Source organism: Ustilaginoidea virens, chromosome 3, assembly GCF_000687475.1.
Source record: "Ustilaginoidea virens chromosome 3, complete sequence".
NCBI classification, from domain to species: Eukaryota; Fungi; Ascomycota; class Sordariomycetes; order Hypocreales; family Clavicipitaceae; genus Ustilaginoidea; species Ustilaginoidea virens.
Window position 1 is genome coordinate 1,395,354 of NC_057318.1, and position 105,999 is coordinate 1,501,352.

Here is a 105,999-nt window from a genome sequence, read left to right on the forward strand (position 1 = left end):
TTTCTCGTTAGGAGGACTAAAGCTACTGCTAATAAAAAACTCGCCTGAATTTATCCTTTATCTATAAGGTCGGTTATCTATCTTTAAACCTTAAGAAGCTGGTCTTATAGTATATTATATAATAGGCTCTAAGGTAGGTCTAATATACTTCTATCTAGGGCCTTCTTAAGCTAAATATAATAGTCTAATATACCCTAGTATAGAGGAAGGCTAGAGGCCTTTTCCTTATTAAATAGATCGCTAAATATCTATAACTCTAAAGGTAGTCCCCGCAGCTTCTATAGAGATAGTATAGGGTCCTAATATAGCGGAAGCATAATGCAGAGAATATATATTATCTTTTGCAGGCTTATAGTAATAAAAGAGGTCGATTAGTCTTTAGAATGCTTTACCTACTAAAGCATACTATAGAAGACTAAACCGAGAATATTAACTACAGTAGGGCCAGACTATTATACTACTAATTCCTAGACGATAAGATTACCTACCGCTCCGATCTATATCTAATATCGTTTCGCTTGCAATATAATATTGCGGTATTTTATCTAAGGGAGACCTAAGATAATATTATAGGTAAGGCCTAGGATTATATAAAGTATAACTATAGAAGGCTAGCCATTAATATTAATATCTATATAAACGATATATATAATAGAGGAAGTCGCTTCCTTATATTCCCCTAAATAGCTTTAAATCTCTACTGCTGTTCCGATTTTCCTATATTATAGTAGGCGGATAGGTTGGAGACCTAACCGTTGCACTATTTTTTCGCTTATAGCGCTATAGCAATTATAACCCGAGTCGATTAAGGTATTAATAAAAGTATAAGATTTATATAATATTAGTACTAAAAAGGGGTGCCTATTTATGCATTCTATAATCTTTTTTATCTCCTTTATATAGGGTCTTTTTTATAATCGATTAAGGTTCTAGGCGTATACTTTAAGCCCTCTCGCGAGATTAGGCTCGAGGGCTAATCTTTTCCTTAAAAGTTATCGCTATTATTATCCTTAGCGGCCTAAGAGTCTACTATAGCTACCTTAACCGTTCTTAGTTTATAGGCCCTTTATAAACGGCATTTCTATATATAGTAGGTAGAAGCACTATAATAAAGATAAAGGTCTTTCTCCTATCGCTTATTAAGGACCTCCTATAAGACCCATTCGGCTATATATTACTTACTCTTTAAAGTAAGCTAGTTAATACTTATTATCCGTATATCACCTTTTGCATTTCGATTATTATTTTATCGATCGCGAGGAGGATTAGGGTAGTGCCTAGTAGTTAGGCTAGTCTTAAGGTTAATAGTAATTTAACGATAACAGTTAATTGCTATATAGTAGTTATTATAGGAGACTTTAAGTCTGATGATCTTATCGGCTATCTTAGTATTTAATATAGAACGGAGGTATTCGAGTTTTACTTCTTTAGGCTAGCTAATTCCTCCTATAAGCGCTAGTTTTTCCTTAAATTAGACGAAGAAAGGAGCAAAAAGTTCTTTAGGGCCTTAGCGTAAAAAGTGCTTAAGTTTAGTAATCGTATGGTCTTATCGATATAAGTCCTTAAAGAGATATTAGAGGTATTTAAAGAACTTCGCTATATTATAATTGTAGGCCTTGCTATTTTTAAAAAAGGCTGCGACTTATAATTAGACCGTAGAAAACAGATTTTAGAAGATAAATATCTATTGCATCTTTTTGTCCCTAATAAAGTCTTTATCGACCTTAAGCTTATATTGCATAAAGGTTCGCTAGGCGGTAAATATTATCTTTTTGCCGTTAAAGGGGTCCCCTATTGGGATCGGCTTACGCTTAGGTTGGGTATAAGCTATATCGAGAGTGGTAGGGGGGATAGGTCTGCCCTATTGTGTTACCAGGACCGATTAGTATTCTGGTTAAGGTTTGCTCGCCTACTCTGCAAGATAAGCCTATAAAGAGTTCATTTGCGATTAAATCTATTGCATACCCTTGGAAAGTTGCTGCATTTAGGTATATATATTACGTCGGGGGCGCTGCTGCCCTATGCCGTCTGCCCCCGTTTTATTAGGCGCGCTTATTTTGATATCGTATAACGCTTGCATTATTGGTTCCATAATATAGAGTTATAATAGCAAGGCTAAGAGAGTCTATTTAAATGTGAAGGACTGGCCCTAGGGCGACTGCAAATAGGCGTCAATAATATATATTAAATAGACTAAAGAGGAAAGAAAAAGATCTAAGTAGGAACCTTCTATCTAGTCTATTTATATCCCGATCATAACACGTATCGGAGTTTTAGTATAGTCCTGTGACTCCGTCTATTGCCCTTCTTAGGCTAGACGCGGGCGCAGCCCGAGTCCTAGCCACATTATAGCGCGGGCGTAGCCCGAGCCCGTGACAATTTTTAGCATAAGTATCTATACTAGGTCCCGAACTTAATTTATTAATTGATAGTATATTATCGTATTTAGATTTTCCGTATTAACTATATAGTTTTATACCTTTAGCTAGTCGCATTATATTAAAGGCCTTTAGTCGTTAGATAAGGTTAAATATTCTTTCTTTTATTTTTATATTCTATTCTATTTAATATATTATTTTCTTATCTCTTTTGGCCTACTAATCTAATATTATTCGAAGGGGGTCTAAGCTTAAGGCTAGTTTATCATTATCTTCTAAAGGAAGTAATTTCTTACTAAATAATACTTAGCATCCGTAAATAATACTTTTTAGGTCTAATATCATCAAGTCAGTTATTACTATAATACCTTTCTAAAGTCCTCTACTATAAAGGCAATTAGCGACTCTTTTATATAAGTATTAGTTAACCTCTTTATTAGGTATACTAAGAACTATATTAGTAAGTAGTAGTTATTTATTAATAGACTTAACCTTTATAGAGAGCTTATCTGCATAGGTTATATATGCTTTTAATATTTTACCCTTTTTTCGATAGAAATCGAAAACTTCCTTTTGAATTATTACCTTAATATAAAGGTCTAGATCTTTAAATTTCTTAATAAAATTCGTTACTAAATCGGATTATTTTCGTTTATTATAGTCTAAGTTTTTATACTAAGTAAAGGCCTTTCCTTTTAAGCTAGTAATAAAAATATTCTTTGCAATAATATTATAGTAAGCGGTCATATAGCCGCCTGCTATAGTAGATATTATTAAATAATTATCGATATAATCCTACAGTAGTCTATCCTTAGGATATCTAGTAAATAAAGTTATGCCTATTCCTATAGCTATAAGGAAAGGGGAAGGTATTATATTCTATATAGTTGCCGATTATTATATTAATTTAGATTTATTTATTAAATCAGATTCTTTTATAAATTTAGATTCTTTTACTAATTCTCTATTAAGTTTTATTTTTAAAGGAATTAGATAAGGATATTAATAAGTAGGAGAAGATAAACTAAAAGAAAATAGATCTGGTAGTAAATGAGTTTAGTATTCCTAATTATCTTTTAGTTTAATAAATAATAGTCCTAAGAACTATAAGGGAGGGGTTAGAATAATTCCCTAATCTATATTTTGGTTGTGGGATGTAGATATTTAGATAGTCGATATTTAGATAATAGGAGGGAGGGTAAGATAAAAATCTAAATAAAAATCTAGATAGTCGATTATTAACTGACGAAAGTTTGGTATTATTATATTTAGAAGTTTCTATTATTAAAGGTGGTTTTAGAGGGAAGAAAAGAGGAGAGAAAAAGGAGAGTAAAAAAAAGGTTAGACTTTAAAGGGTTTAAATAATAAGTTAATTTCTTTAAAGACTAATAATTCTTTGATTATTCTACTAATTAATTATAAAAATCGTTTATAAGTTCTACTGACTATTCTATTAGATTAAACTAGACTAATTAGATTAGATTGGACTAAAAAAGAGAAAAGAAAAGAAAGAGAAAAAAAAATCCCTCCTCTAAAAAAAAGTTCTCCCTTACGTTTTGCCTAGGTCGTAAGTATAAACTTCTTCCTTCCTTCCTACTTTTCAAGCAATATAGCCTTATATCATTACACTAGGGCAAGTAGCATATTTTCATCTACAATTTCGCCACTTGCCCTAATAAATTGCCCTAAAGTTTTAGTGCCCCATTAATATACCTTAGTTTACAACTTAAACTATAGGTTTCTATTATAATCGGCAATTTTAGCAGCTTATAACCTTGAGTCAATCTAGTTCTGTGTCTGCCTTTATCGCTAGTAGTTCTATCCTTTGTCTTGAATATATCTTATAACTTTGCAGCCTTATAATAATAAAGTCGTGTCAAATTGTATTTTCTTAATTTAATATCGTAGCCTCGCAAGGATAAAGTCGTATCGCATTATATTTTCTTAATTTAACCGCAGCTGAATTCTTCTGACTGTAGTCAGGCATTATAGGATTTTAATTCAACCGCAGCCGAATTCTTCTGACCGCAGCCAGGCATCATAGGAGTGACCGTAGCTACTTAATTCGATATTAATCCTTATACGCAGCTATCGATCTAACCACTCAATTCAACCGCAGCTAAATTATTCTGACCGCAGCTAGGAACTTTGCAGGCCTTTACGCGCAGCTATAGACCTGACCTAACTGTAGCTAGGATTTTTCTGACTGCAGCTAGGAACTCTGTAGGCCTTCACGCGCAGCTATAGACCTGACCTAACTGCAGCTAGGATTTTTTTTTGCATTATAATTATAATTATTTGGTCGTTCGTAGTATTCGGACTTAGAAAAAAAGAGGCTATAATAAAGTGTTGCTGAATCCGGTCAAATAAGTGCTAAAGTATGATGGTGTTAGCGGTAAATGGTTCGCGCGATTTATTGAGAAAAAAAAACCTTAGGAAGAAGAAGATGATGATGATGTATGCAATAATATCGTAGTTGTAGCGGATTGATAAAAAGTCCCAGTCTTATCACTATGAATTCTTTTCACTAGCATGGGGCTAAAATGTGTTGTGTAGGAGGGTTGGTTTTTCTTCGAGCTAATCTAATCTAGAACCCCACTATTTATCCCTTCAATAGGACCTTGGGTTCCTAGGCTGTTGAGGAGCGTTGACGACGGGCTGGGCTTTCCCAGCCACCTCCATACCTGCGCCGGCCGTTACCTGCTGGGGCTTCCAAAGTGGAGCGGGCGTGCGTGCCGGCAGGAGGCTCCGATATTTCCGCAAAGCAGCACGACATGCAAGAGACTTTGATTTTACCCGTGGCCCAGGTAGGTAGGTAGGAACCTAGGTAGGTAGGTACCTTATGTATTCACCTACCTAAGGGATGTATGTACTGTACCCGCTTGGCCGAGCCAGAGGTTGCGTCAGAAAGTGCGCATGTACCGGTACGTGGTACCTGCGTTGGCGCAGGTGCGTATCGGCAGGGATTGATGGATGGTGCAGGGTCGGGTCCGCCGCTGAGCCCTGCTGCCGCGGCGTCGCTTGCTCGAGGCCAGGCCAGGCGGTGGTTGCTTGCCACGCCCGGGCATGCAAATGCAACTCTTGTCTGTCCCCCCAAATTGAATTGCTGCATTCATTAAGGCTGCGCACTCCAAGTCTCCCAGTTTTGAAAGGGATTCTTTTCTTTTTTTCCTTTTCCCCCCCCCCTCCCTGCTCCTCCACTCGGGACTTGGCCATTGAAACTGAACTCCTTTGCCAAAGCACCTTCCATATCCTCCTCAACCAAAGGCTGCTGCGGGATCCGGCGTGTTACAAGTCGTACGACCGCCAACAGGTCGGTCGCGACTGCCGTGCCAGTTGTTGCGCACGCAGACCACTCCAAGCCAAGCCCCCCCCCCCCCCCCCCCCCCCCCCCCTCACGGGAGCTCCTTCCGTAACCCCCCCACTGCCGTGCTTGATGTCGCGCAATCACAGTTGAGTCCAGACTTTCATCTTTATCACGGATTGAGGCGCCTCGAGATCAGCGCAGCATCACGCCGTCGCCGGTGCGGCTTCCAACCGCCCAACTGTTTCGTCTCCCAACGCCCAACCGTCTCAGGGCCGGCCGGTCCGCAAATGGGACGGCTCGCGCGCTCGCACAAACAAGGCAACTCTGGAATATCCGCGCCACCGCGGTCGCTGCGGTCGCTGCGGTAGCGGCCTTGCCGCCTTTGCCACGATGCTGGGCATAGAAACGTCTCTTCTTGGCGATGCTCCTCCGGCCAGCCGGTCGCGATTCTCCAAAGCGCTGCCTTGCGTCCCCTCGGCCGACGGAAACAGCCTCCCGCTTCCGCACTTGCCGCTTCCTCCTCTTCCTCTTCCTCTTCCTCCTCCTCCTGCCGCTGCCGCTGCCGCTGCCAAAGTGCCTCGGGGGAATGGCGGCGACACCAGGGTCGTCAACAGCATCCCCAGGAAACCCGTTGCATTCTCAGCCTCCAAGCCAATCCCTCCTGCGCCATCGCCCTCCTCGTCCGCAACCACGTCGATGGCGATACCCAGGCGGCCAGTCGGCGGCGCTGTGCAGCCCCCCGTACAACCTGGCCTCGCTCTTCCCCCAGAGCCCTCACCTACCGATTCCATATGCAGCCTGCTGCTGGCGTATTCGCGCGAGCCAGACGTCCCAGTCTCCTCGGGTGGCACCTACACGACAGAAAGCAGAGTCGGCGCCGTCCGCGACCCCGAGAGCCTGTCACATGCTGCCGGCAAGTCGTCACCACCACCACCACCACCACCAGCACTGCGCAGCTACCAGAGCAACGACCAGAGCAGCCACCAGAGCTTGCAAGCCATGCCGCCCGCATCGGGAAACCGCAGCAAGAACAGCTGTCCCGCGCCGCCACCCAAGGATGGCCGGGACGACCAATCTTCTCCTTCGCGAGTCAAGCCACTTCCCTCAACTCCGCTGCCCAATCCACCACTATCACTACCACCACTACCACCACTACCACCACCACCACCACCGCCGCCGCCGCCGCCGCCGCCGCCCCCTCGATCCGAAATCTGGAAACGCCGGCCGCAGGCTGGCGACAAGGTAAAGGAGCTGCCCGATCTCAAGCTGCATCACAGCCACGGCTCAACTGCATCCACTTCGTCCGTCCAAACGGCTGTCGTCAAAGCAACCCCCGCCGCTGGTGCCTCCCACCCGAGCCCGCGCGACGAGGCGGACCAGACCTCACCACTGCCACCTGTCATGTCCCTGCCGGGACCCAACAACATACGGCCCAACACACGGCCGGCACCGCAAGCTGAAGCCCACGAGGCGCCTGAATCCATGGGATGTGCCGGGTCAAAGGCTCTGGGCACCAAAGACCAGCCCGCAGGCGTCAATCTCAACCCCACGGCGAACGCGAATCGCTTCCCTCCGCGCACAGACAGCAAGCGGCCCCCCACGCCCGAATACACAAAGGGCGACGTCGAGCCTCCGCGCGCTCTGGCTGACAATGTCGCCAAGCCAGCATCCCCCATCTCGGCCAACGCATCACCAAGGGATGGGACCAGAGCTGACATGGCCAAAAGGACACCGTCCCAGCCGTTGCTTTCCTCATTCCCCCAAGAGCGCCCCGAATCCCACCTTGGACCTAGACTCTCATCTGCAGCCCCGGACCTGCGCCTTGCCCGAAGTTTTCAGGACCTACGACGACCTGGACCGATTCCTGCCCACGACGTGCCTCCCAACTCGTGCAGGAAACCGCACCCGCACCCGCACCCGCACCCGCCTTACCCACTTCACCCAAGTCTAGACAGTAGCAGTCGTGCTACACACCCTTCAACCTCACCGCTCGCATCAAACGGCTCGGGCACTCCGCCCAGACGACCTGGCACAACGTCCGGAGGACCCGAGCCGAGGATAGTCCCACCGTCGGACGCGCGAGAACCCCTGTACCATGGCCGAGATGGTTCACTGTATGCGGAAATGAAGACTTGCGACACCTTCGACCCCAGAGCCGCCTACTTTCCGGTCCAGACAGACAAGCCTGTCGATCCCGGCGCAATCATAGCGTCCAAGCCGCCGAACCACTCACATTACGATTGCTATCAGAAGCATCGAACAATGAATCGCAGGTCCAACAGGAACCATCCGCTCACTTGCCAAACCTGCGACAGAGCGGACGTGGAGGACCGCTGGGTATGCACCTTTTGCCACTTGCGCATCTGCGAAGCGTGCATGCGAGCATTGAATGGGCATGGGAAGGTCTTGAGGAGCCTGGTAGACCAGCTGGAGATGAGCACTCCGCTCAGCTTGTCATCCGTATCGCGGCCCGCGTCTGCTCTGGGAATCGAATTGCCGCCAAGCTAGCTGGTCTAGCTATCCGACGAGTTGGGCTCGATTTGCAGTCGGTCATTTCAATCCCCCCCTCTTCTTCCCCCCCTTCTACTTCTCCCCCCCCTTCTTCTTCTTCCCCCCCTTCTTCTTCTTCCTCTTCGTTCTTCCCTTTTTCTTGATATCTTGTTGTATATTTATGATTTGCCAGTCCTCTCACTCCCCAAGGCCTGGCATGCATCAGCAGGCAGAGCTGCAACCCACGGCAGGGCGGATCTCGTTTCAGGACATATTGTTGTTGCATTGGATGACAGGTGGGATTTGGTAACGCGTTGTAGAATACAAGATGATGAGTGGACATTTTCAAGGGATTGTTGCCAAGGCACGGGGGAAAATACCAACTGTCGTTTGGCCTCCAAATTTGGAAGGCTTCTTCTGCTCATGTTTTGGCCCACCCCCTTTTTCAGGAAACACCCAGCAAGGAAGTAATGGATCATGGAATTCCAACTATTCTTTTCACATGGGACTGCATGTCCCAGCGCAACAGCATGTCGATGTTGATCCGTCGCTGTGGCCTGGATAAACGAGAACCACCTAACCTAACGTATGCATGTACATATGTACGTATCCAGCAGGGTTTGGCCAATCATCGGGCAAGCCCTTGGTCCTGTACATGCATCATCGCCGTCTTAGGCGCAGGGCCTGCTGCTCTGCAGAAATGCGGGAACGCTGGCGCTACCGTGCTGGCAAACCATATAAGCTTTCGAGTGATGATGCGATGTGAGTCCGGTGTTTGACCAAGGTTTTGGTGTTGCTGATGCCTTTGCTGGTTGCCTCAACCTCGACTCTGGTCATGTCATGGATGATGACTCATGATGGGAAAACGGGAGGGCGGTGTCATGTGATGGGCGGGTCGTCAGCCACTTGTGCCTGGGGATGGGGCTGTACTCCGTACTCTCCTGACGGATAACTCGGTACTCGGTACCGGTACTCCGTGCAGGAATATGTAACAATCTGGTGGATTTCCATATTTCATCCAGTGACTTTCTGTGGGGCCTCGCCAACCTTTTTTCGAAACTGCAAGTCATCGCCCGAAACTTCACAGAGGACCGTCATGTCCTCACCCGTCAAACGATCTCGGTCCCTGAAGAAGCCGACACTGGCACCGGCAACCAACCCGCCAGCCAAGCCCTTGGCCAATTCCTCCAACTCCGCCCGCGGCACCTCGCCCAGCCGCCTGCCAGTCAAACCTCCGCCCCGGCCAACGTCCCTCATCGTCAACGGCTCGTCGTCGGCGTCGTCATCGTCATCGAGAGCCTTGTCACTCGCGCCGACGACCTCGGGGAACGGTGGCGCGAGGGGCCCGCGGCCGGCGGTCCCGGCTGCGCCAGGCCGCTCGACGTCCGTCTCCAGAAAGCACGACGGCACTGCCTCGGCCCCAGGACCCAAGAAGGAGACGACGGGCCGCCACCCGCCTCCGCGCGGTGCAAACAGGCCCCCCGCGCAGGTCAGGCCGCGTCCCTCGTCCGCGGCGAGCGAAGGCGCCAGCCGGGGCGAGAGCAAGAGGGCCGCCTCGTCGCACGTGCGCTCTAGGAGCACATTGACATGCCTGACCGCCGCGACGTCGCTGAGACGGCAGTCGGGCGATGATTGCGCGGCTGGCCGGCATGCGGCTCCCGCCACGGCCGAGGTCGACGGCGCCAGCGGCGCCCGCAGCGCCAGACATGGTGGGCTTTTGCGTAGCGCGTCTGCCGCCGACAAGGGCTCGCCCGCGCCGTTCAAGCCGGCCGCCGACGTGCATCATCTAACCGTCGCCGCGGCTTCCGCAGGCCCCGCCAAAAACCCTCAGCAGGGACACCCTCGGCAGGGACACCCTCGGCTACGACCTGCGTTTTCCACCCTGAGCAAGCACTACTCGCCGGTCAAGTCGCAGGCGCCCAAGCCGCTCACGTCGGCGATTCTCGCGCCGCCATCCCCCTCCAAGCTGCCCGCCAACATGGCCGCGTCCGCCGAGACGAGCAGGCTGCAGGCAGAGCTCCTCCAGCTGCACCTCCTCCACAGAGACTATCCCGCCACCAGGGCGCAATGGCAGGCCAGTGCGAAAGACAAGCTCAGGGAGCGGTTCGGCAAGGTAAGCCAGGAGAGCAGGAGCGCCGCGGGCCGGGAGTCGGCCGCCGCGGAGGGGGACAACATCCTCGCCCTCAGACGCTGGGCGTGCCGCGGCGCGGGAATCGAAGACAAGGTCCAGGCCTTGGATGAGATCATGACGGGCCTGTGGACGCTGAGCGAGCCCGCCGGTCGGTATGCCAGGATCGTGCGACGTTTTGAGCGGTGGGCCCACCACGTGTCCGATGCCGAGGAAGCTCGACGCCACGCCGACAAGATGCTCGTCCACCGTCACGATTCCCTGTTCCTCGGGGAGGTAGACGGCGCGTGGGGGGAAGAGCGTGCCAGCGTGCTCCGCAAGTTGGAGGCTTGGCGGTGCCGACTTTCCGACATTGACGACCTCGCTGCTTCGGAGGAGCGTGGCGCGGCGAACCGCCCTGCGGCGCAACCGTCCAGTCTGGAAAGGATGCTTCGAGGGGCCGGGGAACTGGTGCACGGCATGTTGGCTGAGCTGCATGCCATGGAGGAGATTGAGCAGCAAGCCCTGGCGAGGGAGGAGGAGTGGATTGCGAGCATGATTCGGGATGGTGACGACGGCTTTGACGCCCCAAAGGCTGGTGCCATTTGGCGAGCTGCCTAGTCTCGAGCCAGCTGCTTGGTCTCTTGACCGTGGCCGAATCCCCTTTTGCCTTTTTTGTTTTGTTTCATCGTCCTGCCCCCAACGGTGCACAGGTCCCAACGGGCTCTACCTCGAGCATGGTTGTTGGTGGGTGCCCGACAGGCATCACCGAGTTTTGCCCATCTAGATACCCGGTGACTGGTTCTGCTTATGGTAGTTTTGCCGACGTGCCTGTGGCCCCCGGTCGTGCAACACTGTTACTTTACAAGAAATCGTAGAGAGCGAGTGTCTCGAGGGTTCCAATCTTGGGGCCTTTTTGTTGCAACAACGACTGCTCTAGCAAATCTATGCACACCCACTGCTTGACCCAGCGTCGACCGCTTCAAGTTAACTACTCCACGGGACGTCCTGCGCAGGAAATAAAAAGAGAACAAATCCAAACAAAAATGGCTGGAAGCAGAAGAAAGATGGGGGGGGAAGGGAGCGAATGGGGAGAGAAATCAGTCCCCGTTTCCCCAAGAAAGCACCGAAACTTTATGCTCTTGCCCCCCTCCTTTAATATGGACTCGTCCGTCCCTTCGTCTTGTGCTAGTGCCCCTTTTGAATTCCGTGCCACGGCCACGGCCAGCTACAACTTCCGATACATCTTGCCCTGGTTTCCGCGCCCATCGTTCCAGGGTCGTCATTCCTAGTATGTGTTGGCCGTTTTTATCTTGGGAGGCATCCAAAAAGTAGAGTGTGGATTTGACCCATCTCGAAGACGAAATGATGGCAACAATGGAAGACGATTTCGGCATATTCGGGTCGAGTTGAATCGCAAACGACTGGGAGTGAAAATCAGACCCGAGCCATCGTTGCCGAGTGTCGCTCTTCCTACAAGTAGGCTTTCCTGGGAAAGGCGACACCTTGGACGGCAGGCTCGTCCACGAACCAGCTGCACCGCTCGCCAGCGGCTTCGTTGACCAGGGTGCATGGTAGACCCTCGGGCGAGTCGAATATTCGCTTCATGATATCCTTCTTGCCGCTGCCGGTTGCCACAAAGGCCACGCGGACGGCGTGGGTAACGACGGGCAGAGTGAGAGTGATCCGTCTCGGGGGCGGCTTGGGAGAGTCTTCGATGGGAGCTACCCAGGCATCGGTCTCGCGGAGGAGGGGGTGGCCGGGGAACAGGGAGCAGGTGTGACCATCGGGCCCGCAGCCGAGCAGGATCAAGTCGAAGATGGGGAGGCGGACAGAGTCACGGCTCGCGAAGCTGCCGACGAGGGTTTTCTCGTACTGGTCTGCTAGCTCTTGGGTGTCGTCGAGATGCGCGGCGTCAATGGCCCGCACCGTGGGCTGCTGGTCTGCGGGCAGCTTGTCCAGAAGCTCGGCTTTGAGCAGCGCGTGGTTGGAATCGGCGTGGTCCAGCGGCACGGCACGTTCGTCGGCGAAGAAGATTTCCCACTTGGCGAAGTCGACCTTGTCGTCGGGGCCCCTTGGCGGGGCCAGGAGAGCCTGGGCAAGAGTTTTGGGCAACGAGCCACCGGAGACGGCCACCCTGAAGGAATCTTGTCGGCAGAAGCCGGCGTTCTGGCTCTGGACGATGTAGGCACGCAGAGCGGGTGCCAGAGCGTCGACGTCGGGGAAGGCGTAGAGGTTGGGCTGCGTTTTGGGCATGGTGAAGGTGGAGGTGGTTTTAAGTAGACGGGGACACCAAAGCAAGCGGTTATTGGATTTTCCCACGCAGATGGTGTCGTTTTTGTCGCGTTGTCGTCGGGTGATGAGCGAGGTTGCGAGAGGCGGGGGGGGCAAAAGGCCGCAAAGTTGCTGGGCTGAGAGGAGGGGGATTCGTGGTGGGGGTTTGCGAAGGATGATAACGCAGGTTGAAGAGGAGCTTATCAACGGCAGCAGATAAGACTCGAGTTTGATATGAAGGCTCGGTTCGGTAAGGATGACGTTGACGTTTTGGCAACGATGAGGAGCCGAAAAGAAGGAGTGTGGCGACGAGGACGAGGACTGGGAGGGACTTTGATTGTAAACCAGACCTACTTTCAATGAGGCAGAAATCATTGATGCAAGTACTGACATGTGCTGTTTGATACATAGCTGCTGTTGATAGCGGGGGGAGATGTTACTGGCTGGCCGCTGTTAGGCTGACTGTGGCTGCGGCTCCAAAGTGGGAGTTACAGTTGTAGTACTCCGTACCTTGGGGTCCTAGGTGCCTTAGGTGCCTGGTATAGAGCACGGAGTACCTCGTATTAGAGCAGTCACCAGTGGTACGGGAAGAACCTGCCTGGTTCCACACACGACAACGAGCAGGCAAATACATTGGGTACCTAGTTACATAGCTCCTCGAAGCCCTGGAATCCGCATGGAGCAAGTAAGTCGTACCAGCTGAAACGCCAGCTGCAACGCCAGCTGCAACGCCAGCTGCATCGCCAGCTGGCTGGCAGCTGTCCAGATGCTGAATTTTCTTTCCAACGAGCACCGATGGATTGGCCTTGGGTCTTTGGTCCAACGTAACCTTTGAACCAACATGATTCATGATGAGCGATTTGTTTCTGCAATCATGATTGTCATGATTGCCGGGACTGAGAATGGATGGATGTTCTCCGCCTCATCCCATCCCACACTTGCCGGACCACGGACCACGGAAGTCAAGACCAAGACCACCCCTGAACCAGAGGACTGTTCGATTCGATTCGATTCGATCCGTATGTGTGTCATGGTCGCCCGCAGCACATGGCCATCAGCACAGCACGCTCGTAAGCGGTAACGCGCCGTCCCCTCCCGAGAACGATCAATCATCAAGCCCAAAGAGACAAAGAGACAGAGGTACTTGGCATATTCCGCAGGTGGTCGGTCTGCCTCCCTGGACCCTGCTTGCCGCCCTCGGATCTGGCCCTGAGTGAGGATAACGCGCCGATCGCCGCCTGCGTGTCTACTATGTACTGTGCGAAGTACTTTGGCTCCATTTGGCACTGCCTGGCGTGCCAGTTCGAAGTTTGCCACCAAAAACAGTGAACACCTACCAGGACCAGAGCAGAATTTTTTTTTTTTTTTGCCCTTTTTCCTTTTTAACTTTTCTCCTTTTCCCCCGTTTCTCTTTTCCCTTCTGTCATCTGTTCTTTTCTTCTCCCTGTCATAGGTTGGCCTACGTCGTGTCCACAAGGGTTTTCGTCGCTTTCAAGGGCTGGCGTCATTGGCTGCTGCCGTTGGCGGGTTGATTCGTTTACAGCTTCACTGCCGGCCCGGCCATTTGTTGCACGTTTGTTTCCTTGGCCGACAGACTGCTGATCAGACTGCTGACATACTGCTCAAGGTCATTGCTCTCGGGGCCTTTCTTCTTTATTGACGCCGAAGCATCTGCCATCGTGCTTTGACGCCCGCCCAGTCCAGTCTCCCACAATTGCGAGTTTTGCAGTCTCCCTCTTGTCTTGTCTGGTCGGTGGTAGCTTGCGCGTGAGCGTAGCGTGAGCGGGCCCGAAGCCTTATATTTGCTCATGACTTTGCGCTCAAACCCAAGCATCCAAGTATCCAGTGAGGTTCTTCCTCCTTCGTACACAAGTCGTATCAGGTGATACGTGTTGCTAGCAGCCCAACTGCACAGCTTTGGCCGCACCAGTTTTTTTCCTTTTTTCTTTTTGTTCTTTTTTTGCGGAGGGGGGGTTCAACTTCGACTGCGAAATTCGCACTCCTGTTACATGTCTCGCTCCACCCTAGCACGATGGGCGACGTCGATCCTCCACGGAAGCAGCTGCTCTGCCGTCGGCTTCAGCTGACCAAAGGTCTCAGTGACTTGCCCTACGACTTGGTTCTCTATCTTCAACGAGCTGTCGTGCACTCCGACCTGGGCTATCCCGATCTAGCCGCCGGCGATGCCTACAGAGCGCTTCTTCTGACGGATGAGGTGTGCAATGAAGAGTTTGAGTATCATGAAGAGGCCTTGGCCAGTCTGATGACGCATACCGGCGTTGTGATTCCTGAAGTCATGGTTCATGGAAATCTCCCTGAAGAATGGCCCCCGGCTGCCATGGAGAGTCTGAGCGGAAGCGAGGAGGCGGCGCGCCGCCTTGCAGGCCTTGCCTCCATCCGGGCCTACCAGATCTTGTCACTGAGCTTGCTGCTTTGCGGCTGCTTGAAATCTGCGCACAACTTTTGCCAACGCGGCCTGCAACTAGCTCCCAGGAACAGGGAGCTGCTCAACACACGCGACCACATCAAGACCGTTGCTCAACGCCGGCTTCGCCGCGACGAGTTCGATGTCAACGACCTGCCAGATCACGGTCTCGTGCGCCGAGAGGTCTATCCATGGAACACCCACGAGCCAGACCGGTTCTCGCCGGCCTCGCTGGACGCACTGAACGCTGAATTGCGAAAGATGGCGCCCAAATGCGCGGTGCAGATTGCAACGCTGCCAGTCCTGCTGGAGGCGGCCAGCGACACAGACCACTACGACATCATCCCGACCTGCAAGCAGCTGGGTGTATTTGCAACCGAGGACATTGAACCGGGCGAAGATGTCTTGAGAGAATACTCTCTCTTGACAGCCAACAATCGTCTAAAGGACCCCGTCTGCGACGCTTGCAGCTCCGACCTCCCGCCGTTGGCTAGTGAGCATGCCGCCGCCGTCAGCTGCGAGGAGTGCCATGATACCGTGTTTTGCAGTCAATACTGCCACGACGTTGCCCAAGAGCGATATCACCCCTCGGTGTGCGACAAGGACGTCGACGCCATCGCCAAGGATTCGGCAGCCTCCGAGGCTGACGAGACGCTCCATCTTCTGCTATTGTCCCGTGCTCTGGCCCTGTCTGCCCACCAGGAAACCCACCCCCTCGATCTGCGAGAGGTCAGGTTCATTTGGGGAGACTTTGTGCCGACAGCGACCAACGACATTGACATCTCGCCAAGGGCCGGACCGCCCCCGGAATGGACCCTGCCGTTCTCTTTCAAGTACAGCATTGAAACACCGCTCCACATCCTGGAGAAGATGGACATTGACATTTATACGTCCCTTCCGCGCTACGACCTGTGGGTGTTGAACACCTTGTACTCCAAGTTCCGGGGAACCGCGTCGGCCAGGAAAAACCCTCGGGACGGCCGGCCCGATGTCGCAGCTGTCCATCCGTACTGGTGCTTGGCCAACCACGACTGCGATCCAAACGTGACATGGGACTGGGGCGGTCGAATGGTGCTCTGGGCTCGGCGGGACCGCGTCGTGGGCGGCTGTCCAGGCGGCGGCATCAAGAAAGGCGACGAGATTCTGAACCACTACTGCGACGTTTCCCTGCCAGTGCAGCTGCGTCGAGAATGGGCCCGGGGCAGTCTCGGCGGCTGGTGCATGTGCAAGCGTTGCAGGGACGAGACGGCGCAAAGCGACGGCTTGTCGAGGCCCACGGCCTGAATCACGCCCGATGCTGAAGCTGCTGCTGATGATGATGATGATGCGAGCAAACGGGAAATGGCGCGCGTCATGGCATGTCCAAAGCTCGTGCTTGCCTTACCAACTGCGTTTGAATTGCCTTGAGGGGGGGAGCGGGTGCTTTGCTCTCTCCAACATTCTCTTTTTCTCCTTGCAAAAAGGGTCACGTCGCAATACGACACTGCAGTTGCACTGTGCGTGTGCGCAAGTCTCGCCAATTAGCAACCAGCACTTCAAGGACCCAAGCTCAGTATACATACGCCCGCTCTGTCGCCCGCCTCTCAGTTACGGTCAGTGGCCGAGCGAGGCAGGAACCATTTGGAACCAGCTCCGCACGATGCCACGCTCTGGCCTGATGCTTCGCAGCCTTCGCCCGACTCAAACGCCGACTTGCTCGGCTGCCTGCCTGCCAGACCAGCCACACTTTGCGCCGGAGACACACAAGGCCGGCCCCCCTTGCTTTCCCTGGGAGAAGCTCTTGAACGCGTCACGCCGTCGCTCGGAATTGGATTTTTTTTTGGTGCTGGGGGTGCCTGTATTTATAGAGCATGATGGTCGCCCTGCATGTCATGAACCGAATGAAAAAATAGACTTGTCTAGAAACAAAGCGTGGCTCCCTGGCCGGTTGCCTCGTGACGAGCAAGCGCCGATGAGACGCAGCAGGCGCACGCAGGCTACGCTTCCCTTCGCCAAAACGCTACGTCCCTGACGGGGCATCTGATTGACCCTTGGCAACGCACAGAAACATGTTGCATGCAAGCCTGTCAAGGGGAGGAGGGCGCGCACGGCAGTGGCCACGCGGGCCCGACGGCATGTAGGACGAAATAGACGGCTGGTGTATGTAGGTGTAGTGCCCGAGGGCGCGTCAGGTTCTATCAACCGAGACCGGCGGCAACCAAGAAACCAAAGCTGCCGAGCTGATGGGAAAATACTGCTTGACTCGACCCAAGTGTGCGCGTGCTGATCTATCCATCTGCCATTTCTGCTCTTCCTGCCCGAAGCTATCCGAGGCTCGCATCAGTGGACCTTCCAACCCCTGCCCCCGCTGCTCGACGACTCATCGATTGGAACCGGGCAGAGGACGGGGCCCGACAATCTGCCTCTTCCCCGACCCGATGCCCTGGGATCCCTTGTTCTGAGAATCACCCCCCGTGTAGCCGCTCCACTGGCCGACGTCCCAGCGGCCCCCTATGCCCCCCCCAATCCCGTCTACGCCGTCGTTGGATCGGACAGCCTGGGCTGTCTTCTTTTGCGCCTCCTCCCACTCCCGCTGGCGCTGGCGCTCCATTTCCATCTCCTGCTCCAGGAGCGACTTGGACGCCCACCCGCCAGCCTTGGTCTGGGCCTGGGCCTGGACCTGAACCCGGCGGCGGTCTTCCGAGTCGCGTTCTTCCGAAAAGCCCAGCTCTTGAGCGTATGTTTGGCGAGGCGGAGACTGTGAGGAGGGTTTGCTGGCGGCTAGAAAACGCTCGGCACGGTTCTGGGCTGACGTTGGAGGAGACGCGTATTTCGTGGGGTCCGGAAGGGGTCGTGCACCAGCGCCGTTGTCGGCGTTGGGCGATTTGGCCTTGAGAGTGGCGTTGGGCTCGGGTAGCGGTCGCGGCGAGGTGCCTTGAGGAGGAGCAGGCCGAGGCCGGTGGTTATCGACAGCAGGCTGCTCTGGGCGCACGCGCTCCGGCGTCGGGTCGAGCGTCGGGTCGGGCATCGGGCCGGGAGGCGAGTCGGGAGGCGAGTCGGGAGGCGTGTCAAAAGTTGGTTTGGCGGCATCTTGAAGATAGCCGCGCTCGTCATCGCGGGTCCAGGACTCGAACCGGCTCTGTGTTCGCCGAGGTCCCACGGCTGGCGGAGCTGATGGGGTCGGCGAGGCTCGTCGGTGTCGGCTCCTGGATCTGGGCTTGGCTGGAACTATTTCGCTCCCCAGCCGGCTGCTGCTTCGGTTTTGACGCTCCTTTTCGTATTGATCCTCGCGTTGGCGGGCTCGCTCCAATTCTTTTTCCAGCTGGCTGCTGCGGTGGTGGCTGCTGCGGTGGTTGGCCCGTCGTTCCGTCTCGGCCTGCTCGGCCTGATATTGGCTCAGGAGCTGGCCGCGAAGCCGGGGGGTGTCGCTGCGGCCCCTGGCTTTTTGACGCTCATCAACCAGCCTGGTCTCGGCCTCTTGCTCTTCCTTGCGTCGCCTCTCTTCCGTCAGCTTCCACTGGAGCTCTTGTTCTTCCCAGCGGCGCTTCTCCTCCTCGGCCTTTTGCCGCTCCTCCTCGTGCAGTCTGTGTGTTTCCTCTTCCCACCTGCGCTCTTCCTCACGACGAGCTGCCTCCTCCTCGGCCTCGAGCTGCGCTCTCCGTTGGCGGTCCTGGTCCTCCTGTCGCCTTGCCTCTTCCTTGCGTCTGCGTTCCTTGTCGGCCAAGGTGGGTACGTGGGGGCCGGCAGTTGTGATCTGCCGCATGCCTCCAAAGGAGATGCCTAGGTTCCCTTGGCTCGCGCCGCCCATGTAGCCATACTGCGCGATATTCCAGGCCGGCGCCGCGGACCCTTCGTGCGCCCGAGTACTACCCCAGCTACCGAGGGGACCGGGTGGTGAGCCGGGACCAGCCCTGGGACCCTTGGCGGGACTTTGCCGCCCGGGCGAGGTCGCGTCTCCTCTTCTCTGCGGCAGCGGAGGCTTAGGAGCGTATGTAGAGGAGGAACTGCTGTTGACGGAAGCGCCGCGGCCACGGAGCACGCTCGGCGATGCGTATCCAGAAGTCTGAGGGCTCAACGCGCCGGTTCCCCCCCGACTCTTGGGACCTATGGGTTCGGGGAAACGGTTCGGATGGGCATCGTAGGCGGCTCGGCTAAAGGCGCCGAGACATTGCAGAACTTGCGCAGGGTCCTTTTGCTCGTACAGGTCGACGGTGAGAAACATGTCGTGCTGGTGAAGATTGAAGGGCGGGGCCTGGCATGCGCGGAGAAAGTGCGAGATGTTTTCCATCTGGACAAAAGGCATGGCCGACTGCTTGAACTTGACCCCGGGGGGGGGAGTGCCAATATTGACGAGCCTAGCAGCGAGCGGAACCATTAGTTCAACAACAGAGATGGGTAGCACAGCGCCTCAACAAGCGGTTTCTTTTCATTCATTCATTCTTTCATTCTCTCTCTCTCTCACACACACACTCTCTCTCTCTTTCTCTATCATTGTCTCTCTCTCTTTCTCTCTCTCTCCCTCTCATTTTTTCTTCTTTCTTTCTTCCCTTGCTTTTTATATATTAGCGCGAGGGGATTCATGACCTACTTGCACAACGCAACGCCATCCTTGAGGCCCTCCAGAAGATCCGACGAAGGCAGCCTGTCCCCGAGGGCCTCCTCCACCCAAGCACGAACTTCGTTGGCAGCGGCGGGCGTGTATTTGTCGAGGCGCAGCTTGCGCAGGTCTTTGTCCAAGGACCTGACCGAGGCCATGGCGCTGGAAGGCTTGGTGTCTGCGACTAACCCAGGTCGATGATGACACAAGGATGGCATCCGATGCTTCGGGACAGACAAGCAAAAAGGTTGGAATTCGGATCTTGAAAGAAGTACGCTTTGTCGTCGAGTCGACCTGGAACTGTGGACTGTGGACTGTGGACTGAGGAGGGGAGGGCGGAGGGTGCAGACTGCGCCGCGCCTTCCCTGACAGGGTGTGCTGCCGTGACGTTGGGTGGAATGACAAATGACCCGGCAACTTTGGAGAAACTACGGACTACGTCGGACTGCGGACATGCGGAAACGGAATCCCGAGTACCTACGCCACCAGCCACCAGACACCAGCCACCAGCCACCAGCCACCAGCCACCAGCCACCAGCCACCAGCCACCAGCCACCAGCCACCGCTAGCCACCAACCCAACCAGGCTCACGTGTCGCCAACTTCATGCCATTCCACCCATCATCACCAACATTCAACGTCAACTCGACAACAAACAACTTCTCCGAAGAAAAGATGGCCAAGAAAAGCCGACGTTAGAGGCTACCGCCCAGCTACCGAACCCCCCAACCCCCGGCCATCCTACATCCTACCCCATCATATCATGCCGCCCAAGCAGATAGGCCCCCTCGCCCGCGCATGGTACAAGTGGAAAGCCCTCCGCCTGCCCTGGCGCAGGCGCCTCTTTGTCGGTTCGTCCCCCCCCCCCCCCCCCCCCCCAACCATCTTTTTAGTCTTCGTTCCAGCTCCCGTTCCAAAGCTCGTCATGCCAACCACCCCCACCCCGTCGGTCCAGGGCACGATCTCGAGGGCAACACGTACTGGGAATTCAGGCTCACGTCCAGCGCGTCCCGGTGGCGCCGCATCGTGCACTACCCGCGCTCCACGCACTACTCGCAGGTCAGGGTCTCGCCCCTCTGGCACCAGTGGCTGCGGCACATGCGCGCCAGCCCGCCCTCGCTGGACGAGCAGCGCGGCGATGTCTTCCGTCAGGAGAGGCTCAAGCACCTCGCCGCGGAGGCGGACGCGCGGTGGGAGGCGAAGCCCCGCGTCGTGGAGCCGCCGCGCGACACGCCCCGGCTGGAGAGTCGGCCGGCCCAGGACCAGCAGCAGCAGCCGCAGCAGCAGCAGCAGCAACAGCAGCCGGGCGATCCGTGGGCCGGGGCCAGGGCCAGGGCCAGGGCCCAAGGACCGGGTGAGGCCTGGCAGCCCGCGGCGTGGAATCCAGGGCCTGCCAAGGGGCCGTGAAGTCTCATTAATCTCGTGTGCGTCGCACACGCCCTCTGCCTGGCTTTTAACATGAACTGCATCAACGCGGTGACATTTTGTGGGCGTTGTCGGCTTTCTTGCTTTTAAAAGAAAAAAAATTAAATTTGTCCCACTGGGCGGCTTGTATTATGTAGGGTGAAACCAAAAAGGACTCTGTACATCCTGATGTTCCGACGGTTTGTGGTTTGTATATAAAGATGGTGTTTTATTTTCTCCCACAACCGGCTCGATACTGTACACAAGGGGAAGGCGTTTCCGCCTACAAGACTGTCATCGTGGGGTGAAAACGATATCGACATGAAAGATAACCAGAGGCAGAACCGGGAGAGACGATGACATGATGGAAAATATCATAATAATGCCGTGCTTCGTAAAGGAACTCCATTCTGACATTACAGGGGCCAAAAGGAAAAAAGAAGAAAAAAGAAAAAAAAGAAGGAAAGAAGAAGGAAAGAAGAAAGGGAAGGAAAAAAAAAGGACGACCCAAGTGGAATCAAGACCGCTTCGTGATTACCCATGGCCATTCTAAAGCATCAATATCCCCCCGATTCCACGCCATCAACACAATGAAAGGCGCCCTTACCGCCCCCAAACAATCGCCGCCGCAAGCAATCACCGCACGGCCCAAAACAACAACAACAACAACAACAACAACAACAACAACAATCGCCAATTCCCATGCTGCACCCACTACAGAGGCGTCGTCGACTTCAGTTCGTCTAGAAGCACGCGGATGCGCTGCCCGGAGCTGTGCAGAATCTCCTGCGCGACCACGTCATCTGATTCGGCACGTATTTTCCCGGTGCGCCGTTTTCTGGCTTTGGCTTCGCGGCTCTGGATTCCCGTCTCGCAGGCGGCGCCAAAGCTCTCCGTGTAATCGATGGCGTCGTTCAGCCAGAGCAGCTGTATGGCGCTCTCCACCAGCAGGCTGAGCTTGGCGTTGTCTTCCAGCGCCACCGTATTCGCTGGCCAAGACACGTAGCAGTCTTCAAGCATGCGCATGGTAAGCCTCGCCTCTGCGTGGCCTCCGGGATCGACCTTGCGGGGATCTTTGTATCTCGGCGGCAGCAGCAGGTGAAACAGATCCCTGATGATGCTAACGTGAGCTTCCGCAGGGAGAGGGTTTTCCTTTTGCGTGACATGGAGAGCAAACATGTCGAGGCGGAGTCCCTTGATGCCGAGTGCAAGCTCCTCGTAGAGGCGGCAAACTTCCATCTCCTTCCCGAGCGCGCACGTGGCAGCCGAGATGAGCTGGAAGAAGCGCAAACGCAGACCGACCGACTCGGCCGGACCGGACTCGGACGTCCCCAGCAGGGTGCTTTTCCTCCTCTGCCCTCGTGGCTTCGGCGGCGTCGGGGGTTCGGAAACGCCCGACGAGATGGAGTCGTCGTCGAGATAGTCGCCGTACTTGTCGTTTTCCAGATCGAGCACTTGGTCTCGCTTCCTCTTCTTCGATGTCCTCCTGGGCCCCCGCAGCTCCTTCTCGAACACGGCTGGGAAGGACGAGGACGAGAGTGGGCTGCCGTCGGCAAGCAGGGCCTTGATGATGCGTTTGTGGGCGGCTTGCCCGGCGCCGTCCTGCAGCCCCATGTACATGGCAATCATGGACTCCCTTCGCGAAGCCGTGGGCGCGTCGCCCTCGCCGCCGTTGGTCTCGTGCGCGACCTCGTCCTGCCGCTCCCTCTCCGCCCAGTCTGCATCAAGCACGTCCAGCATGAAGTGAAGCCAGACCTTCCAGTACCGCCAGCGATCCGGGTGCAGCGCGCTCGTGTTGAAAGCCCAGCCGACGGTCATCCACAGATCCTGGCCACGGGACCAGATGCTGCTCTGGTTGGCCATCCGACCTCTTGGACGGTCACGGGCGCCGTGTTCTCCATCACCATCCGACGCGTCACTATCGCTGCCGGCGTTGGCGAGTCCAGGCCGACGGCCCCGCCGAGGCGAGCTGTGGAATTGAAAGGCGGTGCGAAACCCCGCGTTCACCGGACCGGAGACGCTGAGCAGGCGGCGCAAGTAGCTGAGCGCCACGGACGAAACCTCTCGAAGTCGGGCGTTCTCGGCGCGAGTCGTGTGGAGGGGATGAACGGCAAGGGTGCTCAGCAGAGCCAGATGGCTTGGCGGTGGTATCAGGACGGGTTTGCTGGAAGGCGTGCGTCGCGACATGCCGGACCCCAGAGTGCTGTTCAACAGACTGATGGCACAAGTGTCTACGTGGATGCCGGGGGGGTTTAGCCTCCAAAGGGTCGAAACGATTAAGAGTAGACAAAGGAATAGCCAACTTTCCTCGGGGGACAATGGTTTTTGTACATACAAAGTTGCTCTTCCAGAAATATTTGGCAATGATCCTTCAATTCGCGTTGGAGCTGCCGGGCCTCGCGATACGGGCAGGGCGCGTTCTGTCCCGGACTGCTGGCGGTGGTCGAGCCCCTCTCGACATTGGAGTGACTTGCGGTATAATACGACTCTGGGGACGAGCTCCCGCTGTTTGACGGCCTCGTCGCCATGCTCGCTCGCGTGTTGGTTGTTGACCTACACGAGGACCGGTCGGTGGAGTCGGTTTTGATGCTGGTGCTAGGCGGCTGGGCGGCTGGGCGGCTGGGCGGCTGGGCGGCTGGGCGGCCCAAGAAGACATCAAATGGAAGCTGCAAGGGACTGGAAGGTCATGTTGACTGTGCAGTGATGAATTTGAGTGGGTTACCAGGGGTAAATTTTACCGCGCCCAAGTTTGGTCCAGCGTACTCCGCCGCACCGCGTCATGGGCGGGCCGGGCAAGTGCGGAGCACGTCGCGTCGTGCCTGCCTCCCTCCCACAAAGAGGTAGGCATGTACCTAGGTACATAGGTACCTAGGTACTCCGTGCTCTGTTGACCAAGTGGCAAGAACCACACAGGAGGGGAGCAGCACTGGCAGACAAGTTTCTTCGCCCCGCTTTGGCTTTAATCATCTCAACATCATCATATCATGGCAAAAGACCTGCGCTGCGTTTGGAAACGTCAATCAATATATTTTTTTGCCAGTCTAACAGCAGCCAGTGTACGGAGTATAACTCATTGCATCCCAGAGCGCCGCAACACTGCCAAGCACTCCCTGGTATTCTACGCGCTGCGTCAATGTCAGAGGACTCGTAGTCCGTCCAGCCAGCAACAGCCAGCAACAGCCAGCAACCGCCAGCACCGACAGCAACCGCAAGCGCATGGGCCAACGTCCAACAACAAAACAACAACACTGGGGTTGCCCTTGTGTCAAATATCTGCCTCAACTGCTTACTGCCCACCAGGTACCCAAAGTAGGCAGTCGGGCTCACTGCGCCTGGTTCAGTCACACCTGCAAACGCATGTCGCTTTCTCATTCCGAATAATCCTACTTTCTAACCCCGTCGTCGTCCCTGCATCGATCGCAGCCCTTTGCAACATTGAGACATCATCTCCAGGCGACTCAGCTGGTATCGTGACCATATATGTAGCTTGTTCCAGGCCAAGGCGCGTTATGTAAAAGAAATTCGTGGCCAGATATAGTAATGAAAAGCCCTCCGGAAGGCCGGGAAAAGATATAAAAAAAAATGGAACGAGAGAGAGAGAGAGACGAAGAAAATAAAAAAGGAGGGGTGGATGGGAGATGGTAGTTTTTCCTGGCCTTGGCAGTCCATGAGTCCACGCGGCCTTGTCATTTCACTTTCTGTGACGCTCCCGTTTTCAGTTGGTCAGGTTCCCTCATGCCACCATCTTCGCCCTCTGTACCGGCCTCGTCATCCTTTGCCGGTTCCTGTTTTTCCAGCATTCTCTGGAGAATGACGGAGGCTTCTGCAGAGTACTTGCACTTCATACGGATTCTCTCGCCGTAGGCGTAGAACAAGAAAGGAAACGGCAAGCAGGCAAGCGACAGAAACGCAGGGACCGAGCTTGCCCAATGGATACCGAGGTCTCTGTACAGGTACGAGGTAAAGAGAGGGAAAACTGCTCCAAACAACGATCGGAGCACAGCGCTAGCAGCCAGAACCGACGCGGCGTATACGACGTCTACATAGATAGCCCATGTTAGCGCATGTTGCATGGCATTCCTACCTCAGGACTGGGGGCCTTTTTCTTTCTCTTCTTTTTTTTCTTCTCTGCCCCTTTTCCCCCAAATAGCTTGACGCCCACTTACATGAGTCGATGAGGTAGTTTGTCAGCGACAGGAAAACCAAGACAAGGCCGGCAGCAAAGACTGCCGATCCAGAAATAGGCACGGCCCAGTGGATGTTGGTACCGTTTGTCCAAGCGAACCAGAACAGTCCAACGGGGAGGAGGACAGCCCCAAGCAGCGCCGGGGGAAGCCGCGTCTCTGGTGGCGCCACGCCGCCATACTTTGCCGCCAGGCGGGAGTATCGGTTGTTGTCGAAGATGGTGCCGATGGTGGATATGGTCATGCCTGCTGCGATGCCAACGAAAGAAAGCCCCCCAACGCCAGGCTTCCAACCCCAACCTTTTGGATATGGAGATTGGAACACGATGGGAAACGCGGCAAAGCACAGGTACAACGTGCCGTAAATGATGGCCATGTAGATTGCCGTCAAAAAGACAATGGGCTCTCTGAAGAGGAGAATCCACGGCCTCGACAGCGCGAGCTTGAGCCGTCCGGCAAGCGTTTTGCGAGGCATTGACGCGTCCACCTTGGACAGGTAATGCTTTCCGGTTCGTCTGGACAGTTCCTCCGCTCTTCGGCGCAGAAGAACCGGGGAGTATGTCTCGGGAGCGACCAGTGACTGAACAATCCATAGACAGCCGGTGAAGATGGCTGTGAGCCCCTCCACCCACCGCCAGCCCTCGGCCTGGGCGAGAAAGCCACCCGCAATGGGTCCTGAACGCCTCGTTAGCGAAAACGGATACCGGGGGGCGCATTCAGGCCCGTTGCATTGCTACAAAGCTGCTGTCCACGCCCAGGAGAAGAGCGGGGGGAACCGAGAATAATCTCACTTACCCAACGCTGGACCCAAGAATGGTGCCAAGGCAAATATACTGGTAGCGATGCCTCGGTCCTTGGCGGTAAAGAGATCGGCAATGATGCCTCCCGAGTTGGTCAGCGGCGATGAGCCCCATGCGCCAGCCATGAATCGCAAGACGATAAGGGCAGTCATGTTGGGGGCTGCTGCGCCAGCGGCGTTGAACGCAGTCAGCGCCATGTACGTCAGGATGAACAGTTTCTGGCGTCCATAGAGCTCGGAAAAGGGAGCCCAGAATAACGGGCCGATGGCGAATCCGAGGACAAACATGGACACGCCGAGAATGGCAACATGACTGGGTGCATGAAACTCGTTGTTGATTTCAACGATGCTTCCGGAATAGGCCGAGCTCGTGAATGAAACGGCGAGGGTAGAAACAGCGGATATGAGGGTGATGGTCCATTTGAAGGGGCGGGAGAAGGTCATGGGGTTTCGAGGGTCGTTGGGTAAGAACTCGACGATATATGGCGACTCTGCGGTGCCGTGGCCGACGTAGTTGTGGTTGAGGACCTCGTCGTCGACGCCGGCTTGATCGGTGATGATGCTCCAGTGCGAACGCTTGTTCGAATGGGACACGTGCTGGGACTCTACATCTCGATTTGCGACGGTTGCTGACGACAACGAGATGGTTGAAGCAACCGCCATGGCTGGCAAAAAGGTTGTAAAAAAAGGCCGATGCGGCAAATGCTGCTGGTCAGACCCGGCAGGCCTGGCGTGATGCGTAGGGGTTCTCTTCTTTTTTTCCTTTTGCAGCCTTCTTTTTCTTTTGTCGGCTTTCCTTTCTCTTTTCTCTTTTCTTTCTTGTTTTTCCTTTTGTTTTGTTTTTGTCTTTTCTTCTAAACGGGAGAGCCGCAGCGAGAGATTGGAACTAGTCAGAGAGTATCAGGCGCAGTCTCTCCCAATGAGCAATTCGGCTCAATATGCAGCAATCCAACTGCCAAGGCGGATGAGAAGCGTCCAAAATAACGGCTGACGCTGATCAAGTCAGGCCGCCGAAGACATGCCTGAAAGGTTCAGATGCGGGATGCGGGATGCGGGATTTCAGCGTGACGCCGAGATCTTGGCCGAGGCGCATGTATCGTGTGCTCCGAAGGACTCGGGGGTCGTAGCGACGGTCCGGGAAGAAGAAAGCCTACCCAAGGCAAGGTGGCGCCCACGATTGTTGCTCGGATGGGAGAGAGAGCAGACCCTTAAAGCGACAGAAAGGCAGAGCAGGGGCAAGGCAAGGCAAGGCAAGGCAAGGCAAGGCAAGGCAAGGCGGGCACAGCCAAACGCGAGCAGCTGCAACAAGGACGGACGTTGCCCATGCGACACGCGAGGGCTACGCAGCGCAACGCATCGATAGGAGGCGAGGCCGGCGACTAGGCGAGTCTGGGTCAACGAGCACACGGGCACACGGGCACGGTTCGCTGGCAGCAGCTGGAGAGAGGAGGTGGCTGGGTGAAGAGAAATGGTCGGGCGATGAGGAACGCCGGGTGAAGAAGAATGGCGAGGGCGATGAGGGGGTCGATGGGAGACGGAAAGTGCAAACAAGTGCAGGTGAAAGTGCAGGTGCCAGCAGTAGCAGTTGCAGGAGCGGGTGCGGGTGCGGGTGCGGGTGCGGGTTCCTGGCTCCAGCCTCCAGCTGCTCGTCGGCTGTCGTCGACCCACCTGCGGAGAGTGCTGGGATTGCATCGCGTCACCCACGTTGTACACGGTACGCCCCCTTCGCAGGTGCATTGTTTCATTGCAATATACCAGGAGGTATGTAGGTAGCGGACACGATGCACCTGCCGCCCGCTCGATCCTCTTTTCTCGCTCTTCTCTCTCTCTCTCTCTCTCTCTCTCCTCTCAAGCTTTCTTTTTAATTTTTCTTTTGATTCCCCCCCCCCCCCCCCTTCCCCCCACGGACCACCTGCGTCAGGTTGATTCTATTTCATCTAGTCCCTCCACGTGTACGGAGTATGTATATCTACTCCTGCAAAATGCGGCATCTTTGCGGAAGCGGGCGCAAGCTATCTCCCTGGGATCTTTTGGGATCTGTCATGTCCCCCCCATCTCAGCATCGACGGCCATCATGTTACACGTTACCGATCATCAAACTGCGGGGCCACAGGGTCGATCCGCCGCCTTGCTCCTTTACGGCCGGGTAAAGCTGGCTGGGTGCACGGGGCACGGGGCAAAGGTCAACTCGGGAATGGACAGGCTGCTGCCGCACGGCACGGCACAGCGCCGCACAGCGCCACACGGCGCGACACAGCAGGGGCCAAGCTCCAACCAGACGGCGCGTCGATATCCTGAGGTAGGTATGTACCTATGTACCTAGGTACGTACCTTGAGCTTCTGGCACACTGACCGGTCCCGAGATACAACACAACACACACAACACACACACAACACCCAGCCAACACAGCACAGCGACCAACTCGATTCTCATCTAGCCAACCAACCTACCTAGGTACCTGGTGCCTCCCTGCCTCCCTACCTCCCTACCTACCTACCTTAGGTACCTCCCGTGAGTGCGTCTGGTTTGACTGCCCCTGTGCAGCAGCCGTCCGCCGGTGTTAAAAAAAAAAGGAGAAGAAAAAAAAAAAAGTGGGGGGTGGGGGGGGGGGGGGGAGAAGAAGGAAAAAGAAGAAGAAGAAGGAAAAGAAGAAGAAAGCAAAGCAAAATGGAGGCTTTTCTTCCTCTCAGGACTCAGCCGGCTGCGACACCTTTCGCGACCCGTCTGCAGCGAGCGACTCGACCTTAGGTCCCTTGCAGCCGTGCCTAGTCCACGTGGCCGGGCTGTTGTTTCGCGTAGAAGCAAAGTTGCGCCAAAGTTGCCACCGCAAAGCCCGCCAGAGCTAGGTACCCCCGGCTTCCCCCCGACCAGGGACAAGGTCGCTCGGTGTGGCAGACCGCCCCAATCTCCGCCAACCCGGCCGAGATTAGCGACCCACTGCAACCCCCCGCTGCAACCCCCCGCTGCAACCCCCCGCTGCAACCCCCCCTCCCCCCCACCCAACCATCCAGCCAACAGCGCGTGCGTGGCTGCTAGCAAACTCGGGATTCGATGGGATCTTTTGTCGAGAAATCGAATGGTGATGAAACCCAAACTACACAGTAGGATTTTTTTTTTTTTCCCCCAATAAAAATGGCTGTCCGCATCCGCTTACCGTATGACATAGATGGCGTCACGGGCAACTGCGCAACTTGCTCCGCATTCGGCCCCCGAGTCCCGACAGTGCCCGCCCCGTCCAAGTTTGTCACGCCCAGAAATCGGCGGGCGCTTTTGTCACCGTGGACCAATGGCCGTACGGGTACGGAGTGCGGAGTACGCGTACTGTTTTGAAGACCCCCTGCCGCCGCAGGAGCTGGCTGAGTCATGCCTGGTGGCTGCTGCGGGAGGGAGGGGGGCTTGATCGGGACCGCGCGCCTGCCTGCCTGCCTGCCTGCCTGCCCTGTGTCGGGCCACCCCTAGCTCGCCCGTTTCAGCCAGGCACTACGGAGTACTCCGTACAGGTAGGTACCTCCTACATTCCCCGGCCATTCCCGTCATTCCCTGACCAGTATCAATGCCCGTGCCTTGTCTGGGTCTCGCTCATCCCCGAGTCAGAGGGTACCTGAGGTACCGAGCACCCGCGGCCGAGTACAACACAGTACCTGAACCTACCTGTCCAACCAAAGCAACATTGAAGCCTCCGGTCAATCTTGTCGGTCAACTTGGCTTGGTCATTTGGAGTTTGGAAACTGGGACACGTGATTCCGCCAACAAACCTCGCAGCCCAAACTGCGCATCTTGCACACCATCATCATCATCGTCATCATCATCATCATCATCATCATGGTCAACGGCTTGCTTGTGTTCCACCTGGCCTCCCATGTAGCACCAGTCGAAGCCCGTGTGCTGTAACCATCCATCCCAGCTCCTTGCGTGGCAGCACCCATCGATTGGCAAAGGCGCAGGCGCCTCCTAATCATCGAGCCCTCCCCACTCGCTCTGCTCATCGCCGTCTTGCTCGCCGTCTTGCTCGCCGTCTTGCAACCCTTCTTCCCCTCCCCCCCGGTTGCCTCCCGTCGCATCTTCGTCACCCCCACCCGCCAGACGCACTGCTGCACCGGTCGTCGTCGACGCCGGCTTTTCCAGCACGTCTCGCGCAATGGCGCCGCTCTCGTCTCGCACGGACGGCCCGTCCGCTCCGCCCCCCTCGGCAGCCTCGCGAACAAAGCCCGCCACAAAGAATCCCATGACGCCGTGCCCGTCGTCCTTGTTGCAGCGGATGCACCCTTCGGCTGCCACCTCGTCCCCCCCGCAGGCCTCGGCCAGTCCCCTCACCGGCCAGGACCTCATGCCGCCAACCTGCTCGTCCCTTCGCATGATGCGCCACCCCCTCTCCCTGGCGACATCGGACCGCAGGGCCGCCACGACGACGTGCTCGTTCTCTTGCGAGTGGACCGAGCAGGTCGAATACGTCACCTTTCTCGCCCGCGGGAATCGAAAGGCGTGAAGCAGCAGGGTGAGCTGAAACGACGACAGCGCTTCCAGGCGCTCCGCGAGGTCCCGTTCCGACCCGACCACGGTTTCGTTTCCATCGTCGTCGCGAATGACGCGCTCCTCGGGCTCGCCCGCGACCTGAGCGAGTTTCCGCTTCCTCCTGCTCGGCGCGGCGGCCACCCCCCCGTGACTCTGCGACACCGGCTGGCTTGGCAGGTGGAGCGCAGGCATGGAGTCCCGGCCGATGATGCCGCTTCCCGAGCAGCTTGGGTCGAGAAGCAAAGCGCCTACGTTCCTGTATCGCTCCGACGTCGGATCGACCTGCAGGAAGTCCTGACCACGCCCGATACGAGTCATGTGCTCGGAACCCGCCGTCTTGACCATTTTCTCCAGCGTTTGCGCTCTTCTGGAGTCCTTTTCAAAGGCGAATATCGTTTGCCGTGCCGGTGCAAACTCCCGGGTGTGGCCGTGGATGATGCCGGCCAGATGTGTAGTCTTGTTGCCTGGGGCAGCGCATGCGTCGACGACATCCCCGTCCTCGGGCCGGGGGTCTAGCAAGTAGGCGGGAAAGCACGACGCCTTGTCCTGCAGGATAATTTTCCCACTCTTGTAAGCCTCCGTCTTGCTCAGGTCGCATCCCGGTGAGACGGCCAGCAGGTTGGGCACATGAGCGTCCAGGAAGAGCATGTTTCCCCCTTGTTTTGAAACGACCTCTTGGATGGTGCCGACCGTCGTGTGGGAACGAAACGTCGTCCCCAGCTGCTCCTCAAGGGTGCCTTTCAGGGCGTTGACACGCACCCATCGAGGGTGTTTTGCCTCCTCGCCCGCTGCGTCCAGCTCAACCTTGGCCCTGAGGGCTTCCACAGAAGGCGCTTTGCGCCGTACCCTGGCCCGCGTGAACTCGGAGCTGAGGCGTCCCTTGTGTCTGTCAATGCTGGTTCTGAGCCCGTGACTCTGGGGTAGCGCAATCCCTCCCTTGGCGAGTAGCAAGTCATGGACGAGGAGCAATGCCAGTGCTGGTGTGAGCTGCCCTCAGTTAGTTTTAGCGCAAGCATTTTCTCTTTGACGCGTTTCTATGCTTTCCTTTCCTTTCCTTCCCTCTCCCTCTTTCCGTTTTTCTTCCTTTCTTCCTTTCTTCCTTTCTTCCTTCCTTATACATAATCTTTTCTTTTTCAAAGGAAATTTCGGGAAGGGGGGCCGGGGGGGTGTTCTCCACCATGAAAAACAAACCTTGCGCTCATGTCGTAGTAAATCAGCTCCCTCAACCACCTCTTTGAGTATGGCGCTCCATTTGCAGGTTTCGCAAACTAGAGCGTATAGCTGATTCGGAGGAGATTTGACCGTCTTGCGGCCAAAAACCCTCGATTTAAGGCTCCCTCCTTCTTGGCACGATGTGGACAGGATGTCGGCAGCCTCGTGGTAGAGCGACATTTCGGGCGCCCCCAGAAAAAAAAAAAAAAAGGGGTGAGCAACAAAACAAAACAGGAAAAAAAAAAAGCCCAAAACCAAATCAAAGGACTGACTACCTCATTTCGCGAGTCGCACTTCTGATCCGTGTGGGTTGAAAGGCAGAACGGAAGGATGGATAAATATTCGTCGTCGGCTCCGACTCTCGAGGCGGGTTCCGTTGTCCGATATTTAGCCGATCCGCCACGAGTTTATCGTTCGAGCCATCGACGCCAGACCAAGTCCTCCTCTCCTTTTCCCTGCAAGCATGGATATTATCAAACCACCCAAACCAGTCACCGGGAAAGGTCTGCACCTGCGTCGCCTTTCATTGTGCCCGGATTAGACCTCGAAAATGAACGAATTTTCGTGTGCCTAAACCGTATGAAACGTCCCGTTTCTTCCCCATCCTACGGGCAAGACGCACGGGGGGTTTAATGACGGCGAATAAATTGCCTCGCAGGGCCGACCTTCGCCCTGCCAATGAGCCGACAAATGGCCCTTTGGCAAGACGAGGCAAGAAATCAAATAAGCGTATCTTTTAAAATACACATGGGAGAATCGAAAATATCCAACAGCCTCTTGCAAAAATGCTCAAGTCTTGCATCAATATGTTCGTGAAATATCCACCCCCAAGTGACCCCTGACCCAAAAAAGAAATAAAAAAAGAAAAAAAATGTGCCCCTTCATCCGGCCTCCACGCCCTTTGTCAAAAGCTGCGTTGGCGTCGCAGGGCTTCAACGGCGCTTCAACGGCGCTGGCTTCGATGTCGGTGCAGGTGCTCGACAGCACGCCGTCGCCCCTTGGAGCCTCCCAACTTTACCTGTCCGTCGAGGCTGAACACACTCAGCGCCCAGCTTCCTCCGCATATATCAGCCTTGTCCCCCTCGCAAGCCGTATTGCACTTTGAATCATCAACCTGGTCAGAGCCGACAAGCTCGTTTCCACAGTAGCACTGGCCGCCAAATTCGGTTCCGGCTAGTGCGTAGCCCGCGGACTTGCAGTGCGTGACGCACTTTACGTTACTGACGGCCCCGAGGTTGGGGCGAATGTCGCCTCTTAGAGCACGATCGCTGGAATCTTTGAAGCACCCGGCATACTTGAAGTCCCCAGCCGTGCGACTCGAGTTGGACACGGGTTGATTAGTCAAACTGGGCATCGCCGCAGTGACAGTGACGGTTTCCCGCACCGTGTGTGTAACTGGGACGCAGTTTGATGGCGGAGCAGTAGGCAGTGCTGCCTTGGACGAAGAAGCGCCATCCGATGTTGCGGCTGGGTCCGAAGGGTGCGCGGTGCTCTGGGCCTCTGATGTCGCGGTGGGCCGGCCGCCGTCGTCCTGACGAGTGCTGAGCGAGGTGGGTTGATTCTTGTTCGAGGACAGAGAGGCGGACGAAGAGGCGGGCTGGTGGGCAGAAGACTCGGACGGCTGGGGGTTGGAAACAACTGATGAGCTGCTGCTGCCGCCGTCGCTGCCGCCACCGCCATAGGACCAACCAGTGACGCGGTTGTTGCCTGGCAAAGCATCCAGCAGGCCGCCGACCTTTTCGTTGACCGGGGCTTCGATGGTGCACTCGTTCTTGTTGACGCCCTTGATCTCCGGGCATTGGTCCATGCCAGCAGTGCCTTTGTCACAATGGTTGATGATGTTTTGCAGAAGGGTCTCATCCCAGCCAGCCATGAAATCAGCATGGTTGCTGTAGCCAGTCGCGTCGCCGTTGGAAAGAACAAAGGGCTGCGATCCTTTTCCTTGCTGCCATCGATCCTTGAAAGCGGGGGTGTTCCAGTACACTTCCAGGAAGATATGTGGGACGTGGATGTATCCCTTGGGGCAATCCAACTTGCCGTTTCCAGCGTCGCTGGGGAAAACCATGTTCTCCCTGAAGTTTGCCAACCCGGCTGCAGGGTTGTAGCACGAAGGGAAGTGAATATCTCCGCGAAGTGGGGAAGCGAAGCCGTCGCAGTCGACGTCGGGGAATCCCACACCTTCGCCCTTGTTGTTGGGGTCGCCAATCCCGGCCGTCAGCCCGTCAGAGTTGGCTGGCCAAGCTTCCTGGTTCATATTCGTGCGAGGGCACGTCCACTTGACTGGATTTACCGGGCCCTTGGAAGGGTCCAGGTTGGACATGAATTCGCGACTCGGGGGCTTCCGCAGGGTCGGATCCCCGCTGACAATGGACAGGCCGACAGGGAAGGCCTTGATTTCGTCGTTGGAGGCATCGAAGCTGAGCAAGTTGGCGCAAGAAACACGGTTAGCCGTCACGAAAACGCGTGGCAGCTTGAGCAAGACCCCGGGGGAAAGAAGGAAGGAACATACAAGTAGTAGGCATTGGCGTAAAACAGTTCAACGTCCTCAAACTTGCCGGTTTTGGGATCCTTGAAATACAGCGAAGGGAACCAGTAGTTGCTGTTGTCCCCCTTGACCAACGCGGTCGTGCAGTTGGAGGACAAGAGGTCCTTGCCTGTAGATGCAAGGCCAAAGGCACTTCCACCCATGACGCTGTGGACGTGGGTTGAGACCCGCCCTGGCGTGACGATGGGATCCATGCGGCCCTTGGTAAGCTGCTTGTTTGTGAAGCGCAAGACAGCAAACGTTCGTTTATCTGGGTTATCCTTGAGAGCCAAGGAGCTGCCGAGGAGGGCCGCGACGGCCGTGGTGGTGGAGAATTTCATGGCGGTTGAGTGATTTCCGGGGCGTCTTGTGCTTGCAGACCGACGGCTCAAAGGAGGATTCCCGGGTTCTGGGTCAAGATGCGCCGCTTTCCAAGAGGAATGACTTGTTATTCAAGGGAAATGGGAAATGGTTCACGGTGTTGCCAGAGCACCGAAATGATTGTGTTGAAGCGGATGTCTTTGCGCCAGCGACCAGAACCAGCGGCTTGGGTTGGTAAACGGAGGAAAGAATGACTTGAACGAATCCCAAGCAGAACTAGCTGCTGTATGGGCGATGAACGAGGAAAGGAGAGGACGTGCTCGGCAGCTGGTGCAGAGTACGAAGAGAAGAAGGGGGTTGGAGGAGGAACAGAAGCGAGACAAAGACGTCGGACGAGGTCAAGATATGGGAATCCGAAGGCGGACTTGGTCCTGGTCTCGTCTGGTCCTGGCATCCTCTCCTCCTGGCCTTGCTGGCACACCCAGTGGCAAGGAAAGAAAACAAGAACCAACCAGGGCGGGTGGTGGCCAAGTGCTACCCCGAGCAAAGTTGTGCGTGGCCCCTGCATCCAGCCCAACTTTCCGACTCTCCGACCCGTGAGTTGTAGGTTGCTGTTGTGACACCGCATTTCTCCCATCACGGTGCCAGCTGCCAACTGCTAACTGCTAACTGCTCCATGCTCGTGATGGGAGAAGGGGAGGGGGACAGGGTCCGGTCCGGTCCGGGGGACGTGCAAGGCCAACCTTGCTCGACCTTGGCCCTTGTTGAATTTGACGCTTCGCTTCGGATCGCTAGGCGCGCTGGCAATGAGAGGTACATACGTTTTTGTCGATGAACGGATGGGTTGGGATCATGTCCACATCTTTTTTGACGCCGCGGGGCCAGCGGCTGAAGGAAACCCCCTGTGGCCAAGAAAATTTCCTGGAAGTTATCCGACCAAGCTTCAATGAGACCTTGTTCAAGGGTTGTCGCCTCGAGCTGGTGCCTGCATTTGCATTGCATGGTGGTTGCCACCGGTTGGCTCTGGCACGGATAAGCGGATTACAGGCAGGAGGAAAGCTGGTTGGTTGGCGCTTGGCAGGCAGCTGGCAGGCACACGCACGCAGCCCGCCGGGTGGGGCCGCTGGGCTCGGCGGGATGAATTTGGGCGGCCCCACCCCCCCTCCCCCCCAACCACTATCGATTGGCGCAGCTGTGCCTGGACAAATTTCCTTGGCGCCAAAATACCAGGGGGGGGCCTTTACTAGGAAGGCTTCGAGGTTTTACGCACATAGTACGGAGTACGGAGTGATGCCTCTTGTCTTGCTGCTTATCGGCAGACGGATCCAAGCGCCGGTCGGGTTACGCCCCGTCGCAAGGCACGACCACGGACTTGCCATCAGGCGGCCAAACCAGACGACGATGACGACTGATAGCCAAGATGGCAGCGCAAGTCAGGCTGGCAACTGGCAGGCACTGGCAAGCAACTGGCAGGCAACCGGGCTAGCAACTGGGAGGCAACTAGGCTGGCATCTGGCAGGCAACTGGCAACTGACCAACGGCGGGGTTCCGATACGGAGTACTTGCTCTCGATTTTCTCGACGGGTTTGCGCCGAAAGAACAAGGGAAAAAAGAGAGAGAGAAAAGGAAAAAAAAAAATATAAAAAAAAATAAAAAAGAGAGAGAGAGAGAGACAGCATGCACATATGCGGAGGCAGGCGTTGTTTCAAATCCTACAACAAAAATGCCAAATGAGGCAAAACACGAAAATCAGATCGGACGAAGCAAGCCCAGCAACGAGCAAAGTGGCAACATAGAACCCAACATGCATCATTGATGCATACCAGACTCGGTTGTCAACTGGGATTTCTCGCCGAGGCCAGCGGGATGCGCGCAGCGCCAGCGCAAATGCGCACCATGAAACGCGCTAATGCAGCAGCGAGCTGCGCGGGGGGGGGGGGGGGGGGGGGGGGTGGAGGGGTTGCGTGCTGGCCACCCGATTGGCCAGCTTCGAGAGTCGGAATCTGAGCAAGCAAAGCAAACAAAGCAAACAAAGCAACATAACAAACCAACCAGCAACTCCTGTTTGGGGTCCTTTTCAAAGATCAGCAGCCAGCAACAAGCCAGGCCTAGATGCTCCGTCGTGGACGGTCCCGCCGTCCTGTCATCTGAGGGTCGGTTTTGGCCGATCTCGTCTCAACCTGGCTTGACATGACTGACCGTCCCACGCTGCGTTGCGGTCATGAGGAAGCGCCCATGCCGCAGTGGGCAGGTCCGCATTTTCCTAGCAAGAGCGTTGCTTGTCATGCTGCGAGACCCGTCGCGAGAACCCCGTCGCCGGTCCTTGGCATGCCGATTGTCCTTGCCGCCGTTGCGTGCCGGTGGCTCTCGGTGGCTCGGTGACGCGGCGATTCGGTGATGCGGTGATGAAGCCAGCAGCCAGCAGCCAGCGGACAATAACGATCCTCTCTGCTCAAATTCTCAATGTTCCCCTGGGGACTGGACTGGACTGGACTGGACTGGACTGGACTCACTGGAGACTCGAGTGTCAGCCAGCCAAGAAAAATTCAAATGCCCGTGCCATTCCCACAAATTCTTCATCGTGGTGTGTGCAGCATCCGCCAGCCACTGCACATAGCTGCGCGTCCGTGCCGCGAGGCCGCAAGCCTTGTCTCATATGCTGGCATTGTTCATGGTCCACGATTGACTGAACTCCATCTGCGGGAGACAGTCGAGACTTGTAGCACAGTAAGTAACGTCTTGACTCTTCAGGTACTGTACCGAGCGCCGAGTGCCGAGTGCGGCGTGATATTCGCCTGGACAGCGAATGCATCCTCCTCCTTGCCGCAAATAAGCCGTCCAGAATGATCAGTCACTTCCTCCTACACACCACGCCTCCCGGGAGCTCAATTAAACGAAAACGTGTTCGTTGCGCAACGCCTGCCCATTCGGAGCCTAATAATCAGCAATGGCAATCCTTTCCGTCCACATGGTGCTGATGAAAGCATGTTGGTAGTTTAATCTCCATCAGCAAATGCTCCTGTTTCATCCACCTTCATCTCCTCTCGTGTGTTGGTGTTGCTTCTCTCGTTTGCCAGATCCTTGGTCTGGTCCGTACGGTACGGTACGGTACGGTACGGTACGACCAAGGACATGGTCATCAGAACTTGGTTTGGATGTTGCCAACCCCGGGCTTTCACGTTTCCTTGTTCCAAGTTTCACCCAAACTTGTTTCTCAGGTCTCGACATTGTTTTGCAAGCGGGCATCCGTTGAGATTGGGAAACAGCGACGTTAAATATGCACAAGCTGTCCCACTGCACGAGACCACCAAGCCAATAGCCCAGCATGTTTCGGTGCAAAACAGGCAAGGGGGCTCAAAAGGCCATGCAGGACTTTTCCGCGGCTCTAATATCCCAACCTTTTCATTTTCATGACAGGACAGGGCATGGTGAGGGGCATTGTCAAAGATGCCTTGCGCCTCCTCATTGTGTCCGACATGAGCCCCCTTCCTCCAGAATGCCCCTTGCACTGCGGCTGCTGACAGCCCTAGTCGGGAAAATCTTTGACCTTTGACATGAGAGAGGGGTCTCGGCCCCTGTTGGGATGGGAAGTGAGATGGGAGGGGGACGGGAAGGGCAGGGGATTTAATCGCATGGCAAACCCCCGACCTGCCCACTCCCTCCCCCCCCCTTTAGAATCTGGAAGTTATTGTCCGATGAGTGACAGCTGCTCGTTCGGGCCAAACAAGCTCGGAAGTCGAGCCTCCGAGACGCTCGCGCCCCCTTTCCCATCTGTCAAATCTCGTACATATCCCTAGACTGTCGAGAAGCCGCCTGCTCAACGCATTCGTCAAACAAACACGCAGCTGCCGCTCTGACTCTGTCAAACGACATGGTCAAACAATTCTCGTTAGACAACAACAACAACAACAACAACAACAACAACAACAACAACAACAACAACAACAACCTCGCACGAGGCGACAACGAACCGTCTCGTCGACACTCTTCTGCCAAGGTGTAGCAAGTTGCCCAGAAGCAGCAGTATGTCGTCGAGTCCTGCTTGCGCAGCCATATCTGGTATTCAGCTGACAACTCGTCTTCTCCAAGTGGCGACCATTACTTGACCCGTGATTGCCTGGCCGCTGCGCTCTAGCTTGGTTCCGTCAGCGGTTTTACCTGTTCAAAGAACCACCAAGACCGGCGGTCCTTGGCTTCGTCAAACCGTTTCCAAAGGGTGTTGTTTTTGTTCTTCCATCCTTTGCGAATCGTCAAGTTTCGCGGACTTGATGCTCCAGCTAGCCTGCTTCGCGGAAGACCCCATACCCTCATCATGGTGAGTACGCGGTATTTCCGTAGTACGGGCCCGAGCTGTTTGTTCGCTCCTGTTGGTGAAAAGACCAACGCCATTCCCCATTTGACCAGTCGAGATGCGACTCGTCCTGACATCATCAAAACCTGCCGACGCAATCATCTCCCCGTCGCGTTCGAATCATCATCGGTTTTCTTGGGAATTCTCCACCTGACGCGGCACCTGGAAAAAAATTGAACCAACTGCACCAACCCTAATACGGGCTGGGCTGTCCAGGATAAAACAGGGTACCTATATAATGCCATATGTCTGTTGCCCCAACGCGTCCCGTCTTGCGCAGTAATAAATCCACATATAAAAGAACAAAGTAATCCTCTAAATGTCTCCTGTCTCTGTCTTTTCTTTTCGTTTCCGCTGCGTGTCCTTGTAGCCGTCTTGTTTTGACCAGGCACAATGGAGGCCTAGTTACATTCCGGAACGCGAATAGCAAAATGACTCTTTTCAGCTTTCTTCTTACAGTTGTCTTGGCAGCTTTTGGTGTCGCGGCATTGTGGCTGCCGGGCCGGGCTAGTCTTGAATAGCACGCCTTTTCTGTTGTCCTTGCGAGCTTTCTCCTTCCTCCTCATCGTCGGATAAATCGCCTTGTCCCGTGATATTTCGAGTATTATCGTTTCCCTTCTTGATGGATATCATACAGCCTTGCTCCCTTAACCTCTTGGCCAAACTGCTGCTTGGTAGCATCCCGGGGAACTCCTTGGCGTTGTACACATAAAAGACATCGCTCGTAATATCTGTGAGAACCGGAAAGTGGCGGATTTTTCCGGCGCGAGAAGGATCTATCATGATGACTGTAAACTTGAGCCGGAACGCTCCAGGAGTTCGACAAGAGAGGTCCGAGAAGCAGAAAAAGCACCCCTCTGTTCCGTGTTCATCTTGACCAACAAAAGGGGTCCCGACCAACGATCCCATCAGCCGTCTTTGGTGCTGGTACTCTTCTGGCATAAACGAAGCGTCACGCAGTCCGGTTTCGTCGCAGATGGAGCAGTTCATTACATAGCCTTCGTAGCGGAGGTAGGAGCTAGCTTGATCCCTGGTTAAGGACGGACCGTCCACGGACAATTGTACAATAGGTGGAGGATCGATTACTCTTCTGTCCCTGCCACCGAACCCACAAGCCCTGGCTGCTTGTGGTTGTTGTCGCATGGTAAGCCTGAACATGATGCTTGTCGGTGCCGTTGCTCTGTCTGGTCCAAGGGGATTCGGAATGCCAGACATGGCGGACCAAGCAATATCCTCCGGTTCCAGCGATTTCAAATGGGAATACGCCAATATACAGCTTTGCAGGGATGAGGTCCTGGAAGGTGTAAGCAGCCGAAGGTGGTTGGAACGTCTATTGGCAAGTTTTTTTGTTTATACGACAACTGGTCCGAAGAGTTTTGATGATGCGTAGGCCGAAGAGGAGGCGCGCGAACGAACCGTCACGGCCGGCCGAAGCGTGTCGAAAGGATTTCTTCGATTGTAGAGCCAGGATGGTGGGAAGCGGGCGGTACGTTAGGTCGAGAGAACCGGTTGTATGCGTCTTGTTGCTTCGTCTTGGCTGAAGAGGAATGAATTCGACTGTAAGAAGGGTCTTTACCATGGTTGAAGGAATCGCAGCGGCTTTGGCCCGTCCAAGGTCAGTATAGCAAAGTAAACGGGCATTTTCTCCCAAGCTCCATACCCGCCAGGTTGTCGACTAGATGGAAAGGTGAAAGGCACGGGGCTGTCTCAAGCGCCAGCCAGCGAGCCGGGAGTACTACCGTCCACAAAGTATGGATGCAGGTGCTAAAGAAGTGGAGAGGATCGGTCTCAGTGTCAAGTGGTGTGCTTTGGGGTAAATTAAAGACCATCCGCGTGTGCCGTCACGCCAAAAGAGTAAGTCGGTGCGGCGACAGCAACAACGGTAGGTGAGGGAGACCCAAGAGTATGGAGCCCTACAGGGCTGCCAGATTTAGCCCCCGTGGACTTGTAAAGAGCCCGGATACTTGAAGGTTGGGTCTTGTTGGGTGGCTACGAGAGAATGAAGATGTTTGGTTGACAGTCGAACCGCATGTATGCGGAAATGGCGGAGGCCGGAATCAGCACCGAGAAGCCCGACTTGGACAATTAGTCAAGTGTCTTAGGTTGAGGCTGTTATGTATACTCCCTCGGGTGGAGATGAACTGAAAGGCCAAAGAATCCGTAGATGACTGATGAAAAACTCCAGGCGGGCAAAAACCAGAACGGGGTGCGCGTGGACAAGACATGACATCCTTGATGGCACGAAGCCTGGGGAGTCGGGACTAACGGTCAGACGCAGAGACTAGTGCATGCCCAGCAACCTGGTAACCTAACCATATATTTCCGTACCGTACCTTGGGTCGGGATGCAGTTATTGTAGTATGCTGTAGCGCTTGGCGCGGAGCAATCACATCCTTGCGAATGCGCCTACACTATCCAGTCTGGGGCTCGATCGAAGTACCGGCCCAAGCATCGCCGACGTACGGCACTGTCGGGATCTCGTGTAGAAAGATTGACCGTGTTGGCTCCAAGATGAATAGCCGTTTCTCAAAACATGGCGCATTCTTCAGGTCCAACTTACAGGGACCAGCCACAGCCATAGTAGCGAGGGTCTTCGTCTGCCCTTTTAGGGTGACCAGCTGAGATCTGAAAGGTGAACGAAAAAGAAAATATGGCATGGCAGATGCGGTCAAGGTCAGCGCCTAAAGTTTGGGCCAGGAATGAGAACGGCGGGGAAGGGGGGGGGAGGTGGTTCAAACGAATTGAATAGCTTGCGATCGGGTTATCCTGGATGCCGCAGACTAGGTATGTATAACAGCCTCCGTTATCTCGTGCCTGTTTTTTTTTTTTTTTTTTTTTTTTTCCGTACCCCTGCCATGGAAGGTAGGGAGAAGAGATCTAGACAGTTTTCATGTTTCACCAGGGGCGGGCAGTTGCTATTCTCGTCTTCATCGTTTTAGAGAAAAAAACCAGAGTGCTCTGAAGTCCAGACGTCCGTCTGCGCCTTGGGGGACATCCCAGATGATGTCGGGTTCCAGGCGAGCCATGCAAAATGGACGCCGTCAAAACGAGGAGGCAAACTAATTAGGCATGACAGATCTGCCCAGGTGTACAACTTGGGCAGACCACCCTGGTTCGACTGTTCACCGTGGATTGTGGACTATCCCCGATGCGACCAAGGCGATCGCTACGGGTCCAAGGACGGCTCGGAGATTGGCACACTCCTACAAATGCCCTGGAGGACTTGACTGACTGACTGTCCGAGGCAGCGGCAGCTGCACAAAGCTTTTGAGTTAGCCATTATGCATGCGTGGGCCTGCCGGCGATGCGTTTCAGCTTTGGAATGCTTTTTTCCTGGAGCCAGACGGCGATAATCCCAGAGGATACCTTGACTGCCAGTCCGTTGTCCTCCCTTCTGGGTGTATTCCGTATGGAGCGAGTGGATGAGCAAGCCGTCAGGAACCGGAAGCAAGCTTGTACCTACTTGGGTATGTATGTAAGTAGGAAGACGCCCTCCCTGCCTTGACCCTGGTAGCTCCGGGGGGCGGCTGAGGCAGGAGGCTGAGGGAGGAAGCTGAGGCTGGAAGGCTAAGCAAGATCGTTAGCTCTACGACCTTTTCAGCACCAGCCGACAAAGCTGGCCAAGAACGCAAAACTATCAAAGACTAGTGGTGAAGTCATCATCCCCTGAGTCTGCTTCAGCAAGTCTTGGTCTCGCTCAGGGGGTATGTACTTGGTCCCAAGCGTCTGGGAACAAGAAGGTCCGCGGGGGCGAGGGGGTCGGGTTATGGTTTATGCGTTTGAATCCTGGCCGCCCCACGCCCGAAAGGGCCATGCCATCCCTCCGTCTTTAGTGAAGTGGCGCCATATAGACAGCTTAAAATGTGGCTTTGGTGAGAGGGTAGAGCCGCATTTGGAGCGTGTTGGGGCGTGTAGAAAGTACAGAACAGTACTATGTATTTACCAAGCAACATCGTCAGAAAGAGCCCCCCTCGTCAAGCCGGGAGTCTGAGACGGGCGTGTCCGGTCAGTTAGACTGCTAGGTGGTCCCTCTAGCTTTGTCAAATGGTTCCTTTTCCTGCGAGCCTGTTGCTCTGTTGCTCTGTTGCTCTGTTGCTCTGTTGCTCTGTTGCTTTCTTCCTGTCTATGCGTAGGGGATATTGACGGATCGTCCCTTCTGGTTCAGGTCGTATCTCTTTCAGGGGAGAGCTGCGGCAAAGTCGTTGCACAAATGCATGCATGGCCTCGGAGCAAGGGGTCCTCCACAAATGCCCAAGCGCCCTGTTCCAGGTGGGAGCAGGGGTTTACCGTACCCGTACTGTATCGTAACGTAACCTTGCACCTTGGGTGCCTAGGCGCGGGAGAGCCGGACAAAGGGGCAAATGGTTGTATGTACGTCAAAATCAACGATTTCTGGGATCCGTCTTGTCACGTCTCGTCACTCTTGGTCGTCATGCTGAAAGAGGCTCGGGATGATGCCATGCCAGACCTGCAGAGGTCAGCAGCGTGCGAAATCCCCACTCGTACGAAACGCTCGGCCGTTTTGCAGCTCCGCAAGGGTTTTTCCAATGTTCCGTGATTCGTGTTTCGGCACAGAAGAAGCTGACCAAGACGCCATCGTCATCAATGGCACCGAGGCTGACTTGGGCCGCATGTCCGATTGCGTAGGACAGACAGACAGACAGTCAGTCAGTCAGTCACCTAGTAAATAGGCGGCCAGTGGCAAGCGGGGAAAAGGTGATTGAACACATCCCTGGAGGTGGAAAGAGCCAGCAGAGTTCAAACGTTCTCTGCCCGTTGTCTGTCGCCAGCACTTGCCAGCACTTGCCAACACTTGCCAATTGACACTTTCTCAATGGCCCGTCGATGGGCTGCTCTTATTGGTGGGCAACTCCTGTCCACCACCCACCGCCCCGGCCAGTCGGTCAACCAGACTTGACTTCTACAGTATGACTTCATCACAAGTTCCAACCAGCCAGGCCCCATGGAAACGGGCATCTGCTTTGCTGTCAAAATCCCAAATCCCCTTCAGCTCCCATCACCCTCAGACAAACCACACGCGCGCATGCTGCCCCGATCAAATCAAATGGTCAAGACAAGAGACAAAATCCCTCTGGCTGCGACAACGCCAGCCCTACCATCACCGTCACCATCACCGTCACCATCACCACTACCGCCGGGTCACTGGTCACCGGCCCCCGGGATGGAACCTTGCTGCTGTGCTCGTTGCGCTACTCCGTAAACGTTTCCCGAGCTAGGCCGCCGGCTTCTTCTCCACGTCAAAAAAGAAAAAGAAAAAGAAAGGAAAAAAATACCATTCATCGCCACGAGGGCGTTTGCAAACGTCGGTTGTTTTTTTTGGCCTGCTGCCAAAGCTGGACACCCATCGCCTCCTCTCCACACCGCTTGTTGACGGGCTCCCCTCTCTACGGCAAGGACGAGTTGTCCGCGACTCCGAGAACAAAACAAAACCCCCCATCACCATCGGGCTACCTGATGTCAAGCTGCAAGCGCCCCTCCCATGGCCGTCTTGGCGTGTCGACACGCCTGCACCTCGTCGTCTCATGAATCTTGCCGATGGCCATGGTCAGTTCGTGTCGAGCAGAAGTTCTTTTGAACGCACTGCAGGCTTTGCATTCAAGGGTCAGCCGTCCGTCTTGGAACAAAATCATAATCCGGCCCCAAGCCACCCTTTTTTTTTAACCTGAGAGCTGGCCGTTCTATCCGACACCTCGGGGCCAGCATGGTGCAAGATGAAAAAGGGGGGGGGGAAAAGAAAAGAAAAGGAAAAGGCACTGCAACGCTCTTATCAATCCCTCCAAGTTGTCAACTTGGATCACGACACCAATCACACCGGCCGAACCACAAACGACCCGCTCCTGTTTATACCTTTTTTTTTTTTTTGGGACTACAAGTAACATATCCTCTCGCCTACTGCATTATTTACACTAATTATTCATGCCAGCAGGCACGCACCAGTAGCGAATACACCAACCTGGCACGAATTTGACCCCCCCCCCCCCCCCTTTCCCACCCACCTACAAACACACATTGACCTCTTTAACCTCTTTACAGCTTGAGGTTTCACCATTTCCTCACGTACCTGCCTCCCTGGGGCGCGCTCATCTACCCTACGCAGCGCAACATCCGAGCAGCTGGTGCCAGCAGAGAGGAGCCGTGATAACGGTCGCCGAGCAAGGGGTTGCCATGGTGGCACAAGGACTGGTCCCCCCGCATGCTCACCGAGCCCCCCGTAGCCTGTTCTGCAGTCTATGATCAATCAGGAAATGCTTGGCCCCTCCAGCCCTGGCGAGCTGTCTCGTCTCGACACAGCATGGCGTGTTTCGTGCCACGACGAGTGTCGTTTTACGCCTCTGGGTTGATAGAGTACGGCTGGCGGGGGAAGAAGGGAAGAAGGGAAGAAGGGAGGAAGGGAGGAAGGGAGGAAGGGAGGAAGGGGAGAGACGGGGATTAGAGCTCGATGCGGTTGGTGGGTTGAAGACGCGAGCAGAAGTTGGAGCCTCCAACTTGAGAACTACCAGACCATTGCAAAGACGCCCCGGCGTTGAAGCTTTCCTCCTACGACCATGACTGTGGCAACGGCACAAGATGTCGTCCAAAGAAGCAACAGGAGAACAGAGCGCAGATGATATATACTCTCGGTCCCCGGCAGCGGCCGCTCCCACGGACTGACAAAGCTTCCAGTCCGCAAACCTGCAATATTGTCATCGCCATATGTACATGGTTGTCATTGCCCCCCTTTTGCAACGACCAATCTACCACAGTCCTATTTCCGACGAGATAAGAAGAAGAAGAAAAGTAAAATGAAACTAAAAATATGTAAATAGAAAAAACCATCCCATACATGCCCATAGATACATGCCCGTGCTATCCAACAAGGCAAGGAACAAAATCCCCGTTCCAATGAGACATCAACGCCGTCGCCAATCACGCTACCGTTTAAGGATAAAATGCCAGCGAAGATGAAACAAACAAAAAAAAAAAAAAAGGCCAATTTGTGAAAATTAGAAAAAAAGTCGGGTAGATTTCAGGATGCATCAACAAAAAGACGACATGAGAGCAAGTCGGGGAGCAGGGAGCATGAGGCAGCGCAAAGTCGGTCGTCGTGTGGCATTCTTTCCAAGGAGCAAAGGAAAAAAAGGTAGAAAACCTGCTCAAGGAGGCGTATGGACTTTTCAATGCTGGAGATTTTGGCGTAATACGACGGGACTTCGACGTGCGCAAAGGCTCATGTACAAGCTCCGGCTTTCTCCCAGGGGCTTTTCATCGCCGATACTGTAGAGGTTATAGGAGCCGGGTAGATAGTACAACAGCGAAAATCGCGTTTGCAAGAACAACAATATATGATGGTATGACAATGGCCAAAGCTTCACTCGCGGGTGACGGCAGGGTGAGGTTCACAAAGTTGGGGCCACATATAGTGTTGATCTGTCGGGCTGCATCTTCGTACTTGGATGCAACCGGCTGTCTTCTATCGGCTGCTGCCGAGTGATATACCGACATGGTGTTTTGAGTGCACCAGGAGCAGGTCGGTGTCGATGCGCCGGGCAAGGCAAGGCCGTAGGGCATAAAGTACAGGTAGGAATCTGACGGGGTCGACAGATTCGTCACGGCGTTGGCGAAGCAATACGAGTTGGTAATCGGGTTTTGGAGGCAAGTGGCCGAATAAAGAACTTTGTAGGCTTTCAACCCACGGTAGGCTTGTATGACTTGAGTCTGGTTTTGGTCAAACTCGGATTTGCAGTTTCCGTCTGCGGTCAAGTTTTGCGCCGCTTTGCCGAGGAAGGAGCTGCAGCTGGTGACATCGGCGGCACAGCTGGCATCAAGCACTCGGACGAGGCTCACTAGTTGTTTCTCGGCATTGAAGAATCCCGTCGAGGTCTTGTAGTTGGTGGAAGGGGGGGAAGGGACAGTCAGCGATGCAACACCGTTTTTCGTCGCACTGCGGCCTGGGAACCGCGCGGGTGGACTGAACAAATCATGCAAAAGCTCACCTGCATCAGCATAGAGAGAGGGTAACAGCTCTTGAAGGTTGGATTCGAGAGTAACGTGTATATAAAAGTGGGACAAGAGGTCCCTCTGCCGGGAAGTTGAAAAGCGGAGGGAACTGGGGTATCGAAAGGCGAAGGTAGGGGAGGTGAGTTGCTGCTGCTCGTAGCAGCCGATCGTTTGACGACTTTCCCGCCGCCAGTAGGAGGGACGTCGTCTCCGAATCCGCGCCCATCGTGAGGGGCATTTCGCAGCTCCAGGGCATGCTCCGTAAGAGGCATCGAACTCGCCGTAGGTATCACAGTTGTCGCATCTGCCACGGATGAAGGAAACGTCGGCTTGTCGGGGGAGGCCGGTGTGATGCTTTTCGGTTCCAGAGTATCCCGCGCGGCAACAACGGGGTAGCTTAGCAGGGCGGCGAGGGCGACGACAGCCACGGGTAAAGATATCGCAGGTAGGAGGCGCCGCTTCCTGGACGTGGGCTTGCGCGGCGTATGCTCCGCCATGGCCCACGGTGAATTTGACGACGCGTGCGAAGCATCTGGTACAGAGGGCCATGATGGTGGCTCGTGGACCATTGTGCTAGGCAAAGTTGGATGTATGATGCTGATGCTGCCCACGCCTTGGGATGGTGTGTCGGGTCCTCATGGGACGTAGAAACGTCGTCGGAAGTCAACGGGGGCCCCCACACGTTCTAAAACTGGAGGGAAAAAGAAGGTAGAGAAGGAAAAGGAAAAGGAAAAGAAGGGAAAAGAAAAGGAAACGAGGAAAAGCTGGCGGCCAAGCATACGTCCCGGCTGTTCAGTACAGAATCCCGCTTTTTGAAAAATGCCATCTATGGAGCCCAAATCAACTGTATCCAAGATCCCACACTGCGCCGCAACCTGGTGACGGGAGAGAGAGGAAGAGACGGAGAGAGGGAGGGAGAGAGGGATGGAGGGAGGAAGGGAGGGAGGGCGAGCTCCAGCCCAACGAAGACCCCGCCGTCCACGGCCTGGTGGGTGTGCCACGTGCGATTGTGCCGAGAGACTTTCGTGAGGCGCCGTTGAAGATGAAGATGAACTGCAGATAGCCGAGAGAGGAAACGTCTATAAAACTGCCGCTTGGTGGTTTGTGGAAAACGGAGATCGACGTAGATGGCTGGGACAAGATTGTTGTTATCGAAGAAGAGATGGATTGATGTTTGGTTTGACGAGGTGGTGGGCGGGGGAGAAGGTTGGGGGGGGGGGGGAGGGGGGGGGTTGAATTGAGAAGAGCTAGTTGAAAAGAGCAAAGATGGGCAACGCGACAGCGGGCAAGGATAGAAGTCGAGCGCTGCAGTGGAGCACCACGGCCGGCGGCAAACATCTGGTAGCGTACATGTAGCTTAGTCATTTGCCAGCCAATTGATGCATGCCAGGCCGGACTAGCAAGCTTGAGAGCTGAGGGCTCAGAGCTGAGAGCTGAGAAGCCGCCGCCTGTCGTCCTGTGCGGGCGCCGGTGGAGACATGGAGCTGGTTCAAGGGCGGGGCTCACCAGACTGAAGACCGCCAGGAACGGGGCCGATACAGTGCGTACCTGGTACCTTAGGTACCTTACCTTAGGTACCTGACAGGAGCAAGGGGCTGAGCTTTTTTTTTTTTTTTTAGGTTTTTGGTTTTTGCCAACGTCCTGGGGTAGCACCGGGGGCGTACGGAGTACGGGGCGTCTCGCCTAGAGGTAGGTACCTACCTTAGGTACCTCCCTACTTGGCAAGTTCTCGATAGGTCGGGATCCCCGAAGCCAACCTGCGTGATTGGTGCCAGCTTTCTTGATGGCACCTCCGACGGGCATTCTAGGACCAGACGTCAAGGTGACTTGTGGCACTGGCTTTAGACTTTTGGGGGTTGGAGAGGTCGTTGGGCCCGTCGCGGCAGTCTCGGCAGTCTTGACACCAGATTAGCTTACGTACAGTACATACAGACCAGACCGCTAGATTAGGTTCGGTAAGGTCTGGTACCTAACCTCAAGGTTAGTGCCTGGAAGCGGCGAAGCGGCCACGCGCGACGACATGAATGGTCAAAAGAGGCCCGGGCTAAAAGATTTGCCAAGGTATCAATTCAGGTTGCTGACATACTAGGGGACATAGTACCCTAGTCGCAAGATATCTCGGTTTCCGCAGGTGGCGCCAGCCAGACCTTTGCTTTGCTGAGTTTGCTCTCTGTAGATGTCAACTGGTACGGACGACAAAGTACGCCCACGCCCGTAGGTCACGGCAGGCACGGCAGAATCGAGAAAGTCGAGAGTCGATAGGTGCCATTTGCCGTGCCATTTGCCGTGCCATTTGCCGTGCCATTTGCTGTGCCATTTGCTGTGCCATTTGCTTGTTCTGGGCACCCCAGCAGCCTTCACCTCATATATACCCTGTCTTCCCGCCATGGCGTCTGGTCCAGCTGGATTCCGTGTTGCACACTCCCGTCATATATGCAGCATGCCCTGTGGGGTGACTTGGCGCGACCCGTGACGATAATTGCTTGCTGCGGCTTGCTGCATGTTTAGCGTCCTGCGCTGGCTGGCGGCTGGGCATGGCCATTCGTGTCGCCGGCTTGGTATTAATCGCAGGCGACTGCGCGCATTTCAGGGAGAGATAGATATCCTGGTGCCTAGTGCCTAGTGCCTAGTGCCTAGTGCCTGCGTATCCGTACTTCCGTGCTAATTAGCCAGACAAGCGTGGGCCTGGCTTGCAATGCATGGGGGAAGTTCGGGAACTGACCAAGGGTGGGTGAGTGGGCTTTCTGTCTTGACTTCTCCTTGTTCCCGCTCCACGCAGGCAAATCGGCAACAAGATGGGAACCCCTGGATGCCAATCTCCTGGCGTCATGGACCGACCCGTGTCGGGGGGGGGGAATCTATCTCGATGAAGGAACGAGGGAGGGGAAGGAAGGAAGGAAGGAAGGGAAAAAAAAATTAAAGGGCAACAGACGTTTCTCTTGTTTCCAACTGCTCAGCTCAACATTGTCTCGAAATGCACTCCATTACCAAAGTCCAAAGAAGAAAGAAAGTAGAAAAAAAAGAAATGCGAAAAAAAGAGAAAAAAAAAGGAGAAGAAAAAAGAAAAAAAAAAAAAAAAGGGGAAAGAGCTCAGCGACGGCACAAGCGTCGCAGATGCCCTTGTCTCTTTAGCTTCCCGCCAAGTCACATCGCGTCATGCATGCATGCATGCATAGGGCCGGGCTTGGCTTGGCATGTGGCATGGCATGGGCATGGGCATGGCATGGGCATGGCCTCGTCCCTTGTTCAAAGCCGCCGCCACCTTTCTTTTTGTCTCCCGTCTTCAAGGAAACTCGAGTTACGCCGCAGATCGCGCCCATGCCGCGCCCATGTCGCGCGCTTTCCGGGGTTTCCACCGGGCTGTGACTGCTGCCTTGCAACCATGACAGCCAGGTTGCCTCAGCTTTCAAAGCATCCCAGCAGCATCTGCTGAGTTTTGCTGGGTGTGATGTGATGGTAGTGGTCAACTTAGGTACCTAGGTAGGCACCTACCTACTAGGTACCTAGAGGTAGGTTTGATGGTAAGGTTTGGTGCCTGCAGCTTCTCCCAGCTTGACCGCGCCACCGCACCCGCGGGGGTTCGCTTCGTTTCGCTTCTCTGTCCAATGGCATCCCCCCGTCCCCTGCCAAGACTTACCAGGGGGGGGCAGGCCCACCCCCGTCTTTCCCATCATTGATCCGCCCGCCCACTTGCCACTTGTCAACGGCCCAAGGTCCCATCAATCCATCCCAAATCCCAACATTGCACTTTGCTCCAATATGCTCCGGACCGCGCGTCAGGAATCATCAGTCGTTTAGATACACTGCAAATGCAGCATAAATATCTCATCTAAATCTGGGTTGGAACTTTTTGAGCCTTGGCATTTCCATGGTTACCGTCGTTCCCCTCTCGCTTATACGACACGACACGCAGCTGGCTGGGTTGCGTCAAGATGGAGTGAGTGCGTATCAGTGCAGAGTACTTGCTCACTGTCTGTTGTTTTTGATTCTCATCTCCTCATCCTCAAGTACCGGGTAAAATACCAGGCTTGAAGTCGTACGTCTTTTGCGTCTCTTTCACGGCCAAGAACGCGTCCGCAGGGACCCAAGCTAGCAAACCCTACCCTAACCGTTCAAGATGAAAACGAGGCTGAATATTGGGGGAAAAAAAAAAAAAAAAAGCCTGGCAGGCGGCCTCAACAACCCAGCCGCCCGCCGTTCCAATTTCTCCAATGTAATGATAATATACAACCTCATGACGGGCTTCGGCTTCACTTGCACTGCCGATGCTGACAACCCCCCTGGGTTAGCAATCCAACAGCCCGTGGCACCCTTGTTATTGCAGAAAGCTGGGAAAATTTCAGCCGTCAACCAACTGTGCAGCCATGTCATTGGAGATTTCTCTGTCAAAGCTACTTGTAGTAAGCTAATGGAGGAAAGCAAAGTCAACTCCCGTCTCTCAAGTCTCATATTAATAACTGTCCCTCCCCTTATACCATGCTTTCGGATATGAGCTTGCAACGCCAACATCATTAACATTAAATGCAAAACCTTTTTGTCCCAAAAAAAAAAAAAAAAAAAAAAAAAAAAAAAGAACAGAAGAGGAAAGACGCTCATGATACAGCAAATACATCACAATATGTTTCGGGGAAAAAGAAACCCGCCAAAGACCGAGACCGAGTCATAGATGGAACCAGATGAAAACGGAAAAACAAAAAAAAAAGAGCGAGACAAATGGGGGAGGGGGGAAGGTTAGAGACGGATACCTCAGAAATGCCCAATTCTAGCCATGCTTGGCCAGGCTTTGAAGGTTAACCAGCTCGGCATATCGTCCGTTCCTCTTCATCAGCTCCGAGTGAGTTCCCGTCTCTACAATGCGACCTTGATCAAAGACATAGATTACGTCGGCCTTTTGGATGGTGCTTAGTCTATGGGCCACGGCAATCGTCGTGCGACCCTTGGCCGCCTTATCAAGTGCGGCCTGGACGACGTGCTCGGATTCAGAGTCGAGCGCCGACGTTGCCTCGTCAAGAAGTAAGATTTTGGGATCGCGAATAAGAGCTCGGGCAATGGCAATACGTTGCTTTTGGCCACCGGACAGCAAGGTCCCCTTGCTGCCGACAATGGTATTGAAACCTTCTGGCAGGGAGATGATGAAGTCGTAAATGTTGGCTTCACGGCAAGCAAACTCAATGGCCTCGTCGGTCACGGCTTCGTTCGCGCTCCCGAGAACAATGTTATCCTTGATAGTTCCTTGATACAGTGTCGGCTCTTGGCTGACGAGAGCAATGTGGGAGCGGTAGTCGTTGATGTTGAGCGTTCTGATCTCCTTGCCGTCGACAAATACCCCTCCAGAGAGAGGGTCGTAGAACCGCTCCAGAAGGGCAATGGTCGTGCTCTTGCCGCAACCCGAGGCACCGACCAAGGCGACGTATTGGCCAGGACGGATGGCAAGGTTGAGGCCACGGACGACAGGAACTTCCGGTCGAGTGGGGTATCGGAAATGGACGTTGCGGAACTCGACAGCGCCGTCAACGTCTGGCAAGCGCTCGCCCTCGTCGGACCACGAGTCAATGGTGGGCTGGCGATCAAACAGTGTCTTGAGCTCGGCCGCGGCATGGTGAGCTTTGCCCATGTCGGGCGCAAACGAGAAGATGGCCCCCGCGGATTGGGCCCCAAAGACGACCTCCATGAAGCACAGGAAGAACTGGAATATGTCATACTCGCCCTTGCCGATAAGAGTGCCTCCGTACCAGAAGCCTAGGGCGAAGCACAAAAAGAGCAATGACTGAGAGGCGGCATACAGCGAGCTAGACTTGAGAACCGAAATCAGACTGCGACGTTGCTGTGCAGCGAGCGACTCTCGATACTGCCGCAAAACATCTTGCTCGCGAGTCAGAGCGGCAACGGTGCGGATAGCCGAGATGGCCTCTGAGGCAAAGGTGGCTGAAGAGGCATAAGCAGCCTTGGATCGCCGTGAAAAGTGCGCAAGCATCCAGAATCGGAAAAACCCGCAGCCAAGAAGGACGGGCATGGTGGAGATGCAAACAAGGGACAGCTTCCAACCAATGGCCAGGCTGGTGGCGCAAGCGGCAACCAGAGTGGTCGACATCATGAGCAAAGTTCCCAGAGTCGCACCACTGAGACCCGCGACATGAGTGGTCTCGGTGGAGAGGAAGGATGTCAGAGCACCAGCAGTGTTCTCGTCCTTGTCGAAGAAGGCAACATCTTGTCTGAGAATGGCTCTGAAGGCACGGTCACGAACGCGGCGGACGAGGCGCTCAGAACACACGGCAAAGGCGATGCCCTGAGCGGCAAAGGCCAGGAATTGAACAATAGCAAGCATCAGATACATGGCGCTCCAAAAGTCGGAATCCTTCTTGATTTCGTGTCGATTGCTGGGCGTGACGGGCTGTGATAAAATAACGACTTGCTTGGCGAAAAAGACCGAGGCGGTGGGGTTGCCACCACCACAGATGGCGGCGAAAACGAGGCCAAAGGCCATCAAGTGCCATTCATCCGCGTTGAAGGACGTGATCAAACGCAACAGAGTCCAGAGACTGTATTTCTTCTCTTTCTCGGGGGTTTTCCGCTCAAGTGCAACGCTGGACGCGGATTTCCGCGTAGTCGAACGACCTAGCTTGGCAGCAATGTCGTCATCAGCATCGACCGCGCATTGGCCATCCTGCATGGCCGACTTTCTTCGGATTAGCTCCTCCTCTTCTTGGTTAATGCAATCTTCTTCTTCTTCCGTCATCAAGTCCTCTACGGCAGCGATGTTCTGGGCCGAGACGAGGTTGTAGTACGCCCCCTTTCTCTCCAGAAGGTCATCGTGTGTACCTTGCTCGACGATACGCCCAGCGCTCATGACGACGATATTGTAAGCGTCTCTGATGGTCGACAAGCGGTGGGCAATAGTGATGGTGGTCCGGCCAGCCGCTGCGACTTCCAAGGCAGCCTGCACGACTCCTTCCGACTTGGTGTCAAGGGCGGATGTAGCTTCATCGAGAAGAAGAACTGCGAGATATATTAGCACAGGCTGAGAGGAAAAAAAATGAGGTTTTTATTTTTGTTTTCTCAAACTTACTTTTGGGGTCAGACACGACGGCACGAGCAATGGCAATACGTTGCTTTTGCCCACCAGACAAGAGGAAACCACGTTCACCGACATTTGTCTCGTAACCTTCAGGAAGAGCAGAGATGAAATCGTGGGCATTGGCTTTGACAGCAGCCTGTATGACCATCTCCCTCTGCACATGCTCCGGTTCGTTTTCATGCCGAGTTCCGATGAGTCCGTGGCTGATGTTCTTGAAGATGGTGGTGCCGAAGAGAGTTGGTTCTTGGCTGACAAGGGCCATCTGTTGTCGGAACCACCTCAGGTTTAGAGTGCTGATGTCCTGGCCATCAAGATAGACGGCACCCTGAACCGGATCGTAAAATCGTTCCACAAGGCCGACAATGGTGCTCTTGCCGGAGCCAGAGGCACCTACCAAGGCAGTAGTTTTTCCAGCAGGTATCTCCAGGCTGACGCCATCCATGACGACTACCTCTGGTCGCGAGGGATAAATGTGCTTAATGTTTTCCAAGCGAATATTGCCCTCGAGGCTCTCAATCTTGGCGCCTTTGTCATCGCCGGGATCCAGGGGAGAAACACGGTCGATGGTGTTGAAGATCTTGGCAGCAGCCGCAATAGCGGTGGTGAAAGCCTGCAAGTTTGGGGCGACGTTGCCAATGTTGAAAGCGGCAATCATGACGGACATGACGATGACCAATATTTTGTTAAGAGGAATGACGCCGTCGACGAGAAAGTGGCTGCCCTGCCAAAACGCGAGTCCGTAGTTGAGGAAGAGAATCATCATCATGCCGGCGAACATGACAGCCATGGAGCTCTTGACACGGACACCAAAATACTCGGCTTGCAAAAGGTGCTTGTAATATTGCTTCGCCAGGCGATCCTGGGTGCCGAAGGCGATTGCGCTGCGGATGGAGCTGACAACCTCCTCTGCGACAATGCCACCTTTGGCGTAGGCTTCCAGCGAGTTCTTGCTGTGCTTGACGATGAAGCGTGAAGCAATGCCGATATTGGCGACCAATGCAAACACGGTGGCGGAGAGAATGAGCGTGAGCTTCCAGTAGTTGATGAAGGCGATGACGAAGGCGGTAACAAAGGTGGCGATGGCGGCCAGTGTAAGGGATATCTTTTCCGAGATGCCTTCCTGGATGAGATTGGTGTCGGCGGTGATGCGGGTGGTAACCTCGCCAGCACCGACTTTGTCGAAGAAGCCGATGTTCTGACGCATACAGCTCTCTAGATAGTGCTCACGAATCTTGGCGCTGAGGTGCTCACCAGTGTAGATGAAGCCGACGGTGCAAATGTACGTGACGACGAACTCGGCAATGGCCAGGTAAACGAAGTAGAGAACAAATTTGCTCATTTCATCGACAAAGGAGTCGTACGTCATCTTTCCCCCGGAAAAGAAGAAATCTTGAAAGGTTCGTTGAAGGTTAGCAAAGAGGACGGTCATGAGGGGTAGAGCAGCCCCGGAGGCAATGGCGCAGATTGCTGAAACAGCGAGGATGAGGACATCATTGCGTGAAGCGTAGCGATATAGGACCGCGACACCCTGCTTAAGCTCGGGCACGGCAATTTGGCGCCTCAAGACGTCTGCCTCATGAGGGGGGAGATGGCTGTAGGAGTCATGCGAGTCGACGGCCGGGGGCGGCGCAGCGACCTTGGAGTCGGCTTTGGCCAATGCGTGTTTGAAGAGCGACTTTTCGACGAGAGGGTTCGCCTTGCCGTTGGTGGAAGACTGTTCCGAGTCGGAATGAGGCGGCGCAGTCTTTTCCTGACGAGGGTCGGCCATGCTGCCTAATCCAACACAATACAATGCAATGCAATACAATACAATACAATATAATACAATGGCGCGCCGTTGGCGGCGTTGGCGCCGTTGGGCGGGTCGGCACAGAGGGCAAAAAGCGGCAGCGACGGCTGGATGAATTCAGTTATCCGGGGTGGCTTGAAGGAGAAGGGTTCGAATGTGGAGCGGCGAAGAGGGTTAATCAGTCTCGTTGGATTTTCGTGGATTTCTCAGCGAGTTTCCCCCCCTTTGCATCGGCTGTCAGGCCCGAAGTCGGTCTAGTCGTCTTGGGACGAGACTGGCTGGGAGCAGCTGCCTGGTAGCTGCCAGGCAGTTGCTGCGGTTGTGGCAGTTGCTGCGAGCCGTGCAAGGAAGGAAGGAAGGAAGGACGGCGGTCGGTGTTGGGAGGGCAATTGCGACTTGGAGTTTTCCCGAGAGTCAAGTTACATGATGCGGCAACCCAACCAGACCACATAAACACAAAACGTATGGCGAACGGGACGCGCAAGTTGACGTTGATGTCCCTTTATATGGAAATACGGGAAATACGGGTGAGGATATCAGATCCCATCTTTGCTCCTTGCCGCCAACCCCGAGCTAATAAAAGGTCGGCCGGAGATAGCCAAGTCCGCAAACAAGACATTGTCTTAGCTCCGACGTTGGGCGAGCCGCTCTCCAAGGACGACCAGAATAAGACGGAAGGCAGGGCATGACATCCATCGGTTAGTCATGCGGCGGTTTCCCCTGCGGCGGGGCGGACCAGCAAAGGGATTGATGTCTGGTGGTCGTAAGCTGACCAGCCAGAGACGGGTACGTACTCGGCACGGCGTACAGATGTCACAATGCGCTGGGGTGCAAGCCAGGACCAGCCAGGGCAAGGCTGCAAGCTTGAGCCTTGAGCCTGCCTAAGGTACCTAAGGTAAGGTAGGTAGGTACCTACATGTACCTACCTGCTGACCTGATGCAGGTGGTATCGACAGTACATGTGCTGTGCACTCTGGTCCGGATACCTGAAGGTACCTACCTTAGGTTCATATGTAAGCTTCCATATTAGTTGCCTCCCCGGTCGTTCTGGCATGCAGTTGACATGGACATTCCCGCATTCCCACGTGTAGGCGGCTTCACAACTCGGCATCGTGAGCTACTACTATACAATAGCTGTGTGGCGGCCGGTGCTGTTTCAAGCTGGCATCGGGGAAGGCTTCAGTCAGCCACGGTGGGAATCTGCTCTGTGCTCCACGCAGATTCTCATGAAGAAATCTCCCAGTCTCGTCTCTCCTTGGCACTGTCTCGATGATTTTTTATTAAGCTGGCCCGGGCTAACCACTACTACTACCAACTATTGACCTTGGGTCAACTTAGGTACATAGGTACTAGGTTAGTAGACAGCTGGCGGCCAGGCTGGGGCCCCTGTCCCAAGTCCCACTGATACCAGACTTGACAAGTACTGTGCGTCCTACCATCCAAGTTTCCTTTTCCCCATTCAGCTCTGCGGCAGGCGGTGCCGGATTTCCGCTCTCAAATTCTTTCACCAAGCCAAACAGCAACCAAACCAGACAGACAATACCTGGCCCTGGGCCACGCGTCGTCGGTCCGCTTGTGCAACAACAGCACATGCAACAATCCAGCTTCGGGCTGGGGGGGGGGGGAAGGGGGAAGGGGGGGTTCATTGGGATGAGTCACTGGCCAAGTGACGTGACGACTTCTGAGTTGGCCCATGGCGATGCAGAGGCGCCACCAGCTAGCTAGCTCCAGTCTGGTCCCTTCTTCCATGCTGATGCTGATGCTGATGCTGATGATGTCTGGTCCGTTGCTCTTTCCCTGCGCACCACTCCGCCCGCTGTGCCACCAACCACACCGCATAACATGACCGCATCTTTGCACATGCAGTTGCCTGGCTTGCAGCTGGTTGCAGTTGGCTTTCGGAGCCTTCCAACTGCCCGAGCCCCGTGCCAGCACCTCAACTCATCAACAATCCGCCTGGCGGCCTGACTCAACGACTCCGTACCTCCTACTTACATACCTACCTACCTACCTCTAACCTACCTCCTGGTGGGCAACCCCATGTTTTTGAACCGTCACCGCCACATTGCAGATTGCAGATTGCAGATTGCAGATTGCAGATTGCAGATTGTTGATTTCTGATTGCTGATTGCTGATTGCTGATTGCAGGCGTCAACAGGCAGCAGCCCAACTAACAGCAGCCGAGTTCATCTCGTCGGAGCAACAACACCAACACACCAACACACCAACACACCAACACACCAACACACCAACACACCAATCAACACACACCGGATCATTGACGCAATGCCAAAGTCGACATGGGCATTTAAAGAAGAAAAAGCTCAGAACAGGCTTGCCGAGAGCAGCATTGGGAGGCTGCATCTGCAGTCAAAGCACGATATCCGTGCCCCATCATGTCAATCATTCCGAAGCGTCGCTCAAAAACAGGTCCCATACGATGCTCCAACGAAGAGAAGAGCAGCCCGAGCACCCGAGCACCCGGGGTGTACTCGATGATGTAACGATCCGCAGAGCTGAACGGAACCCAATCCAGACAAAAAAAAAAAAAAAGCAAACGTTTAGTTGGTGTGGTTGCTGCCTATTGCTTGCTCCCCTTGCCATCTATATCTATCTACCTGTTCGTCAACCGTGCGTCGTTTTTTCCATGCAAAGGGCGGCCGGCCACCAGTCCACGGATTCACGCTGTCTCTGTGGTTTGTAGCTTTGTACTCCGTACCGAGTAGGCATGTGGGCAGAGAAGCCGCCTATTGTTTATTGCCCGCAGGAGTTGCCGACAAAAACGTTCACGTTCCCCAGGAGCATCCCCAGCATCTGCCGCATCTGCCGCATCGCAATTGTCTGGTGCCTTGCAAGGTTCCCTCCCTTGGTACCGGTACCTCGGTCTCGGGGGTGATTGTACCCCAAGGTTCAAAGTGCTGCTTGTTGCCGTCCCGGAACCCCATTCGTTCTTCTTTCTTTGTCTTGTATCTGTCGATTTTCCCGTTCCGAGCGCGGCATGGCATGTATCCGTACTCCGTAGATATGAATATGAAGTTGTAGAAGTGGGCCCACGTACTCTGTACCCGGTAAACGAAACCGTAACCGTCCGTAACTTTTTATCCGTATTAGACTATTAGTCGTACATATGCAGTTGTCTGTCACTCGGTAGTTTCTCGAAAATTCTATCCGAGTCATCCACAAATGCAACGAACGTCGTGTCGCCCAGACTGAATTTCACAACCACCGCCATGCATTTCGCCCACTCTCGGACAATCCAGCATCAACGAGGCAATAACCATTCATCTCAGGCACCCCTCGGCACACAGGTGCCTTGACGAACTTGCCTTGCGAAAACTGCCAGCCTGGCTCCCGTCCGCCCAGCCCAGCGTCAAACGCATCAGTCATCAAACTTGCAAGATCCATCCATCACCAACCAAACCAATCCGCTTCACGCACTCCTTCCGAAAGAAGAAAAGACTAAAGCGGCGCTCGGCTCCCCCAGGATATGCACCGACACCTCGCTCACCCCCTGCTCCTCGTCGTCGTCGTCGTCGTCCTCCTCCTCGCCCTCCCGCTCCTCGCCACCGCAACCCCCAGGGACGCCATCCTCCTCTCGCGCGTCCAATCCCTCACGCTCCGCGGCCACGGCGCCAGGACCACCAACCGCCGCGTCGCGGCCATCCCGCAGCTGAGATGCGTCTCCTCAAAACCCCTCTGCGACCTGTACGCAATCGACGTCATGCGCTGCACCAACCAGGGCTCGTCGTACGGCGGCGAGGACATCGAATGGAGCTGCTCGGCCACCCTGCCCGAGGAGCTGAAGCTGGGCACCACGGACGTCATCTGCGAGGGCTACGCGGGCCCCGACGACCCGTACGTCCTCAGGGGTAGCTGCGGCGTCGAGTACAGCCTGGAGCTGACGGGCAAAGGCAAGCAGAGGTACCCGGGCCTGGCCAGCTCGCACGGCGGGTACTTTGGCGGCGGGCGGGGGCGGGGGCCGGGGCCGACGGACCTGTCGGCTTGGCTGTTCGGCCTTGTCTTTGTCGCCGTGCTGGCGTGGATCCTGTACGCGGCTTGTTACGGGGAGAACGGGGTCCGGAGACGGCCGCGAGCTACGGGGGGACGGAGATGGGGAGGCGGCGGCGGCGGAGGAGGAGGAGGAGGAGGAGGAGGATGGGGTCCTGGCAACGATCCGCCGCCGCCTTACCCTGGCACAAAGCCGTCGTCCTCGTCGCAGCAGCAGGGGCAGGGCTGGTCTCCGGGCTTCTGGAGCGGCCTGTTGGGAGGCGCCGCGGCTGGCTATCTGGCTGGCAACCGGGGCGGCAACGGCAACGGCAACGGCAACGGCAGCCGTCGTGTCTACGACGGCGGCTGGCAGAGCAGTCCCTGGGACTCGGAGCCGTACAGCCCAAGACCCTCCCCGGCGGCATCGTCGTCCTTTTCGTCAGCTTCTAGCTCCGCTCGACATGAGAGCACTGGATTTGGATCTACGCGCCGCCGATAGCTGGGCATTGCTGGGCATTGCTGGCATTGTTGGCATTGTTGGCATGGTCTGGTCTGGTCTGGTCTTGTTGGTTCTGTCGTCTTGTTGGGTATTGTTGGGTCGAGGACCATGATAGCAACATGATGATGATGCCATGTCAGCTAAAGCGAGAGACATTGGCAAGTCATTTGTTTCCTGCATTCGCTGGCCAACTTTTCTCTCTGCTCTGGCACATTTGACCTGTCAGTTTCTCCGTCTCTCGTTATCCAACCTCGCTCCCTCCAGCTACCTTCAAGAGAAAAGCAAGAAAGAAGACAAAGATGAGAGAAGCATGAGAGAAGCATGAGAGAAGCATGAGAGAAGCATGAGAGAAACATGAGGAACATGAGAAACATGCGTCAGCTGCCCAGTGCAACCGCCATCGATATACCTGCACATTCAGTCAATGTTGCCGGTTTAACGTTGGCTGTCCTGCCCTGTATGTACGTACACGTGGCAAAAGGTTACAATCCACGACTCAAGCCTTCTCCTCGTAAAATTACAGTATCCAAACAGGACGTGTCGTCCTTTGCCACCTTTCTTTTACATATGCCCGCCCGCTAGCGACCACGAGCTCTCACCAGCCTGTAGACCGCACAGAGAGCTTGTAGGTTTGTGGCTGCAGCCGCTGGTCGCCCAAATGTATAGCAAACAATTCCGTGGCCCCCATAATCCCATGCAAGCGCCTGTCACCCGTCCGTTTTAGCGTGTAACAAGAAATCAAGAGGAAAGAAAAGGGTGGAAAAAACAAGAAAAATATGCCGACAGGAGCAAAAACGTGAAAAGTGATGAATCTCACACGGCGGGAAGCAGCCGCCTCATCAATGATGAACAGGCATGACGTCCATCTTGTCAAAAGCCCGGGAACACGTGGGGCACTTGCGCATCCTGTTGCTGATTCGGTCGTCGACGCATTTGTTGCAGAACAGGTGACCGCATGTTTTGAGCGCCGTGTTCTTGAAGTTGTTTCTGCAGATGGTGCAAAGCGCGAATGTCTAGGGAGGGACCCGTTAGATTCCGCGCGCCATTCAGGCAAAAGGCAAAAGAGAAGAGGGCTGGGGTTACGAGTTGAGCAAGAGAGAAGAACCATGCCATGCGGCTGACTTTCTCCCGACTCCAAGACCCAAACTTACTCGAAGCATTTCTTCCTCCTCTGATGAATTGCTCAACGCCTTGCTCTTCCAATTGTCTCGATCCTTTTGGGCATGTTCGACTCGGACCTTTAACTTCTCCACCTCGGCTTCTTGGATGGTATTACGTTCTCGAACAACTGCCGAGGCATTGTCGCGAGATTTCACCAGGCTTGTCAAATCGGTGATTTGTCGACTCAGCGAGTCGGAGCGTCTCACGGCCTCCAGGCTGGTCGTCTCCATCTTCTTGTTCTCTGCCGCCAACGCTGCGTTGGACTGCTTCAAGTCTCCAACTTGCTTCTCGAGGTTGCTGAGCAGTACTCGGTTCTGGGCCTCCAGGTCTTTCAGCTGAGCAATGATCTCGGCGCTCTTGCTATTCTGGTGTCTGAGTGACCTGATCTCATTGTTTCGAGTGTCGGCGTCCTTTCGGGCCGCAAAATACTTCTGATCCGCCTTGCTCTTCTCGGCAATCAAGAGGGAAATCTTCTCTTCCAACGCAACAAAGTCCATCACCTTCTTTTGCGCCAGATCCTTCATCTTCTTGTAGGCTTTCTCTATGGACGGCAATTCTTGGTTGATGGACTGAAAGTCTTGCTGCAGCTTCTTGTACTTTTGTTCCAGTTCGCCTGGTGAAAGATGACCAGCATCTTCTTCACTCGTCGTCACCTCTTGACCTTGTGACTCCTGGAACCTGGAGATCTGAGACTCCAGCGCAGCAATACGGTCGTCTTTGGCGCTGCAAAGATCCTTGACTTGCTCGATCGAGGTCCTTTCCTGCTCCATGCCGGCCTTTCGTTGGGAATTTTCAGCCAGAATCTCGTCTCTGGCTGAACGAACCCTTGCCAGGTCTTGGTCTCTTGACATGATGTCGGCTTCCAATTCCTGCGTTACTTGATTCGCATCCGCCTCCAGCTGAATTTTCCACGCGGTGCGTTCTGCCTGCAGTTTTTCGGCCTCCTCTCGAAGCTGCTTGTTGGTTGCCTCGAGATTGTTGATTCTCTTGATCAACTCCTCGTTCTGCGCCTTGAACTGCTTGAAAACATCTGTGCGGATAAAATCTTCGTCTGTCCATGTTTCACGGCGTGATTTAAGTGTCGAGTTCTCGTCTTGCAGAGCCTTCAGCTCGGATAGGATGGAATCGAGCTGTTCCTTCTGCTTTGTCGCCGAGGCCGATACCTCCTCGTACTTGAGCAGAAGCTCATCCGTCGAACCATTTACTTCATGTTGATCGGATGCGACCTCGTTTGTTGCCGCAGCTCCAGTGGGACGTGTGGAGTTTGCAAAGGCTTGTTGCTCCAGCTTTTGTACTTGCGCACTCTTGGCTCGATCCAGCTTCTTTTCAGCCTTGAAGTACCGCAAAGTGGCCGCATTCAACTGTTCAGAAAGCTGGTCCTTTTCTGTATGCAGGCGATCCAACTTCAGCATGTACTCTTTCTGGGACGCCAATAGTTTGTTGACTCTCCCTTCCAGGGCAGCAGCGTCTGGCGTCAAGGAGCCGCGCTGAGCGGAGATGCGGCCAAGAAGAGACTCGGCTTTCGTTTTGATAGTTTTTCCTTTATCTTGGAGGTGGGTCTGAAATTCGCTTAAATCTTTGAAATTAATCCCGCTGAGATATGGTGGTTCTAGAATCGGAGTCGTTAGCGTCACGAGTGCCAAAAGAGAGATACGGGATTTTATATATATATATACCGGATGTAGCTGGATCGTCTGACATTTGGGACTGGGCTACAACTTCCAGTTCTTGAAGCAGCTAGAACCAGTCAACATCAACTCGAATATTTACTCAAGAAAGATGAAAAGAAAATAAAGAAGGTAAGGAAAAGAAAGCAAGCTCACTTGACGCCACCAAGCATCTATGATTTTCAAGTGATCATCGTGATGGACGCATCGCTTGTGCAGCTCTTCGAGACGTGATTCAGCCGTGGCAGCCTTGCGACTATATTCTTGCATTTGGCGGTATATGGCTCCTTTGGTATATGCCTAAAAACAACAAGCCCGGGTCAGTATCATGACGGACGCAAAGACAGTCCATCGACGCAACCAGGCCATGAAACTCGGCAAAATCAACGACAAGAAACACTACTGAAGTGCATTACAGGCAGCCAGAAAAACATCGGCCATGCAATTGAAACAAATCTGGATGGCTGAGCCATGTGACGCATCATCTTGGTGACGAATCTCGCCTGGGCGCAAAATTCGAAGCAAAACGCCGTCACTCGACTGGAAAGACCCGTAGAGCGGGTGAATCCATACCGGATGACCGTGTACCGTGAAAAAAAGGAGGGGGAGTCGCTCAAACTGAAAGCTCGTGGTGGCAACTTACTTCAACCCAGCCTTCCTCCTTCATTTCTATCGCATCATCCTTCGTCTTGGAACCATTCACAGCGACTCTTTTGCTGGGAGGAGCAGTCAAATCATCGGCGCCGCCGATGGCGGGCCTCTTCCTATCCTCCATCTTGGAGAGAACGGACGGACGAGGCGAGGTGGACGGTGACGTTGCTACAGGCATCAGACCACGCGTCACAGAAGTCCCCTAGCTCAGCGAAGAGGTGTCCTCAAGACGAGAGGCTGGCGGCGACTACGCTCCTGAGCCACGTGCCTTGCTGCGACGGACGCTGCGCTGGTTGTCATCAAGCCAATTCCGCAAGAGGGATTGTTGTTGGGGCCTGTGACGGTTGGTAAAATGGGGGCGGAAGAGAGTTGGGATCGTGGGCCAAGCAAGGAGGTTGAAATTTCAACGTCCCGACTCGCAAATGAGAGAGAAGAGAGAGAGAGGCATGGGCTGCTTCACCAAAGCAGACCACTCCCGCGCTAAGCTCGATTGGGTCTTGCTTATCGATGACTTGTCCCTCCCCCCCCCCGGGGGGGATGTCGGGTAAACGTCGCTTTCTTATTCTTTTGTGTGTGTGGGGGGGAGGAGGGGGGGGGGAGTTTGGTGGTGTGGATGTGACCTTCTCCGAGACCGGCATTTGGCAGGGCCCCACTCTCACGTTCTTTTGGGGATTTTTTTGGTTTTGGGAAAAGCCTTTTGTAGCAAGACGGAAAAAGCCTTGACGATTTGCCCAGCCCTGGGACTAGCGATTCAAGTCACATCACCGTGCCGGATTGACCTTTTTTTTTTTTCCCCCGTTTTTCCCTGTCCCTTTGTCCTTGTTGCTTGATGCGCGGCTGAGTTAGCCCAGTCTCCCTCGCGATGAGTTCCATGTTCAAAAAGAAAGGCGGCCTCGCCTTCAAGCCCAAGGCTCCAGTCGCACGGCCAAAGCCCCCAGCGCCAAGCACAAAACCTGCACCGGCACCCGAGCAGCCTGCGATTGATGCGAATTCGGAACCAGCCACGGAAGACGTACCGCAAGTCGCGCACGCGGAATCGGAGTCTCGGCAGGTCGGACAAGGTGGCTTGGGGATTCCCGTCGAAGAAACGCGAGAACAGCAGCAATGGGAGACGTCGACCGCGCCCGGACAGACGGCGAGGCCGACATTACACGGCCGGCAGGAGGACTCCGTCTCTCGACCGCAGAAGCAACCGGAGACATTGCCACGCCAGGCTGAAACCAGCGAGGAAGAAACCGCTGGACTCGAGCCCGTGGCCGATTCCTCTGCCGGAATCGATATCCAGCCATCGCCGACCCCTCGCAACCGGACAGTGAAAGTACACCACCAGCCCGCCGTCGATCCTCTTCCACCGCAACCGTCGATAGAGCCTCATGACCAAGCACCATCATCGTCAGAGCAAACGGCCCGACCGGAGCCTCCTGTTGCGGAAAATGAGGGTCAAAGATCATCCACCGCCGCAGCAGCAGAAGCAGCAGAAACAGCAGGGGACGAGCCAGACACCCCGGCGGCTCCTGGACCCGGTTCCAAAAGAGCTCCCAGGAAGCAAGCCGCCACCACCCAGGATGCAACAGTCTCAGATCCTGCAGAAGGCGAGCCGGCGCGGCCGAGGAAGCGCCAAAGAAAAACCAGGCCGCAGGGGCAAGACTCGCAGACGCCTGCCCCCCGAAAACGCAAAACGTCGACCCCAAAAGCCGCCAACGGTTCGAGGAGCAGCTCCCGGAGAGCGCGCTCACTGACACCAGAGGACGCCGAGACCCAAGTCGTCGACCTTCAGAAGCTAAAAATGTCCGACCTGACCAAGGACTTGCGCATAGGCAAAAAGTTCAGCCGCCACGACGAGCTGCGCGACCGCGAGCGCAAGGCCCGCCAGAAAGCCAAACTCGACAAGGACACCGACACGCCACCCAGCGAAGCAGGCGACGGCACCTCGCAGTCGCGCACCCCAGACGCCGCTGCCACCACGGCGAAGCCCAACGCACCAGGTGCTGCATCCGCTCCGGCATCCGCTCCGGCATCCGCTTCGGCATCCGCGCCAGCAGCCGCGTCAGGCCCCCAGTTTCGCATCGTGGACGGCCAGATCGTCGTGGACCAAGACTCCCTCGTCATGGACCGCCACGCCCGCGCCGCGGCAGCCCGAGCAGGCGAGCACATGGAGACTGTGGAGGAAAACGACTTCACCTGCCTCATCACCTCGTCGTCCTTCATGAACACGTCCAAGCTAAAGGGTCCCAACATATGGACCGACCAGGAGACGGAGCTCTTCTACCGCGGCCTGCGCATGTTTGGCACTGAATTCGAAATGATTTCCAAAATGTTTCCCGGCAAGCGCCGACGCCACGTGAAGCTCAAGTTCAACCGCGAGGAGCGCCACAACCCCTCCCGCATAGACGCCGCGCTCATTGGCGAAAAGACCATCAAGATGGACATTGACGAGTACCGAGCATTCACCGGGGCCGAGTTTGAGTCGCTGGAGGTTATTGAGGCGGAGCAAAGGAAGATCCAGGAGACTTACGAAGCCGAGAGGCAGCGCGTCGCGGACGAACAGGCCGAGGTTATGAGGAAGAAGCGCGACGAACTGTTTGCCGACGAGGATGGCGAAGGGGATCTGAAAAGGAAGAAGAAGAACGGCAAGAGGAAGGGCAAGCAAAGCGTTTCTTACGGCTTGAACGGCGAACCTATCCTTCAGGACGGTGGATGAATTAGGGCCCCACTGGGAAAGGGGGAGATTCCATTCTTGTCGATTGCTGACTTTGGAAGGGGCTGGTTGGTGGCTTTCAGATGAAGAATGACGGCAAAGGACGGGGGTAAAGACTAAAGGGTCGGATTATGGACAGTTTCAGTAGAGAGGCATGATACCCAGAGAGTTGGGGGGTGAGTCGTCGAAAATAGTGCTTTGAGATATGAGCTGGAGTAGAACGGCGGGAGAATTTGCATATTACGGAGTTGGGAACAGAAAACCGTCAGTACGTGAACCCATTCTCATGCAATGCCAAACTGTGGTAATTGGTTACACCAAGCAGTCTAAAACACATAAAACACAATACGCACACCCACACGCACACCAGGCAACACAAAAGAATGGCTAGACTTTCTTTTTGGGGTGAACCAAGATGCCTTCCATCCAGTGCGATTAATCGTGTACGAATAAATGAAAGCGTTTGATAACAGCTGCTGCAGCCAGAAAACGCAAGATCCGCCATATATATCCCTTTGACCGCATATTACTTGGCTGACTGCCCCATTAACCCATTCTGGCGTGAGTTGACCTTGCTGGTTTTTGTGACTTTGTTCACGAGGCAGGACGGTTTCTCTGCCCGAGTCGTCGTCAAAGAAAGCATGAGACTTTTCCCCCCGACCCCACCACTGCTGGTGACAGCCTCTCTTGGATGAAGGAAAAGGGTGAATCGTTCATCATAATCGTAAAAAAGCACCTCTCGTGGGTAACACGGTTTGCACGGTCGCATTTCTGCCATCAGCAACAACACTTCTTCAGCTCCATTGTTGACGCACTTTAATTCGTAGATGGTTCTTCGTCATCAGGTTGGTCGAACAAAAAGTTGGCGGCTAGCTCTTCGTTCTTGTCGCAAGCGAAATAGGCCTGGATGGCTTGATCACGGTCGAAGCCAAGTCGGCATAGCTGGATGATGCCACCGTGCCTGTCAGCAACAAGACGCTTCCTCCACCTTGAAGCAAAGAAGCCTACCAATGGACTCGGTCCGCGCGGAACTTACTCTTTCGATCGCGTCACGCTCCTCCTCCGTGACGGAGATGGCTTGGGCGCCAGGAGGCAAGGGAACGTCGTCATCAGCGCTCTCGCCGAGGAGCTGAAGGAACTGGTCAGGGTTGGATGCGATCAGCTGCGCCAGCTGTGGATTCCCTGCGCCCAGCTGCTGCAGAATAGGCTCCAGCATCTGCGGCTGCTGCTGGACCATTTGACGGAGCTGCTGAAACTGGGTGTTGTGTCTGAGAAAGTCGAGATTGCCCAAGTCTCCCCCCTGGCTGGCGGCAGCAGCGGAAGCAGCAGCCGCAACGTTCCCGCTACCACTTGCTCCACGGCCGCCGCCTTGCTGAGCAGCAAGGTCAAACAGGTTGATGCCACCGTCGTCGTCACCTGCCTGCGTAGACGGTGTTGTTTGCGCGGGAGCTGGAGCGTGAGCGGGAGCGGAAGCTGCTGCAGCTTGACGTGCCTGTTGCTCTTGTTGAAGGTTCTCGGGGATGCCCTAGCAGTCACAGGCATTAGAGCAAAGGTAGCAGAAACGCCATACAAGATCGACTTTTTCGACCTACGTTCAAGAGGTATTCAACAGCTCGATCGGGGTTATTAAAGGCTGCGCGCATAGCTGCCTCGATTTGGCTCCTCTCGAAACCCATAGCTTCCATATTGGTAATAGCTTCGGCACGCTCAGCTCCCATTGCCAATCCCGAAATATTCTGACCGCCAGCGCCAGCTTCGGCAGAGCGTTGGGGGGTTGGAGTTGCAGGAACGGTTGACTGGGCGGCAGTCGACTGGGCCGGGGCAGCAGGAGCAGCAGGAGCAGCAGGAGCAGCAGGCGTACTGGCCGCGGGTTGGGCGGGCGTGGTTGGAGGAGCGGCAGATGATGGTTCGGCGGCAGGGGCAGGTTTTTCCTTCGGCTACCCAGGGGGTTAGTCCCACAAAGTAAACATCGGCCCGTACCAAAGGCGGAATTTTTCCCTGGCGTCTACCTTGTTCACCATACAAACAACAAATCCCTTCTCCTCAATGTTGTACGAAGCTACGGTCTCGTCATCCTTTAGAATTTTTCCTGCACCAAGGTCAGCTGGTCAGTTTCTTGGGCCTGTGACGCGCGATTTGGATGACGAGGATGCATCGAACCAGAGTAGATGAGTTTTTGGTGCTTGGGATCCCATCCTTTCTCTCCAGAAATCTTGTTCTTGACGGTGGAGATCTAAATCATGAGTTTTAGCCTGGAGCTTGCGATGAGGTGCGACAGGAGTACGAGAGTAGTGTGTATGGCGCCGGAGTATGTGGGCGGAAGTTTCCCTTCGGGGCGTACCAAATCCGTAGCCTCAACGTCGAGGACAAACTTTTGCTGCTTGAGATCCTATACAGCACAGCACGGTGTAATGTCAGCCACCCATCCAGAAACATGGCACATGCCGACCGGCTTTGAGGCGGGTTCGCAAAAGCTGCGACGACCCAGTTCGTCTGAAGGCAGGGAAACCCCTTCCATCCGCTTGCAGGAACAAGGGAACAAGGGAACAGGGACAATAGTGTAGCAAGAGGGAAGCGTGGCTTACTCTGAAAGTAACCCTCATGTTGGTCAGAAGTGGGGCAGCTGGACGGCTGCTAAAGGGTAAGAGTCGTTCAGAAAGACGTCGTTAAGAGGTTAGAGCGAGCGTGAAGGAGGAGTTGGGAGGAGCAAAAAGGGCCGGGGCGGTGGCGGAACGACGAGGCAAAGAGGAATGCGAGATGACGGTAGTGATGGGCTGGCTGAGTCGAGGTTGGCGTTTTCTTTGAAGCTGGTTTAGCTGGTGGGTGGCGGGTGGCTCTTTGGGGGTCGGCTCCAGTCCTTGGGTTTGTCGAAGTGGAAGTGAATGTGAAAGTGAGAGTGGAAGTGGAAGTGGAAGTGGAAGTGGGGTTCCAATCCAAATTTCAGATCAGGCCAGCCTGGGTGAACTTTGACTGCATTGATGGGTCCCAAGTCAAGTTCTCAACAGCAGGTATTGATTGACTCCGTAGTCGTCAGTCCATGCCTGCCTTGCGCAGCGCAGCGCTAATCGGATTAAGTACACTCCGCACTCCGACTCTACTCGCGGGAGGGAAGCACTTTAAGAATCAGCGGCGGCCCTTCCCCTATCAACCCGAAAGAAGAGGGGAAACAAAAAAAAAAAAAAAAAAAAAAAAAAAAATGGGAAGAAAAAGAAGAAGAGGGAAAAGAGGGACAAGATGAAGAGGTTACCGAGTCGCTTCAACGGAGACAAGGCATTGCGAGCCGATGGCTGTGGGACCCATCAGGTCTGTTTTTGCGTCGAATTGTGTCCGTCTTGAATATATAATACTGTATAAGGTATACAAATCCTACAAATCCATCCTCTGGAAGGTAAAGAGGTAGGCATCTAGGTTCCCTCCAACGCCGCGCTAAATATACACAAAGCCCCAAGACATATATAAACGCTCCCCCAACCTTCACATGTATCCAGGCCTTGTACCTTGGGTAGTCGTCATGTCTATGTCGCCAGATATTTTCGTAAATATACCCGTAAGTACAAAAAGTAGGACCATACTTCCAAGCCGGTTGTGTCTCGTCACTGCTGGCGAATCATGCCTCGAAATGCAACCCAGGCCAAAGAGTAAACAATTGGGGTGGGGAGAAAAAAAAAAAAACTGAAAAATGGCTTTAGCCAGGAGCTTCTCCTGCTTCGCCATTTGCGTCGCTCACCACACGCTCTTTGTAAGTTTCCAAGCTGGCTTTCATGGATGAGCTTAATAGCCACTCGGGAACGGGAGGCGTCTTATTCTTGTCAGATCGGTCGCTCCATCTGTCTGCCTCCGCTTCTCCGTTTTCCCTCGTTTTTCCTTTTCCGAGGCTTTCCATGCTCGCCTGAAGACTGAGCGGACTGCGTGTAGGTAAGCTGCCGCTTCGGAGGCGCCTCAGAGACTGTAGACTTCCACGTCGTGAAATGACCTGGCCAGCGTTTGGCGCGGCTACAACGACAGTACCTGGACTCGCGGCAGGTGGTGGAGTCGGAGAGTCGGAGCGAAAGAGCGGGTGAATGTGCAGCTCGCTGATGGAGCCGTTGGGCGTCATGGCTGCTTTCAGCTCCGAGTGAGACAGGCTGGAGCCACAGCTGTCCATTCTGCGCAGGATGCGCGGGGGTTCGAGATCTGCCAGGTCAAAGGGCGTGGGCGGGCGGCTGGGCGGCCGACTTCTGGGAGGATTGGCGGGATTGGTCTCAAGAGCGTTCTTGAGTGCCGAGGAGGGCGAAGCCGAAGCCACATCTATGACCGCCTGCCGATGGTGCGTGTCCACAGAGGATGTGTCCCATGAATCAAACGACGTGTCGGTGCTGGCTCGAGGGAGCACCGATTCCAGGGAAATGGGCCTCTGATCGTCTGGTATCAGTAACCTACATCCTGACGAAGTTGGTCCGAACAGATGCGGCATGCCAGTTATGCGGAAACTGGAGCGTTGGTTGTAGCGCGCTGGCGAGTCGGTCTTGCTTCCCGACGTGTTTTCCTCGGCATTGTTCATGGGGCTGGTCTGGCTATATCGAATCGCCTTTACGTAATGTTTGCGGCCATCATCGGTCGAGTGGGAAGACCACGTCGACGCCGACCCTTGGACAGTCATGCCACGGCTCGTGAGCAAGCAAAAGACGACGAAGCCCAGCTGGGAAACGGCAGCCATGGTCAACGCTACTGTTAGACCGATGGCAATGTTTCTTCTCTGATCGGCCAAGCCACCATCTAGGGTGTCTGGTATTGACTTTTGCAGCGACACCAGAGCGACGATGGAAGCGATGGCAGCCACTGCGCAGGCGGTGAGCTGGAGGATGAAGACGAGTTTGGAACATTTCCATGCCAGGGGTATCTTGGCTTTCAGAATGTACACTATGCCGAGAGTGCCAAAGACCAGGAGGATCACGGACTCGAGGGCGGCAGCGAGGACGCCAGCTGCAAGCAATAATGAGTTGTCTGTTGCGCCGATGCAGCAAATGATTTCGAGGACAATAGTCACAGACGTAGCCAGAACCGCCAGTGTCCCCGTGGCAATGAGAAGGCCTACCGGAGCCATGAGGCAGCTTCGGCGGCCTCGATAGCCCACCGGGATCGTTGTTGAAGAGGAGGAGTGTCTGGAAACACGGATCAATCAAAGCTTACCCTCCCTTGCCAGGTACGACTGTTTTGAACAGGGCGTTTCCTTTTTTTTTTTTTTTTTTTTTTTTTTTTTTTTTTTTTTTTTGTTTTCGAAAATTACAAAGATCCCCAATGGCCCCGGGTTGAGATTCCTTGCGCGTCCTCGGTAAAGATTGTGGCGGGAAAAGTCATCAAGGGATGACGAGTGAATGCCTAGGTAGATAAAGCTGCGGTTCCACGGAGCAATGGATTGGCAAGCCGGCGATTGCTGGATCCAGTCAATGTGTCCGTCGATGTCGCGCGTCTCGCGCGTCGTTGGCTTCCTGGGCTGCTGAACGTAAGAAGGGAGTCGTGATGTTGGGCCCGGACACGCAAGTTCTATTGCCTGACTGTCCGCAACTTTCCTGGTCGCCCAGTGAACAATGGCAGCACGAGGCTGATTAAGGAACGGCGGCTGTTTGCCAGAGCGCAATCCCAACAGGTATGAGGTAGCGATGGTCAAAAATAGTTACAAAACCTGGGGTTATGGAATGTAAATAATGTAAGTAACGACAGTCATGGGACAGCCACGTCGAGACGGGCAACAAGGTGTCTAGTCTGTAAAGAACGTAGCGTATACCGGAGCAGGCGAGGATAGAAACGAAGGACTAGACCATTGGGCATGAGTAATGAGGACACCTGCAGACTGGGGAGGAATCAGGCAAGGAGCCAAAGTGAGTTTCTTGACAAGGAAATCGTGAGCAGTTTGGTTTGGTTTGGCCAGCGGAGCCATTGTTGGCCGCCGGCGAGCAGGCAGACCTACCTTTAAAAGTACATACATGCTGGTAGCATTCGGCCATGACAACACGTCAGAACCCCATCATTGTCCGAGTCGCGTAACCCCATGCCATGCACGTACGGCACAGGTATAGCTCATGCCAGAATCCCGGGATCCTGGGGATCCCAAAATCTCGAGCGCACCTGTTGAACCCGGGCCAACAACGTGGGAAGAACAAGAAGCTTCCTTTGCACATCACGCCTGGACTTGACTCTGGGAGGGAGGGGGGGTGGGGGGCAGGGGTGGGTGTGGGTGGGTCTGGGGCTGGTTGTTTTGGGAAGGGGGGGGGGGTTTCGTTTGTTTGTACCAGGCTGCCAGGCTGCCAGGCTGCCAGGGCCCGCCACCAAGACGCCGCCGTTGTGCAGAGTGGGAAGGAAGCGAGCTGGGGGGTAGGATCCTATCAATACCTTACTTCGCCTTGTTCATGGCCCAAGGCAGGTAGCCGATACTTACGACGCCACGTGAAAAATGCACATGCCCGAGAGGTACCTGCGCTGCGCATTCGAGTACTTCGTCTGTCTCGTACTGGAGCTTCTCCGCTCTCCACTGGCCGAGCCTAACCAGGCCTTATCAAGTTGCTAGGTGTTTATTTGTTTATTTATTTGTTTGTTTGTTTGCTTGTTTGTTGTATTGCGCAGTTGTCCCAGGCCGCCAGCCAGCCAGCCTGCCAGCCAGCCAGCCGGCAAACTTGGAAGCTGGAAAGCAGCCTGAGGAAGGCACAGTTGTGCCCGACCGAGGTACATAATAGTAGGCCATCGCTGCTTGGAAGTTGGTGGGGGCATATGATAAATGCGGTTGCGCAACAGCTCAGTCTCGCGAAAGCTTGACGAGTTGCGGCCTTGCAAATCCAAAGGCTGAACCTGAACCGGACCTGACGGTGGCAAGAAGCAACTACTAACTTGGTACCTACCTACCTCCTAACCTCCCTACGGCGTGCGGAGTACTCCGTTGTCTTGGACTAAAGTCCTATCTCGAAGGCGTCGAGATGCCAGGCTACACCAGGGCTGAGACAAGCCGTAAAGGAAGTGAAGCAGCCAGGCTCTCTCTCTTCCCCGAGCTGGGTGACCAACCATTTTTGTCCTCGGTGTTGATTTCTGCGGCGCCAACAACAAAAACATCCAGGTCTTGGTCAGGTGAAAGCCACCACGGGTGCTAGGAGCCTACATGTAGTAAGAAGCACGCACGTTGAACGAGTTGAGGCAGGTACGCGGCGGTGCCTAGCAGTCGACTTGAGACTTGACGGCTCACCGGCTTTATTAGTGCATCTTGGTGGCTTTGGCTTTGGCACTGGGCTGGTGTTTTAGGGCGTTCCACTTGTCGCCACTTTTCTTCGCTTTGATACTTTTGATTTGATTTGAAAAGTACCAGACTTGGCAAGCAACTCGGGACGCTTTCAATCGACCGCAACTTGAAATGTTCAAGATTGCTTAAAGAGACATGGAGGCCTGGTAGGTACCCTCAAGCCTGCTGCTGCTGATGTTTGTCTGAAGACGGTCTGGTTGACCAGTAGCACTGCGCGGCATCTCGATGGCACTGAAAATCCTGGCGTATGCCGCCCATTGACAGCACAGCCATCGCGCAAGCATGCTGCCGCCACTTGGGACTACGTGCGGTTCCCATTCCAAGTCTGGTCTGGTTGGCTTTGTACGTCAACCGCCAAACAACAACAAATATCCATTATGTATCCATATTCCAGCGGGCGGCGCAAAACACAATGCGCAAGGGGCGACTCTACGGGTGGCATGGGCTAACGCGGAGGTCTTCCTTGTTTGTTTTCTTTTTTGTTTTCTTTTTTGTTTTCTTTTTTTTTTTTTTGGGACCCCCCCCCCCCCCCCTCCCACTCAAGCTTCAGTGTTTTCTTTTCTTTTCTTTTTTTTTTTTTTCGGCGGTCCAGTCCTGGTCCAGATTGATTCTCCGTGCTGTCTTTATTTTTGTTTTCTTTTTTTCCTGTTTTTATCCGCCTTGTGGGGCCTGCCAGAAACCGCTCTGTCTCAGTACATCATCCACACGCCTCTTGGCTTCCAAATGTCTTCCAACCCGTACGCCATATAGGCCTTGAAAGCATTTGGCAACGTTTAGGCAGGATGCATTGAAAGTGGCTCATGCCCTCTGCGCCTATGCCGTCCGGTTCGATTCAAACATGTACAGTTCAAGTCTGTAAAGATGACTATGTGGCCATTTCAAGGCTGCACCTGCCATCGGCTATCAGCCTCTCTTTCCTCTTCCCGGGCCCAGCCAGCTCTTTCCTCTTTGCGGCCCCCCTCTTTCCCCTGCCCCTCCCCCTCCCCCTCACCCTTCCCCCTCTCCCCCACCTCCACCACCACTACCATCACCGCCACCACCACAACGCATCACTCCCGCATTTGCACGGGAGGCTGTTTGGATTGGACTCGCGCCTTTCCTTACCTCGGGGCATCTACACATTTGGGTGCTTGCCCTACTCCCACGTTGGCGATTGTTGATAATTTAGGACATCGCGACTCAGATACGTAAGTACCTAGCTACCTAGCTACCCTGCTACCCTAGAGCATAGTAGTAATAGCCAGGTATTTACCTCTTGTTGTTACAGAGAAGAAACTCTTGGCTAATATATTTGCGTTCAAGTTTCAATGGTCAGAACTTTCCAACGTTCAGATGGTCAATTCATAAGACGTGAAACAAGGGAACTAGGAGATCCCCGAGACCCACGCGCCCACACTTTTCTCTGGGAACCTCTGGTCCCCTGTTTTCTTACTTTACCGTTTTCTCAAATGGTCAGACACGTAGGAGCTTAATTCGTTATCTTTTCTTTTCCTTCCTTCGCTCCTCTTTTTTTTTTTTTTTGGCCCCCTTTTCCTTTCTCGTCAAACACTTGTGATGGCATCCACTTCCTAATGCGTCTTTCGGCTGACTAGGAAACCATTTCAAACATGTGAGTTAGCGACGCGTCACGGCTGCGGGATGCATTGATTGCATAGGACGCTGCAACCCAAACCCAGCATCATCAGCAATATGAGAAATTATGTTGGCTCCGTAACCTCGCCCACCGTACTCCGTAACTTGTCGGTGACTATTCTCGGGGAAGAATGCAACTTGCATCTCAGCTGATGACTATGCTCGCATATGCCATCTCAAAACAGTTTCTTGTGCTTCCGTGCGCGATGCCGATAGTAAATCCTGTCAAACACGCTGAATCCGCCATCCCAAGCCACATGTATCATGACATTCATCTCGACCCGTGCTGACTCCTGAGCGCGTCCGTTTGAATCTTTTTGACCCAACATTGCCGATTGCCTACAGACACCCCGAGGGGTCCAAGGCCCCTCGGGCTTGAATACTGACTGGGCTTGCGGCGGCCGTCAACTTGCCATGCATGCACAGGCACTAATGCACGGGAACAGGAGGAATAATCTACTCTTTGAGGCTTCGTAACACAAGCATGACGCGCCGATCGCAAAGCTGCTGTGCTGCCGACACGACATGGCGACTGTTTGATGGCGAGCACGAACAAAAGAGCCATGGAACGTCAACTGGTGGGTTTCAATCAAGCACGGCGTTAAAGTGGCACCAGCGGCTCTCCCCAAACCTGCTCGCACTGTATAACGGGCCACGGTCAGCGGCCACAGCTGGTAATGGTAATGTCTGGTGTTGCTGACTGGATGTTTCATTAGAGAGAGCACCGTATGGCGATGCCATCAGGACAACAGCCTGCAAGACCTCGGGCCCTCCTGCCAAGTGCTGCCTGTCATGGGAAGGAGACCCCATCATCCATCATCCTCCAATCCTCCCGATCGTTCTTGCCGGTTTTAACCTGTTACTCGAGAGTTTCATTCAAGTCAGTGAGCTGGCGCCATCCTCCACCTACGATGCATCTGCCGCCAAACTGCCTCGAATAAGAAGTCAATAGAAACATGAAACAAACATCCATCGTCACAACAACCTCGCGGTGCACTCTACAGTACCTACCTCATACCTCCTGTAGCAGTACGTCCAGTCAAGCCCGGTACCAATCTGCCAATGTGGGGACAGGTGGAGCTGCCAGAGCCGTCGTCTTAGATGTAAACCCGTCTCGAGCTATGATTGGGCAGCTTGCACACTGGCCGTCATTGACATCATGACATGACCTCTCAACATCTGCTTCGCTTTTCTCCAAAGTAGCTGGCGACTTTTCAAGACCCAATGATTGTAAAAAATTTTAGGTAGACTCTTTCTTTTCTAATCTCCGTGCTCAAACCTGCGTCTTCTTTTCTTGATCTCGCGAACCCAAAAAGTGTCATCTCGCACTTTCAATTGTTGCTGGGTAATCAAACCTCAAAAACCACATATCACCGGACGAATGAAAAAAAAAAAAAAAAAAAAAAAAAAAAAAAAAACCACGCAACGTGATCCAAGCGATCGTTTTCCCTTCATAAAGCGGAGATTAATACAGCATCTAACCAAAAAGCAATAAGAATAAAATTAAACAAATATACCGCCACGAGTTGCTCAACATGGCCAAGCCAAGAGTCATCTATTGGTTCCGCACCGATCTCCGACTTCACGATTCTCCAGCTTTAAAGGCCGCGCTGGATCTCGAGCCAGCTGTTTTGTGGCCCATATTCACTTGGGATCCGCATTATGTCTACCACGCCAGAGGCGGCACAAATAGATGGCAATTTCTGTATGCCCAGCATCGTTGCGTTATGTCTCGCTGATCGCACAAGGTAGTCGAGCCATTGCTAATGTTTCCTCGCTTCCGCAGATTAGACTGCCAGAATGATCTTTCCGAATCCATCAGCAGATTGAATCCCAAATCAAAGCTATTCGTGCTTCGAGAAGGTCCCCAGACACTTTTCCCCAAGCTCTTCAAGGCTTGGCATGTCACTCATCTAGTTTTTGAAAAGGATACCGACTCATATGCTCGGGGACGTGATGCCGTCGTAACCAGGGCAGCCGAGGCTGCCGGCGTGCAGGTCGTGGTTCGATCGGGCAGGACGTTGTGGGACAGTGACGAAATCGTCTCCAAAAATGGTGGCAATCCAACCATGTCCATGACTTCCCTGCTATCCGCCTCTAAAAAAATTGGTCAGGTTCCGCGACCAATTTTCGCGCCAACCTGCCTGCCCGATCCGGCCGAAATGCCCGTTGACTTTGATCATAATCAGCCAAGCACAGGGCCAGATAGAAATGCTCAGGGGAGGCCGGGAAACGACGCTACATATAAACACATTGCTGGTCCAAAGGGTGACTTTGCCATAGAGACGTTAGAAGAACTGGGGTTTGAACCGGCAACTACACCTCACAAAGGGGGAGAAAATCGAGCCCTGAAACACTTGAAGGCAATTGTCGAGGACAAAAAGTATGCGGCTACTTTTGAGAAGCCCAAAACCAGCCCTGCGCTGTTTGAGCCCCAATCGACCACGTTGCTCTCGCCGTTCCTTCACTTTGGCGCCCTCTCGGTGAGAGAGTTCTATTGGCAAGTTCAAGACGTCGTCAGTTCCTATGGAAAGGGAGCGTCCACCCCTCCGGAAAGTCTTACGGGGCAGTTGATATTCCGCGATATGTATTTTGCAGCGCAAGCAGCCATAGGGGACCACTTCCACCAGACGGCTGGCAACGCACACTGCCGATTTATACCCTGGCATCTGCCATCCAAGACGGATGCTGATACTGGTCTTACGACCGGCGAATATCACATCGACTCTCAACAGGCGGAGAAATGGTTCCAGCGGTGGAAACTGGGCGTCACGGGATTTCCGTGGATTGACGCGCTTATGCGGCAGCTTCGTCACGATGGGTGGATTCATCATCTCGGTCGCCACAGCGTAGCCTGCTTTCTTACCAGAGGAGGGTGCTACATTGACTGGGAGCGAGGCGCAGAAGTCTTTGAGGAATATCTGCTCGACCATGAGCCAGCCTGCAACGCTGGTAACTGGCAATGGCTGTCCTGCACAGCCTTCTTCTCGCAGTATTTCAGATGCTACAGCCCGATCTCGTTTGGGCAGAAATGGGACAAGAACGGCGATCTGATTCGTCGCTGGGTGCCGGAACTGAAGCATCTGAATGCCAGGTACATTTACGAACCTTGGAAAGCGCCCATACAGGATCAAAAGAAGGCGGGAGTCCGGGTTACCGGGGACGGGTTGTCTGACGCGGGAAACGGCACCTACCCGAAACCCATGTTCGATTTCAACGAAAGACGAGATATATGTCTCTCCGCAATGAAAACGGCGTATGGTGTTGGCTTGCGTGGGGATGACAAGAGGGTGTCGAACGGAGGCTGGAGAGAAATGTTTTCCGAGGGAAACGGAGAAATACAAGGCCGGTTCGACAGCGATGCGGGCGAAAGTGCGGACGATGGTGACAAGGAGAGGGAGAATGTCGGGGCGAAGAGACGCAGAAAGCCGAGCTCAGGAGCGGCGCCGAAGAAGCTGAAGACGCAAAAGTAACGTCCTCACAGAACCAGCCTACCAAACTGCAGCGTTGAAATAAGCCCTCATGGGAGGGAGTACAAGGAGTAAATCAGCTACAGAATGGGATTCTCATATTCTCCTGGATGGAAACCACCCTCTGAGGAGTTGATGTAAAATCAGTCCCGAAGAAAAGAAAAAGTAGAGCGACTCAGTAGGCGGCTCGAGTATCCGCGAGCCTCAGCCATTCCATAGCCCACAGTCTCCTCTCCTCGGTCGACCGTTGATCAGCAGGCATCGCGCCCCCGTCCAACTCCATCTCGGAAAGACGCGCAAACATATCCCTTCTTCCGTTACACGCAGCTGCGTATAACCTCTGCGCCACCTCGCCCGACTCTCTCCGTTTCAGCAGATCCGCCAGCTCAACATCAGCCTCAACGAGCCCGTCTTCGGCCAACCTGTCAAATATCCGTCTCGCCTCGTCTCCCTTCCCCGTCTTGACGTAGGCTTTGCCTAGACACAGCTCGCAGTAGGGTCTCCATTCAAAGCGTTCACTCAACTGAAGGGCCCGCCTCGTGGTTGCCACCGCAGCGTCAAACCTTCCTTGCTCGAAAAGCAGCTCCCCCGCGGCTGTGAGGGCGTCCGCATCTTTCCCGCTGCTCACGAGCTCCTCGAAACGCGCCTCTACCTTTCTTAGCTGCGGGATGCGCGTGTACGCGCCAGACCGGATGAGCTGCCTGGCCAGCGAGAGCGTGGACGGACGATGCCCCATTTCGGAGGCGGATGACCAGAGAGCTGTGGCGAAGGCGTCTGCCGTCTTGGACTGCATTTGGCGCATGATGCAGGCTACCGAGTGAAGAGTATCTGCGGAAATGGCGTCTCCTGTTTTTGCGAGGGAGAAGGATTTCGGAACAGCGTTAGCGATTCAGGAGGTTGCATCGGGTTGGATTGTGCGTACTGCCGCTGATTGACACTGCCCAGGGGCTTGAACCACGTTTGATGGCTTCTGCAAATCTTTGGGCTGCTTGGTAGTATTCCGAGCAGGTGAGACGCTTAAAAGAGTCGCCGTTTCGGTAAATGACGCTTTCAAAGGCACTGAGGGGGATTTCCGACAGGTTGAAGATTTGCGAGCTAGTCGGGCTGTTTCTTGGAGGACGCGCGATTGCATATGGTCGGGTTTGGTGGGTTGACGGCGCGTGTGAGAAGACGGACGTCCTCGAGATACGGACAAGGAGCGGAGTCCTATTAGGAAGGAAACACATCTTGCATAGCAGGCAGCTCAGCTTTGGAGCTCTTCTGGTAGCCATATTTTGATTCAGGGGATGCAGCTCAGCAAGCTGATTGTCGTAGGGTCCAATGTTATGCGGCGTTTCAGATTTCCCAAGCTACACTGGCGAAAAGAACACATGCTCATGGGTTAGATGATGGAATGAAAGACAGTAATGTGTAAGCCTACCTAGGTAGGTGGTAGTAGAAGGTCAACATGTAGATTCGTCGTTGCATTTTACGGTTGACGTCGACTTGGTGTGAATGTGACTTGGACCTTGGGAGGTTGGAGATTCAACTTCACTGAAGCCGCTCTTACACCAATCAGACACCACCGCATCCCCGCCAGCATCCCACCACCGGGAGAATTGCAAGGACCCACTCAAGTTTTTTCCGCAGATGCAGGAAAGAAAACCTCCACAGGCACGGCCGAATTCTCAAGTACACAGTCGGCACATCAACCGTTCAAAGGCCTGGATTTCCCCCGGTAGGGAATTGAGAAACAATACCTTCTTTCTTTCTCTCTTTCTTTCTCTCTTTCTTTCTTTCTTTCTTTTTTTTTTCTTCGAAAGGGAAGTGTCATTACACAGAGAGCCGAAAAGAAATACGCCGTCACCGTCTACATACGTTTCCACGCAAGATTCATCAACCTCAGTGAGGTTTCCCACTCGTTGGAACCTGTTATTCCCTCGGCCATGCCCGTCGAAACTCGCAAGAGGAAGGCCGCTATGGCTAAAGAAGCGCAGGCTGCTAAATCCGCGCCACCGTCCTCTAGCACGCCCGCGATCAAGCGTCAAAGGAGTCTGCCGGTACGAGCCAAGGAAGGCGATGATGGGATACCCAGCAAGGACGACGTCGGGTCGAAGCCGCCCCAGAACAACGTCATCACCTTTGACGACTGTGGAAACCCAGATCGGGAGCTCGCAATCTCTGCTGTGGAAGCAACCGACGTGTCGGAGGCGCTAGAGCAAGAGGCCAGCGACAGCGACGAGGCTCCTGAGGCTGTGTCGACGTCAAAGGTGGCCAAGAAGATGATTGAGTCTGCACAGGCTTTCCAGAAGGCGGCACGAGAGTATGTTTGCCGTTATTTTATTTATTTCATTTTATGTCTCGTTTTTTTTTTCCCCTCTTTGTCTACATTTCCGTTGGCTGGTTTTCATCTCATTTTTTTTTAAAAAAAAATAGAAATCCGTGTTTATTGGATTTATTCTTGATCTGTTGCTGCTGTTACGATTTTGGACAAAAACCAGGCTCTTCACCCAAGTCATGATGGATGGAATTGGTATCCTTTTGACTAACCTACTTTTACAGACAAGCTGCAGCTGAAAAGGAAAAACGCCGACAACGCGACGCTCTTTTCAAGCAGCAAGCCTCGGTGCGGAAAGAAGCGGAAGCTGGAGAAAATACTGGCCTGGTTGTGCCCGGTCCCATTGTTGCTCCAGCAGGGAAGAAATGGATGGAACAGAAGCCGGTTCCCGACATGCTGCCTCTCGATTATCTCACCGACTCATCTAGCGAAGATGGGGACGAGGACAGGGTAGACTCTGCAGCAAGCCGGCAGCGCAAGCGCAAGCGCAACGTGGCGTCTGTTGAGAAGCGTCTATCACGGGAGAGCAGAGGGCCAAGGGACCAAGTCGTTGGGAGCACAATCTACAGAGTTTCCAAGCCTCTTGACAAGAGACTGGCGCCCAAGGCGAACAAGCATTCCAAGAGCACCAAGCAATTGTTGTTGAAGAGAGGCAGAGAGCCGGTGAAGAGCCGCTCTTTGGGGTTTGCAAAGAGGTAGTGCAACACTCTACGTCTTGTTGTCCCAACCTGTTCCTTGCTCTGGTACGTGCCGGGACCGTAGTGGCCAACTCTTTTTCCTGAATGACGGCGTTTCACGGGGTTTCTTCTTTTTACTTCCACCTCTTTTTTTCTTCTTTCTTTCTCTGTTTTATGAAGAATGGCGCTTTCCTCACGTTTCAGAACCTCGCTGTCGGGTCAGGCTTGTCAGAAGAATCATCACGGCGCAAAGGAGAATTTACATTTCATTAGATTGCGCGTAGGTGGTGCACTCACTGGTGGGCATCCAATACCGCACGAGCCAATCTTGTCGTGATGGGTAAGCGGTGCGGACGGACAAGACAGTTTAGTTGGGAAACAGCAGCTTGACATGGTCACGGGCGTCTGCAATGTCCTCGCATTGTCAAAGCCCGACTTGACTTTTCTGCTCTTTTCAACTGGTTGAGAAAAAGCTAGCAGCTGTACTTGGGCACACAGCTTCGTCCATGCTGCTCCGATCGGTGCCGGGCCGAAAACACCCTTTGGTGTTTTAAGTCGAGGGTTTTACAACGCCTGGTGGATGGTGCTTTGCAAGCGGACCATGGTCTTTTTTGTTTTCTCATCAGCACGCCGTGATGACTGATGTTGTTATAGGGGCACCAAGTGGGCACGAAACCTTTGCGGTGATTCTGCACAGCGGCATGTCCCCTCAACGTGTATATAACTTCCGTGCCATATTGGGCCAAGTTGGAAACACTTCCAGTCCCATCACGGCCAGCCACCCAGAGAATCGCTACACTTGATTGCTGAAAAATCAGATCTGCCCGTTGCGCAAGCACACGAGAGTGGGCACCAGTTCCTCCCCTCATTGATTCGTGCCGGCGACATCAGAAGGGGGAATAGTACCGAAAGGTTCTGGCTGACGCGCACAGACGTACGTACAGTACGGTACAGATTGGCGATGGTGATCTCTAGACTCTGGTCAAGTATGGATTGGATAGATAGCTCCTGGCTGATGCGCGAAGCCACCGAAAGCACTATGCCCGTGCGCAATCGTCCAAGCCCAAGTGGCTTCGACATGCGCTTTGCGCACTTGTTTGAAGCTGATGCTCCGGTACCCCGCATCGAGACAGCAGAGGCTTCCTGCACGTTGAAGGAAGCTGGCAAAGGCCTCAACCCAGTCGACTGCAATTGCTTGTCAGAGGCGCATCATGGCGCGCGAGGGCAAGCATCGGTAATTCGATGACGAGACGGCGAGGCGGGTGTGGCGCCGTCCGTGCTAATGCCGGTTGGAGGGCCGAGCCAGAGCCGTGCATGGCGGCATGACGAATGGGAGACCGGGAGCCTATCGACGGAAAACGGTAGAAAAACGGTCAAGCTGCGAATCTCCGGTGAGGTCTTGGATTTATTTGACTGAGTCACATTTTGGACTCTTAGAGTCGCGGACCTGGTGGAGCGGGGGAGTGGAGATGGACATGGGGCGTGGAGATGGGCATGGGGCGTTCGGTTAAGGCGGCCGAGTGGGTCTCTGAGGGGCTGGGACTAGAGCGACTCATCAGTGGTCACTACCTGGTAGTAACTGGCCACGAGATTAGGTACACCTACCTACCTACCTACCTACCTACAGTGGGGTTCCAATAATGCACGAACAAAATCGCGTAGCGCGTAATCTTCGCGCCTCAACCAATTTTACCCTTTACATTACAACGCCCATAATATACCACAACAATGCCCGGAAATCGTATCTTTGGTACAAAAATATCCGGAAATCGTTAAAGGAATTATGAATTCTCGCCAGTACAAAAAGCTGCTATTATGGCCGAATTATCGTAAGGTAAAACCTACCGCGCGGTAGCTGCCGCATTTAATACATTGTCATTAACCACGCATAGAATATTTAAACGCTGAAAAGAAGACGCAACCTTAGAAAATAAGCCTCGTTCCGGCCGGCCACCGAAGCTTATAAAGGCCAAAAAACGCTATATTGTTCTTCTTATCAAAAGGAACCGTAGCATTACATATAGTGCCCTAATTAGCGCTATGGGTGGCCGAATAAGCCGCTTAATTAACCGACGGTGCCTTTAAGGCACCTAGCAATACAAATAGAAAGCTATAAAAAGAATACCACTATAAAAAAAAACAGCAGCAAATAGGCTTCATTTTGCACATTATTAAATACTAAGAGTCGAAGAATTGATAAAGGTAAGTATGATTAAAAATGGCCCCTTCTAATAGCTATTTACTAATATAGTACCCTACTTAGGTTATCTTTTCTAACGAGACTTCTATAGCCAACCAAGTACTAAATATACCAATATAGATATTCCGGAAGCCTCACAAACGATTTAATAAGGGTCTTATTAACCTTACTTGCTATATTAAGTCACTATTATCTATTATGGCTTAGGGGGCTATTTATCGCATTAGCCGAAGCCCTATTATTATTATAGAACGCAATAAATAGTCTGCTAGAAAGGGATTTATAGCGCGAAGCTATTAGAAGGCTTTATCTAAAGGTTTTTTACCTATTTTTAACGGCACAAGGCTTTTCCAGCAAGATAACGCGAAAATTCACGTTTGCGCCAGTACGGCTTATTAGCTTTCTGAGCGTGCAATTATCTAGATTAAATAGCCTGCACATTCGCCTGATTTAAACCCTATTGAGCATATATGGAAAGCTTTAAAGTAGGAATTAGTAACTGCTAACCCTTATCTATCTAATCTTAAAAAGAATAAGGCGCATAAGGCTGAATTAACTGAATGTATTAAAAAAGCGTGGGCAGTAATACCATAGGCCTTAATTACGAGGCTAATGTGACGGACTGGCCCTAGGGCGACTGCAAATAGGCGTCAATCGAATGTATTAATAAAACTAAGGAGGAAGGGAGAAGGGCCCGAATCGGGTCCCTTCCGCAGTCTATATACATCCATATGTGGCGCGGGCTAGAGCCCTAATATTGCCCTATAGGCCCGCGCGTCTACCCTATATCATCCGTTCCGGACTAAGCATAGGCGCAGCCCGAGCCTTAGTTAATCTATAATACAGGCATAGCCCGAGTCCGTAATATACCCCCCTTCTCTGGGAAAAATTTTATCTATTCCGTATCGAGGTTACTATAGGGTTCGACCGGGTCTATTATATATCCAAATATCCCCTTATTTAGCCTTAAATGCCTCCCGCGCCATAATATCCTCGAAGTTCTCTAGCGGTTCCTAAGTCGGCGAATTATACCCCTTCTATTTTACCAGCATATTACGTTTGCTGCTACGACCCTAAGCGTTTTTAGCAGTTAGTATCTCCTCAACCTTAAATTCCTTATGCGGGGTATTAAAGTCTTTTAGTAAGACTAATAGGGGACTAGACCTAATATCTATAAGTATTTGGCTCGGCAGTAGGTCGGAAGCAGTACATTCTATAAGATTAACATAAAAAACCAGGTGGATACTGTTGCAAAATGGTGACTCAGAACACTATTGGAAAGTATACTAAGTACCGACAGTGGCGTACAAGGCGTTGCAAAATAAAACAAAGAGCTGTTTAAGGATTTAAAGCGCACAAGAGGTTAACCAGAGCAAAGATATCAGGGAAATCTGATTCTAATTGTTGGTGACTATTCTAGCTAGAAAGAGGGAATTTTGGGCATATTTCTACCATCTTGAAAAAGTGGTTGAAAATAATGAAAAACCGTAAAAATAGCGAAAAACCCGACGAAAAGTCGGTCTGCCCAACTATGCCCAGTCTATACCCAATATCCTACCTAGTGCATACCCAACCAAGCCTAGTGGCTTATAGCGGTGTGCCGGATGCCCTATAACAGCCTGCCGTATGGGCCGGAAGCCCTATATCGGTCTGCCGTAAATGACCGGTGTAGCGGGTGACTGTATGTAGAAGGCCGAAAGTGCTGGTATTAGCAAGGTTTGCCCATTTGGTAATCCCGTAGAAATGCGCCGCCTGTTGTGGGCCCTGTGGCCCGCTGTGACCGGCTGCTGTAGCCGGATGTGGGTCGCTATACCAGTACCGTGACCGGCGCTATGGCCCACTGTAATCGGCGTTATGGGGCGCTGTGCCCCACTATAGCGCCTGGTATAGCCACCGCGATATCTTAACGCAGAGACGTTGTATAGTGGCGAGACCAGTACTAAAATATAGCTAAAAAGGCACTAATTTTAACACCCCCTCTGATTAGCAATATAGCTAATCCTAGCGTTAGAATAAAAGAAAGAAGTCCCGTAAAAAACAAGAAAAAAAGTTGAGCTATAGGGATTGCAACCCTAATAGCTGCTGAAATATGGGGAATTTCGGGCTTGGGAGTAGTTTAGTAAGTCTATCTGCAGGCATATCTATCGTGGGTAAATAAGATATTTTTACTAGGCCACTATAGGCCTTCTCACGTATATACCGGAATTTAAGCAAGGTATGCTTAGTGCAGGCATGCTAATTTAGGTCATTTGCGTTAGAAATAGACCCTTAGTTATCGCAGTATAGTGGTATCGGGCGTTAAATATCGACCTAAATTTCTTTAAATAAATTAGATATCTACTCTACTTTGCGAATCGCTTTAAGTATTGCATTAGACTCGGCTTTAAGCGTTGATAAAACTACAATTAAAGACCGTTTTAACCTCTAGCTAATAGGCCTACTATTTAAGGTAGTAAGATAACCACTAGTAGACTTTAAAATCAGCCGGCACCCAGCAAAATCGCTATCAAAAAAAGCAGCTAATACTACAGTAGCTTTAGCGGCTCGGTAATAAATGGCTATATTTGCCGTACCAGCTAAGTAGCGAAAAGCGCCCTTAGCAGCATTAAGCTATATAGTAGAAGCCTATTGCATATATCGTAATAGGTATTACATTAGAAAGGTAAGATCAGGTCTTGATATTATTATTAACTATATCGATATCCCTACTAGCTGCTGGAATAAGTATTGATTACTAGTATCCAGCGGCGTATCGTTAGCCTCAGTAAGTATACCGGGCTATAGCGGGATTAGATGCAATTATATATCCTTAAGATTGAATTTCTTAAGGACTTCCGCAATAAATTACGATTAGTATAGCTATAATAGGCCCTTTTCTCTATCCCTAATAATCTATACTCCTAGAAAGAAGGAGGTAGGTCCTCGGTCTTCTATAGTATATACCTTATAGAACTTAGCCTTAAGCTGGTCAATATAGCTAAGGTCTAGACCGATAATTAAGCAGTCATCTATATAGGTTATAATAAAGGTATGCATTCCTTTATTATAAAAGATAGTAGCATTAGAAAGTAATGGCTTAAAACCCTCTTATACTAGAAGGTCTTTTAACCGTAACTGCTATTCGCGAGGGCCTTATTTTAGCCTATATAAGGCTTTCTTCAATAGTATAACCTATAATATAGAGGGGTTATATCCAACCTTAGTAAGTAAGGCTAGAAGTCGATAATGCTACTAGTCAGACTATAAGGCTAGGTTAGGTGAGAGTAGGCTTTCTGCAAATTCTAAAAAACCAGCTAGAATCTCTATATAAATCGTCTCCAGTAGTTCACTATTTAGAAAGGCACTAATAAAGTCTATTTGCTTTATTTCCTAATTATTTACAGCAGTAAGAGTAAGGATAATCCTCTATATTGGTAGGATCGAGGTAGAGGCATAGGTCTCCGTAAAGTCTTGCCTAAATACCTATATAAAGCCTTTGACAACTAATCGTGCTTTATATTTAACCGGGTTATTATTCGCATCTTTCTTTATACGAAAAATAGGCCGGTTACGCAATATCTTCCTACTAGTAGGAATACTAGCCTTTAGTATAAATTGGAAGACATTTAAGTCGATTAATTACTCAAATTCCAAAAATAAGGCCTTAACCTAGCTATCTTTTTGTGGGCTGTATAAGACTTCCTTCCAGCTATTAGGCATACCTTCTGGGGCCCGTTTTACAGCCTTAATCTTTACTGCATAGTAAATATCGTACATTTGCTGGTAAAAAGCATAGGAAGGGGGGAAATCCTATATAGGAGCCTCTAGGGGGCTGCCTGGGTATCCGAAAATCTGGTTGTTTTTCGGCTAGGTAGGTGGGAAAGCACCCTATTGGTCAGTCTATGGGTCAGACTATTGGTCAGACTATTAGTCAGTCTATAGGTCAGGCTATTAGTCAGCTTATAGGTCTAAAAGTGACCTATAGTATCTATAACCTAGGATACCTTATATGTCTTATATTTATGGCTATATTCTTCCTCGAATTCTACCCCTAGTAGCCCTAACCTAGTATAGCTGAATAGGCACCTTTTCTAATACTTAAAATATTTTCTCCTATAGTCTCTCATTTAAGGCGATATCTAGACTCTCGAATTTCAGATATTCTAATATAGGCAGCGTTTTACTATAGCGAAATGCTGCATTTACTAAGAAGCCGGGCAAAAAGGCAGAATCTATTATATCGGAAAGTCGCAGAAAATTAGTATATATAGGCCTTTGAGATTCAGACTATTAAAAATTTGCTATATAGGGCGAGTCAGAATTTTCATATATGCGGGGTATGCCCACTTTTGTAATAGATTCAGAAAATCTCTATAGTTAAGATTCCTAGTGACGAGAGCTTTCTGCATTTCTTAGCATTTGCAGCCTTTTTATATAGGAAAAAGGTGTATTTTCTTTAGCTGGTGAAAGCGGACTATCTTGCTTAAGCTGAAAAGCTGAGTTAGGCTGAAGCGATTTAGAATTAAAAGATAGCGAATTGCTGGGAAATATTGCAGAGTGCTATGGCGGGCCAATTGGTAGGCCCACTAGTTATGGCAGGCCTATTGGTTGTAGTAGGCCCGCTGATTGTGGTGGATCCGTATGCTATATTAGGCCTATTAGTTGTAGTGGGCCTGTGGGCTGTATTGGATCTGTGGCCTATAGTAGGCCTATGCCCTCGGCTAAGCCTGAAATAGGCATATTTAGGCGAGGCGACTTCTAAATAGGCTCTTCTAAGGCAATTTAGTCGTTATTTACCCCCTCTAAATTAGAAGGCAGTTAGAAATTAAAAGTGCCCTCTAGGCTACTTAAAATAGGGCCTATACCTTTATTTTAGTAGGTGAAAGTAATAAAAGAGGTCTTAGTGATAACCCGGCGATGTGGGATATAGACGAGGTAGGTGTTGTTACCTAGTATAGCTAGTAACCTACCTGACTCGGTCCGGGGGGCCAGCTTATAGCTAATGACCTGTTTTTCTGGAGGGATTAGCACCTCTACAGCCGCACTAATAGCCTTAAAGCTAGTAAGGTCGGGTAGGTAGTAGTATATAATTTCCGGAAAGTCTTTCTTTAATTCCTTAAAAGGTGATAAGGAACGGTTTAAGACTGCTATTAGATTTACTAAGGTAATAATACTAAGAATCATTGCAGACCAAAAATAAGAAGGTAACTGAGACTAAAGCATAGTAGCTCTAAGTCGGTTAACGATAACCTATATAGAGCGTTCTACTAACCTATTTTGCTTATAAATATAAAGGGAAGAGGTTAAAAAATCTATACCCTTAAGAGCTAGCCAGGCTATAATAACGTCGTTGATTTCCTTGCCACCATTATAATGGAATTTAATAACTGATTTGCCGTAGTAATTCCTAAGACTTTAGAAGAACCCCTATAATACTGGGAATACCGTGGGTCCTTCCTTATTGGGTAGTAGGTGTACCTAATAGAAGCGTGATTTCCGGTCTATTAAGATAAGGCAAATGGGGCGTTTATTATATAGTAGAGGGTTGATTTAGAAGATATCGCCCTCTATAATATCTAAATAATGCATAGGGTCTAGTATAGCCCCTGATGTAAAATGCCGAACTAACTTTGCCCTTTTATAGGCGATATAATTGAAATTAGAATCCTTTACCTTACTGAGATCAGGTAACCCTATGGTTGATATATAGGTTTTCTTTAAAAGTTGGATTCCGATGTGCTTAAGCCGGATGTGCTAAAGTCTGGCTAGTAATAGCAGCTTTTAATACTCGATATCAGCTGCTAATACTAAGGCTGGGTTAAGGGCGACCGGGGCCCTCTATAGTGGTTGGGCTGTATTAGGAATAGCAGCCTCTATTAGTACCACCGAAAAACTAGGACTAGCTGGTGGGTCAGCTTGCGAATTAGCTGGTGGATTAGCTTGCGAATTAGCTAGTAGAAGGTCCGAGTCAGCTAGTAGGGTAGGTAAATCCTCTGGCAGGGGATATTCCTCGTATTCTTCTAGGTTGGCTGGGGTAGGTAATTCGACCGAGATATTGTGTGAAGCCGGGTAGCTGGTATGGTATAAAAACGGCGAATTTATCCCTTTTTATTGTAAAAAGAAGCCATACTTCTTAAAATTAAGAAGCCTAATGCACTTATTATTGCTATTAACTAGGCTTTAGCCCTAAATACTGCTACGATTCAAATAGTGTTTAATGCCGCTAAAGATATTAATATTAAAAGCTGGTATAAAGAGGGCGTTGGTCAGCTCTAAGGTGCCCTACTAAGGTGGGTTAGTAGCTTATAGCACGGTAAAACGCGCTATGCCCTACCCACTGGGCTTGATTGGGCTACTACCTATGCTGATGATTGGTCTATTTCCGGTATAGTATTAGAAGTAGGTGAAATGCTTTTTATCGTTAATGATATATACCGTAGAACTAGTATCGTAGAGTAAAGAATCTATTGGCGTTTTCCTACTAGATTGTATACTATAGCTGGTAGCTAAAAATTGTATATATTTGCGGTCCTAGAAGGAAGAATAGGCTGTCTTATTAGGTGTAAGACTTAGAGTGTTATAATTCCCTAGTACGAAGGAATTAATAGTCTTTTCCTTTTCGTCGGTCTTTTATAGGGTATTTGCTTTATTAGCTGAATCTTTCTTTTCTTTCTTCTTCTTATTTTCCGGCTTGCTTTATATAGCTGAAGAAGACCCTTATTAGGTAGAAAACCCCTGTTTCTTTTTATTGGCGTTAGTGGTAGTGTTTTTACTACCCTTGCTAGTATTGTTATTAGCTAGCTTACTACTATTATTAGTAGCAGCACCCTTGACTTTTGCGAGGTAGGTAGTAGCCCTTACTACTAATGACCCTTTAATGCGTTATTCTTCCAGTAAATCAACTATATAAAATTGCAGGTTAATATTTAATGTATTTCTCTGAGTATAGGCGATTCTTATTATTATGCGGTGCCATTCTGCCTACTAAAAAAAGACCCCTTCTATAGTATATAAATACTAGCTGATTTGGTCGAAAGGTTATATATAGGAGCCTAAAATTTGCAGCCTGGATAGGTAGCTATTAAAGGAGGCGTTAAAAGATTTTAAGGTACCCTTATAGCCTATAAAATTTAGTTGATAGAAGGCAGGGTATAGGTGGGTCTGCTGTACATCTAATGAGTGAGAATACTATTTAGTAAGTAACGTAAAGGCTGACTCTAGGTTAGTACACCAGTTGATAGCGGCAGCTAGTCTTTCTATATAATTATTCTTAATAAGTAATAGTAAAAGTGCTTACTCTAAATCGTTAAAACTGCTAGTAATAGAAGGATTTTCGATAAATTTAGCGATATTAAGTGCCCTAAGTTGAATTATAAGGGCCTATTTCTATTGGTTGAAGTTAGATGCCCCCCTTAGCTTTTAGGATTCCTAGAATCCATTGGCTGTTTTAGCTAGTTCCTTAATAGCTATAGCGCTGATTTGCCTGCTAATGCTAGATGGAACCGGCAGGGGTTGCTGCTAGGCTTTAGGTAGTAATGGTAGATTATTTCCTTTACCTATAGGGGTTTGGAAGGTATCTATATCTATTATATCCTAGGATGGTAGGCTAATAGCAGGCTTGATTAGTCTGTCTACTAAAGTGCCTATCTTATTAGCTAAAAAATCGATTTTAGAATTAATTCGATTAAATTTATAGTTAAATTCTTTTCTTATTTCCTGTTGGTCTTCCCTAAGCTGGGCAATTTCTTAGTCATTATTAGATTCTTCTACCTCTGCCGTATTAGGGATTTAGTAGCCTAGGTTATTAGCGGTAGGAACGTTCTGACTGGCTATTATAGGAAGAGAAAAGGTGCCGGAAAGTCTTAAAAATGCGAAGAAAATTAAGACTGAAAATCTAGATAAAACTAGAAGAAAGCTGCATTAAGGAATAACCTTAGAAAATCCTGTTGCAAGGATGTATTGCAGCTTGGTGTGGTAGTTGGGTTCCTAAATCTGGGATGATTAGTCCCTTATTAGTAGATTTCTGGAAGGTTAGCTGCTAAATGCGTTAAAATCCTAAGTTAGCGTAAAAAAAGTCTTAAGCTGGAAGCCTTGAGACACCGGGCTTATAACCTATTACAAAATGGTGACTCAGAACACTATTGGAAAGTATACTAAGTACCGACAGTGGCGTACAAGGCGTTGCAGAATAAAATAAAGAGCTATTTAAGGATTTAAAGCGCACGAGAGGTTGACCAGAGCAAAGATATTAGGGAAATCTGATTCTAATTGTTGGTGACTATTCTAGCTAGAAAGAGGGAATTTTGGGCATATTTCTACTATCTTGAAAAAGTGGTTGAAAATAATGAAAAACCGCAAAAATAGCGAAAAACCTAACGAAAAGTCGGTCTGCCCAACCGTGCCCAGTTTATACCCAATATCCTACCCAGTGCATACCCAACTAAGCCTAGTGGCTTATAGCGGTGTGCCGGATGCCCTATAATAGCCTGCCGTACGGGCCGGAAGCCCTATATCGGTCTGCCGTAAATGACCGGTGTAGCGGGTGACTGTATGTAGAAGGCCGAAAGTGCTGGTATTAGCAAGGTTTGCCCATTTGGTAATCCCGTAGAAATGCGCCGCCTATTGTGGGCCCTGTGGCCCGCTGTGACCGGCCGCTGTGGCCGGATGTGGGTCGCTGTACCGGTATTGTGACCGGCGCTGTGGCCCACTGTAATCGGCGTTGTGGGGCGCTGTGCCCTACTATAGCGCCTGGTATAGCCACCGCGATATCTCAATGCAGAGACGTCGTATGGTGGCGAGACCAGTACTAAAATACAGCTAAAAAGGCGCTGATTTCAATAGATACTATTAGGAATATTAAGTCGGATATTAAGCGGGGACGGAATAGCTACGATAGTATACTTAGTAGATACCTAGTCGAGCTTTTTATAAGGCCGGTTAATCTTAATATTCCGTAGGCTTAGCCAGACTTAATCCCCGATTTAGTAGTATTCTACTAGGTATTAGGAGCGGTTTATCGCATCCTACTGCCGCTACTAAGTAAAGGCAATAGTAGCCTAAGCGAGTTCACCCCCCTCCTATATTATAGCTAGGAAGCGTGCTATATGCCCCTTAGAGGTCGTTAAACTTAGTATAATATTGGGGGAAGGTGCTATAATAGGAGAATCGAAGCCATTTAAAAGACGGTTCGGACTATATCTAGTAACTAAAGAAGTATAATTATTTAAAGTATATTAATAAATCGCGAGATATTAGGGCTAATCGTACTAATCGAATGCTACCTTAATATATAAGATAGCCTAGACCTCCTAGTTTATATACTCTATACTACTATCAGTCTATATGTAGTATATAGTCGAGAGGAGTTAGTTAGTCTTAATAGCTTTATATATTATAATCTAGAATTAGCCTACCTAATCCAAATCTCTATCGCTAATAATCTAGGCGGGGAACCTATAGTATTACTACTAGCAATCGAGAAACTATTCTATATAATCCTTTATTCGCATTGAGTATATCGTCTTAAGCTAAACGTACTTAGATAGGCGGTTAGTAATAACTATTAGGTAACGCGGGTCGGAAGCATTATAGGCTAGGAGGTTAGTTATAAAATTAATAGAGATTTAAAATTAAAACTGATTTAGGATTAGTAAGGGCTAGAGTAGGCCCTATCGCAACTAGCGATTTTTATACGCCTTATAGTATTAATAATTCCGAATGAACCGAATTACCTTAGATAATATACTATCGAAGTAGTAGTCCCATTATAAGAGTTAGAAGGTTATATTCTTCCCTAGGTGCCCTATAGTAGGGGAGTTATAATATCGTTAGATTACTATAGTTATTAATAGCTCAAATAAAGGGAGCTAAATCCGGCCCCGGTAGAATAGCGCTCTATAAGCATTTAGGGTATAATCTATAATCTACTCTTTAGTCTTTACCTCTATAGGGAATTATTATTCTCTATTCGCTATAGCCTTCTACCGGGCCTAATATAATTTATCCTTGGCTATAGCTTAATCCTAAAGCGCCTATAGGTATATATCGGCGAAGACCTAAAAGCCACTAGGTAAAGAGATACTAGTCGATAAAGCCGCTAGCGGTATATCCCCTATTATACCTAGGTCTATAGTCGGTCGGTCTTCCACTAGGTTTAGCTAAACCTTTATTAGGTCTGCCTCTATAGTAGAGATAGATAGTAATTAAAAGACTTAGCTAAATCTCAGAGCTATACTATCTGCCTCCTACTCCTATTGCAAAAGGGCGTTAGGGCATTAGGCTTATAAGTCGGGCTAATATCGAAAATAGAAATTAAAAAGGGCTAAAGTCTCGGCCTATCGCGCTTAGTATTCTAATATCTCCTTTAGTCGAGCGAAATACTTAAGGTTTTTATAATCCATAAGGATTATAAATAGAGTAGTAATAGAATAGAGTTCTACTAACTATACCTTAAGATATAAGATAACGGTAAACAGCTTTTTATTATAGATAGTATAGTTCCATTTAGCTTTTATAAGCTATGCTAAGTAGTATGCGATTAGGTAGAGTGCCTTATCCTCCTTAATCTAGGAGAGGCAGCTACTAAAAGTTATACTAAAGCTATCCGCCTTAAGGATTATTTCCTTCTTAGGGTCCTATTAGGCGAAAATTAAATATAAAATAAAATACTACTTAAGCGTTTAGAAAGCCTTTTTTTCTTTTTCGAGCTATTAAAAAAGGATACCTTTTGTTGCAAAATGGTAATTCAGAACACTGTTGGAAATGTACTGGATACCGACAGTGGCGTACAAGGCGTTGCAGAATAAAACAAAGAGCTGGTTAAAGATTTAAAGCGCACAAGAGGTTGACCAGAGCAAAGATGTTAGGGAAATCTGATTCTAATTGTTGGTGACTATTCTAGCTAGAAAGAGGGAATTTTGGGCATATTTCTACCATCTTGAAAAAGTGGTTGAAAATAATGAAAAACCGCAAAAATAGCGAAAAACCCGACGAAAAGTCGGTCTGCCCAACCGTGCCCAGTCTGTGCCCAATATCCTACCCAGTGTATACCCAACCAAGCCCAGTGGCTTATAGCGGTGTGCCGGATGCCCTATAATAGCCTGCCGTACGGGCCGGAAGCCCTATATCGGTCTGCCGTAAATGACCGGTGTAGCGGGTGACTGTATGTAGAAGGCCGAAAGTGCTGGTTTGCCTATTTGATAATCCCGTAGAAATGCGCCGCCTGTTGTGGGCCCTGTGGCCCGCTGTGACCGGCCGCTGTGGCCGGCTGTGGGGCGCTGTGCCGGTGCCGTGACCGGCGCTGTGGCCTACTGTAATCGGCGTTGTGGGGCGCTGTGCCCCACTATAGCGCCTGGTATAGCCACTGCGATATCTCAATGTAGAGACGTCGTACGGTAGCGAGACTAGTACCAAAATATAGCTAAAAAAGCGCTAATTTCAACACCCCCTCTGATTAGCAATATAGCTAATCCTAGCGTTAGAATAAAAGAAAGAAACCCTGTAAAAAATCAGAAAAAAAAGATGATAATGCTATAGGGATTACAGCCCTAATAGCTGCCGAAATATAGGGAATTTCGGGCTTGGAAGTGGTTTGGTGAGTCTATCCGCAGGCATATCTGTCGTGGGTAAATAAGATATTTTTACTAAGCCGGCTTAGGCCTTCTCACGTATATACCGGAATTTAAGCAAGGTATGCTTAGTGCGGGCATACTGATTTGGGTCATTTGCGTTAGAAATAGACCCTTGGTTATTGCAGTATAGTAGTATCGGGCATTGAATATCGACCTAGATTTCTTTAAATAAATTAGATATCTACTCCACTTCGCGAATCGCTTTAAGTATTGCATTAGATTTGGCTTCAAGCATTAATAAAACTATAGTCGAAGACCGTTTTGACCTCCAGCTAATAGGCCTACTATTCAAGGTAGTAAGATAACTACTAGTAGACTTAGAAGTAAGGCGATAACTAGCAAAATCGCTGTTAGAAAATGCAGCTAATACTATAGTAGCTTTAGCGGCTCGGTAACGGTAATAAATGGCTATATTTGCCGTACTAGCTAAATAGCGAAAAGCGCCCTTAGCAGCATTAAGCTGTATAGTGGAAGCCTATTGCATATATCGTAATAGGTATTGCGTTGGAAAGGTAAGGTCAGGTCTTAATATTATTATCAACTATATCGATGTCCCTACTAGCTGCTAGAATAAGTATTGATTACTAGCATCTAGCGGCGTATCGTCAGCCTTAGTAAGTATACCGGGCTATAGCGGGATTAGATGCAGTCGTGCATCCTTAAGGTTAAATTTCTTAAGGACTTTTGCAATAAATTGCGATTGGTGTAGCTATAATAGGCCCTTTTCTCTATTCCTAATAATCTGCACTCTAAGAAAGAAGGAGGTAGGTCCTTGGTCTTCTATAGTATAAACCTTATGGAATTTAGCCTTAAGCTAGTCAATATAGCTAAGGTCTGGACCGATAATCAAGCAGTTATCCACATAGGTCACAATAAAGGTATGCGTTCCTTTATTATAGAAGACGGTAGTATTAGAAAGTAATAGCTTAAAACCCTTTTGCACTAGAAGGTCTTTTAACCGTAACTACTTGTAAGGGCCTTATTTTAACCTATATAAGGCTTTTTTTAATAGTATAACCTATAATACAGAGGGGTTATATCTAGCCTTAGTAAGTAAGGCTAAAAGTCGACGATGCTATTAGTCAGACTATAAGGCTAGGTTAGGTGAGAGTAGGCTTTCTGCAAATTCTAGAAAACCAGCTGGAATCTCTATATAAATCGTCTCCAGCAGTTCGCTATTTAGAAAGGCACCAATAAAGTCTATTTACTCTATTTCCCAGTTATTTGCAGTAGTAAGAGCAAAGATGATCCTCTATATTGGTGGGATCGACGTAGAGGCATAGGTCTCCATAAAGTCTTGCCTAGATACCTATATAAAGCCTTTAATAACTAATTGTGCCTTATATTTAACCGGGTTATTATTCGCATCTTTCTTAACGCGAAAAATAGGCCGGTTACGCAATATTTTCCTACTAGTAGGAATACTAGTCTTAGGAATAAATTAGAAGATATTTAAATCGATTAATTGCTTGAATTCCGAAAATAAGGCTTTTACCCAGCTATCTTTATGTAGGCTGTGTAAGACTTCCTTCTAGCTATTAGGCATACCTTCTGGGGCCCGTTTTGCAGCCTTAATCTTTGCTGCATAGTAAATATCGTATATTTGCTGGTAAAAAGCATAGGAAGGGGGGAAATCCTATATGGGAGCCTCTAGGGGGCTGCTTGGGTATCTGAAAATCTAGTCGTTTTTCGGCTAGGTAGGTAAGAAAGCACCCTATTGGTCAATCTATAGGTCAGACTGTTAGTCAGCCTATAGGTCCAAAAGTGACCTATAGTATCCATAACCTAGGATACCTTATACGTCTTATATCCATAGTATTCTTCTTTGAATTCTACCCCTAGTAGCCCTAACCTAGTATAGCTAAATAGGCACCTTTTCTGATACTCGAAATATTTTCTCTTATAATCTCTTATTTGAGGCGATATCTAGACTCTCGAATTTTAGATATTCTAATGTAGGTAGCGTTTTACTATAGTGAAATGCCGCATTTACTAGGAAGCCGGGCGAAAAGGCAGAATCTATTATATTGGAAAGTCGCAGAAAATCAGTGTGTGTGGGGCTTTAAGATTCGGACCATTGAAAATTTATTATATGGGGCAAGTTAGAATTTTCACTTATATAGGTTATGCCCACTTTTGTGATGGATTCGGAAAATCTCTAAGATTGAGATTCCTAGTAATAAGAGTTTTCTATATTTCCTAGCATTTGCAGCCTTTTTATATGGGAAAAAGGCGTAAATTCTTTAGCTGGTGAAAAAGGACTGTCTTGCCTAAGCTGAAAAGCTGAGTTAGGCTGAAGCGATTTGGAATTAAAAGACGGCGAATTGCTAGGAAATATTGCAGAGTGCTATGGCGGGCCAATTGGTGGTAGGCCCACTGGTTATAGTAGGCCCGCTGATTATAGTGGATCCGTATGCTGTATTAGGCCTATTGGTTGTAGTGGGCCCGTAGGCTGTGTTAGATCCGTAGCCTATAGTAGGCCTATGCCCTCGGCTAAGCCTGAAATAGGCATATTTAGGCGAGGCGACTTCTAAATAGGCTCTTCTAGAGCAATTTAGTCGATGTTTACCCCCTCTAAAATGGAAGACGGTAGGAAGTCGAATTTGCCCTTTAGGCCACTTGAAATAGGGCCTATACCTTTATTTTAATAGGTGAAAGTAATAAAAGAGGTCTTAGTGATAACCCGGCAATGTAGGATATAGACGAGGTAGGTGCCATTACCTAGCGTAACTAGTAACCTACCTGACTCGGTCTGGGGGGCCAGCTTATAGCTAATGACCCGTTTTTCTAGAGGGATTAGCACCTCTATAGCCGCACTAATAGCCCTAAAGCTAGTAAGGTCGGGTAGGTAGTAATGCGTAATTTCTAGAAAGTCCTTCTTTAATTCCTCGAAAGGTAACGAGGAATAGTTTATAACTGCTATTAGATTTACTAAGGTAGTAATACTAAGAATTACTATAGACTAAAGGTAAGAAGGTAACCGAGACCAAAGCATAGTAGCTTTAAGTCGGTTAATAATAACCCGTATAGAGCGTTCTACTAACCTATTTTGCTTATAAATATAAGGGGAAGAGGTTAAAAAATCTATGCCCTTAAGAGCTAGCTAGGCTGTAATAATATCGTTGATTTCCTTGCCACCATTATAGTGGAATTCAATAGCTAATTTGCTATAGCGATTCCTAAGACCTTAGAAGAACCCCTATAATACTGGGAATACTATAGGTCCTTCCTTATTAGGTAGTAAGTACACCTAACGGAAGCGTGATTTCCGGTCTATTAAGATGAGGCAAATAGGGCGTTTATTGTATAGAAGAGGATTAATTTGGAAAATATCACCCTCTATAATATCCAAATAGTGTATTAGGTCTGGTATAGCCCCTGATGTAAAATGCCGAACTGACTTTGCCCTTTTATAGGCGATGTAGTTGAAGTTAGAATCCTTTACCTTACTGAGATCAGGTAACCCTATAGTTGATGTATAGGTTTTCTTTAAAAGTTAGATTCCAATATGCCTAAGCCGGATATGCTAAAGTCCGGCTAATAATAGTAGCTTTTGATATTCTGTATTAGCAGTTGGTATTGTGATTGGGGCTGGGTTGAGGGTGACCGGGGCCCTCTATAGTGGTTGGGCTATATTGGGAATAGTAGCCTCTATTAGTACTACCGAAAAATTAGGACTAACTGGTAGGTCAGCTAGTAGGATTTCTTGCGAATTAGCTGGTAGAAGTAGAAGGTCTGAGTCAGCTGGTGGGGTAGGTAAATCCTTTAGCAGGGGATATTCCTCGTATTCTTCTGGGTTAGCTAGGGCAGGTATTTCGACCGAGATATTATGTATAGCCAGGTGATTTTAGCTAGTATAGTGTAAAAACGGCGAATCTACCCCTTTTTATTATAAAAAGAAGCCATACTTCTTAAAATTAAGAAGCCTAATGCACTTATTGTTACTATTAATTAGGCTTTAGCCCTAAATACTGCTACGATTTAGATAGTATTTAACGCCGCTAAATATGTTAATATTAAAAGCTGGTATGAAAAGGGCGTTAGTTAGCTCTAAAGTGCCCCACTGAGGTGGGTTAGTGGTCTATAGCACGGTAAAACGCGCTATGCCCCACCCACTGGGCTTAATTGGGCCACTACCTATACTGATAACTGGTCTATTTCCGGTATAGTATTAGAAGTAGGTAAAATGCTTTTTATCGTTAATAATATGCACCGTAGAACTAATATCGTAGAGTAAAGAATCTATTGGCGTTTTCCCACCGGATTGTGCACTATAGCTAGTAGCTAAAAATTGCATATATTCGCGGTCCTGGAAGGAAGAATAGGCTGTCTCACTGGGTGTAAGACTTAGAGTGTTATAATTCCCTAATATAAAGGAGTTAATAGTCTTTTCCTTTTCGTCGGTCTTTTATGGGGTATCTGCTTTATTAGCTGAATCTTTCTTTTCTTTTTTCTTCTTATTTTCCGGCTTGCCCTATGTGGCTGAAGAAGACCCTTATTATTAGGTAGAAGACCCCTGTTTCTTTTTGTTGGCGTTGGTGGTAGTGTTTTTACCACCCTTGCTAATGTTGTTACTAGCTAGCTTGCTACTATTGTTAGTAGCGGCACCTTTGACCTTTGTGAGGTGGGTGGTAGCCCTTGCTACTGATGACCCTTTAATGCGTTATTCTTCTAGTAAATCAACCATATAAAATTGCAGGTTAATATTTAATATATTTCCCTAAGTATAGGCGATTCTTATTATTGTGCGGTGCCGTTCTGCCCACTGAAAAAAGACCCCTTCTATAGCATATAAATACTGGCTGATTTGGTCGAAAGGTTGTATGTAGGAGCCTAAAATTTGCAGCCTGGATAGGTAGCTATTAAAGGAGGCATTGAAAGATTCTAAGGTACCCTTATAGCCTATAAAATTTAGTTGATGGAAGGCAGGGTATAGGTGGGTCCGCTGTACGTTTAATGAGTGAGAATACTATTTGGTGAGTAATGTAAAGGCTGACTCTGGGTCAGTACACCAGTTGATAGCGGCAGCTAGTCCTTCTATGCAACTATTCTTGATAAGTAATAGTAAAAGTGCTTGCTCTGAGTCGTTAAATTTGCTAGCAATAGAAGGTCTCGATAAATTTGGCGATATTAAGTGCCCTAAGTTGAATTATAAGGGCCTGTTTCTATTAGTTGAAGTTAGATGCCCCCCTTAGCTTTTGGGATTCTTGGAATCTATTGGCTGTCTTGGCTAGTTCCTTAATAGCTATAGCGCTGACTTGGCTGCTAATACTGGATGGAATCGGCAGGGGTTATTGCTAGGCTTTAGGTAGAGAGGTATTTCCCTTACCTATAGGAGTTTAAAAGGTATCTATATCCATTATATCCTATAATAGTAGGCTAGCAGCAGGCTTAATTAGTCTGTCTACTAAGGTGCCCACCTTATTAGCCAAAAAATCGATTTTAGAGTTCATTCGATTAAATTTATAACTGAATTCTTTTCTTATTTCCTATTGGTCTTCCCTAAGCTGGGCAATTTCCTGGTCATTATTAGATTCTTCTACCTCTGCCGTATTAGGGACTTGGTAGCCTGGGTTATTGGCAGGAACGTTCTGACTGGCTATTATAGGAAAAGAAAAGGTGCCGGAATGTCTTAAAAATGCGAAGAAAATCAAGACTGAAAATCTAGATAAAAAATCTAGAAGAAAGCTGCGTTAAGGAATAACCTTAGAAAATCCTGTTGCAAAAAGGATGTGTTGTAGCTTAGTGTGGTAGCTGGGTTCCTAAATCTGGGATGATTAGTCCCTTATTAGTAGATTTCTGGAAGGTTAGCTGCCAAATGCGTTAAAATCCTAAGTTAGCGTAAAAAAACGTTTTAAGCTAGAGGCCTTGATACACCAGGCTCATAACCTGTTGCAAAATGGTAATTCAGAACACTATTGGAAATGTACTGGATACCGATAGTGGCGTATAAGGCGTTGCAGAATAAAACAAAGAGCTGGTTAAAGATTTAAAGCGCACAAGAGGTTGACCAGAGCAAAGATGTCAGGGAAATCTGATTCTAATTGTTGGTGACTATTCTAGCTAGAAAGAGGGAATTTTGGGCATATTTCTACTATCTTGAAAAAGTGGTTGAAAATAATGAAAAACTGTAAAAATAGCGAAAAACCCGACGAAAAGTCGGTCTGCCCAACCGTGCCCAGTCTGTGCCCAATATCCTACCCAGTGCATACCCAACCAAGCCTAGTGGCTTATAGCGGTGTGCCGGATGCCCTATAACAGCCTGCCGTACGGGCCGGAAGCCCTATATCGGTCTGCCGTAAATGACCGGTGTAGCGGGTGACTGTATGTAGAAGGTCGAAAGTGCTGGTTTGCCTATTTGATAATCCCGTAGAAATGCGCCGCCTGTTGTGGGCCCTGTGGCCCGCTGTGACCGGCCGCTGTGGCCGGCTGTGGGGCGCTGTGCCGGTGCCGTGACCGGCGCTGTGGCCCACTGTAATCGGCGTTGTGGGGCGCTGTGCCCCACCATAGCGCCTGGTATAGCCACCGCGATATCTCAACGTAGAGACGTCGTACGGTAGCGAGACCAGTACCAAAATACAGCTAAAAAGGCGCTGATTTCAACACCTTTTTATATTAGTTAAACTAAAGGCTCTACTAAATAGGAGAAGTTTGAGATAAAATTGCGGTAAAAGTTTATAAACCTTAGAAAGCTCTAAATGCCCTATAATTTTATAAGGGCTTCCTACTTTTAAATTGCTTTAATCTTCTTAGGGTCTAGTTAAATCTCCTTCCCTACCGCTATAATAAAGCTAAAGTAGTATACCTCCTTTACTATAAAATTATATTTATTGAGATTTAGATTTAGGCCGGCATCTTATAGGCGCCTAAGGATAACCCTAATGCGGTCTATATATTCCTACCGTAAGCCTTTAGTATAAACTAAAATATTATTTAGGTAAGTAGTAGCAAAATCCCCTAATAAGTCCCCTAAGGCCCTATTAATATATCGCTAGAATATTGTAAGGGCTTTAGTTAGGCTAAAAGGGGTTATTAACCACTTAAAGAGGCTAAAGTAGGTCCGGAATATAATTAGGTATTTATCGCCCTTAGCGATATAGATTTTATAGAATATAGCGCGGATATCTACCTTTATAAACTATATTGCCTAAAATAGGGAATATAGTATCTCTTTAATTAAGGGAAGGGGGTATTAATCCTATACTATAACTTTATTTAGGGCCCGATAATCTATATAAAAATACTATCCGCCGTTTGCTTTTTTTGCGAGTAGGACTAATATTACTACTAATAAGGAGCTTATATAGATTTATCCTTTATCTATAAGGTTAGTTACCTATCTCCAAACCTTAAGTAATTAGTCCCGCAGTATATTATATAGCGGTCCCTATAAGAGGTCGGGTAGCCCCCTATCTAGGGTCGGTTTAAACTTAATATAGTAATTAAGCGTGCCTTAGTATAGTAGGAGGCTAGAGGCTTTTATCTTATTAAAGAGGTCGGTAAAGTCTTAGAGCTTAAGCGGTAGGGTCTATAGCTAAGCTAGGAGGGGAACTAAATTCTAATAAGGCGGAAGTATAATACAGAGGATATATATAAGCTCTTATAGGCTCGTAGAGAAAAAAAAGGTCGAATTATCTTAAGTGCATACCGCACGTTATAGTATACTATAAAAGACTGATCTAAGGATATTAATTATAGCGGGCCTAGAGGATCGAATAATTAATTCCTTTATAAAGAAGCCACTAATAGCTCTAATTCTTAATCGGCGCTACTTTACCTATAGTTTAATATTGTAATACTCTATCTAAGGCAACCTTAGAATTATATTATAGGTAAGGCCTAGGATAATATATAGTATTATAGCTAATGGCTATCTATTGATATCAATATCGATATAAACGATATAGGTAATTAAAAGGATAGCCTATTGCTCCCCTAACCGACTCTTTATATCTATTATAATCCTAAGTTTCTTATAAGATAGTAGGCGGATAGGCTAGAATCTTAGCCTTTAGATAGTTCTTTCGCTTATCGTATTATAATAATTATAATTAGAATCAATTAGGGTATCGATAAAAGTAGAATTATTATATAATATTGGGACTAAAAAGGGGTATCTATCTATACGGTCCTTAATATTATCGATCTCTTTTATATAGTATTCCTATTATAATCTGGCTAAAGGCTAGGTGCGTTTTTTAAGCCTTTTCGTAAGATTTAGCTTAAAGGCTAATCTTTTCCCTAAAAGTTGCTATCGTTATTATCTCTAAGCTTAGTAATTTATAAGGCTTTTATAGCCTTTAGGTCTATAAAAGCCACTATTATCTCTAGTAGGGGCTAGGCCGGCCTTAGCTTATACTCCGGCATTTTATAGCTAGTATCCCTATATTAGGTATAAAGTGACTTCTAGTAGCGCTCCTTAAGGACTTCCCTTAAAACTTATAGCGCCCTCTTATTAAGAAGCCTTTACTTACCTTTTAAATCTAGCTTATAGATGCCTATTATAGGTGTATTATTATCCTTATCCCGAGCGGTTATCTATAGATCTTGGGCATTATTATTATAATCTTAGGAAAGGTCCGTATAGTACTTTACGGTAAGACTTATCTCTAGGTTAATGGCGATTTTACGGTACTATATGACGGCCGCCTTATAATCCTTATAGGAGACCCCTAGGCCGATAATCTTATCCGATATATAAGGGTTAAAGGCAGATTAGAGTATTTTTAGCTTAACCGATTTAGGCTACCTAAGCCCCCCCGCTAATACTAATTTCTCTTTAAAATATATAAAAAAGGTAGAAAAAGGTTTTTTTAGCGCCTAACGGAGGGTATATTTAAGCTTGCTAATCGCATATTCCTCTTAATACGGGTCCTTAAAGAGTCGCTATAGGTAGTTAAAGAAAGCTATAGGGCGGTAATAGAAGGCCATACTATTCTTAAAGAATACTATAATTTAGGATTAAACTATAGCCGAGAGGTTCTAATAGATAAATATCTATTAGGTCTTATCGTTACCGATAAAATCCCGATCGATCTCTAATTTATACTCTATAAAGGTCTTCTATATAGTAAATATAGCCTTTTTACTATTAAAGGGTTCCCTAACTAGTATCGGCTTACGCCTAAATCGGGTTTCCTCTAGGGTTAAGATAAAGTCAGTCTAAGACTGGTTAGGGGTTATTATAGGGGCTGGCGATAGTTATTATTGCATTTAGTCGATAAGGGCTAGCATCCGACGCTTAGTCTATTCAGCCTAAGCGTATATCTGATGCTTACTCTCCTAGCTTTAGGATAGCTATTCTTAGAACCTTATATTAAGGACTTCTATAGCATTAGTAATTAACTCCCATTAAGCGGCCTATTAATAAGTAGAGGCGCATCGGGCATTATCTAAGCCTATAGTATTCTATAAGGGCCTTATATCTATTGTCGGCAGTTGTATATAGTATAACAATAAGGGTTGAGAGAGTTTTATTAATTATGACGGACTGGCCCTAGGGCGACTGCAAATAGGTATTAATCGGATGTATTGATAAAACTAAGGAGGAAGGGAGAAGGGCCTAAATCGGGTCCCTTCCGCAGTCTATATATATCCATGTGTGGCGCAGGCTAGAGCCCTAATATTGCCCTATAGGCCCGCGCGTCTACCCTATATTATCCGTTCCGGACTAGGCATGGGCGCAGCCCGAGCTTCAGTCAATCCATGACACGGGCATAGCCCGAGTCCGTAACAGCTAATTGAGTTAATGCCATAGCGTTTATACGCTATAATTTGCGCACGTAGTTGGTATACTAAATATTAATTGCAAAAAGCAGGGCTATTTGCCACATCTTATTTTATTAGAATTAATGCATTACTACCTAAGTTATGGCTATTTAAATTCTTCCGCGATAATATGGTGATGGTGTTGATGTGGAGTTGTTTATGCATTAATGAACACCTACTGTAGGTACCTACCCAGAGGAAGGTATCACAGTATATGATATCCCATAAAGTCACATGTTGTGTGGCGTCACACTTTTTGGTGCAACAGAAGGTGCTAAATAGGTAGCCAAGGAAAGAGCAAATTACAGAGTGTATAACGCGAGACATGTATCCCCCCATGGGGTCCTGCCCTACCAGGAATTGGCCAGATGTCTTTTCCTCTCTATGCAAAGGAAAAGAAAAGGGAAGACGCGGGAAACTCTGGAAAAAAAAAAAAGGTCGGAGCAAGAATTTCTGGACGAAACCACATCTTACATACCACCCAAGGTAGGAGGTACCTCGTATGTACGCCACGGGCCGACCGTGCATGCAAGGTAGATTCGGCCGGGGCGGCGAGGTGTGGCGCGAGTTGTCCCCACCCCATGCCTGCCTGGCTAGGAGGTACCTAGATATCTTGGTATCTTGCTGTCCTCCAGGTAATAACCAGGCAAGCAACTTACCCAAGTTTCATGCC

General features: G+C 51.2%; 26 protein-coding genes across 26 annotated transcripts; 11 read left to right on the forward strand and 15 right to left on the reverse strand.

The window, feature by feature from the left end:
- Positions 1-6,075: 6,075 nt before the first annotated feature.
- Positions 6,076-8,193, forward strand: UV8b_03680 (uncharacterized protein; the record flags this gene model as incomplete). The annotated part of the gene is made up of 1 exon (XM_043141178.1): positions 6,076-8,193. One exon carries the CDS (start codon positions 6,076-6,078, stop codon positions 8,191-8,193), a length of 2,118 nt encoding a protein of 705 aa, XP_042997112.1.
- A 1,078-nt stretch (positions 8,194-9,271) lies between these two features.
- On the forward strand, positions 9,272-10,903 carry UV8b_03681 (uncharacterized protein; the record flags this gene model as incomplete). Its single annotated transcript, XM_043141179.1, has 1 exon — positions 9,272-10,903. The coding sequence occupies one exon, from the start codon at positions 9,272-9,274 to the stop codon at positions 10,901-10,903; it is 1,632 nt and encodes a 543-aa protein (XP_042997113.1).
- Positions 10,904-11,755: 852 nt separating this feature from the next.
- UV8b_03682 (uncharacterized protein) lies at positions 11,756-12,538 on the reverse strand (the record flags this gene model as incomplete). Its single annotated transcript, XM_043141180.1, has 1 exon — positions 11,756-12,538. The coding sequence occupies one exon, from the start codon at positions 12,536-12,538 to the stop codon at positions 11,756-11,758; it is 783 nt and encodes a 260-aa protein (XP_042997114.1).
- Positions 12,539-14,588: 2,050 nt separating this feature from the next.
- Positions 14,589-16,265, forward strand: UV8b_03683 (uncharacterized protein; the record flags this gene model as incomplete). The annotated part of the gene is made up of 1 exon (XM_043141181.1): positions 14,589-16,265. One exon carries the CDS (start codon positions 14,589-14,591, stop codon positions 16,263-16,265), a length of 1,677 nt encoding a protein of 558 aa, XP_042997115.1.
- A 1,075-nt stretch (positions 16,266-17,340) lies between these two features.
- UV8b_03684 (uncharacterized protein) lies at positions 17,341-19,715 on the reverse strand (the record flags this gene model as incomplete). The annotated part of the gene is made up of 2 exons (XM_043141182.1): positions 17,341-19,315; positions 19,549-19,715. The coding sequence occupies 2 exons, from the start codon at positions 19,713-19,715 to the stop codon at positions 17,341-17,343; spliced, it is 2,142 nt and encodes a 713-aa protein (XP_042997116.1).
- A 604-nt stretch (positions 19,716-20,319) lies between these two features.
- On the forward strand, positions 20,320-20,963 carry UV8b_03685 (uncharacterized protein; the record flags this gene model as incomplete). The annotated part of the gene is made up of 2 exons (XM_043141183.1): positions 20,320-20,407; positions 20,512-20,963. 2 exons carry the CDS (start codon positions 20,320-20,322, stop codon positions 20,961-20,963), a joined length of 540 nt encoding a protein of 179 aa, XP_042997117.1.
- A 711-nt stretch (positions 20,964-21,674) lies between these two features.
- On the reverse strand, positions 21,675-23,488 carry UV8b_03686 (uncharacterized protein; the record flags this gene model as incomplete). Its single annotated transcript, XM_043141184.1, has 2 exons — positions 21,675-23,191; positions 23,296-23,488. The coding sequence occupies 2 exons, from the start codon at positions 23,486-23,488 to the stop codon at positions 21,675-21,677; spliced, it is 1,710 nt and encodes a 569-aa protein (XP_042997118.1).
- Positions 23,489-24,646: 1,158 nt separating this feature from the next.
- UV8b_03687 (uncharacterized protein) lies at positions 24,647-26,606 on the reverse strand (the record flags this gene model as incomplete). The annotated part of the gene is made up of 3 exons (XM_043141185.1): positions 24,647-24,999; positions 25,127-25,819; positions 25,940-26,606. 3 exons carry the CDS (start codon positions 26,604-26,606, stop codon positions 24,647-24,649), a joined length of 1,713 nt encoding a protein of 570 aa, XP_042997119.1.
- A 1,411-nt stretch (positions 26,607-28,017) lies between these two features.
- On the forward strand, positions 28,018-28,381 carry UV8b_03688 (uncharacterized protein; the record flags this gene model as incomplete). Its single annotated transcript, XM_043141186.1, has 2 exons — positions 28,018-28,246; positions 28,359-28,381. The coding sequence occupies 2 exons, from the start codon at positions 28,018-28,020 to the stop codon at positions 28,379-28,381; spliced, it is 252 nt and encodes an 83-aa protein (XP_042997120.1).
- A 1,514-nt stretch (positions 28,382-29,895) lies between these two features.
- Positions 29,896-31,848, reverse strand: UV8b_03689 (uncharacterized protein; the record flags this gene model as incomplete). The annotated part of the gene is made up of 2 exons (XM_043141187.1): positions 29,896-31,443; positions 31,648-31,848. The coding sequence occupies 2 exons, from the start codon at positions 31,846-31,848 to the stop codon at positions 29,896-29,898; spliced, it is 1,749 nt and encodes a 582-aa protein (XP_042997121.1).
- Positions 31,849-32,611: 763 nt separating this feature from the next.
- On the reverse strand, positions 32,612-34,533 carry UV8b_03690 (uncharacterized protein; the record flags this gene model as incomplete). The annotated part of the gene is made up of 2 exons (XM_043141188.1): positions 32,612-34,085; positions 34,178-34,533. 2 exons carry the CDS (start codon positions 34,531-34,533, stop codon positions 32,612-32,614), a joined length of 1,830 nt encoding a protein of 609 aa, XP_042997122.1.
- A 107-nt stretch (positions 34,534-34,640) lies between these two features.
- On the reverse strand, positions 34,641-35,150 carry UV8b_03691 (uncharacterized protein; the record flags this gene model as incomplete). Its single annotated transcript, XM_043141189.1, has 1 exon — positions 34,641-35,150. One exon carries the CDS (start codon positions 35,148-35,150, stop codon positions 34,641-34,643), a length of 510 nt encoding a protein of 169 aa, XP_042997123.1.
- A 4,221-nt stretch (positions 35,151-39,371) lies between these two features.
- UV8b_03692 (uncharacterized protein) lies at positions 39,372-40,022 on the reverse strand (the record flags this gene model as incomplete). The annotated part of the gene is made up of 1 exon (XM_043141190.1): positions 39,372-40,022. The coding sequence occupies one exon, from the start codon at positions 40,020-40,022 to the stop codon at positions 39,372-39,374; it is 651 nt and encodes a 216-aa protein (XP_042997124.1).
- A 55-nt stretch (positions 40,023-40,077) lies between these two features.
- UV8b_03693 (uncharacterized protein) lies at positions 40,078-40,326 on the forward strand (the record flags this gene model as incomplete). The annotated part of the gene is made up of 2 exons (XM_043141191.1): positions 40,078-40,167; positions 40,255-40,326. The coding sequence occupies 2 exons, from the start codon at positions 40,078-40,080 to the stop codon at positions 40,324-40,326; spliced, it is 162 nt and encodes a 53-aa protein (XP_042997125.1).
- Positions 40,327-46,148: 5,822 nt separating this feature from the next.
- On the reverse strand, positions 46,149-47,431 carry UV8b_03694 (uncharacterized protein; the record flags this gene model as incomplete). The annotated part of the gene is made up of 2 exons (XM_043141192.1): positions 46,149-46,745; positions 46,859-47,431. 2 exons carry the CDS (start codon positions 47,429-47,431, stop codon positions 46,149-46,151), a joined length of 1,170 nt encoding a protein of 389 aa, XP_042997126.1.
- Positions 47,432-48,947: 1,516 nt separating this feature from the next.
- Positions 48,948-49,250, reverse strand: UV8b_03695 (uncharacterized protein; the record flags this gene model as incomplete). Its single annotated transcript, XM_043141193.1, has 1 exon — positions 48,948-49,250. One exon carries the CDS (start codon positions 49,248-49,250, stop codon positions 48,948-48,950), a length of 303 nt encoding a protein of 100 aa, XP_042997127.1.
- A 2,374-nt stretch (positions 49,251-51,624) lies between these two features.
- Positions 51,625-55,705, reverse strand: UV8b_03696 (uncharacterized protein; the record flags this gene model as incomplete). The annotated part of the gene is made up of 2 exons (XM_043141194.1): positions 51,625-53,858; positions 53,929-55,705. 2 exons carry the CDS (start codon positions 55,703-55,705, stop codon positions 51,625-51,627), a joined length of 4,011 nt encoding a protein of 1,336 aa, XP_042997128.1.
- A 3,508-nt stretch (positions 55,706-59,213) lies between these two features.
- On the forward strand, positions 59,214-60,212 carry UV8b_03697 (uncharacterized protein; the record flags this gene model as incomplete). The annotated part of the gene is made up of 1 exon (XM_043141195.1): positions 59,214-60,212. One exon carries the CDS (start codon positions 59,214-59,216, stop codon positions 60,210-60,212), a length of 999 nt encoding a protein of 332 aa, XP_042997129.1.
- An 839-nt stretch (positions 60,213-61,051) lies between these two features.
- UV8b_03698 (uncharacterized protein) lies at positions 61,052-63,815 on the reverse strand (the record flags this gene model as incomplete). Its single annotated transcript, XM_043141196.1, has 5 exons — positions 61,052-61,225; positions 61,364-62,982; positions 63,050-63,110; positions 63,197-63,340; positions 63,684-63,815. The coding sequence occupies 5 exons, from the start codon at positions 63,813-63,815 to the stop codon at positions 61,052-61,054; spliced, it is 2,130 nt and encodes a 709-aa protein (XP_042997130.1).
- A 738-nt stretch (positions 63,816-64,553) lies between these two features.
- UV8b_03699 (uncharacterized protein) lies at positions 64,554-66,392 on the forward strand (the record flags this gene model as incomplete). The annotated part of the gene is made up of 1 exon (XM_043141197.1): positions 64,554-66,392. One exon carries the CDS (start codon positions 64,554-64,556, stop codon positions 66,390-66,392), a length of 1,839 nt encoding a protein of 612 aa, XP_042997131.1.
- Positions 66,393-67,205: 813 nt separating this feature from the next.
- Positions 67,206-68,992, reverse strand: UV8b_03700 (uncharacterized protein; the record flags this gene model as incomplete). The annotated part of the gene is made up of 7 exons (XM_043141198.1): positions 67,206-67,331; positions 67,426-67,914; positions 67,982-68,326; positions 68,399-68,478; positions 68,550-68,622; positions 68,731-68,778; positions 68,975-68,992. The coding sequence occupies 7 exons, from the start codon at positions 68,990-68,992 to the stop codon at positions 67,206-67,208; spliced, it is 1,179 nt and encodes a 392-aa protein (XP_042997132.1).
- Positions 68,993-70,074: 1,082 nt separating this feature from the next.
- UV8b_03701 (uncharacterized protein) lies at positions 70,075-71,472 on the reverse strand (the record flags this gene model as incomplete). The annotated part of the gene is made up of 1 exon (XM_043141199.1): positions 70,075-71,472. The coding sequence occupies one exon, from the start codon at positions 71,470-71,472 to the stop codon at positions 70,075-70,077; it is 1,398 nt and encodes a 465-aa protein (XP_042997133.1).
- A 2,316-nt stretch (positions 71,473-73,788) lies between these two features.
- UV8b_03702 (uncharacterized protein) lies at positions 73,789-75,266 on the forward strand (the record flags this gene model as incomplete). Its single annotated transcript, XM_043141200.1, has 5 exons — positions 73,789-73,799; positions 73,923-73,995; positions 74,822-74,840; positions 74,956-75,104; positions 75,246-75,266. The coding sequence occupies 5 exons, from the start codon at positions 73,789-73,791 to the stop codon at positions 75,264-75,266; spliced, it is 273 nt and encodes a 90-aa protein (XP_042997134.1).
- Positions 75,267-76,820: 1,554 nt separating this feature from the next.
- Positions 76,821-78,758, forward strand: UV8b_03703 (uncharacterized protein; the record flags this gene model as incomplete). Its single annotated transcript, XM_043141201.1, has 2 exons — positions 76,821-76,990; positions 77,072-78,758. The coding sequence occupies 2 exons, from the start codon at positions 76,821-76,823 to the stop codon at positions 78,756-78,758; spliced, it is 1,857 nt and encodes a 618-aa protein (XP_042997135.1).
- Positions 78,759-78,930: 172 nt separating this feature from the next.
- On the reverse strand, positions 78,931-80,026 carry UV8b_03704 (uncharacterized protein; the record flags this gene model as incomplete). Its single annotated transcript, XM_043141202.1, has 2 exons — positions 78,931-79,601; positions 79,678-80,026. The coding sequence occupies 2 exons, from the start codon at positions 80,024-80,026 to the stop codon at positions 78,931-78,933; spliced, it is 1,020 nt and encodes a 339-aa protein (XP_042997136.1).
- Positions 80,027-80,680: 654 nt separating this feature from the next.
- Positions 80,681-81,771, forward strand: UV8b_03705 (uncharacterized protein; the record flags this gene model as incomplete). The annotated part of the gene is made up of 2 exons (XM_043141203.1): positions 80,681-81,057; positions 81,297-81,771. The coding sequence occupies 2 exons, from the start codon at positions 80,681-80,683 to the stop codon at positions 81,769-81,771; spliced, it is 852 nt and encodes a 283-aa protein (XP_042997137.1).
- Positions 81,772-105,999: the final 24,228 nt, after the last annotated feature.